The sequence below is a fragment of the Eucalyptus grandis genome, chromosome 11 (assembly GCF_016545825.1).
Source record: "Eucalyptus grandis isolate ANBG69807.140 chromosome 11, ASM1654582v1, whole genome shotgun sequence".
NCBI lineage: Eukaryota > Viridiplantae > Streptophyta > Magnoliopsida > Myrtales > Myrtaceae > Eucalyptus > Eucalyptus grandis.
In genome coordinates, this window is record NC_052622.1 from 35,972,428 (window position 1) to 36,113,381 (window position 140,954).

The window sequence follows — 140,954 nt, forward strand, 5'->3', positions numbered from 1 at the left end:
TTTTCACTGATAAATAAAAAATCATTTCATAAGCAGATTCTTTAGATAAAATATTGTTTTTAATATATATATATATATATATATTTTTATATATAAATATATATTTGTTTTTGGGTGGGGTTGGGAACTTGGGAGATAAGGAGATGGTTATGAAGTGAAGTTTGGGTCGAGGCCTCCGAGGAAAGACCACGTGATTCAGCCTGAAACTCGAAGGAATGTCTTCGGATTTGGCGAGGGGGGCTGTCCCGTCCCCATGCTTGTAGCCCATCTGCTCATGTTATGTGTCTCGCTACGCACCAAAAGCAGAGGCCACGTGGATCGTTGGGTCGGATCTAGAAAAAGTCGCCACATGGATAATAATGTCGGAAAAAATATAATTTAGTGAAGGCCCATTTATAAAATTTGTACTTCAAAATGCTAGATAGATCTGCTTTGTCTATGCATTTTAAAAAAATTATAATAATACAAATAATTCATGAATTTTGACTTAATATGTAATGCGATACCTATCCCAAATATATATATGGCCATGAATCTTTAATTTGTTTGATGTGATCCATAAATTTTTGGTACATGCTCAATTTAGTATTGAATTATATAAAAATGTTTAGAAATAACACTAAACATTTTTGCATAGTTCGGCGACTAAATTGAGCATGTATTACAAGAAGTCCATTGACGAGGTTAAACAATTTAAAAATTAAGGGATAATATTGTAGATTTAGCTAAAATTTAAGGATCACATTGAACAAACTAAAAGTTCAATAATAATATTACATATTAAACTAAAATTTATGAATAATTTATATAATTTTTCTTATATAAAAAGAGGTTTGACAAGGCTTCGAAATGACTCAAGTTGAGGTAACTTGCGCAATTTGACAAACACTATTTTTCTAATTTATGGCCAGTGAAGTGCGATTGCTTATGCTTAAGCATGTGGCTTAGTCATGATAAGATTACCCCGTTGACCCACGCTTCAGTAGATAAAACGTAAAAGCGGAAGCGGTGGGGTAGCGATAGATTCGACTCCAAGGCTCGTAAAGGTAGTATGGAAGGAAGTCCTTTTTAATATTTATTGTGAAAGTAAAGCGGAACAAATTTGTAAATAAACCCTCTTTTTTAATTTTCTTTTAATTTGCAGGCATATATAAATAAAGAAAGCATGGTTTAATCCCACTCTTCTCAAATGATACAAAACATATGTGCTCAGTATCTCCAAAACAGACGAAAGAAGAACTTTCATGCAAGAAGCCATTACTACTTTAAAAACAAGAGAGCTTTTATGTACTTGAAGTAATTCTCTCCTCTCATGGTCTCTTCCTTTCGAGCACTAGCCTCTACATATCTATGTAACTTTTGAGACAGGCTATGGAAAATTCCCCAAGAATGTAATGATTTCGACCGTAGTGAACTCCCTTTCGGAGATAAAACTTAGAACGAGAAGGGAGAGACAAAAGACATTAGATTATTCCATGCATGATGGGAGCGGTTGCTTTTTTTCATCATGACCATCTCATATAAAATCAAGGTCAAGCACGAATTTTGGGTCACCAACCAAACCCTAATTTCCCCTCAAATGAGGCTCAATTATGCTCTCTAAGGACCTAATTATCAGGTTGGGTGTGGGAAGATGAGACCCACATCCTCGTTTGGTACTCCCAACTGAATGACCACGACCTTGTCTCCTGGTTTCTATACATCATTGCTTACACTAGGATTTAACCACCCACTTAATTTAATCGCCGGTGTTTCGGGACTCGCATTGATAGGACTTTGACATCGATAGATTGCAAACATATCGGCCATAATATACCTCGTGCTTATGGGGTTCGGGACAATCTAACTACCCACCATAGATTTTTTTTCGGGAAAAAAATGATAAGAACATTTATGTTAGAAATGAAGTTAAGGTAATAGTCCGACGATAATCGGTAGGATCCACCTTAGACGATATAACTTTAAGTGTGATTTTTTCGTTCCATCTTTCGACTTAGAATCGGATTTTATGATTGTGGAGTGGTCTTTGCAAACATCCAATTCTCATCGATTGCACGCATGCGAGTAGCCAACCGAACAAGCTATTGTAGCAGCAACATGGAGAAGCAATGATAGGAGCGACTCGATCGAGTGCTCACAACAGTAAATGTTGGCAATGGGCGTCGCGTGAATCCCCGTCCCAATCTTCGGAGCTGAAACGTTAAATTTTACCGGCATTGATTGCGGGGGCATTGATGCTTCCCATGCTGCTCTTTACTAAGCTGCGGATTACTTACCACGTCCGCCCGTTGTTCTGTGACCATCGCTCCGTTCGTTGTGCGGTCCTGCATCGACGTCGTCCGCCCTTAATTTTCGCGAATGCTTTTGGTGGGGCGTCGCTGCTGGCTGAAAAGCGATGTGCTTGCCTTGCTTCGCTTGCCATTCTGGTTGACTGGTGCTCTAGATCCACGGAGGAAGCAGGACGCGAAAAGGTGAGACAGTTGATGTTTCGAGTGGGCTTTGGCTAGAGGTGACGATGGGATCGAAACTCCAAACCTTTTACTTTGTGTACTATTAGATAGACCCTACAGCAAGGTCACCAAGCAATCTAATATCTCTTTGGTAAATATTAATGCTACGTAATCTTTCCATGTTTGATAACGTGTTAAAATTCCAATTCGCTTGCACATAAACTATATAATATATAATGCGTATTGTAATACACTTGCAAACCCTTCTTTTTTCCGTTAATTCAATGGTATTACAGCTCGTTATGGGGGAACGACCTAATTCCATCTCTATTAAATGAATTAAAGGCATGCAATGCACACTCAAGCTAAGAGATTTACTGTTATGCCATCACTTATTGCCCAGGCTTGTAATTTCTCTTTTTGAGTGAAAATTTAGAGAGTAGAAGCTTTCCATTCTTGAAAAAGAATCCAATTTTATATCGAATGAAGATGAACTTTCTACTTTACAAAATCGACAAACTCGCCGCTCATGCAATTAGGTGACATGGTTCCAGGGAATTAATTCTTGAGTGGGCTACTTAAGCTCACTAATTTGTTCTATTTTGGGCTCTAATTATTTTTTGTCCTCGTCGAAAAAGAAAAGGAGACTTGAATTTTGTACTTGCGAATTACAATTCTCGAAGGCTTCTTTTGTGGCCCAAACTTTGGTGAAGGTGGGAGTAGGAGTGGGGAATCTATTCGTTGGCAGGTCACAAGAAACCCACAGTAGCGCACGTGCCCTATTCTCAGTGAAATCGTGCTGCCACGCGTGCAGCTTCGGAATTGCAAAAAAATAATCTTTAGAGTTCGCGTCTTTATCTAATTTGTTGAAATTAATAAAATATTGGAAAATATGTGAGTTAAGGTGGACTTTCGATGGACTTGCCGACAATTGAACAGAACACTCCCAATAATTATAATGATAAATATATTCACCAATAATTTTAAGTGAATGCATTCAAGATTTTAAAATATATCACAAAATTACAATTTAATTTTAATTTTTTTTAAAAGTGCACTAAAATTTATTTAGTTGATGCAATCAAATTCTAAAACTTTTTAGCATTTTTTCATTATCAAATTGGCCGGAATTAATAAAAAGATTTGATTTCACAAACTTGATAAGCTTTAAAATTTGATATGCACTTTTGAAAATTTTATAACTCAATTACACTTTTATGATAAGTTTTAAAATTTGATTATATTTTTAAAAGTTTATAAACTCTATTGCACATGGCTCCTAATACACTCATTTCGTTATTTCTTAATGCCTTAGTTAAGAATTTTGCCAAATCACATCCTAACTGCATTATTTACTTTTTAAATATATTTCCTAATAACCATGGGTATCCAAGCAACTCGAAAACTCAATAATTCATGGTGTACAAATACTATCCTCTAGCATTTAGACAAATTTGGAAAGACAGAAAAAAAATTAGTAACTCGTTGGATTAGTTTGATCTTCCCTCCTTAAGAAGTTAGACGTGTGATTTTTCCATAAATAATTACTTTGGAGTAAAACCAAGAAAGTAATTTCGTGATGTTGAAGTTTAACCTCGCTTTACGCATCAACGCTACGAAACTGAAACGCCGTTAAAAACTTGATGCCCCCGACGACGACGACGTCGTCTCGCTCCCGCCACGTCACTCCCCGTGATCACCTTCCTCCTTTAAAAAGTAGAAGCCAAGCCAGCGGAGCAGAAGCAAGGCACAGCATCGAAAAAGCGCAGACTCTCTCTCTCTCTCTAGCCGGCCGACGACCGTACGCCGCCGGCGATGTCGCCAGATACACCGGCGGCACCACCTCCTCCTCCTCCCTGACTCCCCCACCCCCGACCACACCACTTCCGCCACCGCGGCCTAATCGCCGGACGCCGCCACAATGCCGGCCTACACTCCGCCGCAACCGCCGCAGAACCTCAAGCAGAAGGTCCTCACCTGCCTCACCAAGCTCGCCGACCGCGACACCTACTCCATCGCGTCCGCCGAGCTGGACTCCATAGCTCGGTCGCTCGATCCGGCGTCGTTCTCGGTCTTCATCTCGTGCGTCAACTCCACCGACGCGTCCGACAAGTCCCCGGTGCGCAAGCAATGCGTGAAGCTCCTCGCGACCCTCGCCGCCACGCACGGCAACGCCCTCTCCCCGCACCTGCCAAAGATGATCTCCGGCCTCACGCGCCGCCTCCGCGATCCGGACTCCGCCGTCCGATCCGGCTGCGTCGGCGCCACCGCCGCTCTCGCCGCGAACGTGAACAGGCCTTCTTTCGATTCGTTCCTGAAGGCTTTCTCCGACGCGCTCTTCACCGAGCAAGACGTGAACGCGCAGACGAGCGCGGCTCTGTGCTTGGCGTCCGCCATCAGTGCTTCGCCGGATCCTGAGCCTGCGAAATTGTGCAGGTTGTTGCCGAGGTTTGAGAGACTGTTGAAGACCGATGCTTTTAGGGCGAACTCGGCGGCACTGACGCTGATCGAGAGCGTGGTCGGTGTCGGCGCGGCCAGGAGCGAGGGAGTGTTGAAGAATTTGGTGCCTTGTCTGCTCGGATTCCTCAGTGGCGAGGACTGGGCTGCGAGGAAGGCCTCCGCGGAGGTTCTATTGAAGTTGGCGGTCGTGGAGAGCGATTTGTTGGTGGAGTTTAAGCCCGCGTGTTTGAAGGTCTTTGAGAATCGGCGGTTTGATAAGGTCTGCTTCTTTAATCTTGTGCACTGCATAATTTGCAAATTTCACCGTATGATTTGGGATGGTAGCTCCGATCAATGTGGCAGCTTTGAAGAATTCTGATCTCCAGGATACAATTCATGATCATAACGCGGTAGTTGTACGGTGATTTCCTTTTTAGGGGTAGTTTGCCAGTGTAGGTGTTAGGTGGGCAGTAGATTTGGACCTGGATTTCTGCATTAGTCAACCTGGGACGGACTACTCAATTGGTGTCGATTTTCCAAACTTTGGTTCATGAATTTAATGTCGAATTAATCCATCTGGTTTACTAGGTGAGGGCAGTTAGAGAGGTTATGAACCAGATGGTGGAGGCCTGGAAGCTGATTCCTGATCTTTCCGAGGAGGTGTCCACTCCGCGTCAGTCAGTCTCTTCTTCCAAAGGTTTGGATCTTTATAGCATTTTCACTTTTCCTCTTGCTGGGTTTGTTGCGAGATCTACAAATGGTTGAATTCCATTCAAATTATTATGGTGCTGACCACTCTGGATCTGAAAATGGCAAAAAAAAATGGTTATGCAAATTAGATACTAATCTGGATTCACATCATCTTGGATTATAAATGTTGGAGCAGTTTACCGAGCCATAGACATAGCCATAGGATTCATGGTTGCTCAATAGGTTCAGATTTGGAAAACTTCTGACGTTAGCTTATTTAATTGCTTGCCATATTCTTAAGATCGTTTGCCAATGTTTTTTTCTGCTGCGGTATCTGCTTGATTCAAGCTCTTTCTTTCCCTGTTGATACAGAAAATGCGAGTGATGGGCGTTATCCATCTGCATCAAGAACTCTTTCTTCTTCTGGATCTGTCGGGCCTCGGATGAGGAAAAAACAAACGCCACCTGGCCATCCAACTCCACCAACTGGTTCATCTGCATCTGCAAGCACTCTAAGGAAGAGAAGTCCACTGAAGAGTAGCAACAGAAATGTCAGTCCTGTCCTTCAGAAGGTGGATAATAAGAAGCCTTCGGACTGGAAAGTTGAAATTGCTATTTCCCGATCTACCTTATCAAAGGGGAGTGGTGGGGATGATCTCAAGGAGAGGAATGAAAACATACCTCAAAGAAAGAGCAATGAGATTTACGGGGTCTCTAAGTCAGAAACAAAAAGAGCCCTTTTCAGCAAGAACTCTGATGAGAATTTACCCAAGCCTAGTGGATTCAGGACTGGATCTCGAGTGGTTCCATTTCCTGAGGAGAGGTCTGATTTTACTCCCGTAGCTAGTAACACGGCTGAAGATCACCACAGGAATCACAAGGATTGTGAAGATTTATCATTAATCCGCAGTCAGCTCGTTCAGATTGAACAGCAGCAAACAAGTCTACTAGATCTCCTCCAGGTCTGTTTGCCAAGCATAAGCATCGAATCTTCTATCCAATCAGTCACTGCTGACTGCACCAGGGTTGCACTAGATAATGAAATAGTGGCACTATAATTTTATCAAGTAACAGTGTGAAAATTTTCATAGCCTGGTAGAAAAACATTTAGGATTTGTTCATGTGCAAACAATATGAAGAATCGCATAATTAGTTGCCTCATCCTTAGCAGCTTTTGCACAATCAAGAATATCCAAAATAATATGGTAATACTGTGAGCTATTTTTGGTCTTCGGTTACCTTTTATGGTTATATCCATATCAACACCTGTACTGGTTCTTGGTCTGATTTTACATTCCTGTGTTCTCCTATTAGAGATTCATTGGGAGCTCACAAAATGGAATGCGTTCTTTGGAGACACGTGTGCAAGGTTTGGAGATGGCATTGGATGAGATCTCATATGACTTGGCACTAACAAGTGGAAGGATGACTAACACCGACTCCAGAAGAACCTCCTGTTGCATGTTACCTAGAGATTTCTTGAGTTCAAGATTTCGGAGGAAGCCAGGGGGTCGGTACTCGAGTACCAGGTTCATCTCTTCTGATGCGCCATCAGTGTCCTCAACATGCTTCAGAGCTGATAGGAGCTGTGACACTGGAGTGTGTAATTTGGAAAACCGCAGGTTTCGACAGCAGGGTGGTGCTGGCTTTATGGTGAATCCATTGGCTAAGATTCGTACTGAGAATCAGTTGATTCCTGAGATGGTGCAGTAGCCAATACAATTGCCAGGTATAGAGTCATGATGTTTCCACAAGTCTTTAGTTCTGTCTTGGCAGATAAATAAATTGCCTTAATGACCAAAACCTCCTCACAAGACAAGTCGCGAGATTGCACCGCCTCAAATTCTTCAGTTGCAACTCATTAGAGATCATATTGAAGGTTTCATTTCACTCCTGAAACAGCAAGACCCAAGGTCTTCTGCCACTACAGACTCACAATCTCAATGTCCCATTTTAAAAATCAAGATTATTCTCATTTTAATTCTGAAGCTGTACTACCTATGTGGTAACCCCTGTATCCGGTTTATCTTACCATTTTCAGTCCTAATAACGAACCGCTAATTGGAGGAATAGGTGTCCCATTAATTTGTCGTTCATTTGCTGTTTGTCATGGCATTGCTCCAGTATCTGACCCTGATTTTTTGCATTTATGCAACAGATGCGTAGTTTTGTTTCTGATGGGACTGGAACCTCTGAAGCGGAGCAGCTTAGTAGATGGAACGTTCCGCGATAGAGGAGAGAAACGGAAACCGTCACGGATCGCGTTTTGTAATATTTGAAGCGAAAAATCAGCACACCAGATGACATCAAACTGGGCATCCCAAGTACAGAGAGTGGACTGCGTACAGAGGGTGGGGCGTCTTCTCTCTTCCGCCCATCCCCGTAGGCTTTGATCTCTTCCCTAGATCTTAGAATTCTTGTATTGCTCTATTGAACGATTGAACGCTTGTGTATTCACTCCACTGGTCAGTGTTGCCAGAGCCATAATCCGAATCGTGTTTGCAATCTCACTTCATCGTGACAAGTAGAACTGTGTTTGCATTGGCTGATTCATACACCACAATTTCTACGGGCCCTTAAGATAAGGAGTGTGAAGAGTTAATCATGAGAGTGGGAGATGATCGTCTACGATCGATAACCATCGAGGTCCAAGCCCCAACAACTTCATTGTAACATTGTCAACTTTCAAGATAATCGTGAGTTTCCTTCCAAGGAGTGGACAGAAAATTACTTTTATGGACCGGACACATGCACCGTGCGTGTATCTGTACGGTCGAGTCTGATGGACCTATGTTAAATGTTAAATAAACTTCGGCGTGAATCTGAATGGTCGAATCTGACGAACCTACGATAAATAAAATTGGTGAGATCTATCAATTTCGAATGATGCAGGTGGACATGGGTGCGTACCTATCGTGCTTGCAATAACTCTAAAAAATATCGAGGGAGATTTCGCTATCTAAGGTTTCTAAACTGATGGCCTCAATATCGTCGTTCTCCTACTCTGTTAACAATCAATTATGAACGAATTTGCTTCACGACTCGAGTTGTTCCAATTGCATTACTCTGATCAGGGTTGGTTATACAAGGATGAAGTTCTCTGTTCCAAGGTAAGGATTTTATCCAGCCATAGATAAGCCTACACCTCCAGCTTCTTCGATTTGAGCCGTGGGGATAGTCCATGGATCAAATCTAGAAGCGAAGATCTTAAAATATCGCCACGAGGGGACAGTCCATGGATCAAATCTAGAAGCGAAGATCTTAAAATCTCGCCACGAGCAAGCTAAACGACTGGGCAATGTGAGCTACACATGGTTCAGAGTTCAGGCTAGTTGTCAAGAGATGGGAATATGTAACCCTAGTGGATGAGAGCCCTGATCATTCATGACGGGCAAACGAGCTTCCAAGAAAAACAAGCAATCCTCCGCGCATTTCAAAATGATAACTACAACACTATAAACAACAATGAATGTCGTCATTAAATATATATCCGAAAGTTTTGCTTTATTCGCCTCTCTATAATACTATAATGAAAGATAAGTTCAAGAAAACAACTATACCATGCAGGTTCCACGGCCATTATTAAAGTATAACTGGAAAACTATGAAAATATTGACATGGTCCATAAATTATCAGATCGCGTTGTGACATGATCCGCCTCACTGCTACCTGTATAGATATCACCAACAAAATAACCTTTCTCTTGAACCAGGCTGCTGAGGGAACCTCCCGGTCTCTCTTCACGCGACACCACACAGCCTCTAATTCCATTTGCCCTTCGACAGAGACATAAGCTGCACAGCGAAAGTTACAATCAGAAAGAAAACTATCAACAACTTGACAAAGAAAACTCACGTTAACAGGCTACTTGAGCGGCGAAAAAGGTGAAAATTTTACTTTATTGCATATCCTATGAGCATAACCCTTTTTCCCTTACCACTGAATAGCACAATTCTATCCCTCTGGGCTAACCACAGATCCAACAGCAGAAGGTTTTTAATACACAGGGCAGACTGGCAGTACTATGACAGATGATTCAGGTAACTCCCAATTCATTGCAGTAAAACTCATTTTGTGCAAAGAGGCAAAGGAAAGGAAACACTGACATTTCAGGATAGACAAGTGGTCTTACTTAGAAGAATGGTATCCTTTAATAAATCATCACTTTGTGAGTATTTGATCCTAGAAACTGCCAACATGAGAATGGGATAACTAATCGGCGATTGGGGGGTTTAGGAAAGCCCATACCTAACTAGAACCCAAAACAAAAGGAAATGCCACGGGGGAAAACCTTTATTCTCAATGCACACAAGCATAAAGAAGTTTAGCAGCCATTGAAGACAACTGTGAAAAAGGAAGTAGAAAATATGGACATAATTTACTGCTGCAGTCGATTTTTCAAGAAAGAAAAGCTTGATTTGCCAAAAAGCATTCACATGATCACAGCTGAAGCTATAATTAATGAGGATACACTGCTCCAAACAATTGACGTACTAAGGTGAAGAATTTCCGAAAAATATGCTTCATAAACTAAAAATGCATCAGGATGCAGTTAAGGATGTTGTCGTGGCAATCAAGCAAATCTGACAATTGTTAGAAATACAATAACAGGTTTCCACTACAGCTTGCTCTAACTTATACCCTATAGAGGCATGCAGAAGAACCTAGGATAAGTATTAGAGGTCACAAGAAAAGTTTAGAACCGGTAAGTACAATGTATGTTCCAGGGTATGGGGTCATACCTCCTCCACCTGTACCCCATGATCTACACCTAGTGCACGATGCTTGCAGAAAAATAAAGGTACCCTAAAAAAACAATATTCAAATAATGTGCAATTATTTGCAGTTATTATGTTTTAAGGTACTTTACTTGTGCAATGTTTTTTTTATGACCCTCCATTATTCTTGACATGCACATGTTATTTACTTTGTCTGAGTGTTTAAGTAATTGATAGAGGTGCAGTAAGTTTCACTTAACAAGAAATTTAATATACTAATATAACAGATAGCAAAACCTATAGAACCAAAAGGTTCTAGTTTTCAGGGCCATTCTAAGAGCCTATTAAGGCAGATTTCAAGTTTCAAAATTTTACTGTCAATGTCCACATGGTAGATCTTAGGGGAGGACAAACACCCTTCCCACCCTAGAACCTTCACACCACTACCTTATGTGCTGAAGGTATTTCCAACAGCAGATCATACGCTACTAGTTAGAGGCTACATAATGAGATAAGTTAAGCCAAATTTACACAACTTCCAATACGACCAAATAATACATCACGAACCTGTTCGGCAACTTGCACTAGCTCTTGCCTGTCTTGAGATATTTCACCCATAGGGGCAGAGTTCTCCAGCTTCAAAGAATGGTCATTTGTTCGTCCCTTTTTCTTTGGAGTAATATCAGCACCACAGAAAGTGCCATTTGGGCTGCACAAAGTTTCCTTCTTACGCCTAGTAAATGTGAACTTGAGAAGCTTATTCTCCACAGGTCTGTCTGAAATGCCATTATTTACACCAGAAGCTTTCAGATCTAAGTTTGACAAGTCCTTGATTTTATCTTGATCTGATGCGGTAGATAAAACATTTAACTGCCGGACTTCACCATTACCCTGTCTTATAATTTCTGAAGCATCTTTACTAGCAACTAAAGCATCCGATTTTTCCGTAACTTCAGTTGCCTCTGAAGGTGAACATAGTCTGCATGCTGGATGGGATTCCTTAGAAGTTCCAAAGGAAAAAATATCAGTTGCTTGCTGCATTGTCAAAGTAGGGTCATGCTGCTTCCCCCATGAGGTATTTTTTCTTCTGCATCCAGGAGTCCTTTTTCTTTTTCTTACAATAGCTTTGATGACCTCATTGTAGTTCTCTTTTGTCACTTTCAATGCAGAGGGTGCTCTCTTCCTCCCATACTTCTTATCCACTGGGAGGTTGGATACCGTAGCTGACACTCTACCTTCTCTTCCCCCACTGAATGTCCCATGTTCAACATTCTTCTCTTGTCCAGAGAAAGACAGCTGTGCTGACGAATTCTTTTCCAATGCCTGCACTCTCGGACTGCGCCTGTATCCTTTAAGCTTAGCCTCTTTCCCTCTCATCACTGGGACAAAAGAAGAACTGATATTCATGCCAGAAACTTGTGCTGTTTGTGAATCAGACTGAGACTGTCCTTTGGAATGAGAAGTATCACATATGTTTCCCCCTAATACTTCTTCAAGTTTCACAGTATCACCAATTGTATGAGCCTGACTAACCTGATGCGACTTATGACTTCTTTCAATTTCCGACTTATCTTGAGTATCCTTCAACTCTTCTCTAACATCTTTGGCAGAATTTTTAGCTTCCTGAAATCGTGTCTCAAGGTCTGCAATTCTTTCTTGCTGCCATGCTGATGTTATTTCTGCTTCACTCAACTGCATATAATGAAGGAAGAGTTATTTAATGCAGTATTGCAGCCTAATACATAAGTTATAAGTCTTACAACAGAATACATTCCATTAAAAGTACAAATTTTTTTTGGTACTCCAGAAATTTGAAAAAGACATCTTCAAGTTTAGCAAAGTTATAAAATGAGGACATTGGATAACTTCATTTTGTTGTGAAGTAGGTATCGCCATCCGTGAAAAGATAATTTGACTCTAGTAATATTTAAAAATTTTCATGCACTTTCCTTTATATTCACTATAAATGAGACTACGCAAAAGGAATCGGTATAGAGAATATTGCAAATTTAAACATATAGAGAAATGCATAAAGATACTAGGTCTTTCCAAGAATACCATGAATATAAACATTTCAGAGAATATGCATAATGATACAGCTGTTTAACAAAATTGGTGAGGCCATAAGCATCAGTATTTACTCCATCATGACTAAAAAATCATGAATTCGAGTCTTTGGAATTTCCTCAACTTTGGAGAAAAGATGCACGGATGACTCTCCTCCCCTGTAATGTCAGCATAATGTGCAGTAAAGCTATTGTAGTTTAAAATCCCAGATATGCAAGAAAACTGTTTCCAAGGTCACTTTTTTCATGCCAACGGAAGCAAGGAAATACCTTAAAGTGTCGAGAAAAGAGTTAACGATATGAGATTTTTGAAGGAAAAATCAGGAGATGCCCAAAATTATTAAAACATAGGATATTGACTGGAGTAAAATCAAGTGGTGCTTTCAAAATTCAGCCAAAAATAAGGATCACACATTTTACAGCGTAATAAATTATTCATGCACCTAAATCTGATAAGAGGAAATTTAGGCAATATATGCATGCATGCAGGAAAAGAACGTTGAAGGGTATGTTTCGTGCCAAAAAGGCGGAAAACTAACTGGTTTTACGTGGTCAATGAAGTACCCCAAGGCAAGGTATAACCGTCATTTTAAAGATACCTAATATGCCACTAAACGAGTTCCATTTCAGTATCATGTATCTGTTATACGATAAATACGGAATATATTGACAAGGAAGTTAAGTACTACATTCCAAACTTCTGCCTAAATAGGAAATCATGCATTGTTTACCTAAATGTCATGAACATCAAATCACGACAGAAAGTTAGGAAAAGAAGTGCATGCCGGAAAAGCTTGCAAAAGGGTACGATTCATGCCAAAAGGAGGAAAAGTAACTCCTCAATGAATCAACTAATAGGTTGAGTACAGGCAAGGATATGGTTTTCAGTTGGTGCTCCTCAAATTTGACATATCAAAAATATATCACCCAAGGCTGAACTGGTAGGATCAGATTCACCTATCTTTTTCTTTAATGACAAGGAGGCACTAACTAAAGAGATCAAAACCAAGAATTATCATGGTACAGGTACACTAGCGGGAATCAAATCCTTTATTTTACGTCATCTAAACAGAGAGAGGCAGGGATAATTCTCAATCTCAGAGGCAGATCATTGTAGTAGCTCCACTCAATTCTCATCCCTTACACAAGCATCAGGATGTTTAAGCATGAATTCATGCATTACTGGAAACTCTGATGATCTCATTTTGGATTTTTCATGGAGTTTTGGGCACGAGCTTAATGAAATTGGAGAGTTCAAGATAGAGAGGAAACTGCCATTTTCATGCCAACAGTTATGACAAAAATGCTGAAATTGATATGAATTTATAGGTTATGGTGTATAATGTAGCTGCAAATTGGCATGGCAAACTAAAATGCTTGCAGCTTCTGTTGCACCAATTTTCTGTACATAGTGCTCGGAGTACAATCAGGCATGATTGCTTCCAAAGTGTCATGGAGCAAAATAATGGCGCCCGACGCATTTATTCAAAACTGTGGGACACACATCTAACTGATTGTCGACGGCCCTACCAATTCTGCATAAGAAACAAAGAATGAGAAAGATCTACCAACAATACTACTGGGCCTATGCAGAAAGCTAAATGCACCTATCTGTGTATCCTTGTGGCAACTGAATTGGTTTCGCATGCAATTTATCATCTATTGCTGTACCCAACAGCAAACGAAATAAAATGTAAGGATAAAACACTAAAGCTAACTACTTTACGAGGTATTTGTTTTACCACAAAACTTGGTGTGACATTCACAGACTTACGCAACTGGTAAAATATAGGTCACAGAAGCAGACAGACAGCTGCAGCTTCTAGAAAACCAGTGCGATGATGTCAAAGCGATGATGTCAACTGAAGATCAAAATTCCATTTTCAAACAACAATCCACATTGGCCACGCCCATTAATCAGAAAAAAGACCCCAGGCTCTGCATCAACCTGCGCCTGTAAAATGAAAGCCAAAGCAAAGACGAAACTGACATATTATACCTTGGCAGCATACATTTGCTTTAACCTCATAAGCAAACGCAAGGACTCTTCTTTAGATTCAGCGAGTTCCGCCTGAAACCGAGAAGCTCTTCTTTCTGCTGCCTTCACTCGCGCCGCCGCCTCCTTGGCTATGCCTAAGATAATCCCCGCGTACGCCTTCTTCACGGCCATCAGTTTCTGACAAACAGAAAATTCAAAAAAACCTCAAAACCAAAATCATATACAAAACCAGTCATCAGAATGGAACCGAACATCAAACATCAGCACAAACAGAACGGCCTTCGATCACCGATCATTGGCCACGCCCATCGAACGGAAAAAAAAAAAGAAAAAAAGAAAACCAAAGAGCATCGAAAGAAATGGAGATCAACCAAAAACTTCATCAGAATCACGCAAAGCATCGAGAGACCGACCAAAATGAGTACAGCAAACGCCATTTCCACCAGACGGAGACGCACACGGCTATGATCAACAATGAAGACACGAGGAGAATCGATCGGTCCATCGTTTCGATGGAATTTACCTCGGAATCGTTCATCTTCGAATGGAGCATTCAATCGCTCTCTCTTCTGCTGCTTCGAGCGTAAGGTCGGAAATTCGGAGACACCAGCGCTGTATAGAGAGGTGGAGGGAGAGACTGAAAGCGGAGAGCGAGGCAGTTGTGTTTTATTCGCTTTTCTCACTAGCAGGACCAGCTGTGTCTGTTATGAACTCGATACTCCCATTTCCCCCCGAAAGCGATTGCCCTCGGAGGCGCTCTTAATTACGAAAGAACCACTGGTGCCCGCCCCTTTTCCTTCCTTGGTGGTGGGTTTTCCGATTTGTCTATGGGCGCACGCGCTGACTGACGCCGGGGCCCACCGCTGACATGGGCCTGGCATGCCGCCACGTGTACCCCCGCATGTAGTCGTGGCTGACGGTCGCCCGTGACCGATTCTTCGGTGGGTAGGTCCTACATGAGCTCAGTGCAAACAGCCGCTAGATTATGTGGGTCCCACGTGGGACCCACTGATATCAAGGGCCCATATACATTGGATTCAGCTGTAGGCGGTGCACGCTGGACTGCGGGCGTTGGGGGGCTAACGGTGGGTCGCGCTGCAGACGAACGCGGACGGTCGTCAGCTCAGTCCTAATCGTTGTTGGGCAAATGGGGACAAACGAGATACGAGGATAAGGGACGTGTTTTGAAAACACTTTGACTTTTTTCTTTTTTAATTGCCTTTGGCAGTTAATTAAATTGCTTGCTCTTTCTAGGAGAGTGCAATGGGATGCGCAATAATTTCGCATTACGTCGAATCGGATGGATCCTTCAGATAAATCTTGTCCAGATTCAGGCTGTCCTTGAGCGAAACAACGCAAGCTATGATACCATTTATGGTGGATAGGGCAATATAGCTAATTATGGAAAATGAGTAAATTATAGATTAGCTCGTTGATTAACCTTACCATTTAATCATTGCCACTTAACAAGTATGGTAATCTTATCTAGCAGGTCAAAATCTCGAACCAAGGAAGAGATGTGGGCAACTCTATTATTGAGACTCCACCTACGAAATATGCAGGATAGCCAATTTTGGTAATACCAAAATGAGTGGCTGGGGAAGAATGACTCAGATATCCTCTAAATTTTCCCCTAAAACTAGAATGAGGCATAATGATTTCTAGAACCAACCGTATGTTTATGAAGGTTGAGATGCCATGCAATAAAGCTAGGCGTTGTTTGTTTCATAATAAAGAAAAATATTTTCTTATGGAAATTATATTTAAGGAAAACATTTGGTTTTCATATGTTTTATGGTTTAAGGACAATGATTTCCCTTTTATGAGAAAAGGAAGCCATATTCTCCTAATTTAAACTTATTGGCTTCGATCGATAGAAATTGTTTTCCGTAAATTAATGATTTCGGAAAGCAATTTTCAAGAAACATTTTGCCTTTAAATAAATGGATTCTAAGTCGAGAAGAGTGAATAAAGTGAGGATGCATAAAAGTGCTGCTTCAAAAGTCGTTATAACTTAGCCAGCATGGTAATTCAATTCTACATGTTCAAGTTTTGAAGAAGAAAATCATGCATTGTCTATAGACATGTGAAATTTGTGTGGTACCAAATAATTTGAAAACCAAACGGAGCAATGATCACAACATTCTCCCAATTTTCTCTCCCATGACATGTATTTGTAATCATTTGTCTAACGTGCAAAAATGGAGAGACGAATTATATGCTCGTCTTACCACTGGCCGTGGTGGCTCCGCTGGATAAGGCCCTGCTGATCCTCAGCCTAGAGGTGAAGGGTTCAAAACCTAGGGGAGGTGCTAGGTGTATTAAGTGTGACTCAGGGGTGGTGGGTCATCCTGCTTAAGTGTCACCTGGAGGTTTACGGTGCGGCTGTCGGCTGCAAGCCGGTTCCTCCAGCACCAATATGCTCGTCTTTATCTATAATCAAATTCAAGATGACGAGGCGCATATCATGGGGAAAATTGTCCAAAATTATTGTATTAAACATTTTCAACGTTGCTAATTAAGTCATAAATCATTTTTACATTTTGCTAATTAAGTTAATCCGGAAAATTTCAACCGGAAATCACTAACAATAAGCCTTAAAAAGAGAGGTAGAATCACACATTTAATTTGTTGTTGGGGCTTCACTCATGAAATATACAAGGTAGCAAAGAATTTGAACAGGAGGGGGGAGAAGAGCTATGCATTCCTCTCGACTTTTTTAAACCTCAAGGACGTTTACCTATCAAATTCCTTATCAATTACCTCTTCAATTTGCAAAATTCGAGACAACTTATCCGGTTATCTTCATCTGAACAGTCCTAGGTATCTGATAATAGTAATTATACACATGATTTCATGAATTATAACAGTTCCTTCATCTTTATTATCAATGTGAAATTTAACATCATAGAAATTGTTTCGAAATTAGGAAAAAGGAAGACTCGTATGTTACGATTTTGATCTTGACTATAGCAAATAGTAAATTAGACGGAAAATTATTAGTCAAACCTGTCGAGAAAAAATTCACATGCCATTACTTTTATATTGATTCTTTTAACGGACCAAAGCAGTTAATCAAAAAGTAACTTTCGATTAGTAGCAAACCTCATAGCTTACTGGTGTTGACGAAAAGGCTAAGATACGTTTGACACTAAATAATGTCTCAAGTGCAGTAATTGACAACTTGGTCGACAGTTTCTTGCCAGAATGACAAGGGAAGTAGAAAATGGTCAAGTGTTGGGAATAATCAGTTGGTATAGTGCAGTCGGTCAACAAGAATATTCAATTCTTATGAATGGAAATATCAACATGCATGGCTGAATGTTGGAACAAAAGAGTCAATTCACGGTTGACTCAAAATAATTGCTTGCAACAGTCGACCGCAGGTTATCAACAAGAAAACCCAACTCTTATAAATGGAAATATCAACATGCAGTGGCCCTGCATATTGGAACAAAAGAGTTAATATAACCATCAAGTAGTTGAGTCATAATAATTGGTCATAACATCGAATTTGGATTATTAACGCCTTAAGCCTAGGTTTGGTAGCCCAAATTCAAATCGGATAGAATAACAAAATATTTTATTTGGTATTTAATGACTCCTTTGGATTGGATATACCTAGATAAAACGTCAAATAAAAAATCTGAGCTATATGGTGGGATAAATCCAAATTGGGTATATTTTTTTTTAACATAACTTAAAGATTTCTTCCAACAATGGAATGATGGAATGATGCATTTGACTTCGCCAACCATCATGCAATGACCACTACCACGACAATTGATCATCGTCACCTCTAACCACTGCTCCTCATCATCGTCGTATAGCCAACCGTGCTCTAATCATCGAGGGTGAAAAGGAAAAGTTATATGTCACATGGTCATCACCGTCAAAGAACTCGAATCCTTTCACGAGTTCGCTAGATCCTTTGAGCTCGTCATCCACAATAGAGGAATGCCAACTATCATTACTCGGTGCCTTTGTGTCGTTCACTGGTGGATCTTCGTCCACCTCCTCCCCGCCCTTTACTACTCCCAGATTGTCGGCTTTGACATCAAGTCATACCTGAGCTTTGCATGTGGTGTCCACCACCCTGTCATCGACTTTACATCGGTCGTTGCTACCTCGTCTACCAAATCATCATGGCCACTACCTCCCCCAATCGTTTGGTGACCCGAGGTTTATCTTTGCTGGTGTCTGAATCATCTCTAATACGGTGAAGCTGAGCGATGACTATGGTCTGGAGGTGGAAATGGTGGTGGATGTGGCAAAATTGGTCGTAAAGGAGATGAATTGGAGGGAGTTGAAGAGAGCGTGTTTGAGATGCTGGTGAGAAAGCTCAAGGGATGAGATCTGGATATACAGGAGATTGCGCTGGACAAGTGATATTTTCAAAAAAATTTAATCTCATCATGAACTCCAACAAACATGAGATGGAATTTTCTACAACCCAAAGAAATTTTTGATTTCACCTTATTTTATCCCAACTCGAATCTAAATGATAAACTCAATCTAAGTGTATTTATTGTAAAACATCCGGTTAATGACAGAACTCTCCTCTTAAATTTAAGACTATGTTTGGTTGAGTTTTTCTAAAGGACTTTGAGCCTCCCAAACCTCTTAGGAAAAACTTGGTGTGTTTGGCAAATTTTTTGGGACCCATTTAGCCAAATGCCAGCTTTTGCAAAGCTGAAAATCTAAAGTAGGTGGGTTTTTCAGCATTTTTTAAAGGTCAAATCTAAGGTTGATGAAATTTTTTTCTTTCAAAATTGGCCCCCACTTATTTTTGCTATTTTAATCTTTCCTTGCATTGTTCATCTTTAACTTTAACCCGGGAATTGGACCAACGCTCGTGTAGGTCAAGAAGCTTGACGAATGTTGGCAAGGGATTGCTTGAGGTTGCGCAATACCAGTGTCACCACTTGGGCGGTCACATGACCTCGAAGACTCGTCACCTAGCTTGCGCAATGCCAGCGTAGAGATCTAGCTTGCTTGAGGTCATGACCTCGACAACCCTCTATAAGGCTGAAGGGTTAGTTTTAGGAAGTCCCATTGTTGAAAGAGGCTAGATTTACGAAGCTCAAAGTTTGGGCAACCTTGGCATTGCTTTGCCTGAGGTTGCGTGACCTTGATGGCTCGTTGCCAAGGGTTTACTCGACTTTGGTGGTTGGCGCCTAGGAGTGTGACCTCAATGACAAGTTTAGTCGAGCTTTGATGCGACGGTGACGCTTCGCCAAGCTATGTTGAGCTTTGCTGCGATGGTCGACACTCACCTTGTTGAGCTCTATCGCCAATTGTTGAGCTTTGCTTGCCTACCCTCTCTCCCTTTGGTCATCAAGTTGCCTCCCTCTCTTAATTAATTAATTAATTATTTATTTATTTTAACTTCAAAGTTGCTTTATAAGGTATTCAACAATATTAATGATCCAAATGGCATTTGCTTTCCACAAATTCACCTTCACTCAAAAGAAAATTGGAGAAATGGATTTAAATACCCCAAAATTGAACCACAGACAGCCTAAATCCACACGTGCATTATGTATGATTAGTTAATCTTACTTTTGAAAAAAGCAACCTCCCTCTTTACACACACAACTTAGGCTGTGTTTGGTTCAATATTTAAGGAAAGTATATTGAAAAATGCAAAGACTTTAGGTTAAATGATTTTCGCAAATGCAAATAATGTTGGGTAAAGTGTAATTAAAAAGTGCATTGGGAATCAACTTTAATATAAATACTATTTGGATAAACTAAACTTATAAAGACTTTCGTTATATATTTTACATTAATTGATTAAAAAAAGAAAATTTATTTGGCCAAAGCCAAATCTAGCACTAGCAACCCTTATAAAGTTGCACAATCTTAAGTGACCTTTAATGTGGGTCGCTTGGGATTGCGTGAACTCAGACAGCTCTCAACTAAGGTCAACTAAGGTCATGAAGGTCGCCATTACTGGGTTTGGCTTGTCAAAAAAGGAAACCACATGTACTTTTAGCCAACTTTCCATACCATGGAGCCTCCACCCAAGGCTAAGATCACCATGGCAGCCTGACCCTACCACCCTCGTCACCCGCCACCCCTCTCCTTGTGCTACAGTGAGTCGCTCGAGATTGGCCTCATGCTCACAAGGTCGTGCGAGCTCTAAGTAGAGCTTAGCTATGGCATCAACAAGAAGAAATTGTAAAAGCACTAAGAAAAATCAAGGATAAAGATTAAGTTAGGGAGAATGACACAAATGGTCATTGAACTTTCACCCAACAGGCAATGTGATCTTTGAACTTTTCTTTCAATGTGATCTTTGAACTATATCCGAATATGTAATATGGTTCATGACATTTCAATTTGTTCAATATGATTTTTGGATTTTTGGTACATGTTGAATTTAATCTCTAAATTATATGAAAATGTTCAATATTATTTATGAACTTGAATTAATGGAATGACAACGTTGAATGTTTTTATATAATTTAAAAAAATTCAGGATCATATTAAATAAGTTGAAAATTTGGGAATTATATTATATATTAAATTAAAATTTAAGAATTATATTGAATAAATTAAAAATTTATGGCTTATATTGTAAATTGAGTTAAAGTTGAGCGATAATTTAAGAGAGGAAGGGGAGAGAGGGAGAGAGAAATTTCCCGGTCTTTACCCGGAGAGAGGGAATCCATGAACGTCGCCCACCGTCCTTAAAAGGAAATATCTTCCCGTCGACACGTCGGACGCGATGAATCCTCCTCCGTGATTCGAACCGAAAAGAAAGCTGCAGATTCTAAATCCGACAGCCCGACCCGACCCGACCCATTCCATAATCGCCCCGGATAACGACCCCGTTTATCCGATAAAGCACTCCACGTGTCCGTCTTCAACCTCCGTCTCCCGCTCGCTCTGCAGCAGAGCAGCACTTCGCGGATGACCTTGGAACGATCGGTCGACCTTCAATTTCCATCCGGCTCGGAAACCTCATGATCTAGTTAAATTACCACAATGACCTTCTCGCTTTCTCTCCCCTTGCCTTCTCCCAAGCCTCGGGGTCTTCGATCCTCCAAGGAAATCCTCCAATCCCCCATTCGCCGGAGATTCCTCGCCGGAGACCTCAGCTTCGCCGCCGGCGGGCGGAGATGCTGCTCCGGCGCCGGAATTGTCAGAGCCAAGCCCAAGGAGCTGGTCCTCGGCAACCCGTCGGTGACCGTCGAGAAAGGCAAGTACAGCTACGACGTCGAAACCCTAATCAACAAGCTCAGCAGCTTGCCGCCCCGCGGCAGCATCGCGCGTTGCCTCGACATGTTCAAGAACAAGCTGTCGCTGAACGACTTCGCGCTCGTGTTCAAGGAGTTCGCGCAGCGGGGCGATTGGCAGCGCTCGCTCCGTCTCTTCAAGTACATGCAGCGGCAAATCTGGTGCAAGCCCAACGAGCACATCTACACGATTATGATCAGCCTGTTGGGACGCGAGGGCTTGCTAGATAAGTGCAGAGAGATATTCGATGAAATGCCCAGCAACGGCGTCTCTCGAAGCGTCTTCTCGTACACGGCTCTGATCAATGCGTATGGGAGAAATGGACAGTATGAGGTTTCGCTTGAGTTCCTTCATCAAATGAAGAAGGAGAGGGTGTCTCCTAGTATTTTGACTTACAATACAGTGATTAATGCTTGTGCTAGAGGTGGTTTGGATTGGGAGGGCTTGTTGGATTTGTTTGCAGAGATGAGGCACGAGGGAATACAACCTGATCTGGTTACTTACAATACATTGCTGAGTGCTTGTTCCAATAGGGGATTAGGCGACGAGGCAGAGATGGTTTTTAGGACCATGAATGAGGGAGGGGTAATTCCTGATATAACCACGTACAGCTACCTCGTTGAGACTTTTGGGAAACTGGGTAAGCTAGAGAAGGTTTCGGAACTCCTTAAGGAAATGGAGTCCGGAGGGAATCTGCCAGATATCACATCGTACAATGTTTTGTTAGAGGCGTATGCGCAGTCTGGGTCTATCAAAGAGTCTATGGATGTGTTTAGGCAGATGCAGGCAGCCGGGTGCGCCCCTAATGCAGCTACTTATAGTATATTGTTGAATCAATATGGGAAGCATGGGAGATATGATGATGTTCGTGAGCTCTTTCTTGAGATGAAAGTGAGCAATACTGAGCCTGATGCTGCTACATATAATATACTGATCCAAGTATTTGGTGAGGGTGGGTACTTTAAGGAGGTGGTGACTTTGTTCAATGATATGGTAGAGGAGAATGTTGAGCCGAATATGGAAACATATGAAGGCTTAATTTATGCATGCGGGAGGGGAGGACTGTATGAGGATTCTAAGAAGATATTACTTCACATGAATGAGAGGGGAATATTACCGAGTTCCAAGGTCTATACAGGGGTCATTGAAGCATATGGGCAAGCTTCATTATATGAGGAAGCTCTTGTTGCTTTTAACACGATGAATGAGGTCGGTAGCAAGCCAACTGTTGAAACCTACAACTCTCTTATTCATACATTTGCAAAAGGTGGTCTATATAAAGAGGCTGAGGTAATATTGACTAGGATGGGAGACTCAGGAGTTGCGAGGAACAGGGACTCCTTCAATGGCATGATTGAGGCTTTTAGGCAAGGAGGCCAATTTGAAGAAGCAATTAAAACTTACGTTGATATGGACAAGGTCCGATGTAATCCCAACGAGAGAACTCTTGAAGCTGTTTTGAGTGTTTACCACTTTGCAGGGCTAGTTGATGAGAGTGAAGAGCAGTTCAAGGAAATCAAATCCTCTGGAATATTGCCTAGCGTTATGTGTTACTGTATGATGGTGGCTGTCTATGCAAAGTGTGATCGGTGAGTGCTCATTCTGTCTTCATCCAAAAAAATTTGACAGTCATTTACACTTTACCCGTGCTGTGCTGCTTGGTCACTTCTGCCATAGCGCCTGTTCATTTTTTTCATCCACTCTAATGGATAGGCATGGATTACTGGTTGTTTGAGAAACAAAACAGCGGTAGTGTTAGGAGGTCCTTAGTGTCAATTGTGCTGCGCAATGCTCTTCTTGATACTAGGGAACAATGGCATTACCTGATCATTTCTCTTCAATATCTCAAGTTTAACCTACTGCTAGGTGATTAGGCTCTACATCTTGCTGCTATGGAGATGGCCGTCCTTTCCTATGTGGAAGAATCATCAATTAAATTTTTGTCAGACATCCTTATATCCTGTAATTCTTGAAATATGATCTTGTGCATGCAAGAAGAAGTCGGATCCATCTAAGATAGCATTTTCAGGAACGCATTAGCTTTAAAAGGCATTAAACTGATTGCAATATGAAACCGATTATTGTACTTATCCTCTTACCGCTGTTAAGTTGGTGAAATGGGCTTATCCTTATTTGAGTGACCTTCTTCTGGATCTGCTTCCAGAATGTGTGAGAATGACCTTCCGGAACTTGTATTAACTTGCTGGCTGCAGTTTTGTTTCCTTTTGCATAGCTACATTGAATTTATTTTCCCCCCTGAGCCCATCTCTTGGTTGGCTCAGTTCTGGCGACTCTTTTTTCCATGAAATCCTGCTTTACAGCGCCATACTTTTGTTTTTCCACAAATTGCATCACTTGGTCAACCTTTTCTTTTCATAATGATTTTACCTTTTTCCTTATTGCCGAAATTTAAGGGGACGAGTCAATGTCGAAAGATAGATAGTAAAGAATGATGATCCATACCTTGTTTTTGTGAGGACAAGCTAATGTTTAACTGGAGTGAGATTCAATCAATAATGTTTTCATCGTTAAAGCGATCTCTATCATTTCACAATCATGCTTTGTGAATACCTGATCTTAGTAGGAAATATTCATTGCTTGTGTGGTATTATCTTTTACAAATTCAATGTGGGAAAACAAATATAAATCAGAAGTAAATGTTAGAACTGTGTTGTTGTTCTACCTTGTCCGTTTGTGTGTTTTTGTGGTTGCAAATCTGCAGTTGTTTCCATGTGGTGGACGTCATCATTGATACATTGGTGAATTGTCCGTTAAATGCTATACACTTAAAGAAATTATCCAACCATTACTGCAAGAGGATTTGGCTAATCCATACTCTATCAAGAAGTAAAGTACCTTTTTGCAGTATACCTTTTGATGATCACTTTCACTATTAAGCTGTTGTATTTCCAGGTGGGATGATGCCTATGGTTTGCTGGATGAGATGTGCATGAATAGTGGATCAAATATTCATCAAGTGATTGGGCAAATGATCAAAGGGGACTATGATCACGATGCAAATTGGCAGATTGTGGAGTATGTTCTTGACAAACTTAACTCTGAAGGATGTGGTTTGGGGAACAGATTTTACAATGCGCTTTTAGAGGCACTTTGGTGGCTAGGCCAGAAAGAACGCGCTGCCAGAGTGCTCAGTGAAGCAACAAAAAGGGGTCTGTTTCCTGAACTTTTTCGGAAAAACAAACTAGTATGGTCCATTGACGTACACAGGTATGTAGGATTTATCTTTTATTCTCAGTTATATTCTCTTAAACCATTTGCTTGCCTGTGCTGACGTTGCCTACATCACAGAATGTGGGAAGGTGGTGCATATACTGCCTTATCAGTTTGGCTAAATAGTATGGGGGAAGCGTTCTTAAATGGAGAGGATCTTCCCCAAATCGCAAGCATTGTTGTTGTGTAAGTTCCTGTTCTGCTTATATTCTGCTTTTCTCTTCTTTATATACTTATAATGGTAAATGGATACATACAGTAGAGATGTTAGCTCTGATTAATTCCAGTCATGATTTTTCTTTGGGTCGAGCTAAGCTGAATCTCTCCAAGTCTATGAGCTGCAACTGGCAGGTGCATCTATTTCTCCAATGATAAGATTAAACCTTGGTCCTTGGGGGTGCTAAAAAGTCCAAAAATCTTTAGTGTATGTGTCAAATTAGCACTCCGACACGTAAGCTGCAAGTGATGCCATATTACTTTTTATGCACCGGGTAATAACTTTCTTGAACTCAATTTTTTGTGGCTTTATCAGTGGAATGGCAATGGAAAGCACCTAGTTGTAGACAAATCCATTAAATGAAGATGCTTCTTAACCCTCCCTACTTTAAGTAGTGAAGCACTTGCTTCCTTTTGGTTAGAGTATTGATGGACTTCTTAGTGTTCCCCATATCCTTGCATTGGATGAATTGTCCAACTGCTGCTAAAATTATTTTCTTACCAATTTTAAGGTCATGGATTGCCTATTGCAGTCCATTTGTGAAAATTTGACTGGAAAGATAAGTCAAGCTAATTATGAAAGCCGCACAATCACCTTGTGGCAGATTCTAGCATATCTGCTTCTCATTGAGAATAATACACAGTTAATGATCTATCAGAATCTTCACATTGTCTCGTGGACTGATTCAACTATATATCAAGATTCATGAGTTTCTCTTGCTTATCACCTGGTTGTTAAATATACTATCAAGTCATTTCTGCCTCTCATGTTCACCATCAACAATTCTCAGATTACTGGTCAAAGAATATGGCATTTATTTCCATTTGTACTTCTTCTCTAGGAATGTTCTAATTTTTTGCTTTATGTTAAACTGCTTGTGCTTCTTATTCTCACTCGATTATCTGTTGGCCAGTCGAGGACAGATGGAGAAAAGCTCAACCAGTCAAGAATTTCCTATTGCAAAAGCTGTCTCGTCATTCCTTCAAGAAACTTTGTCATCATCCTTTGGTTTCCCAGGCTGGAACAGGGGTAGAATTGTCTGCCAGAGGACACAGCTCAAGAAAATTCTTTCTGGGATCGAATCCTCTCCAGATGGATCCAAGAATGATAGATTAGTAGTTTTGAGCAACTTCCCCTTTTCTGCGCCAGGAGCGAGAATCTCTCAAAGGAATGATAATCCCCATACCGAAGCAAAAGAGAGGAAAAAGAGAGAGCTTGTTACTAGCGCAGCTTGAAGGGGTATATGAAATCTATCCTCAGTTCTGTGAAAACATGACATGGTTATTCCCAACTCAGTCACAGAGTTGGGGTTTCAAATATCAGCTCCAGCTACGCAATTTGGCTGAAGAATCTCCTCTTCGAGAGTGGTTAAGGTCTTTGCCAAGCTCAGGGAGACTCGGCCCCAGAAAGACAAGCCAGTAATGGAGACTCGGTCCCTCAACTCCACACTGAGATACAAACAGAATGAATGGAAGGATTATGATTTTGCAGCTTTGGAGATATTTCTTTCCTCCAGCTTAAATGTACATTAAATTTGGCATGTAGTAAAGGGTTGTCTTTTTGAACTCGCAATTGCGCAGCCAGTGCTTTTTTTTTCTTTTTTTTGTCTTCGGTTATAAGGTCATTCGGTGAAGCAAGAAGCTTGCGCTACGTCTGTATTTATACCAGGTTTCTCTTAACCTTGATCTTTTAGTAATGGTCGGAAACCAATATCATGACTTGATTAAAGAGAAGCTGGCAAGAAGTCGTCATCAAATGCTTGCTCCCAAGGCATGCGCTGAATGCGCTGATTTTTGTTTCTGTTCTGTTTTCTTCTGGACAATTGTCATTAATTTCTGTTAGGTCATGGAAACCTTTTGTGTGCAGAAAATTCCTGTAGCTTCAGAGGACATGAGCAATTGTCCTGCGAAGTGGGTCTTTTCTCCTCTAATCATATCTTTATCAACTCTTGTAAGAATACATTAACTATCTTAGACTCTGTAGCAATTGAAACTTGTGCTTAACTTGGCAACTACTTCTTCGATTCAGGGAGGCGCAAAGTTGCTGTTTCGTCCCCCTGGATTGATGGTTGTGGACTCTTGCATGGGCAGTGGACACGAGGGGGGCTTCATTGTGAAAAGCTGGTAAGTGCCACGTGGTACTTCACCATCTCCATTCTTTTACTATTCTCTTCCTTTTTCGCACTGGTGGGATAAGGGAATCTTTTATTAACAAATAAAACTGAGAAGAGCACAGTTCAAAAGCAGAGTGCATGTTACTCATGCTCCTCAAATGGCATTATTAGAAAAAGCAGATCTCTGGTAGAGAGTACAATTAGTAAGATGAAATATGATTTCATTGGCATCAAATTGCAATTAATCAAGTCGCAGGATACGGTTTTGAGCCTTAGCAACAAGTACTTAACATCTGTTGTGGTGCATAGATTATTCCTGGTGTGCTTTTCCTACTCTTATGTGTAACTAACCACAGCTCTCTCTCTCTCTCTCTCTCTCCTCCTTTTGTTAGACTTTAATGAAAGATCAAAAGATAGAGCCTAATCTGCATCTGAATAGATCAAAAAGATAAGATCCTAACTTGGGAAAAGAATGGTGTCTTCTCCACTTTATGTCTTTTGGATTAATCGAAGCAAAACTCGATGCAACGTACATGGTGGTTGCTTTCAATCCCACTCGCTTCTTTTTCTCTCTTTTCATCCAATTTAGGGAGACATGATGTATCTTCGAGACTAAGGAACGACTTTAGCTTTTACCTACTATTTGTAGTGTGGATTTCTTTTGGAGTAGAAAAGATAGTTCACAAAATGTCATGGGCAAAACATGCGATCGGCGCGCGCATGTAGAGGGAACAGCTGCTTGCATTTCCGTCAAGATGACTGTGACAACAATTATTCTTCAATATGATGAGTCTGTTCTTTATGTCTTGTCAACTACCTTTTGGTTGGGCTGCTCATTGAATTTAGCAGCTGGATTTTTACTTCTTTCTATCGAGAGGACTTCCAAGTTCGATTTGTCCGATTATCGAACTGGGTCCTTTGGCATTTCCTTAATTGTTGGGGGTGTGGGTTCGAGTTCTACGACTGCATGCTCTTGACGGGTCGAATTTTAGTTCTTCAGATGTCACTTGTTCAAGCACAAATTCAGGGAGAGGGCTAACGAAAGTTACAACTTATGGCGATCGATGATATATCCTCGGAATTGTGAGGAAAAGAAAAAGTTGAAATTTAAGGTGAGACGGGAGTTGATTTATGGTTGTTGGTGGAGGCCCAGAAAACCTTATCTTGTCTTATCCTGCCAACGCACCCCACCACCGAGGGTTCACAAAATTGTACGGACGTTCAGAGATAAGATTAAATAAAATAAAAAATCGCTTCTTCATTTGATTCGATATAGATCGAATATTCGATTCCCACCCTCGAAACCCCATCTCCATTGGCCCCACGAAGAATTGCCATCTTCTCCCCCTCAAACCAATGGATAGTTCAACCCAAGATCTTTACATGTTTTCCTTTCCATAGTAAGCCCCAAGAGATTGTCTAGATGATTGATAGTGGTGTTCAGTCTTTTTTGCTCTGCTTGGGCTTGAAGTATTAGTCGCGTTCTCTTAACAAGACTAGTTGGGGCGTGCGAATCTCGGTGTCGGTACTAAGTCAAAGCTGAAGAATTAAAGTTAATGGAAATTAGTCGGGTGCTTGACCTCGTCGTCGTAAAGAAGCAAAGTATAATAAGGTAGAGAAGCGAATTATAAGAAGGTTCGTGTTCTTTCTTTCTTTCTAATTCGTATTCAGTGGGGAACTGGCGTGCGTGCCAGCTGGGGGGGAGGTGTATTCGTCTGTGTATTCTAGGAAGAAGCAAAGGTAACTTTGGCACTTCGCTTAGCTTTATTTTGGCGAGAGAAAAGAAGAGGGAGAAAGGACTCAGGTGGGCGAATTGCCTTTCACTACTAAAATATCGAGTTGATTATCGAGTTGATTTTAGGTCAGATGGGATTAGTTAATTGGGGCACAATGGCTGGAAAACCGTGGGTTTCCGTCCTAGATTGACAATTTTTTAAGAGGCCCAGTTGATGAGACAACCTCTGAACGTATTTTGACCAGATTCATTCGGCCGAGGAAAGCGTCTACTTTTTGGGGATGGTGATAATATTTCTTAGAAGGGACATCTGGTTAAAGGATCATGTGCTGTGTGCTCCATTCTCGATTCTGTGCGCCACATGCTTTGATTGGAAGTTCTGAGTTTGGCTGCTGCCATTTGGTTGGACCCCTCAAAAATCCACGTTCTAGATACTTTTCTTTTTCTTTTCTTTCCCCATTTTAAGCAGCTTATTTTATCCGAATATATCTCATCTCTGATATATTAATTTTCTTTATTTTGCAGGTGAAGTCACGATTGCTTTTTCTTCTTCTTATTTAAAAAAATGTCTAAAGGATCCACTAATGATGGTTCCGAAGAACTCACCCCATGATTGTTGACACTCCTAAATAATAATATAGGTGACTGGATGCGAAGTAAACTGATAAGTGATGAAATCGACGTTTTGACATTTTTAGTGACGAGTAGTACTTCTCAGATCTCTTTAAGCTCCTTTTCCTAGCTAGTTGGTCGAATGCCTATTTTTCGATGCTCAAAGCTATTTCAATTTAGCTTATAAGAACCGCAAGTTTCTTCACTTTAATGCGTCGCTAATGATTGCCAGAGTGACCAATTATATAGAATTCCTTAGGCAAAATCTCTTTCACCGTGATCCCAATTAAACCAAATTCATTTAATAAATATAATTTATCTATATGCATACAACCATTGATGTGTGTACAAAACAAATCCATCCATTTTGTGCATTAAACTTGAAAGATCATACCTTTTGAAAAAACAAAAACACAAGAAGGGAACAAAGAATTCAGGAAAACATTACCAACAAATGAGTATACAACTATTATGCAAGACCGAGAGATATAAGATAATCCGTTTTTATTTCATAAGAAGATGCTAATTTCTCAGGCATTAAATAGAGCATGTGCGAAATATATCTAAAATTAAATAGTTAGTTCGATAAAAACACTGCACTCTAATAGTGTCGATATTTTTATCATGTAAAAGTTTTGGCCAATAAGAACACGAGAAAAACTAGGATTATGTTCTCTTTCCTTTTTTGTACCCCCCGAAAAATAGAGTCCGTCTTTGAAGGATTTTCCCAGAAGGGAGAATGGTATAAAAAAAGGCCCGCTATCCTCGTCGTACCCGGACTGATTTCCAAAGTGAATTCCATTCAGAAAATATCTCAGCCGTCGGATTAAGGAAATATCTACGATTCACGACGAGTAAGATGCACCGTCCATTTTCACTTTTCTTTTTCCTTCCTTTCTTTTATTTATTTATTTATTTTTTACTTTCGTCCTATATATGCCATTTTCATTCCACCTCACAGGTCTCGTCTCGTCCCGTCCGGTCCGGTCTCCTCCCTCCCTTCCTCCCTCCTTCCTTCTCTCTCTCTCTCTCTCTCTCTCTCGCCGTCCAACCGTACGGACTCTCGGTTTTGCCGCGAAACGGAACGGAGCGGACCCGGTCCCTCGCCGTCGCCGGTGCGAGAGAATGCCTCCCCCACGCGCCGCCACCCCCGACGTCGCCGGCGACGAGAGCTCCGGCGCCGACGCCGGCGCCGGGGAGATCATGCTGTTCGGGGTGCGGGTGGTCGTGGACTCGATGAGGAAGTGCGTGAGCCTGAACAACCTGTCTCAGTACCAGCACCCGCAGGACGCGAATCCGCCCAACGCCAGCGGCGGGAGCGGCGGCAACAAGGAAGAGGCCGCCAAAGGCTACGCATCGGCCGACGACGCCGCGCACAACCCCGGCGGTGGCCGCGAGCGCAAGAGAGGTATGCATTTCCCATGTGTTCTAGTTCTCGTCGGAACGATCGGTCTTCGGAGTATCGCGTCCGTCGGGGTATCGGTAGCAATCGGTCTCCAAAGTGCCTGATTTGAGATTTACTTACCTGCATGCGATGTGATCGCTGCTTTCTGCAAACTTCTCATCATCCATCATCACTCGTCATTTCCATTATTGTAGCTACCTTATTGTTTTTTTTTTTTTTTTTATCCGATGCGTTTCCCTGGCAATCATCGATTTCGATAAATTAATCTCAACCTCCAATGAATTAGTTTCGACGTTGAGGATTGGTTAAGAGCTTTGAGTACTTTATCAGTTGTTCAACGAAAGGCTGATTTGATTTCAGTCTTCAAATATTGATCTGAATGTTAAAAAATCGCTGCTTTCGCTAGTTTATATCGGTCGGATCCTTCTTTTTTCCTGCTAATGCTTAGTTATCGTCGTTAACATGTACAAGGAAAGTCATGTGATGCCTTAATGGGATAAAACTTGGCCTTACGTGTGTCTGAAATGCGTTAAATGGGTTTTTTTTTCTGTGGACTTCATCAGGAGTTCCTTGGACAGAGGAGGAGCACAGGCTGTTCTTGTTGGGATTACAGAAGGTGGGGAAAGGAGATTGGAGAGCGATATCCAGGAACTTTGTGAAGACCCGCACGCCCACTCAGGTCGCGAGCCATGCCCAGAAATATTTCCTGCGCCGAAGCAACCTCAATCGCCGGCGCCGTCGGTCCAGCCTCTTCGATATAACCACCGATTCTGTACGTATCTCATCAACTTCTAGATGGCCCCTTTACTATCTTTGAAGGTCGTCTTTGTTCCCGTTGGCTGATGAGGATTCGGCGAAATATCGTGGAAGTTGACCTAGACCAATAGTCTTTTCTTAGGTCTAGCTTCTTCAAGTTGAATCAAAGTAAACATTTTGAATTGACTTCACGTCCTGCTTCGATCGAGCCTCCTAATCACAACCTTTCTTTTTCTTAGAGAAAATAGAATGAGACAAAAGAAGAAATGACACCGTGGTTTTATGGAGCTCATGTCTAGATGAACTTATCAAGTGGCTTGAAACATGGATCTCTTGAATAGCTGCCATGAATCTATGGATGAGTTTTCCTTAAGCTAACTGTGTCATTTTCTTTCTTTCTTTCTTTCTTTCTATTTTTAAGAGAAGGTGCGGGAGGAGGTTACTGTTTTTTTATTAGGGATTCTGGTTTTAACAACAAAATCGAGGAAAGATTTAGTGTGTCAAGTTAGACATCAATTATGTGCTAATGGTGGATCTGGTTTCTCGGATTTAGAAAAGCCAATTTGTTTACTGAGGAGTACTAGGAAAAAGCTCAATCTTCCATGTGCAAGGCTCTTAAAAAAATCAGCGGAAGGTCATGTTGCTCTCTTGCTGTGGCAATTTAAAAAATTAGTACCCACTTGCAACCTTTATCTTTCTAATCTTCTCTTTGATCCACCTTTTGGTCCAAAATTTTAATCTTTCCGTTCAAATCGCAATTTTTCTGATGCTTCGCGTCCATATTTTACAGGTGACTGCGAGTATGATGGAGACTGAACATGTTCCTCATCAAGATAATACATATCAGATGAATCCCTTGCCTCGGCATCCGCTTTTGCAAGATACTTGCAACCCGAATGGCTATGTTGCAATGGCCCCTTTCGTGATGCCGATTGGACCAGCAGCGTTTCCAATTCCTGTTCAGAATCAGGTCCCAAATCTAACTCTAATGCAAGGGGGCGGGCTCAGTGATTCAAAGTCGAAGCTCGTCCAGCCGACACCTCTTGTCCCAATCCCTCACGCTCCGCTTACCTCCGATCAAAGTGCAAATTCGAAGTCAACAATGGAGCCTCTGTCTCTATCCCTCAATCTCTCCCTGCCTTCAGATCAAGGAGATTCCCCTTCAAGTCGTACATCCTTCCAGGCGATGTCTGGCTTCCGCGGTGGGGAGAGCATAATCAGTGTGGCTTGAGAATCTTTTTATCTTGATAGAAAACAAGACAAGGAAGGGGGGACAAGGAAGGGGGTTCATGTTTAGATCATTATCCGGGTAAAGATAAGATAAAGGGGTGTATGGGCGACTGAATTTGATTTGCCAAATTGTTGTACAGAGCATGGGGCGACAAAGTAGAACATTGCCATGTGCTTTTTCTTTCTATTTAATGCTCTATCTCCATCAGGTATCTGTTAAGTTTGTCGGCTTACATGTGACTGGAAAAAATAACATCATCGATCTTTGGCTCGTGTTCGTGTTTCTTGCTTTGTGCTGAACTCGTGGTCTCTATGGACCCTTGAGGGCAGAAAGAATCTGTGTGGACAACCCGTGAAAGCAAACCCGAGACCTCACATGTCGAAAGGTCACCTATGGAAGTTTCATTGAAAGAGGATGCCAGACTTCGTAGGGGGTCGAGTTTACAAATAAAACCCAAAGAAATTGCTATCGATGGCCTGGCCTAGTTGGGCTTTACAAATGAGTGTCACCTACATTGGACGAATGGGTACGGGGGTTTCTACAGTCTCTTCCTGAAAAAACGGTCGTCTCACCGTATATAGCATCGTACTTTTTACGAAAAAAATTGTCAAAAAAGTTATAATTTTATTTTATATTTTGCCAACCAAATACTTAATCTTTTCAATTTTTGCTAATTGAGTCTATTCGGCTAATTTCAATAGGAATTTGCTAGTGTTGACATTTTTTTTTTTTTAGTCTTTCTTCTTTCTTTTGCTGGTGACTTGCCACAAGTGAGGCATGGCCGGATGAGGACAAGCCCTGTTGAGGGCTCCCCTTGCTACATCTAGTGAGGCCAATGCTCTCTGGGTCTTGCCTTGACTAGTCAAAGCTTGCCCTTGCCTGACCAACTTGCTTGTGGCAGGTGAGGCCAACCCACTTGGGCATCTATAAATGGAAGAAGAAAGGGGAAATAAAGAAAAAAAATCAGAAGAAAAAAATAGAAAAAAATATTAAAACATTACGATTGAGACCCATATGTTATTTTATCCAAGGGCGATCATCAACGATTCCTCCCGAGCCCTAAAAAGCTCAGAACTGATAATCCGAGAACGGAACCGTTGCCTTAGCATTTGATTGGGCCCAGTCGGGGGAATAGAGCCCAAGAAGGAGACCGGCCCATTGTCAATCGCTCCCCATCTCCAAAGCACACCCATTTGCGGGGCCTGTCAGGCCGTTGGACCCCCGATGTACGATGATCATTTAGAGAAGGAGAGAGAGAGAGAGAGAGAGGCATGGGGCGTTGGATGGGTGGGAAGGAAGTGGTTGATCAGCTCAACTGCCCCGCTCCGCCTCCCTCTTTAATGTCGCCGAACGTCTTCCTCCCCTCCAATTCCCTCTCGATCCTTCAGATCTCCCGCAGGCGTCGACCCCCTCCGCATCACTAGTCCATCTCCGTACTCTCTCCTCTTCGCGTTTCCTGGAATGGCGGGCGGTGCCTTCTCCGCCCTGAGGCGCCTCTACCTCTCCCTCTACAACTGGGCCATCTTCTTCGGATGGTACTCCTCCTCCATCACTCTCTCTCTCTCTCTCTCTCTCTCCTCTCCCCGTCCCGAGTACGTCCTGATTTCGCGCTCCCGTTTCGTTTTTCAGGTCGCAAGTCTTGTTTCTCGCCGTCAAGACGCTCCGCGAGTCCGGCCACGAGCACGTCTACGGCGCCGTCGAGCGGCCCCTCCAGCTCGCTCAGACCGCCGCCGTCTTGGAGGTATGCGCACCCCCACCCGCGCTGCATTGATCTCTTTGTCTCGTGGAGCTGTGTGCTGATTTAATGAGGACGCGTCTTGACTACGAGCAAGGTTTTAGAGGTTTCTCGGGAGTTTGGTTTAGTGCTTAACTAAGTCATTATCAATTTGTCGAAAAAAAATGCGTTATCCGAGTCGAAATTCATTTCGAAACATGAATTGCTTTCGCGTGGCTGATTTACACCCTTCCTTGCAACGTTGATTTTCGTCGAAGATGGCTTCTCACGTTTCTCTCTCTCTCTCTCTCTTTGTTGTCCCCATTTCCGGGTTTCTGGATTGGATCTCGGGTAGATCCTCCATGGTCTTGTTGGTGAGTTAAAATCTCTCTTGCGATTATCGAATGGAATTTGTTCTGTTCACATTACACGGATGCTGGATTAACTCCGGATTTCTCTTTAATCTTCTGTTTGTAGGTCTGGTTAGGTCTCCGATAACTGCCACCCTGCCTCAGATCGGTTCGAGATTGTATGTGACCTGGGGCATCCTCTATAGTTTTCCCGAGGTGATTCATCCTACTCGTGCAATCTCATCGTTCCAACTTAATGTCGTTGGGCATTGTAATTTGAGCCAAACTCGTGAATGTTCTTGTACTGACGATGTCGTGCTTCTTATGGACAGACTCAGAAACACATCATGGTTAGCTCCTTGGTGATTAGCTGGTCGATCACTGAGGTAAACACATTTTTATTGTGCTCTCGCTCCGGTAGCCAACTGCACAAGTTCTTTCCATTTAAGACAAGCTTATGTTTGAGCACGTGCCATAGATACATAAACCTGCTTTTGTGTATGGGTACGAATTGACTGAAAAGCAAGATGAACGGTGACAACAGGGACTTGGCATCATGAACTTACTCTATACAATAAATGACCTTGGATTTAGTTTCCATACACTTGGCATCGAGACAGAAGCACTTGCCTTAATCTGCTATGCATTTTGTTATATTCGATTCAGATGTCAGAATATTGATCCTGTTATGACAATGTAAATGACATATACTTCTGAAACTTCCTTCTTGTAGCACTGCCAAACTGACATACGTTATGTGTTTATCTTATCTGACATTGATTTCTTCCTAATTCCTGCATGGCATGATTTTTTAATGCAATTTGTCTCTCTAGCATCTGGTTGATGTAATCTGATACTCCGATACAACTCGTTTTATTGATTTTCTCCAGAGTCTGATAGATTAATTTGGGTATCTTGATATAACGTGTGTCATAATGTAATTATCACTATGTAGTATGTGGTTAAATCTATGCTGCTATTTGGATAAACTTGGTGTATTTTCTCCAATTTATGATCTTCCTTCAAACGATTGCCTCTCTTTTCTATTACCTTACACATGGTGGTTCTACAATAAGAATCAAGTTATCTTTAGTAATTGCTTTCTATATGCCCTCAATGCATCATAAGAGTTTCTAAGGGTTGATTGTAGTCCATTGTCGATTATCATATTCCTCATGACTTCTTTTACGTCAATTTATCTTTTAGTTAGAACTTTTTGTTCATGAACATGATGTAATATTCTAGCCTTGTTCCTTTCATATGTTCTCAATTTGGTATAATTCTTGAAAACAGTACTGAGGACTGAAAGGGTCCAATGAGTTTCTGACTTTGCTTGTCTTGCACTGTCCGTAGTCTGTACTGCTAGGTTATTCATATTGATGTCATACTGAAATTTGCAACTGTGGAAAAACTCAGAGGTTTAGTGCCTTATGGAATAATAATGCATATTTATTTTTGACAGATTATCCGGTACTCTTTCTTTGGGATGAAGGAGGCTCTAGGTTTTACACCATCATGGCTATTGTGGTTGAGGTAATAAGTTAAGAGATTAGTTTTTGCCTATGTAAACTCTTAGAGAGGCTTGATCTATTTGATATTATATTGCTGTACCTTTTCTGAATGATATGTTTGCACTGTGCAGGTACAGCACCTTCCTGGTGTTATATCCATCTGGCATTGCCAGTGAAGTTGGGCTAATCTATATTGCACTTCCATACATACAGGTATTTCTTTCTTTTCATTCTTTTTTAACTGAATTACTTCCAGCCAATTGTAAAATGATGAGCATGCCACTTTATTTGGCACTGTATTCCTACTCTGATCAAAGAAAAGGTTTTATAGTTCAATTATCATCTTTTGGTTGGTTTTGATGTTTTATGTCTGGCTTATTGCGCCAAAGATTTGTTGGATTGAAAAGACGAAATTGTCTGATAATTTCTGCAGCTGTATTAGCTATGTTGGAGTTAGGAGCTCTACATAGGCCCTTTAATTAAAGTTCTTTGTAGATAGGACCAGTAAATGGTCATTTGCCTCAAATCTGAAATACTTGCAGACAATGAGTGTGTGCCCGGCATTGCCCTTATTCATGGTTTCATTTTCTGCATGTGGCTTTGTACGGTTCATGTGCAGTCTTAAATCAGATGCATCGCTTACCTTTTTGACATACTCAACATCAGATACACGATATGTTTCTTGCCTCTGGCACATTTGTTTGAGAATTGGCATCTGGTGACTGACTAAATATTGGTCTATGCAGAAATCTGAGAAGTATTGCATAAGAATGCCAAACAAATGGAACTACTCTTTTGATTATTTTTATGCTGCTATCCTTGCTCTTGGGATCTATGTCCCAGGTAAGTGTGAAGAATTTGCATTCTTTATTTTAATATTTATTGAAGCTTTTATCTAAGAGAAGCAATGAAATATCGGTGCAGGGGGTCCTCACATGTACAGCTATATGCTTGGGCAGAGGAAAAAGGCTTTGGCCAAATCAAAGAGAGAGTAGGGTGGGACAATGATTTGGCAATGCCACGTGATTGTCCAAAACTTGTAATTTAGTTTTGTTTTATGTACTATCAACGCTATATTAGTTGTGTGGGGGGAGGGGGAAGGTTTATTTGTGCTGTCTGTGGATTGTTTCATTAAGCTTGCAACGAACAATTTAAAGCAAGTTCAGAATTTTAATATATATCTTCCTTTCATTTTTTTTTTTCAAATGGGATAATTTAATTTTGGCTTTCTAACTTGTGCTATTTTTACAATTTTGACCCATAACTTCTCTTTTTTGCCCCCTCTTGTGATCAAGTCCTTGAATTTGCTGATTGTGGAATGTGGTTCTTCCTTCTCTTATCATTACTTACTCTGTCAAGTTGCTGACATGCAAATACCTCCGTGGATCAGGTAAATGATATGTTGGTGCTGAAGGTGGATTGCATAAATAATGTGGCTGCATATACTTGTTTTAAATTTATATGTGCTCAGAATGCTTCTTTGTTCTTGATATTGCCACTTTTGTCTTGTCTTGTACACGTCCAGCCCCACCCCTTGCTCCTTTATGCATAATGAATGACCTGTGCAGATGAATGTTAGTCAAGTCTCTCAGTGTATGCCCGGCTATCATGCCTGGTGTTACACTTGTGCCCACTGAATGACATGTTGTGATTGATTGCATATTTGATACCCATGAGTATCTTTTTAATGGAACATATTTCTCTATACTGCAAGCTGTTCCTTGCCGCAGATTCATCTTCATTTGCCATTATTGTTCGTGTGTTTTCTTTGTAGTTGTTAAGTCAGTGGAAAAGTTATTTTTAATGTGCATGCTGCATGTTGGCAAAACAAAAGCAAAATTGTGTTTGACAGTCATTTCTTAGTCGAGGGAGATTGGATTGGAGGAGGATAGGAGAACAGAGGGGCTTCTTAGCCTGGAAGTAAGGAGTGCTACTCGGGTCTCCATATAACAAAGCGGATTAGTTATTCTCTCTTCTTTTCTCCAAATAATAATCTTATTAGAAAATAGTCATAAATTAGAATGAACGCGTAAAATATTCTAAAAGAATAAACAAGAAATTTTAAATCGGATTCGCCTGATATTTAAATTGGCTTAATCAATGGCCTAAGGGCGTTAACGTTTGATTGTCAGAATATTGGACGGCGCGGATCGAAAACTGATGTTATGTAGGATGGCTAAATGAAAATCTAATGACTCCTCCATAAATACAGACGTTAAACTTTCATCTCTCTGCCCCTATAAAAATGGTTGTTTCGACATAGTAATAAAAACCACTTTCCGGTCGAAGATTGCGTCGATGAGTGAGCTTAGAACAACAGTGAATCAATGATCATTCTCTATTCTTATAATTTCGAAAGTCATTAGCTTGTGATTGCAGATAACTTCACCAGAGAAATTATGTCCATCAAGCGAGTGGTTATGGGAATGCTTGTGGCCATCGTGCTGTTTGAGTTCGCGACGGCAACGACCATAGATTCGAGTCGTCTCAAGCGCCAACTCAGGGCGTTTGCTGAGAAACAAAAACGTGAATGCCTAGATTTATGTCACGACACAAGCAAATGTGGTGACAATAACAAGCAAAGTAGAAAGTACGATAAGAGATGTTACGACTCTTGTGATGCCTTTTGCGCTCTATATTGGTACGACCCGCGAGCGTGGATCCTTATGGAGACAATCCCAATCAAAGAAGCCCAAGGCCAATAATTTTTTAGATTAGTATAGCTCGGTTCCATATGTTACGCTTAATAGTTACCGTCCCCTTACATATTTTGTCATTGTGCGTGCTCTCTTCTGTTCTTCCGCTGTTAATCGGACGAAATAATAATATTGTTTTGGATCAAGTGCATGCATATATTTGATTTTATAAACCAATAAGCGCGAACAAACTTCACGTTTGAGTTATCAACCTAGTTTGGCCCGTGTCTTAATTGATCCATGAAGTTAGGGCTGTAGTTCATATGCACGGATTTGTCTATACATATGGGTTCTCTTGTCATAAAAATATATAAAGAAAAATATAGCGATTCAAAAGCAAAACATTCGAAGGAAGGACCATCATTGTGAAAATTAAAAGGTCGAATGACCAATATGATGTTTTATCTACTCTGATGCAAAAAAAAATTAAAACCTAGCTTCCCGTCATATATGGCTATTCGTGTTGTATCAATTTAACAAGTTTTACAACTCGATTAAACTTCTGCGTCAAATTTTAGGACCTATTGTGCACTTATACCTAAATATAATGACTGAAATGAATAAAAATAAGTGCACCGGTGCAAGGACACCAGTTCTATTGAATTCACCTAGACAACTCACAAGCCTTTTTTGACAAATCCTATTGAAGTGTGATTTCTTATTTAATTTGTCTATGAGTTAATCTATTTCACAATGGAAAAAGATCAAATAAGAACCCGGAATACCTAAATTTTTCAAATAAAAGATTTAAAAGTGTTTTTATTTTCTCAAATAAGGGCATGCAATGAATTTTATTTTGAATGAGAGCCTAAGTGGTCATGTAAATCTCAAAGAATGACTTAACCTTACTGGTTGGTCAAAGACATTTTCCTCCTTTTTTTTTTTTTTTAATTTTCTTTCCATTTTTCCTTTTCTTTTTTTTTTTTTATATAAAAAGACAAACTAAAAAAACTAAAACTAAAAAAAAAACACAATAAAAAAAATGAGGCAGGAGGGCTGCCTCACCTGCATTTAAAAAAAAAAAAAAGTTTCAGCCTTTTTTGAATGAAAAATAGAAAAAGGAAAAAAAGAAAGGAAAAACTGAAAGAAAATTACAAAAATAAAGGACAAGAATGTCCATGACCTATGAGGCCAGACCCTTCTATGAGATTGACATGGCCATTCAAGCCATTATTTAAAATAATGTTCATTTCAAGTCTTTATTTGAGAAAATAAGAACATTTTAGGCTTTTATTTAAAATAAAGTCTACTCTAGGCTCTTATTATTATTTTTTTTTAAATGATGGCACTTTAAGCTTTATTTGAAATTTTCCCTTTTACAATTGTCTATCATCAAGATCTATCGTAAAAAAACAATAGGCGCAAAAAAATTGGAATATGCATATGTTAAATTCAATTTATTATTCCAATTTTTTTGCATGATTGTGTTGTTTTGCAGGACACGGGCACATTTGGCCTTTTGAGGTCATCTACATAACTCATTAGTCCACTATAAATTTAGACAAATCACATTGAGGTCTTTTAGTGTTTGAAAGTTTACGAATGCTTACCGCCAATGAGATCCATCATTGAATTCAATTTTCTTGCGTTAAGCAAATAGATATATTGTCATGCAAAGTGCAAAAATTTAATATAAAGCATTACATATAAAATAATATTCTAGTTTATCACTTTTGTAAATCCTCGAGAAAATTCCAATAGAGGTCTAAAGTGATCTCTTTTTCTCAAATAAGGATCTGGAGTGAACATTATTTTGAATAAAAGACTAAAGTGCCATTATTTTTTCAAATAAAGACTTGAAGTGAATTTCGTTTCAAATAATGGTTTGAAATATTTATATTAATCTAAAAAAAAGCCTAAACTTACCGGTTGTGAAAGGCAATTTCATCTTTTAAAATTTTTAACTTTTTCCTTTATTTTTTTTCTTTTCATAAAAAAACTTTAAAAAAAAGGAAAACATAGGCGACTGCCGCCCCATCGCTGGTGGGGCAATGCTGAAGGTTGGTGGGGTCACCGACACCTAGGCAAGGTCCAGCGGCCCTCACTAACTAGAGGTGAAGACCAAGAGGCCCTCGCTAAAAGTAGGAGAGAACGGCGACCCTCTCCCAAATTTGGGCGACAATTGCCTGCCTTCGCCCCGACCAAGGCGATGGTAGCCTACATGACCATCACCTAGGTCAAGGCGAGGGCGGGCAACCCTAGCCTCTGGTTGACGAGGATCGTTGGCCCTTGCCTAGGTGGTAGTTGCCAGCCTTCGCCACCGCCCCATCGACAATGGGTCAACGGCCTGTGTTATTCCTTTTTTTTTTTTCTTAAGTTTTATTTTTAAATTTTTTAATCTAATCTAATTTAAATTTAACTTGTATTTGGACAAAAAATCCCTAATTAGCCGAAATATTTTGCTAGCTAGTAAAGCTAAGCCCTTATTTGAAAGTCATAACTATTTCAGACCATTCTTTGAATTGATATAGCAATTTTAAATCCCTATTTAAAATAAAATTTACTTTAAACTCTTATTTAAGTAAATGAGAGCACTTTAGATTATTATTTGGAATTTTTCCCAAATTCTCTCTCTCTCGAGGGTGGCCCATGGTCACTTTCATTCCTCCTGACTCTCTTGCTGCCATTGAAAAAAAGGGGAAAAGTGCTAAAAAGTCCTAAATATTTTGTCTTTATGCCAATTTAGTCCTAAACATTTGTACGTTGTGCCAATTCAGTCATTTCCGATCAATTTTGGCGGATTTTGCTGACTGGATCTTTGACTGACTGACGTGACTTGACCAGCGCCGTGGACGTTGACACATTTTAATAATATTTTAATATTTTTGAATTTTTTTTTTTTTTAAAATTTTCTTTATCTTTTTATCTTTTTTTTTCTTCTCCTCTTCTTCCTCCAGCCTGTCGCCGGACCTCGGCAACCGGCCAGAGGCGACGGCCGGCCAGGGCGAGGCCGCCCTCGGCGGCCACCTCGCGGGCGAGGGTCGAGCCTCGCGCGGGCGGTGAGGCGAGGGTCGAGCCTCGAGCCTCGCCGGCCATGGGCGAGGCTCGCCCGCCGGATCGGCGAGGTCTAGCCTCGTTGGCCATGGGCGAGGCTCAACCCTCGCCGGATCTGGCGAGGTGGGAGGCCCGAGAGCGAGATCCGAACTGTGAGAGAGAAAAAAAGCCCTGGGGTAGGGCAGATCCGAAGAGAAAGGGAGACCCTAGCCGCGTGAGGTCTCTGCCGCCCGACGCCTCCTCCACGCCGCGGCCTCACTTGTTGCCTCCCCATCGACCAGCCGCGAGCCCGCCGTGCCGAGCTCCTCCGCTGCCGTTACCTTGATGCAGATTTGCCGCCGTTCTTATGCCGGAGCCCGATGCAAGCTGCTGTTGTTCCTCCCGACGTCGGGTGCGCCGTCCCGCCCTGTTGCCCGCCGCGAGGCTCGCCAGATCCGGCGAGGGCGAGCCTCGCCGCCCGGCGCGAGGCTCGACCCTCGCCCGCAAGGCGGCCGGCCGGAGGAAGAAGAGGAGAAGAAAAAAAGAAAAAAGAAAAAAAAAATACGAAAAAAGAAATTTAAAAAAATCAAAAATATTAAAATATTATAAAATATGTCCACGTTAGCACCAATCATGCCACGTCAGTTGGTCGGCGTCCAGTCAGCAAAATCCGGCCAAAATTGGCCGGAAATGACTGAATTGGCACAACGTATAAATGTTTATGACTAAATTGGTACACAAAAAAAAGGTTTAGGACTAAATTGGCACAAAGATCAAAGGTTTAGGACTTTTTTGGCACTTTTCCCTTGAAAAAGTCGTATTCTATTGCTTGCCTTTTAGTCCAATAAATCTAATCAATTTAACAAATTTTGCAGAATCTTTTTTTCATCTGTACAGAGAACAATTTAAAAAATAAGTCAAATCAAATTCCCCTTTTTCGACGTTTTCTCCTTCCCAATTATTTTATAGTAGATGCTGCAACTTGAATTGAGATTAAAATCAATTGACATCCAAATATTTCATGTAGTAAATATCATCCAAATTGCAACTTGAATTGCATTGAATTTATTTTAATAACTATAACATGATTATCCAATGGCATCAAGGAGGGGAGACGGCCACATCTAACACGATTACCTAGATTGTAGTCCTCTGCTAACTAAGGTCAGACAATGCTGCGACATTAGAAAACGAGAACATAAATCACTCTTTTTTTTTTGGTGTCTCTCTTTTTAACGAAAATGAAAAACGTATGTTCATGGTCATCATTTTTAAGTCTTTTAATTTACTTCACTAATAAGTCTTTAGCGTTCTGATTGCGGCAAATCTCCTAATACTTTGTCCCCAAATATGTCCATCCTAAGTTCGTGTCTGATTAAAAGGGTTATGTTTTTTCTTCAATTGGGCTTTAATTGGGGGATTATGCAAATGGACATAACTCATATTTATCTTTAATTAAGTATAAATGCGGGTGATATCCATCTAGTTAGTCCACATCAATCATAGGACTAGTTGATTTTTTATTTTATTTTTTTAAAAAGCCAGCCATAGCAGAATACTTTCCTAATTGATCCACACGGTTTCGACAACCATAAACGAAGAAAAAATTTATCATAATGGTGAACATGCTTCCAGAATTCAGTAACCAGAAATGATACACAAGATATTACTTTTTATATCACACATTATCCTACAATAGTAGTTAGATCAACATTTTCACAAGTCCCACAAGACTACAGATTTCGCATCACTTCGTATACTTAGGCAACGGCCTGCGAGCTAAAAAGTGTTTGAACATGTCGAGCGCTTGAGCAGGCGCGTACATGGGGACATCGTGACCGCAGCCTCTGATTGTCGCAAAGGTCATCCCTTCGTATATCTCAGACCAGCCACTAATCTAACATCATATCAATCGCGACGTCAATCGTAAGCAAAGGAAATAGTTATACAAGCTGATTTATTTGTTATGCGAGAACATCGAAGCAGGGAACAAATTACCGTGTTTTTATGTCCCCAAGGATACCATTTTGCATTCATCTCAAGGTGCAGCTTGGAAATAGCGGTCCGAGTGGCTATGAAGGGAATTGTTGAATCTGCATCTCCACTGATTAGAAAAAAATAAAGTTAAAGATACTCAGGTTGAATGAATAACTGCTTTAACTGCAAGAACATTTTGCATTAAAACATTATTTTCATATTTATTTTGACTTTCTGCTACTTCCAAATAACTTCCCCATCTAAAAATGAACAAAAGCCATGAGGCACAACTTCCCTAGAGGCTTCACCTGCTTCATTAGTGACAGAGAACAGAAGGAAACGACTTAGCCATAAAAATGAAAACGAGAAAAGTTTATGGCCAGTATTGCTTTGGAGCATGAAGCTTCATGCTTATTTCCCCAGCCTCATTTGTTTTCACGTACAACAAAACAGATTTGCTTTTTCGGATAAGAACGGAAACGAAGAATTGAAAAAGTTCTGTTAAACAAGCACTCGAAACATTACTGAATTTCCCACGACTTGATTTTCTTGGTACAAGTTGGCGCGACTTCGAATCCGTTTCCCCTTTGATGAATAACCCCATCAGTTAGTTACCTGTATATCCAGATTTGCAGGCCTGATCGAATGAGTAGCTTCAGCGTGGGCAACATCGACTTTCCCTTTGCGGGAAGGCTGTAATTGTGTTGTATAGGGCTACTGCAAGGCCAAAGAAACAGTTTGATAAGGCTTGAGTGGTTAATAAAAGCTAAAACCAATCGAGAATGAAATGGAAATAATGGAAATGATAAGAGGATAAAACCTGCAAAGTGTCCATGCGGTGGGGTTCGCATGGAAGGCTTGCTGCACATCCTTCCTGTTCAGGTACTTGGAGGTGATCCCATCGAGACAAAATTTAGACACCTACTCAGGAAAAATCATGGTGTTAGAAAACTCGACGTAGTATCGTGAATATTATTCATTTGTTAGGTTCCCACACACGAGGAAATAGCAAAAAATTACCTCCTCAGTTTCGCACGCTGTTAGAAGAACATTAAACAAATTCACGTTTCCAGCTTCCTCTTGCAAATATGTGCGGAAGTAGGGCTCACACGCCTTCGCTCTGTATGTCTTCGGAGAGCTGCACAAAGGACTCGTTAGCCCTTGAAAAGTGTCATCCGAGATGAGACCGTGGCTCCACCAGTATAGAGCTCTTCCTTTCAGTTCGGACGCCTGGTCCAGGTTAGGATTACCCATCTGAAATACATTTTAAAGATTCACAGTTATCGGGGCTACTGGTCTCTTATACATCCATAATCACTAAGCATACAACTATTACAAAAAGAGAATTGTTTCAAGTACTGATCTGCTCCTCTTTGTCATTTCTTGAATATGCTTTTACAGATGAAACTGTTCTACCCTCTTACCAAAATGCCTTGGAGATTTATCACCGGATTTTTTTTCCGGGAGTTCTTCAGAATGACCTCCGCTAATGATGGTATATAATGACCTGAGATCAAAGATCAAAACATGAGTTTAAAAACTCAATCAGGGCTTTGGAAAGATAACAACTGAATGATCCTTACCGGCATAGCTTTCTCCAGCGATGTAGAAGGCTCGGCCTTTATACCCTGGGAATCTCTTGAACCATCTTTTCAGGAATGTATAAGATTCATGGGCTAGAATTTCATTCACAGAAGACAAGGAAAAACGTCAGTTTCTTATATTTTGGTGAAAAAAAAAAGACTCGCGAGACTTTGGAGAGAATAAAAGAAGAAAAAATTGGTACACACCTGTCGAGTGGTCACCGTATCGAGTGAAGTTGTCAGCCGAAAAAGAAAAACCAACTCCGGCAGGCGAGTCCAAGAACAACAAGTTTGCTTCTGCACAAAAAAAAACAGAAATATGAGTGAAAAAAAATGTAGAAAAAGAAAAATGTCACATACATTTTGAATATGGAAGTTCAGTTCATGTTTGTGAACGCAGCTTAATTATATACCCTGGTTCCATGAATACGGGTTGGTGATCAGAGTTTCGCCATCAAGCGAGACTTGGAATTGGCCCAGCTCCTGCATCGCGCCGTAGCCGATGGAGGAGCACCCAGGTCCTCCATTCAGCCACAGTAAGAGTGGCTTCTTCTCGCGGTCACCAGCAGCTTCTACTAGCCAGTAGAAGAGGGACGCCTCCCTGTTGACGGAGACGTAGCCAGAGAACTGGGCCACGTCCAACTCCGGCTGGCCTGGTAATTTGGCGATCCGGTCATTCGAGGCCTTCTCATCAACCGCTATAGCCATCGCCAAAAGCATGAGGATCAAGACCGAGAGGAACAAAAGCATGGTGGAGTCCATGGTTAGAGAGGAATCTAGAGAGAGGGATTGAGGGAGACAGAGAGTTTAAGAGACACAGAGACCGAGAGACCAGAGCGGTGGAAGAGATGAAAGGAAAGAACGAATCCCGAAGGGGGGCTAGAGAGGTTTTGGACTGGAAAGATGGTGTGGTTAGTTCTTTTAGTGCACCATCTATTTTATGAGCGTCCTTGCTTCTCTACGATGCACTTGTGTTTGGGGGTCTGATTTTGGTTGACTGGCGTTGAAAAACTAGAATGATGCAGAATATAGAGCTAACCGACTGTAGGAACACACTATTTCAGAGCATTAAACACTCTGATTCATTGACTAGGGGGTCCATCTTTTCCCCAGGCTACGAGGCATCAAACAACGTTGGGATTGTGATTAAGTGCGAAAACAACGTCCTTATGGTTTTATCAATAATGGGTGGGGTTAATGATGCAAATGGTTCCTTACACTTTGGTCAACTATATAATGTGTTTCATAAACTTTAAATTTGTTCAATATGGTTCCTAAATTTTTTGTACATGTTCAATTAAGTCCTTGAGCTGTATGAAAATATTTAATGAAGTCGTTTCATTAATTCAAATTCGGGATGATATTAAATATTTAGTTAAAGTTCAAGGGCCATATTGAACAATTTAAATATTCAATTCATTGCATGTGAAGTCAAAGTTTAGGGACCATTTGTGTTATTTATTCTAATGGGTGTGGTCGTTTGTGTGATCCATTTGATATCAGGTTTCAAGTTAGGGTGATTGCATGTCAAAATCTAGGAATGGATTAGGTCTATAGATCTTGCTAAAATTGTGGGTGATATGGAACGTGGTTAATAAATGCCGGTTGTATATGGACGTAGAGAGGGAGTAGAGAGGGAGGATTTATGGAAGTCCCTCTACAATTTGAATGCTGGATGACGAGTTGGTCCAAGTTCTTGTCCTCTTGTCAATTGCTCCTTGCTATATTTTTGCACATTAACGCGTCGAATTACACCCTCTTCTTCCCCTATTTCTTACTGGTCTCCCTCAAAGCAGAAGCTGTAGCGACAGAGTTCCCAGAGGAAATTCAATGCTTGAAAGCAACCATAAACAAACCATAAGTTTAGCTAAAGAAGCTAGAATGAACTATAAATTGGGCTACTCAATGCACATGCCGTTTGGTTGGCCTTTTAACCTGACCAATCGGTCCTTGAGGGCATCCTCAACGATGGCAGCATTGATCACCAACAAAAAGATGATGAAGAGGAAGAGGATGGTCGTCATGTACAGCTCATCCGTATATAGTTATATCAAAATAACATTTAATTAGGCATAGAATGAGTAGATTAGCTAAGGAGCGGTTGCACATCACGAATGCGTGTAATTGAAAATGTAGAATGAATTACTAACCTAATAAAGACTTTTTACTCAGAAAATACTAAGGAGCAGAATCAGACATAATAAGATCCATACTTCATAACTCCTAATTCCATATCATAAAACAAGTATAATTCAGTGTCTATCCTTTGCAAAGAAAAAAATCATAAATATAAATTCCCATTCATCAAATAATTTTCCCTGTCTTATTCATTTTTACTCATAAAATACGTCATAAAATCTTCTCACATCGAAATAAACAAGTCATACTAATAACCACAAATTAGCTATCTTTGACAATATATTGAAATGACTTCAAATTTGAATATTTTTACTCATATGTTGATTAAAAAAATACGGTAATAATAGTTTGCAATAATTCCCTTAGTAAAGTAATAGTCAACAGGACTTATTTTTCCAATTTAGTTAATAAATAATTTCACTTTGGAACACTTATTAGTGTACATATTAGTTAAAAATTATGCTAACAATATTCGAAGAAATAAGACATATTTTGCAATGAATTGCTTAGTAAAATTATAATCAAAATTATGTTTGTTGTTTGATAAATATGTATTGTCATGTAAATTTAAGTCACTTTTCATATCCGTGCAATGCAGAATCTTCAAGGGTGCCTCTAAGAGTGAATTGCTGTTCCATCGGGAGGCTTCAGTGGTGGTCACCATATACTTACCTCCTTAGATGCCATGATCTTTGTTCAACCCTTATAGGAAAATAATACTGAGTATTAATGTTACAAATTAAAAATTGTTGAAATACCAACGCTTTTTGCAATTCTTTCAATTAAGTATATCCAGAAGATATTTATTATTTTATCTAATTATTATGATATTGTTGTTGATTACATATAAAATGTTTCCGTCAGACCATTAGCAACTTTTCAATTGTAATTGAGTCCCTAGTTTTTAAATTATTGTATAATAAAAAATAATAATTCTACCTTTATTTTGTTTAAAAGAGAAAGATTCTTGTGAAATGGTATACAATAGAACGAATAATTTAAACAAGAACACGTATTTCAATTTGACTCAAATGAAAGAATTTACTCTCGTGCAACGCACGAATATGTTCCTAGGTTCAATTAAAGATGAATAATTATTCCGAGCGCTGACTTCAAGGGTCACCCTGAACTATACAGATTCCTCCATGACGTAAAACAAATTAAGTAACTAGATAGAACTCATCATACGCAAAGAAAACAAATTTCTTGTAAATAATGAGTTGAGTCTTTTACAAAATTTATTGTGAATGACTTGAGTCTTTTACAAAATTTATTGTGAATGACTTAAAATATGGTGAGACTGACTAAAGTGCAATATCTACCTATTATTAAATATTTCAGAAAAGTGGGGTTTGCCTCACTTTTTGGTTTTAACTCAAATAGAAAAATTAGGGATAAATACCAGAAAAGTTTGAAAACTTGTCATAAAACTGTGATTGAATTTTAAAACTTTCAAAAGTAATTAAGTCCTAAAATTTTTTACGAAAGTACAATCGGGTCTTAAAACTTTCAAAAAATGCAATCGAATTCTAAAGCTTGTCAATTGAGTCTTGAAATTTCCAAAAAGTGTAATTAACCTAAGGAATTAATCGAACTTTAAGAAATTTTTAAAACTTAATTATACTCACATGCAAGTTTTAGAATTTTCAATATACTTATCCCAAAAAAAATTAAATTGGCCAAAGAAAAAAATAAATAAAAGTTAAAAGAAAAAAAAATCTAAATACTCACTTTTAACTAAAAATGACATTATGTGATTTTAATTGTCCTTCTAGTGCAATAACTAACTTCATCCTTCTTTTGTTTGCTTTTCCTAAACTTTGAAAAAAACAAAGAGGTTCGTTTTTAGTTTTTGAAAGTATAGCCAAATGTTCATCCACTATTTCATTCTAGAGAAGAATCAATGTGGTGGTAGAAAAAATAAAATAGGCGGGTGAGTACATGAAACTAGTTAAGAATTCGGAAGAAAGCGAGTAAGGTGCTTCAAACCTCTACAATAATGATCTTCTCCACTCAATAATGTGCGAAGACTGTTGTTCTAGTGATTCTTGAGATACTTCAATCCAATATCAAGTCCCAAATGCAATGTTCTTGATGGTTCTTTTCTTCCATAGATATCATCCTCATCATGGACCAACACTGGTTCTTCATAGCCATTATTTCGATGAAAATTTGTAGTCACACTTCTTGCGAGTCGATAGATTTTTACATCAACCCAAAAAAAGAAAAGAAAAAAAAACCACAACTTATCCTACTTTTATATCTAGGGTAGCCATGATATCTTTTTCCTTGATTCTCCTTCATCCGTGCTGTTTGCAGGGAAGTGTTCAAGCCATAATAGCAAACATAGACATACCGTTGTCTATTGAGAAATCGATGTAATTGATTGTGACCAATTCTCTAATCTCTTCATGATTCCACTTATCTCTTCTCACGATCACACCTATATACCATAGCAACCAAATATGAGATACACATAGAAAATAAAAAGGATTAGACAAAAGCTTTGGTGTAAAGAAAGAAGGATAGGGGACAGAAGCTGCAAAGGCAACAGCTAAAGGTGCATGCTATGAACATAGGAAAATTCTGTAGGGAAGTACATTTAGTACCTGCGCAAATTGCAGTTGGTAACCAAAGATGTCAATAGTGATTACAGAAGTGTTAAGAGAATTCAACCCTAACCAGATTTCAACGGTATAAGTAATGGTTGAGCATCACCTGTTGCTTTAAGGCTGTGTCATCTCAAGGCGTTGCTAAATGGAACGATCTTAACAAAGGGCTCGTGGACATGGTCAAGCAAGATACAGGAGTAGGAAAGGGAAGAGAAGTAAAGCGCAATCTAGCATATTGTCCCAAGTTTTATAGGTACATGAGTAAGGTAGTCATTTATTAATCAAAACAGATTTCTTGATAAACCTTGCAATATCACATCTCATTTGGTGAGGATGATCTCACAAAATGACTGATACTGCAATGACAATGGAAAGCGTACAGATACACATGATTCATCTTAATGAATATTATTTTGAAATACAAGAGAAATTCGGCATGCACAAATTTCAAATCAATACTCACTAGGTTAAGTGTCATGTTGCAGTGGAAGACATTCAAAAGCTAGTTGGTTTCATTTATTTCATGAAAAATGAATGGTATGAAAAATATTTTCTTAAAGAGTTGTTTGTATCATTAGAAATAATTAGCCAACGAAAATTATTTCATTATCGATGACCATTTATGTCTAAACATTTTCATGGATAATGAAAACATTTTTCACCCATCCATATTTATAAGCGATATAAAAAATCGTTAGTAGAAAATACTTTCTAAATTATTCATTTTCCAATCATATGACATTGTATAATTTTCTCCACATTTCAAAGGCCTCCAATTGTAAATATACTTTTCATCTTAGCATCCTCGCATCTGGTTCCACCCTCAACCCCATTCCCTGCCAAAATAGAAAATCCTCGCCGATTTTAGTGGAACATGAGTTTGTGGGAAAAGTACCAAAACAGTCATAAACCTTTTATATCGGTACCAATTCAGTCTCAAACTTTTTAATTAGACTAATTTAGTCTTAAACATTTTCACATTGGTACCAATTCAGTCCATTCGGCTAATTTAAGCTAGAAATTGTTTACGTGGTCGACGGTGATCTTATGTGGCGTCACATGGACAAATTTTATAAATTTTAAATTATTTTTAAAATATTTTAAATATTTTTTTTCTTTTTCCTTACCCTTGGCCGGCGAGGTTGCCAGCCGGCCGACCATCACCGGCCATAGGTTGGTTGGGGCGAGGGGCCCTGCACCCTCGCCGGCTACTGGCGAGGGCAATCGCGCCCTCGCCAGCCACAAGCGAGGGCGACGGCCCTCGCCCAGATCTAGGCGAGGGCCGCCGCACCTTCGCCCGTGGCCGATGAGGCCCTCGCCGGCTAATGGGCGAGGGTTTGGCCCTCGCCAGATCCAGGCGAGGGCCACGGCGGCCTCGCTTGCCCAAGTGGGGCTTGCGACGCTATCGCCATGCTTAATCCGATGTGAGATTGCGAACTTCCCCACGCCGTTATCCCTCCAGAAGCTACCCGAGCTCGGGACGCCGACCACACCTCCTTGAACCTCTGAGGGCTGCGAAGGCTCGAGTGACCATGTCGCGATCGGAGGTGACGGAGCTCCAGATGCGGCAGACGCAGCTCACTTGGATCTGGGCGAGGGCGCAGAGGCCCTTGCCGGCCAACGGGCGAGGGTTTCGGCCCTCGCCTGGATCTGGGTGGGGCCGTCGCCCTCGCTTGTGGCCATTGAGGGCGCAGTAGCCCTTGCCAGTGGTTGATGAGGGCGTTGAGCCCCTCGGTCTGACCAGCTTGTGGCCGACGATGGTGGCCGGTCAACAACCTCATCAACCAAGGGTAAGGAAAAAAGAAAAAAATAATTTAAAAATCTGAAAAAATATAAAAAATTATAAAATTTGTCCACGTGACGCCACATAAGACCGTCGACGGCCACGTCAGCAATTTCCGGTTAAATTAGCCGAATGGACTAAATTGATACAAATGTAAAAAGGTTTAGGACTAAATTAGTCCAATTAAAAAGTTTAAGACTGAATTGGTTCCAATACAAAAGGTTTAGGACTATTTTGGTATTTTTCCTTGAGTTTGTAGACACTTCCAAGCTCATACAGAAACCTCGAAACTTTAGAGAGTTAGAAATGTACGAGCACTCTTCTCAAAAGGGAAAATTATTCAAAAAGTCATAAATCTATTATACTTTTATCAATTCAATCCTTAATCTTTTCAATTTGCTCATTGAGTCTTAAACTTTTTAACTTTTTACCTATTGAGTCCATCCGGCTAATTTTAGCTGACCATTCCATGTGACATTGCTAACGTGTTGGGAGAACCTAGGGCAACAATTCACTAATAACTAAACCCAATTCAGAATCAATTTCTCTCCTGAAGATAAATCAACCGAAATTATCTTAATCCTAGCAACAACTAGCGATAAATAATGCCCAAATGATGAGAAAATAAAGTTAACAAAAACACCAAGAATTTAATGTGGAAACCTAATGCGGGACCAAAAACTCCACTTATCACAAAGAATAGTAGGATACACAAAATATTATTCTCTAACCACACACTAGAGACTCAACATCAATATTACAAGCATATTTCCTCACCATAAAGGTGGATAAATATAAATGGAGTAAGAAAATCCCAACCACAATTGGAGAATTTGGATGAGGTCCACAATGAATGAAACCAATCAACTCGTAACCCTTGGTCTCACAAACAACATATTCAAATTTAAGTTAATTCTGTTAACATTTGGCCCTCCAATCGGGATTACAAAGATTCGGCCTTATTTTGTTTTCTTCTTCCCTGTTTCAGTGCTCTTTGGCTGGGGGGGTCTCCATTTTATTCTCTCTCCTCACTTGCACACACCTACACAAACCCCACTAACTTTTCTTCTTGTTTTTTTCTTTGCTTTTTGACTTTTGCTCTTTTTTTCCTTTGTTTTAATGTTAGCTAGGCCCCACATGAAGGTGAACACAACCAACATAATGCTAACGTGAATAAATTTTTATAATATCTTTTTGGAATTTTTATTAATTTTCTTGTTTTTTCCTTTTTTCTTCCTTTTATTGGTGGCTGCCCGTGGTGGAGCCCTTGTCAAGGTTCATTTGCCTAGCCATCGCCTGTGATTGGTGGCCGATCTATGGCAAAAGAAAGAAGAAAGGAAAAATCAGAAGAAAAATACTAAAAATTGTTCACGTTAGTGTCAATTATGCTATGTAGGATATTCAGTGTTCACCTCAATGAATTTCAGGTCAAAATTGATTGAATGAATTCAATTGGGAAGATGTAAAAATGTTTAGGATTTAATTAACAAATGAAATGTTTATGATTAAATTGACAAAAAATATCGAGGATTTTTTTTTGGATAATTTTCTTTGTTTCTAGAGCATGTAGCAACTTTTGAATAGTTTGTAGAGCACTTGCCTAACCTTGGAAATTTATACCGGCAATAATATAGAGCATTGGAAACCATATGCCTCACATGGACATCGATATTATTTGATATGAGGAATACGCATACCACAAAGCAGAGGCCAGGCTGTTCTTATTATGCTGGGTCATAATATATGCATCTCTTCCTACGGGACTGGAACTAGAGAAATTGATTCTGACAGATTAATTTGTTAATTCCCCATTTCGATTTCATGATCTTGAAAATATACTGGGGTTCACCTTTGGGGTCATCTATTAAACATATAGGAGATTACATAGATTAAATTTTTTTTTTATAAAAAGGCGCCTACCTTCGCTGACTTTCACGTGATTGGAGACTATAGCAAATTGGAAGACGTAATTTGTAATGTACTCCGACCAGCCAAATGCGGAAGAGACAAAAATAACAGATCATCTAAGAACTTTGTTTAGAATATGCTTACACCGAGTTGGGAAATTCAGAGGTCAGAATTTCTTTCTCTCTTATTTTTTGGCCTTGTGATAGATTTGATCTTGTTTCATTTTTATTAGAAAATCCAATCCAAAAACTTCAAAAGTTTAGTAGAATAAAGTCATATGAATATAATGATGTGTTTGTTTCACGGAATACATTTTCTGGAAAGCATTTTTCTCATTTTTCGGTGTTTGGTTCGCTCAAGAAAATAAGTCAATAGAAAATGTTTTCCTACCAAAATTTAAATTTAAGAAAATAATTTCCCTTTAAAAAGAACCATAATATATTTTTCAAATCTACTGAAACTTAGATTTGGTGCTTCGTTTACAAACAATTGTTCTTATAAATAACAATTCAATTTTTTTATTCTTTTTATTTTTCTTTTCTTCCATTTTCTTTTTTTTTCTTCTCCAACCGTTGCCGGCCATAGGGGACAGCCAACGAGCTCACAGCCCCTAGTGATGAGGCTTGAGCTCGCCCAAGGCCGGTGAGCCTCAAGCCTCACTAGATTGGGTGAGTTTGTGTTCTCCAACGGCAAGCCTCGAGCCTCGCCAAATCATGCTAGCTCGCAACCTCTGGCAACAAGCCTCAAGCCTTGCCAGATTGGTGAGTTCGTGACCTCTAGCGACGACTCAAGCTCGCCCCTCGTAAGCTAGCTAGGGACGAACCACCAGAGGAAGCAGAAGGGACAACACAAGGAATTGGAGGAGCGAAGTAGAAGAAGGAAAAGAGAAAAAGAAAAAAAAAGGAAAAAAAAAAATAAAATAAAAGTAAATGAAAAATAAAATAATTGAAAATTCAAAGTTTTTAAAATAAAAAATTTTAAAAATTGAATTCTTTTTGCTAAGATAAAGTGTGATATCATTTTCTAATTGAACCCCAATAGCAAAAAACACTTTCGATTATACATCGCTAAAAAAAAAAAAAAAAAAACAAACCGTATTCATGGAAAGTACTTTTTAAGAAAGAATTTTCCTTTATTATCAAATTTCTACGAAACAAACGCACTCTATATAACATACACGAATTGTTATAAAGCGATATGTCCTTCAACAATTTTCAAATTTTTACTAACCAATGCGTTTGGTCTTGTTTAACTTGAGAATAAGTACATAATGATAAACTCCTTGCCATTTTTCATTGGGAGAGGAGGATTTATGGTCAAGTTGAACGAATTCCATATATTTAGGAGATGTATAGGTGCCTTAGGATCGAAATAGGAATAGTGATAATCCGACCAGATAATGCCCGCTATAATTAGCCGAGAAAAGAATCAATAACAAACGCAAAAGAAAGTAATCCTCTTCGACAACGCAGACAGCTCCAATGGCGTTCTCCCATCAACGAATGGATGAACGTACGCCCTAAAGAAGGTTAGATACCGAGTCGAGTTAGGTGCCCGACACAACTCTCTCTCTCTCTCTCTCTCTCTCTCTCGCTACGCTTCTCATCTTTCCAGGATTGTGGCGCAACGGGCAGGAACATCAGCGCCGACAGCCACACGTGAAACTTCCCGAACGAAAAACCTTAACACAAGAACCGATAAACACCCGCGCGCACGAACGCAGGAGAGATAGCCAGGAATGGAGAGGAGGGTGGACAACAAGTGGGCGTCGACGATCGCCAGCATATGGATCCAGGCCAGCTGCGGCGCGTCCTACACCTTCGGCATCTACTCCTCCACCCTCAAGTCCTCCCAGTCCTACTCCCAATCCACCCTCGACACCGTCTCCGTCTTCAAGGACATCGGCGCCAACGCCGGCGTCATCTCCGGCCTCTTCTACTCCGCCGTCACCGAGAAACGCGGCGGCCGCTCCTCCGCCGGCGTGGGGCGGCGGCCGCGGTCGGTGCTCTCCCCCGGGCCGTGGCTCGTCCTCGTTGCCGGGGCCGTGCAGTTCTTCGCCGGGTACTTCTTCATCTGGGCCTCCGTCGTCGGGCTGATCGACCGGCCGCCGGTCGCGGCGATGTGCCTGTTCATGTGGGTGGCGGCTCACGCGCAGACTTTCTTCAACACCACCAACGTGGTCAGTGGCGTGCACAACTTCTCTGATTACAGTGGGACGATTGTGGGCATCATGAAGGTATGTGAGTCTGTGATTGCTGTGGGCTGTTTCCAGAATTTCAATTTGTACCTTGTGTTATTTGCAGAGAGAGAGAGAGAGAGAGAGAGAGTTTGTGTGTCCAAATCAGCGTTAAGAATTTTTCAATGTGTCCCATTAATTGTTCTTCTTTTAGTGCTAATTAACGAGTCAAGGTGGTGTGATTAGTCCATATGTATATTTGGAGTACCTCCACATGACATTGTAAGGATTGTTCTTAACTTCTTGTGATATCTTGGTGAATCTGGGAAAGCATGTCTTAAACTCCACGCTTGTTCCTGGCAATGACATGCTTCATTCTGTCGCCTCCACAGACATGTCAAGATGGAGACGGGGTCCTGGATTACAGTTTAAACAAGAGGAACCTGAGATTATATTTTCCAAGTTGATTTAGTTGTTGCAGTTGAAGTGTTCTTGTGAGTGACGGCCGTTAATCTCTGTGCAAATTGTAGTGTGCTTATCATGAGGGAAGACGTATAAGGGAAGCCATGTAAGGGGAGATATTGCTGCAGAAATGAATTTTAGAAGTGATTGGAAAGACCTGCTGTTTGGTCCACTTAAGAATATATCTCAAAGGTGAAATTAGGGGAAGGTAGGGTAAATGGTTAAGAATCAATCTGATCGTTAGTTCAAAAGAGGGATTTCATGTGCTAGTCTGCATAGGTTGTGCACAAATGCGTTCTTGAGTGCTAATATCTACCTTGTCCTGGTGCAGGGCTTTCTTGGTTTAAGTGGAGCTATATTAATCCAAGTGTACTACACAGTGTTGAAGGACCAGCCGAGTGCCTTCATTCTGATGCTAGCAATTTTACCCACATCCGTGTCGCTTGTGCTCATGCTTTTGGTACGAATCTACGACACGAATGCAATGGGAGACAAGAAGCATTTGAATAGCTTCTCTGCAGTCGCTTTGATCATTGCCACTTATCTCATGATCTTAATAATACTGGAGAACACCTTTACCATGCCTTTATGGTCACGCATCCTAACGTTCATAGTTCTGCTATTTCTGCTTTTTTGGCCTCTTAGAACGGCAATTGTGGCAATGAGGGAGGAAAGGGAAGGATCTTCAGAGCCATCATCTTCTGAGCAGAGTCCATTGTTGGACGATCCGCTGCAAGTAGTATCCAAGGAAGTTTCAGAAGACATGAATCTTATCCAGGCGATGCGTACTGGGGACTTCTGGCTGCTGTTCATGGCCATGGTGTGTGGGCTCGGCTCTGGATTAGCCACCATAAATAACATCAGCCAAATCGGAGAATCCCTCGGATACACCACCGTTGAGATTAACACTCTGGTCTCTCTGTTGAGTATATGGAACTTTCTAGGTCGCCGAGCCGGATATATTTCCGATGTCTTGCTTTACAAGAGAGGTTTTACGAGGCCGTTCTTGATGGCTTTTACCCTGCTCATCATGGCAGCTGGTCACATAATCATTGCTTCCGGCTTTTCTGGAAATCTTTATGTGGGTTCAGTCCTCGTGGGCGTTTGCTACGGTTGCCTGTGGTCGTTGATGCCCACGATCACTTCGGAGATATTCGGTGTTGGACACATGGGAACCATTTTCAACACCATAGCCATAGGTAGTCCGGTCGGATCGTACATTCTGTCGGTGAGAGTGATCGGATACATCTACGATAAGGAAGCAACGGGGAGGATAACTCCTGTTATGGCACTCATTGCTTCATGCTGTCGTTCTTCATATTGGCTTCCGTTGCCTTCTTCGGTTTCCTGGTCGATTTAGTGTTGTTCTTCCGCACGAGAAGTTTCTACAAGCTAATTCTTCACAGAAGATCGCAGCATTCGCAGCTCACAGCGGCTGGGTGAATTCCTTGATTAGTTTGTTCTGTTTCATGCCATTTCGTTCTCGTATTTGCATTTCGGACCAAGTAGAGTTCTGGGCGCTATGGAGTACCCTTATTTTCTCTCGTTTTTCTTAGGGGAGAGAGAGAGAGAGAGATCGATCGAATCATTCGTTGGCTTCGATTTGTCCATATAGAGCAGTTTTCCAATATTTTTTGCTTTCTGCCTTGGCATTCTCTCTCGTTCAGTTGTTGTGCTATCTCTGTTTTCGACCCGACAAATGTCGAACAAGACCAGAATTATGTGTTTTATCAGGTGCAGAAGTTAAAGAATCGAAGACGTTCGAAGTTTTATAATTGGCAGGGTCACTTCTGAGGATTGCCTCTTTATCCCCATCATCGTCACAGGAATAGTGAGGGAATAATGTGTTCTAGTAGCAACATTGCTCTGTCATTAGGCTTTTAGCAGATGCATATGTCCTGTAAGCATTCGGATGCTCATGGGACAGCAGCTGTAGTTGAGTTTGAAAATTGACAGGAAATGGAAACTCAAACTATACTGGATGACCTTATGTAGTTCTTGTTGTCACTGATGACAATGCGAACTTGCCTTATCAATGAAGCCAAGTCTATTTTAGGCAATTTCTCCAATAGCGTTGATTAGATGTCAAGTTACTGTTTATTGTCTCATCAGAGAATAAAAGAATTACTATATACCAGACCTGATCCAATAGTTAAAAAAATGACTATATATTTAATCATCGGAATCACTGAAACTCTTGGCTAATTTTATTCTACGCACCCATATGATTATTCTTTAGTGCCCCTTTACTCTTTCCGGGAAGAAAAATAGAAAATTTACAAAAAATAACATAGAATTCACAAAACTGACTGTTTAAAATGCATCGATGCAGAAAGAAAAGACACGACAAAATCTCCAGTGAAAGCATACTGTTCATCTAATTTGGAGCAGATGAATCTAAGATGCGTAACATCTCGGTTAGAATTTCGCCCGGTTTCAGACAACTGGAGTCGATCATGAATGAATAAGATCCAAACGAGCATTCAAGATAACGAGACGTTCGTACAGATAGGTGCCATCGAGTCTCCTTCGTCGTGTCGGAAAACATTGCTCGCTCCGAGTGGAGGTATGAACTAGCCAGGCAGGACCTTGGCCACGTGGAGGCCACACGGCCAAGATGTTCTCCCACCCGCCATGATCCTTGTAACATCCCGGGCCCCACTGTGTAATATTTTCCGCTTTGGGTCACCCGCCCTGGCACGGACGCACCGCCATCCCAGCCACGGTCTTTTCCCTCACGGCTTTAAAACGCGTTACACAGATTAGAGGGATCCAAGCCTTCGCTATAAGATCTCCCCCACGGGCATGGGACACGGTCTTTTCCCTCACGGCTTTAAAACTTACTACGATTAGAGGATCCAAGCCTTCGCTATAGCCCCACGGGCACGAAAGCATTCAAGCCGTGGTTCCACACGCGGTCGGGAGTCGGCTCTGATACCACTTGTAACATCCCGGGCCCCACTGTGTAATATTGTCCGCTTTGGGTCACCCGCCCTAGCGCGGACGCACCGCCATCCCAGCCACGGTCTTTTCCCTCACGGCTTTAAAACGCGTTACACAAATTAGAGGGACCAAAGCCTTATAAGCTAATCAAGATGATGAGGTTATCACACTCTCCACCTCTTAACAGAATAGCGTCCTCGCTATGGCCCCACGGGCATCAGAATAGCATTCGAGCTATGGTCCCACACGCGGTCGGGAGTCGGCTCTGATACCACTTGTAACATCCCGGGCCCCACTGTGTAATATTGTCCGCTTTTGGTCACCCGCCCACCGCCAGCGCGTCTTTTCCCCACGGCTTTAAAAAGATTCGAGCCGTGGTCCCACACGCGGTCTGAGTCGGCTCGATACCACTTGTAACATCCCGGACCCCACTGTGTAATATTGTCCGCTTTGGGTCACCCGCCCTGGCGCGGACGCACGCACCGCCATCCCAGCCACGGTCTTTTCCCTCACGGCTTTAAAACTCGTTACACAAATTAGAGGGACCCAAGCCTTATAAGCTAACCAATATCTCCCTCCCTAGGCGATGTGAGACAAGAGGAGGGCCCCACTGTGTAATATTGTCCGCTTTGGGTCACCCGCCCTGGCGCGGACGCACCGCCATCCCTCGGGCCTTCCCTCTCCCAAGCCATAATATTGTCCGCTTTGGAGGCGCGACCCACCGGCCCGCCCTCCCTCACGGCTTTGTTTTCAGCGTAGCGGAAGCGTACGTGAAACGCGTTACACAGTTAGAGGGACCAAAGCCTTATAAGCTAACCAATACCTCCCTCCCTAGGCGATGTGGGACAAGAGAGGAGGTTGTTACAATCGTCGTCGTCATCCGCGAAGACGACAAGACACAGTGGAACCAAGAAAACATCGATCATTACCCAAAGTCAAATCCCACCCGACAACGCAACAGCACCAAACCTCAAGAAGACGGCGGCGGCGGCGGCGGCCATCACCACCCTCCTATCCGAGAAAGATGGAGACCCACCGATGGCACGAGGGGAAGCTGAGCAACAAGTGGGCGTCGACCGCGGCGAGCATCCTGATCCAGTGCACCAGCGGCTCCCTCTACACCTTCTCCATCTACTCCCCAGCCCTCAAGTCCACCCAGGGCTACTCCCAGTCCACCCTCGACACCATCTCCGTCTTCAAGGACTTCGGTGCCAACTGCGGCGTCCTCTCCGGCATCCTCTACTCCCACGCCAATGATCCCCGCCGCCGCCATGGTGGGCCGTGGGTGGTCCACCTCGCCGGAGCGGCCCAGAACCTCGTGGGCTACTCCTTGTTGTGGGCATCCGTCGCCGGGATCTTGAGCCAGCCTCCCGTCGCAGCCGTGTGCGTGTTCATGTTGGTCGCCGCGCATGCGCAGAGCTTCTTCAACACCGCCGATGTGGTCACGGCAGTCCGCAACTTCCCTGAGTATAGCGGTACTGCTGTCGGGATCATGAAGGTGATTGATTGAGTGTGAATTTAACTTGGTGGATTCGTCATTGTTATTTTAAATTTACTTTCTTTTCACTTATTTGAATTAAAAATTTTAACCTTGATTGATGTTTAATGATATACAAGAATTGGGGTTTTTGATGTTTGTTTTGGATGTGATCCCATATATTGCATCATGTCATCAGCTGAAACTGTAGCTTTTGTTTCGAATCCTTACTAGTAAAACTGGTTTTTGATCTTGATGCAAGTGCAGCAGAAACTTGAAAGACTATATTGCAATTTGTGGATGGACAGTTTTATTGAGCGCTTAAGAGGCACTTTAAATAGTTCAAACCTGTGGAAATTGGACAAATCATTGAGAACAAGATTGTCTATATTTTTAAAAAAATGTTCTATCTACCTCTGCCATTGTGTTTTTGCTTTGCTTCACCACATTTTATAGTTAATAAGTTTAGTTGGATAGTTGTTGATTCCTTTCCTTTGTAGGGATTTATCGGTTTAAGTGGAGCTATACTGATCCAAATATATCAGACAGTATTCAACAATAACCCCGCCGCATTTCTCCTGATGCTTGCCTTATTACCCACAATTAATGCTCTGTTATTCCTGGGGTTCGTAAGAATATACAATGCGAGCACATCAGAAGAGAAGAAACACCTATATGCTTTGTCCTTGGTTGCTCTCGTTGTTGCAGCTTATCTCATGGTTGTTATAATATTGGAAAACATCTTCAAGTGGACGTTCTTGTTGCATCTCTCAGCGTTAGTTTTTCTGCTTCCGTTGCTATTCTTGCCTGTTTTTGTTGCTGCTAGAGCCCCGCAAGGAGATTTCGGGATTGCTGAGCAGATGCCATCGATTGTAAGTGTGGATGAGACTAGCGACCTTGATTGGCTAGAACGCTACAAGAAGGTTTATGATGGAGAAGAAGATCCGAGTGGTTCCGATTATCGGATTCTGCCTGGTGACATTAATGAAGAAATCATAAAAATGACAACAACGACCAGCAGATCGAAAGAGACATTGATTTGTTGCAAGCTATGCGCACTGTCGACTTTTGGATATTATTTCTGGCCATGGCATGTGGCATGGGCTCAGGACTAGCCACGATTAATAACATCAGCCAGCTAGGAGGATCTCTCGGTTACAACAGCGAAGAAGTGAACAGTATGATCTCCTTGTGGAGCATATGGAATTTTCTCGGTCGTTTTGGGGCCGGATTTGTATCAGACTTCTTTTTACATGCCAGAGGGTGGGCTCGGCCATTGTTCATGGCCATAACTCTAGCTGCTCTCACCGTTGGTCATGTGATCATTGGTTCTGGCCTGCCTGGTGCTCTGTACGTGGGCTCAGTTTTGGTGGGTATTTGTTATGGCTCACAGTGGTCACTATGCCGACAATAACGTCTGAGATATTCGGCGTGGGTCATATGGGCACCATATTCAATACCATCACCATGGCAAACCCTGTTGGATCATATGTCTTCTCCATTAGAGTGATTGGGTATATTTACGACAAAGAAGCATCCGGGGAAGGGCTAAAATGTAAAGGAACAAAATGCTTCATGTTGTCTTTCTTCATTATGGCAGGCGCTACTCTTTTGGGTTCTCTTGCGGCGTTGCTATTATTCTTCAGGACAAGATACTTCTACAGCCAGGTTATACTCAGACGAATACAGCATTCCTCAAGGTTGTGAATAGTTAGTTTATTGATGTGGTAGATTACTTCCTGAAGTGGTTTACTCAAGTTTGATTGTAGTCGGTCTTAAAGGCAAGGGAGGCACCATAAGTTGGGTTAGTAATAATAGTCACTATTTATCTTTCTTATGGAAGTTCAATTTGGGGTTCTTCAAGTGCATTGATTCGACAAATTGACAAGATGCATGAATGTATTCAGATAGAACCATAATACTAGGAGAAGCTGATCGAGCAATGAGCGAAGAAGATCCCAGTGGGACCTTCAGTTGGAAGGCAAGAGTTAGAAAATCATGTGGTCATGAGCAGAGATTGAAGATTGATCAGCCTATTGAAAATTGCCCAGCCTTAGCCCTTGATGGTGGTCCTCAGTCCATAACACAGACAACTGCATCACACCTCAGAGGCCGGTGCACTTTTTCAAGGAAATTAAAGTGGCATCATTAGCCAAACAATGGAGCCGGATTTAGTACGTCGATTTGGTTAGTGCGAGTGCTGGCCGAGCAAGTGTCGCATAAATAATGCTTGAGCCGAAATATTTTATTATGGCCCTGTTTGCTTTGTCATCTTTAGTGATCCAATGGTAATCTGCCTCTGGCAATTTGGGTTGGTAGGATGCTGTATTGGAACTCTTTCTCTGGCTAGTTGGCTTGTTGTATATCATTTGTGTCACTAATTTTCAGTTCTTAGTGGTCAAGAAACTGTCTGAAGTGCTTGAAATTCTCTGTTCGAGTGAAGCCATCTTGTTTTATGGTCACTGGATAATATGATAAGGCCAATATTAGAAAGCCATAAAGGGTTTCTAGGAAACAGCATAAGCTTTCCAGAAAAGTAAAAAGCATAGACAAATAAGAAAAATCATCAACTCTTTTGGACCTCCTACTCACGTCGCCTGGACAAATTCCTTCTTTCTCAAAAACTTACAAAAAGTCATTTCATCAAATTACCCCCCAAGACCAGAGATCATCGTGGCTTCTTGTGGCAAGATAATCAGAATTACCATGAAGATGATGCTGCAAATGCTGAAGCTCGTTTTCGATCAGTCTTTCGTCTGGCACCGCATCTTCTTGGCAGCCCCAGCCCCGTCTCTCGATTCGGCACCTCCTTGGGCGCCTTCCTCGACAGCCTCATCTCTGGATTCGCTGGCTCTCTTGGCGGCGGCAGCTGTTTCCTTCGCTTCCTCGAGGGCCTGAATCAACCTCGAGAGACATTTCTCCGCATCATCGTTCGGGGATTTGGGCATAAGGCTCTCGGCAACATCGGCAGGAGTGATCTTCACTTCACTCATCAAGCCGCGAACCGCATTGAACATCGGATGTGTCTCGAGGCTGAGGTAGTTCTTCGCCAGCACCTTGAACCCCTCGAAACAGCAATACGAAAGCTCGATGTGCTTGTCCATCCTGCCACTCCTGATCAGCGCAGGGTCCAAGTTCTCCACGTAGTTGGTGATGAAGACAATGATCCTCTCCGCTCCATAGGCAGACCACAACCCATCGATGAAATTCAAAAGCCCTGAAAGGGTGACCCTGCTGGTGGTATCTACGTACGGGTCTTTCCTGGGAACATCCTTGTTGAGCTTGTCCACGTTGTCGTCCGCCAGTGGCAGCTTCTCGCCCTTCTTCTTCCTCTGCCCCGTGAGGTCGAGAGAGCAGTCGATGTCCTCGATCACGATGATGGACTTGCTCGTCGTCTCGATCAACAGCTTCTGGAGATCGATGTTGTCCTTGACCGCCGTGAGCTCGAGGTCGTACACGTCGTAGTGGAGGAAATTCGCCATGGCGGCGACCATGGTCGAATTGCCCGTGCCGGGAGGCCCGTACAGGAGGTAACCCCGCTTCCAAGCCTTCCCAATCCTGGCGTAGAAATCCTTGCTGGTGCTAAACGTCACCAAGTCCTCCAAAATGTCCCTCTTCTTCTCGGGGTCCATGGCAATGGTGTCGAAGGTGGCCGGGTGCTCGAAAGCGATGTGGCTCCACATTGTGGACTTCATGGACTGCCACTTGTAACCCGGCGAGTTCGTGTACAGCTTCCTCTGCGTATTCCTCGATCTTATCTCCTTCCCTTCTTTGATCACGTGCTTCAGATAGGACTCGGCGATAACCTCTCTGTGCTTCTTGTGGAATGTCAGCCTGTAGAACCTCATCTCCTGATCCGGGTAGTTAGTCAGGGACCGCTGGGGCGGCGACGTGATCTTGTTCGAGGCCCACCAGACCTTGACCCCCCCCGTACTCGTCAGTGACCCTCTCGGACTCCTCGATGGTCAAGACCAAGTTTTTGCTGTCCTTGCCCAGCTCGGCCTTGAGCCGCCTGGCGCTCTTGGAGGTGTTCTTGCTCAGGTAGGCCTCCACGGCGGCGTAGGCCTCGCTGCGCCAGAGCCGTTCGCCGGTATACTCGTTGATGGAGATCTTGATGTGAGGGTGGAAGCAGGCGGTGAGGCGGTGGGTGTACTTCTCGACGTAGCGGCGGAGCTCGTAGGGGCAGTACTGCTGGATGATGGCCCATATGAACATGAAGCTGGCGAGGGCCGAGCCCATGGTCGCCTACATTTCCACCACCGTCGGCGGCATGATGGTGGCCATCAGCATCCGCATGGTTGTCGGGCCCGGCAGGCGCTGGTCCAGCCAACCTCTGTATCCGCTCCATCCGGGAGATGATGGTGAGTTTCACCTGTGTAAAGTAGGGAGGAAAAAGCGAGGGGGGAATATTGGCTGGAGTCCTGATGTAGGGTTCTGAGTTTGTCACGAAAGGAGTAGTACTCATTCACCACCCGTTCATGGGATATCTTGCAGCTAGAAGACAACCGCAGAGACATAACTGTCAAATTGACCATTAATAAATACATAGGCAATCATTTTTTAAAAAATTGCAAAAACTAACGGAGAAGCTCATATCGCATGCAGTCAGTGGTTGGCATATGTTCACATAGTCAGCAACTCAGCAAGAACCATAAGCATTGTTAGGTTAAATCACATGCAAAGGTAAATAAGCTTCTCATGTTCAAAGTCAGATATTCGTATTGGTATATTGCTTTTCAAAATCTTCACTGGATGCAGATCACCGATGCTATATTTTTAAGGAAGAGAAATTGCTGTCTTGATGTAAATGAATACAACAGCAAACTATTGAAGACACCAAAAAGTCTCTAGACACAGGCATCTTAGATAACTTTTCGCATAATGCATCTTTGATCAAAGTTATGGCTAAAGCCAGAAGTTAAAAGTTAACACCACAGCAAGATCCAAGCATGAGAGACCTAGAGCCAGTCACTCAACAGACATGCGCTAAACCAAGATCAAGTGAGCAATCTAGTAAAGTCACCCGACACCATTTGGAACTTCCGAGAAAACCATGCGCTAATAGCACAACTATTAGTGCATAATAGTGCTAGGTAAAAACCAGTGCAAATCTTTAGAATTTTAGCTAAAGCTCTTAAACTTTTCATGCACTCGGTTCGACTGCACTTCATGTGAGGCATTGACTAAACTATTGTTCTATGTTTTTGGAGAAGTCTGTGTATGATTCTAACCTAGATACCCTTTCATCAATCAAGGAGACAGCAATGACAGTTACATGCTATTAAAAGACAATTCTTTGAATGACTAATGATGTTAATCACCAGGCATTAAAATGCACAACCATAAAATAAAGAACGTCAGCAATAAACTTATAGCTTTTAGGAGGTTAATTTACATTGTATGGTTATGCAAATACAAGAAAATTAATAACAGATATATAAACGCTTGTCTATACATTTGAGAAGATGCCTATAATTTGTTGAACGAAACAAATCCTTAGATATAATTGTGCACATACTGTTATAAGGGTTCTGAAATCATGAATGCAAAGAAAATGCCAATTTCTACCTTCGCTTGTCCTTATTATTGCTGGCATTTAGAAGAGCACGAGCTTCTGCAACAAGCCGGCAACCACCAAGGCTACAACACAAGCAACGAGTACAGGTATACAAGTCATATTAGTAGTAAAGAGATGTCATTCAGTTAACAACTCGGAAAAATTAGACAACAAAATCAATACGACTGATTTCAGTCTGAAGGATCCGACAAAGAATTAATCATCATTATGTCACTGCTCAAACTATATCTCTGTAAATTTGGCCAAATTTGCATGTGATCAAACTCATAAAGTTTAAAATGACAATTTCAAAATTTTTACTTTGTTCGGCTGTTGAAATATCTCATATACGTTATATGTCCGTATTTAGATAATACGGCCATGTCATGGAAGTAGCCCTCCAAAAATTGAGCATTGGAATGCGGCGTCCAACTAGTATGGAACTAGGCCAATAATAACATTCAAAAGCGGACAAGCCTATATATGTGATGTCATATGCACACTTTATGCGTTGAAACAAACTTGACAGTCTGGCAACATCACAGATCCTTAATGATAGGCTTGATGTATATAATGCGCCGCATTCACCACTTAGTTGGAAGTTATCTCATTGACTAATGTTTCTGAACAACAATGCGGATCAAATCACGAGGTTGAAAACGCTCATGCTCAAAATTCTTCACGCGCTAGTCCCATTGGAATGTACGAGACAGTTGCCACACACGCCACAGCCAAACAAATTCTCAATAACAGATAAGGAAATCTACCGTCATCTGGTTTTTCCAATAAACACGGACATAGGCCACTGATCAGCCTTCTCGCAAGCGCATAATTCAAACAGGATTGATCTTTCCTAATGCAGCATGCTAAGAATATGACTTGATGGTTTTATTAGTGATGGGCTTATGGCCCGTCCGCCCATGTTGGGCCTAAAAGCCCGGCCCACGGAATTAGGGCCCGTTGATAAGGGAACGTATAAAAGGGATGAGAGAGAGTGAGGACGCACCCTTTGGCCATTTTAACGTACGTTCCTCACTCTCTCTTTCCCTTCAAAATGCTTAAGGCGACGCCGTTTCCCTTTCAAGGCGAATTGACATCATCGGATCAGAATTTCTTCCTCGATCTTCGGCATTGGTGTCTAATATGTGGCTAACAAGGTACGCTCGAATCCGTGGTGTGCTTTACGATCGGTGATACGTGTTTTTCCCGGGCCTCATCTTCCGCATTGATTTAGGGGTTCGATTTAGTGTCGAATCCACTTTTCGGGGATCCGTTATTCCCAACATTGGTATCAAAGCTCTAGTTCACGTTTTCTTGACCTGTTTGATGTTTTTTTGATTGATTTTTCGCTAAAATTTTCAGCCGTACGGATCCGAGCAAGAAATCCCGACACCCGAGCCCTGTTCGTCCTTTTTTTTGAGTTTCCGTAAGTCGAAATCAATTTCTGAAGGAACTAGGTGAAAGAGGTCGTCGAGGCGAGTCCGGCGACATGTTGTGCGCCGCCGGGTGATGCCGCACGCGCCCACACACGCGACAACAAGCCGCTGCGCGTGGGCGTGACGCGCCCGAAGCGCTGGCATCGGCCAGCGCGTGCGTCCCACGCGTCGGTCGGCGAACTGGCACGTGCGCGATGCCGGCAGCAAACCGGCACGCGCCGGTCGGCGGACCGACGCGTGCTAACGTCAGCATGACGTCATCCAACGGTCAGTAACCGCTGGGATGACGTCATCGCTGACGTCAGCGCCGACGACGGTTGGCCGGGCGGTCACCGGCCGGCGAGCCGACCCGACCCGACCCGCGGACGCCTGGCACGCGCGCGGCACGTGCGGTCGGTTCGTCCGACCCGGCCCGATCGGCCCGACCGGTCCGATTGGTCCGTCCGGTCCGACGACCTGATCGTTGACCCGTTGACCGTTGACCGACGACCGTTGACCGTTGACCGTTGAAAAAAAAAAAAAAAAAAAAAGGATTTGTTTCTTTTTCAAAAATGTCTGTGTGGGTTAGAGGTAATCCATTTTTTATTTTGCATTTGTTGTATGAATCATAAAAAATTATATATTTTCCATTTTGTTTATTGTGGATTATAAGTGATCCATTTTAGTTACGCATTTGTTGTAGGAACTATGATGCGTTATGCACGGATACTGCAGTCTCGAGAACGGACGAAGGTCCCTAGACTGAAAAAGTTGATGAAAGAGTTAGCTGATTATCGGTGGCATGATGGTGATTTAGTATCACACGTGGTCGGGGGTCAATCGATGATACAAGAAATCATCTGGAATGGTTATCTTATGCCAGATTTTGAAAAGGTGCCAGCTTTGATAAACACTCTTCCACCACGAATGGCAAGTAGTGTTAGATCGGCTATGGGAGGTCAACGTAGTCCCGGGTTATAGCAGGCTAGTAGAAGCTTTTGTAAGAGAATACTATAGGATTGAGTTGGCCAAAACTTCAACCCTTAGATTGAGCGCCACATGGCGTAGAGTAAATGTGCCTTGGTGGCGACATGAAAGCTCTCTAAAAGTTTTTCCATGATTGGCAAATGTGTCTTCAGTTTTCTCAGATATTTTGACTAATAAATTAGAAGGGACATTCCATGTTTATTTCTTAGATTAGTTTGAGATGTTTTTTTAGTGTTAAATATCTCTTTCTATGTTGATATTTTGTTTTGTATATATTACTTAGTGTAATGGATTGTTGTATTATGTGAAAGCATTGTTATTCTATTGGATATTAAATTATCTGTTGCTTTATGTTATTGCTGATTGCTATAGGTAGTTAGCTGTGGGTAGTTCATAGAAGTTTTTGTAACTTCATAGAATTTATTTTGCATAAGACAATTATATTAATAATAGTTTTAAGTTAGGATTTTTGGAGGATGATTGGAAACGTAGTGACATTTTGATTTTGAAACCTTACTTGAAATTATTCATTGATATGATGGGTCTGTGCAAAGTGGATGCATAACTGATAGGCATTAATTATTCGTGCATATATGTCTGATGTGTTCAGATTGATGGTTTCAGCAACTAAGAACGTAATTGCTGAAATGAACGGCAACAATTGTGAAATATTGAAAATGAAGATTCAATATGTGCTAGAAAAGCAAGAAGCACTAGAAGCTCTTGACCATGTTATGGAAGATCTTGAGGATGCTGTGCGCCACCTTGAGCTGGTAAAGGACCGCTTGACGGCATGTGAGCCGAAAATAAATATTTGCAATGCTGGTTCTAGCTCAGAAAGGGCTTTGAGCTCTAAGCGCAAACGTATTGATTCATTCAATATGTGGGAAAGCAAATGATCAAGTCCTTATTGCAAGAGATCAAGAGTTAACCAACACAAGAGAGGAAAACGTCCTCAAGTGAAGAAAATGTCAAGGGTGAGGTGTTACAATTGTGATAAGAAGGGTCACTATGCTCGCGACTGTTGTGAGCCAAAGAAGGTAAACACCTCTTGTACATTTGAGAACTTAGCTTATGTGTCAAGTTCTGTATTATTGGCTGAATCCAATCCTTTGTGGACTATAGATTCAGGAGTGACAGATCATGTAGCAAAGGATAGAGGATCCTTCGTGGAATTCCGACGAATACCAACTGGAACTAAGTGGATCTATGTGGGAAACAACTCCAAAGCTGGAGTTAAAGGGATTGGCACCTGCCAACTGAACATGTGTGGTGGGCGCACCTTATTCCTACATGATGTTCTATATGCTCTGGAGATTCGTCGAAATTTAAGTGTCTGTTTTGATGTTGGTTAAGCTTGGTTTTAGTGTGAACTTCCGTAATAACGGTGTAGATTTGTATTTGGATACAAACTACTATGATTGTGGTCACTTTCTGGATGGTTTTATTGTACTAAATGTTGACTGTGGTGATGTCAATGTTTGTTATTCCCTTATTTCACGTCTTCTATTTCATATGATAATGATGTAAATGTGTGGCATGCTAGACTTGGTCATATTGGCCAATAATGAATGAATAGACTGGCCAAAGAGGATTTGTTGGGCAACATTGAAAAAGTCGATTTGCCCATATGTGAGCATTGCCTAGTAGGGAAAACGATAATGAAACTATTTGGAAAAGATAAAATAGCTGAATTTCATCTGCATTTATGATCATTATGACGTCTGTGGTTCAATGAATGTGAGAAGAAGGCATGGAGCTGTTTATTTCATCACTTTTATAAATGATTATACTCGATTCGGATATGTCTATTTGATTTCTCATAAATCTAAAGCATTATGTTGTTTCAAAAGGTTTATGAACTTGGTTGAAAATCAATTAGACAAAAAAAATAAAAGTATTAAGATCCGATCGAGGTCGAGAATATTTATCTGATGAGTTCAGAAAATAATGTGATGAAAAGGAATAGAAATACAGTTGTCTATTTCATATACTCCTCAACAAAATGGTGTTGCAGAGAGAAAAAACAGAACCCTACTAGAAATGGTTAGGTCCATGATGGCGCATGTTAACTTACATATCACTTTTTGGAGTGATGCGTTGTTAACTGCTGCCTATATACTTAACCGGGTGCCTTCCAAATTAGTTAGTTCCACTCCATATGAGTTATGGACAGGTAGAAAACCGGACTTAAGTTTTCTTAAGCCATGGGGTTATGCTGCCTATACTCATAAATCCTCTCACAAGTTTGGGAAATTGGGTCCTAAAGGAAAGTAGAGTATTTTAATGAGATACTCCGAACACTCGAAAGGGTATGTGTTCATATGTGAGCAGGAAAGTGGGAGTATAACTGAATTTGAATCACGGGATGTCACATTCTTAGTGGATGAATTTCCTAAGAAGGGCAAAATTGGGGAAGATTACTTCCTATTTGAAACCTTGGATCAAGATAATGATATTAGTGGAGTTCGTCCAAGTGGGAGTAATATGAGAAGTGGTGAATAGAATTCAACTCATTCTCAATTACAACCATATGATGAGACGATGTCATCATTATTTAATCCTAGTGGGAGCATTATGGGGAATGATATGCTAAGTGTACAATCTCCCATACGGCGAACAAGTCGCCAGACTATTCCCCGTCAAAGTTTTGACATTGAAAAGGAAACTTTTATGGTTGCTCCACAAGATGAGGATGAGCCAAGAAATATTAATGAGGCTCTAAATTGCCCTAATAATGAAAAATGAATTTATGCAATGAAAGAGGAGATTGAGTCAATGAAATCAAACTAAGTCTGAGAACTGGTTGATCTTCCAAAAGGACGCAGAGCTATTGGGAACAAGTGGATTCTCAAAATAAAGCGAAAGGCCGATGGCTCGATAAAAAAGGCATAAGGCTCGCCTTGTGGCGAAGGGGTATAATCAACATGAAGGAATTGATTATGAAGATATGTTTTCTCCTGTAGTGAGATTTACCTCGATTCGCATTATTCTGGCAATAGTGATTAGTATGGATCTTGAATTACATCAAATGGATGTAAAGACTGCTTTCCTCAATGGAGAATTAGAGGAAGGAACATATATGGAACAACATGCTGGTTTCATAGTGAAAGGCCAAGAAGAAAATGTATGTTGACTTTTGAGGTCGATATGTGGCCTTAAGTAGTCGTCAAGACAATTGTATATACGTTTTCATAATGCCATAATGGCATATGACTTTACAATGATAGATGAGAATCATTGTATATATATCAAAAGATCCAATGATCATTTGTGATCATATCATTATATGTTGATGATATACTAATTGCCGAAAGTAATATGGAGTTTGTTAATAATGTCAAGAGTTGGTTGTCTTCCAATTTTGAATTGAAGGATATGGGATTTTAAACCCATAGACACTCCTATTGCAAAAGGTGAAGGATTGAGCCATAGACTGTGTCCAAGGACTCCATAAGAGAAGGAACAAACGAAATATGTTTCTTATGCTAGTGTTGTTGGGAGCTTGATGTACGCTATGATGTGTACAAGACCTAACATATGTTATGCAGTTGGAATGGTGAGTAGATATCAATCCAATCCAGGTCAAGCACGTTGGAAAGCCGTTAAATGAATATTAAGGTATCTAAAGGGGATTGCTGATTATACGTTGAGTTATTATGGAAATGATCTGCAACTCAAAGGCTATTCTGATGCTGATTGGAGAGGAGATTTAGATGAAAGAAAATCTACCTTTGGGTTTGTTTTCTTACCGAATAATGGCACCATATGTTGGAGCAGTAAGAAACAAAAGTGTATAACCTTGTCCACGATGGAAACTGAGTTCGTGGTATTATCAGCAGCAATATAAGAAGATGTTTGGCTTAAGAGATTATTGGATCATTTAGGTGTTATTGGAAGTGCTACAGATTCATTGTTGATTAACTGTGATAGCCAAGCAGCAAAAGCGTACACCAAAGATCCAAAATATCATGGCAAGACCAAACATATAGATACCAAGTATACTTTTGTCAAGGATATGATTGCACGAAAAGATGTGAACTTAGAGTACATACTACGCATAAAATGGTAGCAGATCCTATAACAAAGCCAATACCTAGAGATGTGTTTTGTGGCCATGTGAAATCTCTAGGATTGCGTAGAGTCTGATGTACTGGATTGTAATTTCCCTGAAGCGTTCACATTTGATGAATCTGTGTTTTTCATCATTAATGCCTATAAATCTTTGTTTGATCTTTATATATCTTAATGCTTAGTGCATTACTTTAACTTGAGAAAGTATGTCGGACAGATATAAGATTAGCCCACTCACACGGGTAATCGCATCTATTTACTGTGTGATAAATAGATATGAGACTGTTTTTAAGCTTATTATCTAGGTGATAATCGAGAGCTCAAGCTTAAAATACGTATGTCGCCTTAACTGGGTGTTAAGATGAGGACATAATACTTTCTATGTCCAAAAGTAAAATACCCCACATATTTTACTTTATTTGTCTATGATGCCAAATGTGAGTTCTGATGAATTTTGTGAATGAGTAGATATGTGAACTCAAGTTAGACATTGGGTATGTCTAAACTATCATATGTACGGTATTGAAAGGTATAGACATACGCTCCATGGGAAAGGAGTTAATACCGTAATACGTATTTCATACTACGTATGCATGAGACGACCAATAAGAGTGGCAAAAGTTTGATCTCAACTTTTATGTCGTGTGAGACTCTTGAGGAAAAGAGTTCATCAATTTTTTAGTCCTTTCATGACTCTTACTTATTCTCAAAATTTCTATTTAGTGTTTGCTATCTTATGATGTTGCCAATGGTCATGAGTTGATTCGATCTAATGGGGCATATCTAGAAAAGCAAGCTGAACTGAAATTGAGAGTTTGAAGGAAAGAGAAAGATCGAATTTGGAGAATCACATTATAGTTTTGTATTCACTAGTTAACCAATTATGACTGTCTTTGGGATAATCATAATTGTGAATATATATATATATATATATATATATATATATATCATTATTTAAAAGAGATCAAGAGAGATATAAATGTGATCGATCGATCTATAGTACTACATACTAAATCTACTCAGGATGTGATACCCATTATGAGCTGCTATATATTCCTAACAGATATATGGCAACAAGCTCTCAAAGTATGCTGGTCGCACGGATTATTCACCGGTATGAATGTTGAAGAGAGGTAAAGAGAATCATGTTCAGCCCACCATGTGCGAGTGGGAGATGATGGTTTTATTAGTGATAGGCTTATGGCCCGTCCGCCCATGTTGGCCTAAAAGCTCGGCCCACGGAATTAGGGCCCGTTGATAAGGGAACGTATAAAAGGGATGAGAGAGAGAGAGAGAGAGGACGCACCCTTTGGCCATTTTAACGTACGTTCCTCACTCTCTCTTCCCTTCAAAATGCTTAAGGCGACGCCGTTTCCCTTTCAAGGCGAATTGACATCATCGGATCAGAATTTCTTCCTCGATCTTCGGCATTGGTGTCTAATCTGTGGCTAACAAGGTACGCTCGAATCCGTGGTGTGCTTTACGATCGGTGATACGTGTTTTTCCCGGGCCTCGTCTTCCGCATTGATTTAGGGGTTCGATTTAGTGTCGAATCCACTTTTCGGGGATTCGTTATTCCCAACATGACTAAAAGGGGAAACTTTTGAACACACGTGCTGGAAATGTTCTACTCTTGAAGATGTTGAGTATTTCATGTCAAGAAATTAATTTCAAAAAAATTTCACGCATAACATACCAATAAAATCGAATAGTTACCCTTCTTGGAAATTAAAGTAACATTGTTTATCTACCTGCTGCCACCTTCTGCGATCCGTAAAGCAGCAGTAGCGAGAAAAACATAATTCACTCTCTTTGCATTCCTGAAAACAATCATCAAAATCACCCACCGATTATCAGCGACCGAGAAGCCAGAAAAGAATATGTACTTGGAGCACGCGACCGTCGAAGTCAAGAAAATTGAAGTTTACAGAAGGTAGGCTAGCTCTCTCATGCTGTTGTCACCGTCTGTCAGGAGTTTGTCGATGAGATCCATCATGAAATTTGGAATATTTGAGTTTCGTACTCTCTTGGTCTACTCATACTCTCCATCCATGATACCCTAGACAAATGGTAAAAATGGAGACTCGAAATGTCAACTGTCAAAAAGAAGAAATAACTATTAAAGTCACAAGTACTTTGTGAGATCCTCTGTAATATGGTTAACCCCAAGCTAACTCTCCAACCATGAAAAGGAATTAAACTAAAATAAAAAATAAAAACCATGTTCATCTTCCCTTTATAACCTATACAATAACCCTCCATCCCAAAAAAAAAATCATTTCGTGACGGCAAAAGACACAGTAAGATAGAGGTTGGGACACCTGGAGTGCCATAACTTGGCACGGAGGGACACTTAAGTGCCATAATTTTAAAATGGTACACTTGAGTGTCAATATTGGAGTAAAATGGGACACTTAAGTGCCACTCCAGCGAAAATCCGGCCAAATGGCTGCGACGTGGCCATTTTCCGGCGAGTTTGATTCAAAACGGCGTCGTTTTGCACGCTAACGTGGCGGAGAAAATGCAAAAACGATGTTGTTTGTGTCTACGTGTAAATAATAATCTAAAAATTTTATTTAAAAAATATTAAAAATTCAAAAAAAAAATTAAGAAAAATTTTAAAATCTTAAAAAACTAAGAAAATTTAAAAAAATTTAAAAAAAAAAAAGGGAGGGAAAAAAAAAAAAGGGGGAGGGTCGGCCGGGGTCGCGCCCTCGGTCGACCCACGGGGGGGGTGAGCCTCGCCCTTAGATCCGGCAAGGGCTCGTAGCCCTTGCCGTCGATCGGCCGGGGTCGGCGACCCCCCCCCCCTTTTTCTTTTTTTTTTTTAAATTTTTAAATTTTCTTAATTTTTTAAAATTTTAAAATTTTCTTAATTTTTTAAAAAATTTTAAAATTTTCTTAATTTTTAAAAATTTTTAAAATTTTCTTATATTTTTTAAAATTTTTAATTTTTTTGAATATTTTAAATAAAATTAATTTAAAATCTAGTTTAATTAATTTTTATATTATTATTTACACGTAGACACGAAACAGCGTCGTTTTTGCATTTTCTCCGCCACGTCAGCGTGCAAAACGACGCCGTTTTGGAACAAATTCGCCGGAAAGTCGCCACGTCAACCGTTTGGTCGGATTTTCGCCGGAGTGGCACTTAAGTGTCCCATTTAACTTTAAAACTGGCACTCAAGTGTACCATTTTAAAGTTATGGCACTTAAGTGTCCCTCCGTGCCAAGTTATGGCACTTAGGCTGTACTTCTGCCTAGTAAGATATCATATAAAATAATTTTACGGATCGTCTGATGGACAAAACCTAGTGCTACTCGTCTCATGGTACAAGTATACGAGAAACAATCTGCATTTTCCTACAAAAGAAGCAATCAAGGTGGACTGCATAATCATGCATATATACATAGACCGACACAAGACGATCAAGAAGGTCATGTTCATCAGCTTAAAAGTGGGCTTGCTCGCTCATCGTTCAGGAAGCGAAAAGGACGACCACTTCTTTCGCCAGGCAAACAACGTCAAAATCTTAAACGTGCGTACGACTGATGATCCAGCGAAAAGAGAGACGCTATGGAGATGAAAGCGGTCACCTCGTTCTTCGAGTTGTCAATGTAGTTCTGGAGCCTCTAGCGAGCCATTTTCCTCCTCCTTTCTTTCCTCACGCAACACAGAGCGATGTAGAAGGAGATGGAGCAGGCAAAGAAAGTTAGGAAGTTAAAAAGAGTCGGGGGCGGGGTTTAGGGAAGCTGGACATTACTAGAGGCTTCCAGTTTTGACCCCGGAGCGAAGGAGCAAGGCAAGTCAAATGTGCTCCGAAAACCGTGTTGTAAATCGTTTTCATATCGAGGAACCGATTTAACATTAAATTCACGGACTACGTTAATATTCAAAGGATTATGTTAACGGATGTCTCAAGAACATTGAGTTAAGTAATCAATTAAAAAAATTGTAACTTTTTTTAGTACTCGGACTATGAAAATTATATTAATTTGAATTGAGTACGCTTAAGTTGATCAATTGTTTATGTGCTGATTAATTATAATTTTAACATTCAGACAGGATTCTACGGATTGCACGAGAAATTCAATCCAGTCTTTCTTCGCTTTGGGCCTACATGACAACGTTTCTGTTTCTTCAAATTTTTGTTATTTGCCCTTGACTGCCAACGACCATCATCGCCGCCGCCCACACCCCATCGACCACCCCGCTAGCCGACGACCACCACTGATCACCACACGATAGCCGCATAATAGTTGCACGACAGCCGCCCGATCGCCGCACGACAGCCGCTCGACCGCCGCACGATAGCCGCACAACAGTTGCCCGACCGCCGCACGATAGCTGCCTGACAGATGACCGTTGATCGTCGTCGTCAACCACCGCCTACAACCCACCGACTACCGTCCTCTCCCGCGGCCGGTAGTGACGGTCACTGGGTTGTGGGTGATAATCATGTGACGATGATTGGTAGCCGGCAGCAGTAGGGAGCAGTCGTGCGGTAGCTGGCAACGGCTGGCGATCTATGAGTAAGAAGAAAAACGAATAAATACAAAAATTTATAAATCGCACCAAATGCATTTATATTTTTTTTTTATTTTAAGAATAGAAATTTTGTATCGTTACCAAACATATTATTTTACTAAAAAAATTATTCCTCGAAGTAAAAATAAAAAAGAACCATTTCTGAAAAGAAACTGTTTTTCGGATTAGAAGCGTTACCATGCGCACCCTTTTTGTCTTAAGAAAATGAAAAGAGCACAAAGCCAAGCTGAGTGGGCCCCATCACGTTTCTAGAGCGTGTGGGGCCGGTTTGCGCCGTGCCAAGTTACTATTGGTTGGAAAGCAGTAGCGCTGCCTTCACTTATTCGAGAATTTAGTTTAAGATATAAAAAAATTTCTTGACTTTCTCTTTAAGATTTAAATTATCATTCAACATGAAGAAAATATGTGTAAATCTATGTATTGACATTAATATCGTGAGAATTTTGGTTCCTAAAGATTGAATAAAATCGAAGTGCATCTATAAAAAATTTTAAATTGAACAAAAGTACAAAATATAAAACATAAAATAACAATCTATCCAAACACGTCAAATCATTTGTTTAAAAAAACTTTTCAAGCAAGTTTTTATCATGAGATTCATTCTCGCTTGTTGAGGAAAACTACATTGAAAACGCAATTGATAAAAAGCGAAGACGATTTTTCAGTAAAGAAATAAGAAACCATTCCTCTTTTACAAATGGATCAAGAAATCAAGTTCAATTATCCTGGATGGTTCAAGCATTCCCAAAGTTCGCTTCAGTTTTGTGAGCTTTGATGATTTAACTGTTTTGTTAGATTGGTTATTGTTAGCGAGTGTTGACTTGGGGGTTTGGCAAGTTTTATCTTAATGTGTTAAATCAAGACTCTTTGAGCAGTTGATTAATCCATCTTTTTTAAAAATAAAATAAAAAAAGGTATTGATGGTTGGCTACTAGACATGTAATCCGATTTTGCAGATGAGTTAATGATGTGGTCAATTGTCCAAAGAGAAAGCCAGAATTTACATTGGTAATCGAATTAGAACAAACCTCTGAATACTGCAAAACAAATTAAACTTTTGATAGTGAAAAGAATTTAAGATTAGCCCATTGTTTGCGTTAAGTTCTAAGTTCCATGGTGGTTTCAAGAATCTATACGACAATTACAAGTTCCGGGCTCTTAAAACTTGGAACAAGCATGCTTGTTAGGTAAAATATGATTGGGTTTAGGTTTGTACTTGTCCTTGTCAAGCGAGTTAAGTAAACTTGCTGTTGGATTATATTGGAATCAAAGAGTGGATTAGGTTGGGTGAAGGTTGGGAGGGAAAATTATGAAGTCCTTATATCAAGTTAAATAAACATGATTATATCGGAGCGCTCGAACGCATTTCTGCCCTCGGGCCACATGGAGACCCAGCACGAGATCCCGTTGTCTTTCAGCAGGCAAAAGATGCACATTTTAGGACATCCACGCAACCCCCATCTGCACAAGAACCGAGATGTCGACCGAATTTGGCAGGACGTGGCTGCGTCTCGAGTGAAGTTGTGCGTAACGGCCTTGGTTGGGCAAGAGAGGGAGGGAGGCATTATGGACGAGACGCCCAAGCGCCCCACACACCTCCGGACCGAGACTTGGGAGCGCACTTGCCCTGCCAATGGCTCCTCCTATTTTCTTGTCGTTTTCGCCAGTTGGAACTTACTAGTAACTCATGCACAGCTCAAACTGGAGTGGGGGACCAACCTCGTTTTGATCGAAGCTGCAATTACTGTCTGAAAAATCCCTTGATAAGGCAAGAAATTCATCGTGGGGTTGAAAAGGTGCAATTTGCCAAACAAAAATACCCTGCTTTAATTAGGTTTCCATGTATTGAAAAGTGAAAATCCACATTTTTTTAATAGTAGTCAGTGAATTTTCTATTCATGACGTGACCAATAGAATGCCAGAGGAGGTCAACTGGTTTAATAGCCCTCTATAAAAGCTTTCATTCCTCTTCTTTTTTTCTCTCTCCTCTTATCTTTATTACCTTAAACCATCTCTTTTGACAGAAACCTCTAGTGGATAGACTTAACATGTTTGGAGGGGATAAGCTAGTTAGGAATTTTTCCAAGAAAAATAAAGGCAAGAAATTCATCATGGGATTGAGAATGTGCAATTTGCTTGACAAAAATACCCAGCTTTAATTAGGTTTCCAAAAGTGAAAACCCACATTTTTTTAATTGTAGCAAGTGAATTTTCATGACATGACCAATGGAAGGCCAGAGGAGGTCAACTGGTTTAATATTCCTCTTCTTTTTTTCTCTCTCCTCTTATCTTTATTACCTTAAACCATCTCTTTTGACAGGGATCTCTAGTGGATAGACTTAACATGTTTGGAGGTGATAAGCTAGTTAGGAATTTTTTCGAGAAAAATAAAGGCAAGAAATTCATCGTGGGATTGAGAAGGTGCAATTTGCTTGACAAAAATACACAGCTTTAATTAAGTTTCCAAAAGTGAAAACCCACCTTTTTAAATTGTAGCAAGTGAATTTTCATGACATGACCAATGGAAGGCCAATGAGGTCAATTGGTTTAATAGCCCCGCTATAAAAGCTTTCATTCCTCTTATTTTTTTCTCTCTCCTCTTATCTTTATTACCTTAAACCATCTCTTTTGACATGGAGCTCTAGTGAATAGACTTAATATATTTGGAGGGGATAAGCTAGTTAGGAATTTTTCTGAGAAAAATAAAGAAAAAAGCCAAAGAATAATCTTAAAGTAGGTGTGGAATTAAGTCATCAACTAATTTATGGGGCATCCCATATTGGTAAGTACATCATTTTTTTAAGTGAACTGTCATTAGAAAAGTATTGTAATGGGACTATATAACGCAAATGAAGGAGTTGCTCTCTTATCATAGCAAATAAATAGGGGACACTACAAATGGAAACTAGTGGTTGAGTGACAAAACCATCCCTAAAGCTGAAAAAGACTAAATGGTTAAGCAATGAAACCGTCCCTAAAGCTGAAAAAGACATCCCCAAACAGGTTTGTGAAGCCCATCGCCGGGGCTATTGCCGGAGCCATCCCTAAAAGAAAATTTAGGGACGGCTTGTTGCCGTCTCCAGAACTTGCTTGAGATTGTTGCCTTCTTGTATTTGAATTTAAGCAGAAACGATCAAAGAACTTGCTATTCATCACTGTTGAAACAGTCAATGTGTTAGTCAAAATGGGCTTAGGGTTTTTAGGCTCTGACCAAACAAACTCGGGCCTTGCTTGATAAATTGAGAGCTACTCACTAATCAGAAATTTACTTGGCAATAAAGGAAAATTGCCAGGTGAATTTATATATGTCCAGTTTCTAACGGACATGAAATCGTAGACAAATTCTAGAATCCATTAAGAATGCTCCAATTGACCAAATTAAGTGACTCCTTCCCTCCTCAAAATATTCAAGAAATTTTGTCCACATTCAATCTTTAATCAAATCGGCTCCAAAATGTTTATGTGTAATATTTTCGAGTGATTAAACGTGATCTTGGACACTTTATAGAAATGGTGAACGTCTTTAAGTGCTTTTCCTAGCTTGTATTAGTTTAATTTTACTATACTAATCAATGAGTATTGAGCCTGTCTTTTCCAATTTTTCCCCAGATCAAGCTCAAGCTGCCCATGTCAAGAAAAATGAAGTTCTTACAGTTACAGACGTAAGAAGACAGGGCCTTGGTTAGAAGCTTTGTTTTGCAGTTTTGATCAAAACTTCTTCCGGCCCAAATCAGGTTTGCAAGTAAAAACCGCAAGAGGACGAAGTAAACCAGATTTGCTAGTACGAGTAAACATAGCCCAACCCTTTCAAACATCAGAAAGATGTATCATGGTGGTGAGATACGATATAACATAAGCAAACATCAGATCAAGGCTTTAAGCAGCAATTAATGACTTCGTAACGATGCTGAAATTTACAAATATGATTTTAGCAAAGGATCTAGTGGATCAATGGAAGGCTCACCTCCCCGCATCCCAGGAGTTGGCTATTTCATTACTTAAATTCGAGATCAATGAATTCTTTTCCATTCTTCGACACTAAATTGGTCGCTGCATTATTTGCAAAGAGAAAATGTGGGCTTTCTCTTTCTTATTTTTCAGATTTTTTAGAGATATTATGACAACAAAAGATCAAAAATAAAAAGGAATGAACAGACAATTTACACTTCTGTCGTTAGGTTGATCCACAAATGCCGGGCCTGGAGCTAATCTTTTCCCTTTCCTTGGCAAATCAAGTTCAAGCCTAGCGAGAGAACGATGCATGAGGGTGGGTATGAACCCATAAAAATGAATTCAAAATTAGAGGTGGCAAATGGGTGGGTTAGGTCGGGTATGGGTCGGGTTGAAAATGGGTCGACCCATATTCGACCAATTTAACCCGTTTTGACCCATATTCTTGTAATGTAAATATAGTGACCCATACCCGACTCATATTGCTAAAACCTACTAATATTCTAAAAAAAATCCGCGCTCACTTTAAGCTATATGCTAATTGGATAAAAACCTTAACTTAAATTAAAAATAGTACATAAAATAAAAATTGTTAAAAAAAAAAAAAAAAAACCTATAAAATAAAATTAAAAAATAGTAAATAAAATAAAAATTGTTAAAAAAATCTACAAATTGATTTTCCGATCTAGTTTTCACGGTCCAAAATATCAGCAAACAAAACAGGTGCGCTGATTAAGTATTAAGCAATCTCTTCACAATCTAATGAAGCAACCAAAACGAGCCTCTTAGCCATGGCCTTAAGGAATGCTGGAGAACAAGTTTGTCAGACTCCATGTCCACATCGAGACAAAAACTAAACCTCAAGTAGATGCACTAAATAATCCCTAGCATCATAAAAAAGGATGAAACTCGAGGATGATGAGCTCCTTTTTACACAAAACAATCGAACATGGTTAACTTGCTTCCCACTTCAAGTTAGTCATTAACCCCGCTGATCTTTCTTCTTATTATGAGAAGTTCAAGAGGTGCAAGAGAGAATGTGAGACTTCATTTGTCTAGCTCAGCCAGAACTTCTTCCTTAGGTCTGTAAATCAAATCAATCATCCGCCATATCTGCAGTAAATAGTTTGGACCCAATCAAACATATGACTGTTCAAGATAACTTAGTTGTGATGCAGAGCATATATCCAAATAGAAAGGCTACATCAATGCTAGCTATCAGCATAAAAGTCAACAGATATATCCTTTATTTTAGAACAAATTTCCAACCACCACAAGCACAAGAATGTATCATTAAGTCGTGATAATGAAATATGAATGAAGCTGTCGACATGCATTTAAGGGTAAAACCAATGGTTTGCATAAATGCGAAAGGTGTGAAAGTGAAACTACCTGCAGTGTACCACCTCCACCAGTACTTTCACCATCATCAGAAACACTAACTATTGTCCAGGGATCGGACGAATTCCAATGGAAGTCAACAACCTTGTCCCTATAAGCAATAAGAACATCAATTAAAGGTCAAAGTTGGAAGAACTATTGATCAACCTAAGAGAAGCAAGCAAATTTGGCACCTGTGCCCAGCATGACGGAAAAATAACCTTGGAGGAGAATTGGGTGCTTTTGAACCCACGATCTCTATCTTTCTACCAATCTGGAAAACAACAAAAGATTTATCGACAAATAACACGAAATAATGTAGGAAGTATTGTTAATAACATCAATTTATGAAAACATCAGATAACTTCAGCATTGAGTTTTTGCCATGTGATGAAAACACTAGATCTCTTTTTTACCATTGCATCCTATCCAATACCATATCGCTTCCCCGTAAACTATCTTATCTCAATGAAGTACTTAAAGCAGCAGACTAACAACTGCTAAGAAAAGTACTCACTATACTCGTCCTATGAGGAACAACCAAAATGACCAGGTGAAGTAAAATGAATAGCACCTTAAAAATGAAGGCAAAGCTAACAATATTGTAGCTGCTATACTCTATTTTATGCATAAGGACATGAAGCAAACAAACTTTGAATTCAACAAATAACGCACATGCACAAATCACAGAGAGAGTAATAGCATGCAACAAGCACCAGTAATTTTCATCTATCTCTCAAGAACAAGAATGAAGGCAAACTTGGAGAGTATTTCCTCAATGAGACAGCCAAGTTTCGAGTTTTGAAAACAAATTAGTGCTACTTCAAATATGCCAGATGAAGTTGATCAACGGCCTTAGGTAACTTGAGTCAATCCAACTCCACTAACATTTAAACTCAACTTAGTCACAGCCTGAAATCTTTTTGGTCATGACCACATTCAAACATGAACGGGTTTCATTCACATCAACAACCCAATCTAAACACTTGACAAGGACAACATTACCAGCATGCTTTCAAGTCCAGAAACTTCAGAAAACAAATCAACTCAACCAAATGCCTTGTCTTAATTCCAAGTATGAATTCACACGCAATCCCTTTTATATATATTTTATTACAAGTAAAACCAAAACAGGATCCATGACCCATTAACACAATAAACCAAAACAGGATCCATGGACCACCAAATTCCCTCAGCTACCACTCGAATTCATCTCAAGACACAAATTCAGAAAATCTTACTAGATGATTTTAATATGTTAAGACCACGCATCTAAATCGCCGCATCCAATTCACCTCTCAGAAGCCCCTGCTCAAGGCTACCAGGTAAAAACCCAAAAGCCCCGAATGGAGCAACATCAGGCAGAGCCGATCAAATGAAGCAGCACACACCTCCATGCGGACGAAAGACCGACAACGAAAATTAACAAACGAGAATTTAACATTCCAATATTGCGCGTGGAAAAGAAAAAGAAGAAGCAAGAAACAAGGCAATCAACAAGCAACCCATGAACGGCAAGAACCCCCTCTTCTAAACCCAATTGCCCGCTTCATGTAGATAAAACGGAGAGACCCCCCAACTCCAAGCAACTTCCACAGAACCAAAAAGACCCAAACCCTTTCTTCCATCCATTCTACTCTCAGAGAAAAAGAAACAGCAGATGCGCAAGCATTCACGTGACGAACTGCAAAGAGAGAGAGAGAGAGAGAGAGAGAGAGAGAGAGAGAGAGAGAGAGAGAGAGGGGGGTAGAGACGCAGGGGGAGAGGAACGTTACTTGAGAGGATGGGCAGCTCGGCGAAGAGCCCACATGACGATGGACTTGCAAAGCTGAACTCAGAGGCGGGCGGCGGAGGCGAGCCTCAGAGGCAAGTGGCAGAGGCGAGCCTCAGAGGCAGGCGGCTAAGGCGACTCGGAGGCGAGCTGCAGCGGCGAGTGGCGGAGACAGCTCGGAGGCGAGCGGTGGAGGTGGGTTGAAGGTGAAGGTCGAAGGGTTGTCACTGAGCGGCTCTATCGGAGGAAGAGAAACTTTTTGGGTTTTAAAAATGGGTCGAAAATGGGTCAAAGAGTGTGACCCATTTTCAACCCATATAAAATTAAACTAAAAATGGGTCGAACATGGGTTAATAGTTCTAATGGGCTATTAACCCATATTCGACCCATATATGAAAAATATGGGTGCAAAACTAAATTCGACCCATTTTGCCACCTCTAGTAAGACGTGAGAGTCAAAATTTACATTTAAAACTAAATCATGCTCATTATAATCTCTCTGAAAAGGTTGGAATTCGAATTCTTCACATTCTCATTTCATATTAGAAGCAATTTTTTTTTGTCGATATTTCGAAGCAACTTAATAGTTAACAAATTTCACCTTTAGGAAATTATGAAAAACCTCCCCTACACTTTGATCGTAGTACATACTCACTTCGAAATTTAGGTAGTTCTACATTCATTTAATTTTCTATTTTGTTATCATCGCCAAGAAACAAAATCAAATTTTCCTAGAAAAGTGATGACGTAACTTTAGGGTTTGTCGCAGCTTTAGATCTTGATCAAGGGCTCCCTCTCAAGTACTTCATCAAATTGATTCAAGCTCAAAGACCTTTGATCTTCCTCGATTACAAGTCTATCAAGGTCAGCCGCAATCTAAGGCAGCTTGTTGCAGTCCTAGGCCATTTGTTCTATAACTGATTCATAATTTGAAAGTTCCCTAGTCTTTTGCTAATCATAGCTAAATTTCGAGAAATTAAAAATGTCAAAATAGAATAACACTTAATATTATTAAAATTGCCCAAGGGGAATCAATTTCGTAAGAAATTATATCAATAAATGGGTCATCATTGACCCTAAGCAAAGTCAAGCGATTGGCATGCCAGAGATAGCAGGATCATGTGGCACCATAGACTAAGGCATGCAAGCAGTGCAATGTGAGATAGAAGGGAGAGAGAATGGTGAGTGTCGCTAGGATTTCTTTTTCCTAGTTCGAGAAAATCACTACATTGCACAAATGAAATTGTTCTGAAATAGGTATCCGTGTCAATTATATATAGCTCACAAAATTGTGCATTTCATTGTTTAGATATTAGGAATTCATTTATCTTTATTTGAATTCATTTATCTTTTTCTTTCTTTCTTCATAGAATCCAACCTTATCATATTTTGAGCAAAAGTCATTATATATCCCGACTTTTATCCTGACTATCAAGCGTAATTTTAAGGTAGACCCGAGAGTTCATATACTTCAATTAGAGTGGTCCATCAACAAATAAAGATAGGAGACTTTAATTAACTCAAAGCCTTCTCCCAAATTCGTTACGGTGGCTAAACATACACAAGCCCCTGCCGCAATGGTCAGCTTGGAAGAAGATGAGCAGGAAGAACGAAGAAGTTTGACCCCTAAAAACAAAGATCCCGGGTGGTATCACCGCTAAACTAGTTTACCAAACTTGTTTGGGGTCCGTTTTTGCTGAAAAGGAAAGCCTGAATCCATAAGAGGCCAGTTCAGCAAGCGCGGTAAAGCTCCTCACTGCTTGCCGCGAGTCAATTGCTATCATGGTAGGATCTCTACTAAGACCCCGACCAAGAACTCCGGTTCGATCATGCGCTTAAAACGTCTCAGGAGTAGTGTCAAGAGAGAAAATAACAAGCGGAACATGAATTCTCGATAAATGCGACACCACAATCAGTTGGACCAGCGAGAAGTCCGCGTAGCAGATAAAACAGAGACGGAAATATCTAGACAGCATATTGAAGAACTTGAAAATTGTATTCCATCTTATATACAGCAAAATGACAAAATAAAGGAATATAGAGCCACCTTTCCTAAGACCATAATACAAAAAGAATTTGCCCACTACAATTGAGTTACTGCCGTTTTCCTCACTTAAACCGAGAATCAAGATATCGCAGGATACAGATTCCACAAGGATCCGCATTTGGATGGCGACCATATCCAATTTTGCAAGGCTTCTGAAAGATCCAGGCTGCTGCGACAAGTAGACATGTCAAGTATTAGGCTTTGCACCCAGCATCAGTTCCGCCTCTCCCGATCACATTGTGATATGCTATTATTGCAGCTGTTGCCACAAGGGGGATAGCTTTGCCCCACTCGGGAGCTCCCAGTCCTTGGGTATATGCTTGGTATTGGAAGGAATCATGCAGCCTGGACAAGGTCAAGAAAACTGAAGCAAATCAGATTTATCAACAAAAAGGTCTATGTTGTCCAATAAAGTGAAGGAAGGCATTTCAAAACATTTTCCTGAAAATAACGCTTAAAGAAATTAGTCATTGGAAATAGTTTTCATCCTTAATAACTTATAAAACATTTTTGTTAGTAAAATATTTTCCATCAATTCGTTTGAGCCCTCAATTTAAGGAGAATATCTTCAAAATCACATGAAAGTCATAGAAAATACTTTCTAGGAAAGAATTTTCCTTTATTATCGAATTTTCTATGAAATATACACACTCTATATAACATACACGACTTGTTATAAAGCGATATGTCCTTCAACAATTTTCAAATTTTTACTAACCACTGCGTTTGGTCTTGTTTAACTTGAAAATAAGTACATAACATAAGAGTTAATGATAAAGTCCTTGCCATTTTTCATTGGGAGAGGAGGATTTATAGTCAAGTTGAACGAATTCCATATATTTAGGAGATGTATAAGTGCCGTGGGATCGAAATAGGAATGGTGATAATCCGACCAGATAATATGCACGCTATAATTAGCCGAGAAAAGAATCATAAACAAACGCAAAAGAAAGTATCCTCGTCGACGCCGCAGACAGCTCCAATGGCGTTCTCCCATCAATGAATGGATGAACGTACACCCGGAAGAAGGTTAGATACCGAGTCGAGTTTGGTACCCGACGCAACCCTCTCTCTCTCTCTCGCTGATCTTCTCTTCTTTCCGAGATTGTGGGGAAACAACGGGCAGGAACATCAGCACCGACCGCGCGACACGTGAAACTTCCCGAACGAAAAACCTAACACAAGAACCAATAAACCCCCGCGCGCACGAACGCAGGAGAGATAGTCAGGAATGGAGAGGAGGGTGGACAATTCTTGGGCAAGTGGGCGTCGACGATCGCCAGCATATGGATCCAGGCCAGCTGCGGCGCGTCCTACACTTTCGGCATCTACTCCTCCACCCTCAAGTCCTCCCAGTCCTACTCCCAATCCACCCTCGACACCGTCTCCATCTTTAAGGACATCGGCGCCAACGCCGGCGTCATCTCCGGCCTCTTCTACTCCGCCGTCACCGAGAAACGCGGCGGCCGCTCCTCCGCCGGCGTGGGGCGGCGGCCGCGGTCGGTGCTCTCCCCCGGGCCGTGGCTCGTCCTCGTTGCCGGGGCCGTGCAGTTCTTCGCCGGGTACTTCTTCATCTGGGCCTCCATCGTCGGGCTGATCGACCGGCCGCCGGTCGCGGCGATGTGCCTGTTCATGTGGGTGGCGGCTCACGCGCAGACTTCCTTCAACACCACCAACGTGGTCAGTGGCGTGCACAACTTCTCTGATTACAGTGGGACGATTGTGGGCATCATGAAGGTATGTGAGTCTGTGATTGCTGTGGGCTGTTTCCAGAATTTCAATTTGTACCTTGTGTTATTTGCACAGAGAGAGAGAGAGAGAGAGAGAGAGTTTGTGTGTCCAAATCGGCGTTAAGAATTTGTCAATGTTGCCCATTGATTGTTCTTCTTTTAGTGCTAATTACCGAGTCAAGGTGTTGTGATTAGTCCGTATGTATACATGGAGTGCCTCCACATGACATTGCAAGGACTGCTCTTTTGATATCTTGATGAACCTGGGAAAGCATGTCTTAAATTCCACGCTTGTTCTTGGCAATGACATGCTTCATTCTGTCGCCTCCACAGATATTTCTGCAGAAATGAATTTTAGAAGTGATTGGAAAGACCTGCTGTTTGTCCACTTAAGAATATATCTCAAAGGTGAAATTAGGGGAAGGTAGGGTAAATGGTTAAGAATCAATCTGATCGTTAGTTCAAAAGAGGGATTTCATGTGCTAGTCTGCATAGGTTGTGCACAAATGCGTTCTTCAGTGCTAATATCTACCTTATCCTGGTGCAGGGCTTTCTTGGTTTAAGTGGAGCTATATTAATCCAAGTGTAATACACAGTGCTGAAGGACCAGCCGAGTGCCTTCATTCTGATGCTAGCAATTTTACCCACATCCGTGTCGCTTGTGCTCATGCTTTTGGTACGAATCTACGACACGAATGCAATGGGAGACAAGAAGCATTTGAATAGCTTCTCTGCAGTCGCTTTGATCATTGCCACTTATCTCATGATCTTAATAATACTGGAGAACACCTTTACCATGCCTTTATGGTCACGCATCCTAACGTTCATAGTTCTGCTATTTCTGCTTTTTTGGCCTCTTAGAACGGCAATTGTGGCAATGAGGGAGGAAAGGGAAGGATCTTCAGAGCCATCATCTTCTGAGCAGAGTCCATTGTTGGACGATCCGCTGCAAGTAGTATCCAAGGAAGTTTCAGAAGACATGAATCTTATCCAGGCGATGCATACTGGGGACTTCTGGCTGCTGTTCATGGCCATGGTGTGTGGGCTCGGCTCTGGATTAGCCACCATAAACAACATCAGCCAAATCGGAGAATCCCTCGGATACACCACCGTTGAGATTAACACTCTGGTCTCTCTATTGAGTATATGGAACTTTCTAGGTCGCTTCGGAGCCGGATATATTTCCGATGTCTTGCTTTACAAGAGAGGTTTCACGAGGCCATTCTTGATGGCTTTTACCCTGCTCATCATGGCAGCTGGTCACATAATCATTGCTTCCGGCTTTTCTGGAAATCTTTATGTGGGTTCAGTCCTCGTGGGCGTTTGCTACGGTTGCCTGTGGTCGTTGATGCCCACGATCACTTCGGAGATATTCGGTGTTGGACACATGGGAACCATTTTCAACACCATAGCCATAGGTAGTCCGGTCGGATCGTACATTCTGTCGGTGAGAGTGATCGGATACATCTACGATAAGGAAGCAACGGGGGAGGATAACTCCTGTTATGGCACTCATTGCTTCATGCTGTCGTTCTTCATATTGGCTTCCGTTGCCTTCTTCGGTTTCCTGGTCGATTTAGTGTTGTTCTTCCGCACGAGAAGTTTCTACAAGCTAATTCTTCACAGAAGATCGCAGCATTCGCAGCTCACAGCGGCTGGGTGAATTCCTTGATTAGTTTGTTCTGTTTCATGCCATTTCGTTCTCGTATTTGCATTTCGGACCAAGTAAAATTCTGGCCGCTACGGAGTACCCTTATTTCTCTCTCGTTTTTCTTAGGGGAGAGAGAGAGATCGATCAAATCATTCGTTGGCTTCGATTTGTCCATATGGAGCAGTTTTCCAATATTGTTTGCTTTCTGCGTGGCATTCTCTCTCGTTCAGTTGTTGTGCTATCTCTGTTTTCGACCCAACAAATGTCGAACACGACCAGAATTATGTGTTTTATCAGGTGCAGAAGTTAAAGAATCGAAGACGTTCGAAGTTTTATAATGGGCAGGGTAACTTCTGAGGATTGCCTCTTGCGCCTCTGATGCATCTTTATCCCCATCATCATCACAGGAATAGTGAGGGAATATATGTGTTCTAGTAGCAACATTGCTCTGTCATTAGGCTTTTAGCAAATGCATATGTCCTTGTTGGAAATGGTGATCCATTTTTTAGAATTTTCTAGAGTTGCTAAACTTCTAGAATTCCCTAGATGAAGGTTTTGGAAGAAAGAGAAAAATGTAGAAGCACATGTGTAGATCTCTCTATAAGAAGAGAGGATAAACTACGATCTAGAACTCTCTAGATTAAGCCAAAGTGGACAACATTCTACACAAATCTAGAATGCTATAAATAGGAAAGAGGGGAGAGCATAGTAGAACAACAAATGTTAGAAGAGTAAGAAGAGCATGAAATAATACTCCATATCATGAAGCTCCTCCACCAACACTTCCTTCAACTATTGTAAAATTATTTTATTCAACTAATGAAACTATTTCCCATATCCCATGTTCTTTGTCCTTCAATTATCCTATTTTATCCCTTGTTCATCCTCTACAAAATATACTATACACTTACAAACGTAGCTAACCAAAAACTATAACTAATACCAAAACCATGCTCCCGCAGCGCACACATCCAAAAAATTTTAACATGGTATCAGAGCCAAGCATATCAGATGGTTATAGGCGTTTGTCCTCACCATCCTCAACTAAAAAGGCCAGAGCTTGAGCGAGAGCCAACAGAGCCAGAGCCGGAGCCAGAGCCAGAATCAAAGACCAAAGCCCGGGCGAAAACCAACAGAGCCGAAGCCGGAGCGAAGCCAGAACCAAAGCCGGAGCCAGAGCCAGAGCCTACGAGAGCCAGAGTCAGAGCCAAGCTAACAACTACAACTAAGAGCGCCCCAAGGCATATGGGACATCGTTGAAGAAAAGTCATGCATGTTCAAAGGCAAGCGCAAGTAATTCGACAAGAGAATGCAAGGGATCGTGGACGAAGATGGAATAAAAGACATGGGACAAATTACAATAACCGAAGTATCCCGAAAATGGATAGTATTGGAAATGGTGATCCATTTTCTAGAATTTTCTAGAGTTGCTAAACTTCTAGAATTTCCTAGATGAAGTTTTTGGAAGAAAAAGAAAAATGTAGAAGCACATGTGTAGATAAAAGAAGAGAGGATAAACTACAATCTAGAACTCTGGTTAAGTCAAAGTGGACAACATTCTACACAAATCTAGAATGCTATAAATAGGAAAGAGGGGAGAGCATAGTAGAACAACAAATGTTAGAAGAGTAAGAGGAGCATGAGATAATACTCCATATCATGAAGCTTCTCCACCAACACTTCCTTCAACTATTGTAAAATTATTTTATCCAACTAATGAAACTATTTCCCATATCCCATGTTCTTTGTCCTTCAATTATCCTATTTTATCCCTTGTCCATCCTCTACAAAATATACTATACACGTGCAAACATAGCTAACTAAAAACTATAACTAATACCAAAACCATGCTTCCGCAGCGCACACATCCAAAAAAATTTAACAGTCCTGTAAGCATTCGGATGCTCATGGGACAGCAGCTGCAATTGAGTTTGAAAATCGACAGGAAATGGAAACTCAGACTATACTGGATGAGTTTCGATCAGGAGGGGTTCATACCCGATCGTCCATAGGATCGAAGCATTCAGGTGAGGTGGCCACGGACCTTCGGCATGATGGCATCCTGCGGCAACTCTCACATACGACCTTATGTAGTTTTTGTTGTCACTGATGACAATGCGAACTTGCCTAAGACAAGTCTACAATTTCTCCAACGACGTTGATTAGATGTCAAGTTACTGTTTATTGTCGCATCAGAAAATAAAAGAAATAAAAGAAATACCAGACCTAATCCAATAATTAAAAAAATGATTGCATATTTAATCTTCGGAATCACTAAAGCTCTCAGCTAACTTTATTCTACGCATCCATATGATTATTCTTTAGTGCCCTTTACTCTTTCGGGGAAGAAAAATAGAAAATTTACGAAAAATAACACAGAATTCGCAAAACTGACGGTTTAAAATGCATCGATGCAGAAAGAAAAGACACGACAAAATCTCCAGTGAAAGCATACTGTTCATCTAATTTGGAGCAGATGAATCTAAGATGCGTAACATCTCGGTTAGAATTTTGCCCGGTTTCAGACAACTGGAGTCGATCATGAATGGATAAGATCCAAACGTGCATTCAAGATAACGAGACGTTCGTACAGACAGGTGCCATCGAGTCTCCTTTGTCGTGTCGGAAATCATTGCTCGCTCCGAGTGGAGGTGGAGGTATGAACTAGCCAGGCAGGACCTTGGCCACGTGGAGGCCACACGGCCCAGGTGTTCTCCCACCCGCCATGATCGTCGTCGTCATCCGCGAAGACGACAAGACACAGTGGAACCAAGAAAACATCGATCATTACCCAAAGTCAAATCCCACCCGACAACGCCACAGCACCAAACCTCAAGAAGACGGCGGCGGCGGCGGTTGCGGCGGCGGCCACCCTCCTATCCGAGAAAGATGGAGACCCGCCGACGGCACGAGGAGAAGCTGAGCAACAAGTGGGCGTCGACCGCGGCGAGCATCCTGATCCAGTGCACCAGCGGCTCCCTCTACACCTTCTCCGTCTACTCCCCAGCCCTCAAGTCCACCCAGGGCTACTCCCAGTCCACCCTCGACACCATCTCCGTCTTCAAGGACTTCGGCGCCAACTGCGGCGTCCTCTCCGGCATCCTCTACTCCCACGCCAATGATCCCCGCCGCCGCCGTGGCGGGCCGTGGGTGGTCCACCTCGCCGGAGCGGCCCAGAACCTCGTGGGCTACTCCTTGTTGTGGGCATCCGTTGCCGGGATCTTGAGCCGGCCTCCCGTTGCGGCCGTGTGCGTGTTCATGTTGGTCGCAGCGCATGCGCAGAGCTTCTTCAACACCGCCGATGTGGTCACGGCAGTCCGCAACTTCCCTGAGTATAGCGGTACTGCTGTCGGGATCATGAAGGTGATTGATTGAGTGTGAATTTAACTTGGTGGATTGGTCATTGTTATTTTAAATTTACTTTCTTTTCACTTATTTGAATTAAAAATTTTAACCTTGACTGATGTTTAATGATATACAAGAATTGGGGTTTTTGATGTTTGTTTTGGATGTGATCCCATATATTGCATCATGTCATCAGCTGAAACTGTAGCTTTTGTTTCGAATCCTTACTAGTAAAACTGGTTTTTGATCTTGATGCAAGTGCAGCAGAAACTTGAAAGACTATATTGCAATTTGTGGATGGACAGTTTTATTGAGCGCTTAAGAGGCACTTTAAATAGTTCAAACCTGTGGAAATTGGACAAATCATTGAGAACAAGATTGTCTATATTTTTAAAAAATGTTCTATCTACCTCTGCCATTGTGTTTTTTGCTTTGCTTCACCACATTTTATAGTTAATAAGTTTAGTTGGATAGTTGTTGATTCCTTTCCTTTGTAGGGATTTATCGGTTTAAGTGGAGCTATACTGATCCAAATATATCAGACAGTATTCAACAATAACCCTGCCGCATTTCTCCTGATGCTTGCCTTATTACCCACAATTAATGCTCTGCTATTTCTGGGGTTCGTAAGAATATACAATGCGAGCACATCAGAAGAGAAGAAACACCTATATGCTTTGTCCTTGGTTGCTCTCGTTGTTGCAGCTTATCTCATGGTTGTTACAATATTGGAAAACATCTTCAAGTGGACGTTCTTGTTGCATCTCTCAGCGTTAGTTTTGCTGCTTCTGTTGCTATTCTTGCCTGTTTTTGTTGCTGCTAGAGCCCTGCAAGGAGATTTTGGGATTGCTGAGCAGACGCCGTCAATTGTAAGTGTGGATGAGACTAGCGACCTTGATCGGCTAGAACACTACAAGAAGGTTTATGATGGAGAAGAAGATCCGACTGGTTCCGATTATCGGATTCTGCCTGGTGACATTAATGAAGAAATCAGTAAAAATGACAACAATGACCAGCAGCTTGAAAGAGACATTGATTTGTTGCAAGCTATGCGCACTGTCGACTTTTGGTTATTATTTCTGGCCATGGCATGTGGTATGGGCTCAGGACTAGCCACGATTAATAACATCAGCCAGCTAGGAGGATCTCTCGGTTACAACAGCGAAGAAGTGAACAGTATGATCTCCTTGTGGAGCATATGGAACTTTCTCGGTCGTTTCGGGGCCGGATTTGTATCAGACTTCTTTTTACATGCCAGAGGGTGGGCTCGGCCATTGTTCATGACCATAACTCTAGCTGCTCTCACCGTTGGTCATGTGATCATTGGTTCTGGTCTGCCTGGTGCTCTGTACGTGGGCTCAGTTTTGGTGGGTATTTGTTATGGCTCACAATGGTCACTGATGCCGACGATAACATCTGAGATATTCGGCGTGGGTCATATGGGCACCATATTCAATACCATCACCATGGCAAACCCTGTTGGATCATATGTCTTCTCCATTAGAGTGATTGGGTATATTTACGACAAAGAAGCATCCGGGGAAGGGCTAAAATGTAAAGGAACAAAATGCTTCATGTTGTCTTTCTTCATTATGGCAGGCGCTACTCTTTTGGGTTCTCTTGCGGCGTTGCTATTATTCTTCAGGACAAGATACTTCTACAGCCAGGTTATACTCAGACGAATACAACATTCCTCAAGGTTGTGAATAGTTTGTTTATTGATGTGGTAGATTACTTCCTGAAGTGGTTTGCTCAAGTTTGATTGTGGTCGGTCTTAAAGGTGAGGGAGGCACCATAAGTTGGGTTGGTAATAATGGTCACTTTTTATCTTTCTTATGGAAGTTCAATTTGGGGTTCTTCAAGTGCATTGATTTGCCAAATTGACAAGATGCATGAATGTATTCAGATAGAACCATAATATTAGGAGAAGCTGATCGAGCAATGAGCGAAGAAGATCTCAGTGGGACCTTCAGTTGGAAGGCAAGAGTTAGAAAATCATGTGGTCATGAGCAGAGATTGAAGATTGATCAGCCTATTGAAAATTGCCCAGCCTCAGGCCTTGATGGTGGTCCTCAGTCCATAACACAGACAACTGCATCACACCTCAGAGGCCAGTGCACTTTTTCAAGGAAATTAAAGTGGCATCGTTAGCCAAACAATGGAGCCCGATTTAGTACGTCGATTTGGTTAGTGCGAGTGCCGGCCGAGCAAGTGTTGCATAAATAATGCTTGAGCCGAAATATTTTATTATGGCCCTGTTTGCTTTGTCATCTTTAGTGATCCAATGGTAATCTGCCTCTGGCAATTTGGGTTCGAAGGATGCTGTATTGGAACTCTTTCTCTGGCTAGTTGGCTTGTTGTATATCATTTGTGGCACTGATTTTCAGTTCTTAGTGGTCAAGAAACTGTTTGAAGTACTTGAAATTCTCTGTTCGAGTGAAGCCATCTTGTTCCATGTTCACTGGATAATATGATGGGGCCAATATTAGAGAGCCATAAAGGGTTTCTAGGAAACAGCATAAGCTTTCCAGAAAAGTAAAAAGCATAGACAAATAAGAAAAACGATCAACTCTTTGGACCTCCTACACACGTCGCCTCGACATATTCCTTCTTTCTCGAAAACTTACAAAAAGGCATTTCATCAAATTACCCCTCCAGACCAAAGATCATCATGGCTTCTTGTGGCATGATAATCAGTTTTACCGTGAAAGATGATGCTGCAAATGCTGAAGCTCGTTTCCGATCAGTCCTTCGTCTGGCACCGCATCTTCCTTGGCAGCCCCAGCCCCGTCTCTCGATTCGGCACCTCCTTGCGCGCCTTCCTCGACAGCCTCGTCTCTGGATTCGCTGGCTCTCTTGGCGGCGGCAGCCGTTTCCTTCGCTTCCTCGAGGGCCTGAATCAACCTCGAGAGACATTTCTCGGCATCATCGTTCGGGGATTTGGGCATGAGGTTCTCGGCAACATCGGCAGGAGTGATCTTCACTTCACTCATCAAGCCGCGAACCGCATCGAACATCGCATGCGTCTCGAGGCTGAGGTAGTTCTTTGCCAGCACCTTGAACCCCTCGAAACAGCAATACGAAAGCTCGATGTGCTTGTCCATCCTGCCCCTCCTGATCAGCGCAGGGTCCAACTTCTCCACGTAGTTGGTGGTGAAGACAATGATCCTCTCCCCTCCACAGGCAGACCACAACCCATCGATGAAATTCAAGAGCCCTGAAAGGGTGACCCTGCTGGTGGTATCTTCATACGAGTCTTTCCTGGGAACATCCTTGTTGAGCTTGTCCACGTTGTCGTCCTCCACTGGCAGCTTCTCGCCCTTCTTCTTCCTCTGCCCCGTGAGGTCGAGAGAGCAGTCGATGTCCTCGATCACGATGATGGACTTGCTCGTCGTCTCGATCAACAGCTTCCGGAGATCGGTGTTGTCCTTGACCGCCGTGAGCTCGAGGTCGTACACGTCGTAGTGGAGGAAATTCGCCATGGCGGCGATCATGGTCGACTTGCCCGTGCCGGGAGGCCCGTACAGGAGGTAACCCCGCTTCCAAGCCTTCCCGATCCTGGCGTAGAAATCCTTGCTCTTGCTAAACGTCACCAAGTCCTCCAAAATGTCCCTCTTCTTCTCGGGGTCCATGGCCATGGTGTCGAAGGTGGCCGGGTGCTCGAAAGCGATGTGGCTCCACATTGTGGACTTCATGGACAGCCACTTGTAACCCGGCGAGTTCGTGAACAGCTTCCTCTGCCTATTTCTCGATCTTATCTCCTTCCCTTCTTTGATCACGTGCTTCAGATAGGACTCGGCGATGACCTCCTGTGCTTCTTGTGGAATGTCAGCCTGTAGAACCTCTTCTCCTGCTCCGGGTAGTAAGTCAGGGACCGCTGCGGCGGCGACGCGATCTTGTTCGAGGCCCACCAGACCTTGACCCCTGGTACTCGTCGGTGACCCTCTCGGACTCCTCGATGGTCAGGACCACGTTGTTGCTGTCCTTGCCCAGCTCGGCCTTGAGCCGCCTGGCGCTCTTGGAGGTGTTCTTGCTCAGGTAGGCCTCCACGGCGGCGTAGGCCTCGCTGCGCCGGAGCCGGTCGCCAGTGTACTCGTGGATGGAGATCTTGATGTAAGGTTGGAAGCAGGCGGTGAGGTGGTGGGTGTGCTTCTCGACGTAGCGGCGGAGCTCGTAGGGGCAGTACTGCCGGATGATGGCCCAGATGAACATGAAGCTGGCGAGGGCCGAGCCCATGGTCGCCCACATTTCCATCATCGTCGGAGGCATGGTGGTGGCCATCAGCATCCGCATGGTCGTCGGCCCCGGCAGCCGCTGGTCCAGCCAACCTCTGTATCCGCTCCGTCCGGGAGATGATGGGCCTTTTGGGTCTGTCTGCTTTTCCTTTTCTTGGCTGAGGTTGAGCATGGGACTGTTCATGGATCCTTCTCTCTCTCTCTCTCTCTCTCTCTCTCTCTCTCTACGGAAGGAGGAGAAGAAGATGATGATGAAGATGGCTTTCCATGGTGAGTTTCACCTGTGTAAAGTAGGGAGGAAAAAGTAAAAGAGGGAGGGGACTAGGGAGAGGGAGAGTAGGTGGACGATGAGGTTAAGGCACCGGTGTTTATCCACATGAACAGATGTGGATTTTTGCCATGATCCTGGTATTGCGATGTTGCTCACTCTTTTTCTTTCTTTCCTTCTTTCTTTCTTCCTTCTTTGTTCTTTTTGCTGATCTTATATTATATTATATTTTACTTATAATGGGTTGCTTCTCTTTACTGGTGGTGGCATTACGTGGACAGTGGTCCTGTGGAGCCCGATTATATTCGGACAAGCGGCAGCTAGTCTTTGCCTATCTCTAATGACAACTTCATATCCTTTACTTTCTATTTCTTTTTCTACGTTAATATCTCAAAAAATTTCAAATAGATATACCATAATAAATTTACATACTATTAAAATCTCAATCTGATAAATATATAATGTTTATACCTCTATTAATTTCCGTTAGATTATATTAAATTACCGATATATCCTATCGCGTATTATCTAATTTAGCAATTTAACTGTAAAATTTAACAAAAAATAATTAAATATAAATTTGTCATAAATGTACTAATTTGGAATTTTTGTGGTCAAAAGATCATTTTAAGGTTAATTTGCCATACACATTCCGATTTTGCATAACTTTTTCCCACCACAATTACTACCATAAAAGGCAATATCGTAATTTACTTGTAGGTATGAATTAAGAAATAAATTATAGTAATATCCTGAGATGCGGAGCAAAAAAAATTATTTTTTCATGTCATCAAAATCAAAGTCGGAATTATTTCATGTTTTGTATCATTCTATGAGATGAGTGGGATGGTTTTTTATTCACTTAGGATGGAGATCCGAATCATCGAAAGCATAAATTAACATTTAATTTAAAACTTATAGTTATAAGATGACAAGGACAGTATATACGTGGATCTCCTTGGATGCTTCCTTGTCCCTCCGGCAAAGAAACAAACTTTTGGGCAATCGCCAATTACAAAAACGTGCCCGGCTTTTTTATATTATACAAATTGAATGAGAGGAGAAAGGAAACAATTGGGGATTGTCAAAACTAGTTGGGTCTTTTCCAAATGTAAGATTCATGACATTTGCTTTTTCTCTTTTGCTATCATGAGCAAGCCCGCCCTCTGTTGGGTGCTTAGTAATAATTCTTAGTAAAAAAGTTTAGTCAATGAAATTGATAGAGACTTCCTCTTATTCCTTTACCTATCTTGAAATTGTAAAAGGGTAATAGGTATAGAGACTTGCACAAAAAGCTATACTACAGCAAAGGGAGGGGAACCGGCGCCAAATCACACTCAGAAGGACAACAAATTCCTTTATCTAACTTGAGTGGCCCGCACAAGGAAAGAAATAAAGAGGAGAAGAAGAGGAGAGGCACCAAGAAGGAAAAGCAAAATTTTACAATATTGTCCAACTCTTTCATTGCGGAAGATAATCTTTTATCTCTAACTTGTTTTTAAGTTCATTAATATCATGAAATATCGGTCAATGAAAAGGAGAAAGGTAAATTTGAAAGTAGAGAAGTATGGATTTTGGTCATTCATAGTCCATTTCTATACAAATTCCTTACAAAATGTTTCCATAATCAAAAGATTATGGAAAAGCAACATTGCAATGTCTCATCAATTGATCATGTGTCTTGCACTTGCCTTTGCCCATAATTTTTCATGTTTGTTATGTTATGTATTAATTATGATAATCATCCCGTACCATCCAGTTTTGCTAATTCGACGAAAGATATATTACATTATTACTCAATATTACGGTATTAATGATAACCGGCTTTTATTCCGGACGGGCAATCCCCGGGCGCAATAATGATAGCGCGCAGGGGGAGCTAATGGCGAGGGAGCACGTGGCGGAGCGGGAGTGGCGGGAAGGGGAGAACACGACGAGAGCAAAGCGGAACAAAGGACGAATTTCGGGTCTGGCCTCGGTCACTGTCAATCTGACAAAGGACGACGAAACGGGACAATTCCAAAAGTCACGTCGCTCGCGTGGCGCTGCTTTGTCCTGAAGCCGCTTCGTCGCGATTCTCCCCTACTACAGCAACCCCTCTGTCTGTCTGTCTGTCTCTCTCTCTCTCTCTCTCTCCATTTTCCCACGCTTTTAACCCGAAAGACGGACACACTCCGCGGAAACCATATTCGGCGAAAAAAAATGTAAAGGGCATAAATATAGTAAATTTTTAAAACTAATCACGAAAGTATTTAATCTTTCAAATATGTAATCAAGTCTTAGAATTTGTCGAATTGGTGTAATCAAGATCTTCCGGTAATACCATCCAATTCGACTTATCAAAAAATGCTGATGTGAATTTTCTTTTTTTCTATTTTTATTATTATATCTCTCCTACGCAGCATCTTATGAAACATTAAAATTACTTAAAGCACTAAAACAACGTTATTTTGATCCAAATTCTATTTTTTACACCAAATATTAATTAAATTTAGTTTTAAAAAATCCAAAATTTAAAAAAAAAAAAAACACACGATAAAAGAGAAGAACCACTAGCGAAAAGAAGACGAGACCGTCCTCCACCATTGGCTGTCGCCCCATCACTAGTGGGGTGTCGGTGATGGCTGACGGCCATAAGTGGGAGCGCCGGCCCAAGCCCTAGGCTTGCTGCCTATATGTTCTTTTTCTTTTGTTTTTACAAAACTTTGAGTTTTTTTTTTATTTTTTAAATCTAATTTAACTAAAATTTAAATTAAAAATTGAGATTTTGATCAAAACAATGTGGTTTCAGTATTTTAGCTAATCTTAACGCCATGTACAAGAGAGAAAATAATAAAAATAGTCATACTGGTATTTTTTTTATTAGTCAAATTGAACAGAATTAACAGAAAGATTTGATTACACTAATTTGACAAATTTTAAGATTTTATTGTATTTTTTAAAAAATTTAGGACTCAATAGCACTCGCGATAATTTTTAAGACTTTTACCATACTTATCCTAAAAATTAATTATGATGAATTAAACTTTTAATGTCTCGACAATGCCTTGATTCTCAAATAAATAAATAAATAAGAGGAATACTTAATTGGAAGGTTAGGCATAAGTTTCTTGTTCTTGTAGTATGATACATGATGATGTCATGACACGCATTCAATGACCCTCCAAACAAAACCTAGTGTGGGAATGATTTGAAGTGAGATTTTACCAAGGTTCAACATTTTTTTAGTGTGAAATCGTTGGTATTCCCTGATCAGTGGGGAAGAAAAATATACACAATCAACTTGGGGGTGTAAGATGTGTAAGCACCGATGTGTTAAAATATAGAACATAATCTTGCTGGGCATCTTGCTAGGGAATTATCGGGGATGGTCCTCAGAGGTAAAAATACCCCTCCCTCTCCACATAGGCTATTCAACTGCCTGGAGAGAAGGAGGCCCCCAGTCAGCCGGAACACAACCCAGCCCAACATTACATAATCAAAAGGGAGTCCACTTTCACATGGGTCACAAGCAACTAGACAAGAACTTGACAGGATCAATATGGGCAGGTTGGGTTTGCCACCACGGGCTATGTGGCTATGTTAAATGGTCCATTAATCGTTATTGGGCTTTGGGGCCTCCAACACCGCTAACATCAACAACCCATTGGCTCAGTTTTTGTTAAGAAAACTCAAAAAAAAAAAAAAAACTAAATAAATAAAGAAACCCGAACCACCGTTATTTTCTCAAAGTGCCATATACTTGACAGCGCCTCAAAGCGTCCTTGAACTCAAAACCTTTATGGGTGTATTTAGTTCGGCTTTTTCAATGGCTTTTAACTTCAAAAACCCTTTGGAGATATATTGAGTTGTTTGACAAGTATTTTGAAATAGTTTTAAGTCAAATACTAATTTTGGGAGTGCTAAAAGCCCAAAACTACTTCTACCCATCATTTTGAAATAGCATCTATGGAATGTTGAAACTATGATTAAAATACTTTTTTCCTTCTAAAATTACCCTCATTAATTCTTTTGTCTTTTGAATTTGCCCCTTTTGTAACTGTTCATCTACTTTGTCGGATTCTTCAGTTTGGTCAATGGCAAAGAACAAGCGAAAGGCCGGTGAGGAACTAGAAAGCCCATATCTAGTCACTGAATGGCTAGCAAAAGGCTAACAAGGGTCACGTGACCTCAAGTAGCCTTGCCTATGTCTCATGACCCTCGCCAAAGGTTGCTCGAGGTCAAGTGACCTCAGTTGATGGCCATCAACACCAGATTTGTCTCATCGGCAACCTAAGCCCTTTACTGGAGCCAACGAAGAGTTTTGAGTTTTTATAATAAAAAATATAAAAAATGTAGTCAAAGCCCATTGCAAAAAAAAATTTACCAAACATTATTTGAACTTGAAGTGGTTTTGCAAAGAGTTTTAATCAAATGCAATTTGTATCTACCCAAAGGGCTTTAGCTTTCAACATTACACTCTCAAATGTGAACCAAACCCACCCTATATCAACAGCCCCTTGAGCTCATCGTCAGCGAAAAATTGCTGGTGGATGAACAGGTGCCGGTCACATGCTCGTTTCCCTTGAGCTCATCGTCAGCCCCTGAGGGCATTTTTGTCCAAATACAAAAAATGCTCAAAAATGAAGGGGAAAAAAAAAACCTAAAACATATGGAGAGAAGGAGGGGGAGGATGAGTGACGGCATTTGATGAAGGTTCGACGTCAATTAACATGTTCAAACAAATCAAGTTGCAGTCGTTGCCCCTTCAATCACTAAAGAGCTCGACGATCAAGTCTCGATGGCCGTGTAGCTATACTGGTTTTGAATGCTCTTGCTGCTCGCCAAAATTATGGAAGAAGATTCATCATTATTACTAATTATCTCCAAAATGGAGCGGATGGTTTAGATTCAATCTTTCTCTAATGTTTTAAAGTTTTATTTTTAATTTTTGTGCACCTTTTCGTTTTCAGACAAAGATGCCCATAGTGATCCTCAGAAACATGCACCTGACTAGTACGTGCTCGTGTGCCAGCAACTTAGGAGGCTATTGACACAAAGGCGTCTAATTCACGGGGTACTGTGAGACACGGCCCCGGCACAAGCAGATTTCTGTCATTTTCTCCTCACTATTACAGTGCTAAAGCATTTCACGGGTTTTATCAAAGAAAATGTGAATCCACCAATCTAGAAAAGGACAAAAAAGGAAACACAGATGTAGGCCCGACATAAATTGACACTTACCTATCATCATCATCATCAACATCATCATCAACCATCATACAGCCATCACAATTTGAGCTAGTCAAAACACGGGATTCATTCCTCCAACAAGAAGTCAAGAACCCAACAATTTGCCTCACGCGTGAGCACTCAACGTCACATGAGAATCGAGGCCCCGACAGAAGGCCCGCTCCGAGGATACGTGTGTCGGCGAGAGCGCGCCTGGGTGGAAGACGCTGAACGGCAACAAAGAAAGGCTCTCATCCGCTCCCACCACTTTTTTTTCGAATCGGTCGTCCAACGACCATCTAATCCCTAATCCCATCAACATCGCACCATCGCTTTTCGCTAGAGCTAGAGCTCTCAACGACTCTCTCGTCAAGGTGGTGGGCTCTTTGCTCGAGCGCCTTACGACGCAGTCAATGGACAATTTGACGCCTGAAAGAGGTAGGTCCCTCCAGAATTCGTAAAACAGGAACAGGGAAAAAAAGGCAAGAGGGGAAAAGCGATGATAATCTTTTTTACCAAGTATCCGGTACCAACTGAACCCCGTTATCATCGAACCCACCACAGATGCACCGTGGGACATAAAGAATGCTCGCGAAACGAATAACGTATTGGATGGACTGAAGAGAAGACTGGTTGGGATGAAATAATGAATGAATTTAAGACTAATCCTCGAGCATCCCTGGAACCTAGATACACCCCCACTCTCACTGTACCACGGTCCGTCCAGAGTATATACAATGCATCGTGGCTATGCCTGCAAAACTTGTCTGCCTCTCTCTTCTATGGTTCCTCTCCCTCCCCTCCGCGACGAAGCCCTGGTCATCTCATGTTGCAGCACAAGGGCCGGCCTTGTTCTTGCAACTTCTCCCACATGCAGATCATCTGCCGCGGGGACTGATAGTGCGCCGTGTAGTAATCCTTTATGCACCCGAATTGGCAGAACTTGTAACTGTGCACGTACTCGACGGGTCCCGAGCTGTTGAACTGCTCCACCCACATCCCCACGCTCACGTCCTCCATCTTGAACAGCTGCATGAGGATGACACGGCCGCCATAAGTCAATCGAATAAACGCATGCACAGCAACTAAATCATGATTAGCTTTTCATATACATACCCTTAGTCTAAGCTTCTCAAACTCAGACACGATGAAGTGTGCAATGTCAGAGGACAAAACGTAGCCTGGTCCATTTGCATAAGGCGGATACTCTTCCTCAGGCCATTCCTGGAACAAAACGTAAAGAGAGGCAAGAAAACTGAGGCATGGAAAATGAAAGTATGTCTCATCGATCTGGAAAAGGATCACTTCCATCCAATCAGGCAAGTATGAACAAGAAAATCAGCAAAAGAAAAAAAAATAACTTGTTAAAGATCCAGAGAGGTTATCCTCTCTTTCTTTTGGTTCTTTCGGAAGAATCCCTTCTAATAGTGCTTAGATGCATCTACAAAGACCACCCAACACAGATTTGCACAAGGGGTTGCATATATATTGAAAAATTCTAGTGAACAAGAAAGATTACAAAAATGGTGGGATGATGAGGCACAGTGCTTTGCAAGAAACTAAGGCATTTCTCCGGGTATAGGGAAATATAAATAGAGTGAGCTAGAAACATCAAATCGGAAGGGGTCTAGTCAATCTGGATGCTTAAAAGGGTTGAGTTGCAAAGCAACCACATGTTACACCTATGCAACATTGTGCAGCAATCTCACCAAAAGCTCATGAGTTTTCAAGCCAAACCACTCCAATCACCAGACAACCAGAGAAGGGAATCAAAAAGAATCAAAGAGAGAAAAATCTGCCTTGCATATTTAAGGAGATAAAATCCTAAAATCAAACTGCTTCACTTTTAAAGCATCTTCATTCGTTTTTGAGAGATTGAGGATATAAAATCCTAGAATCAAACTGCTTTCACTTTTAAAGGATCCTCATTCATTTTTTAGAGACAATCAGACTTGTAGAAAGGCAACGCAAAAAGATCGACCCAAAGAGCCCAATGATGACAGAACTGAACCATGGTGCACTCCGTACCTCATATGTGACTGCCCATTTGCCGTATCAAGTGGCTTATGGTAGTAGTTGACGTTCCCAATATACAAGCTCTTTCCTTCAGGTACCTTCTTGACTTCATCCATAACTGCATCCAACCTCACAAATGTATCGTCATCACATTTCATCACGTACTTGGCCGACAATTTGCGAACCTGAAAACAGCCAATTTAAGAAAGACTCACAAGTAAGCCACCTTTGCGAAGAAAAATATTGGTTTTTCTGCCGTATAGAAATACCCTCAACTCACCCCATATTCGCAAATGGCCACTGTTTTGAGGACAACGAGGTCATAATTATCCATGTAAGGGACTATAACAATGTCACCGAAAAACTCTGCCTCTTTCTTTAATTCCACATTCACTTCCTTCCGAGGATGCTGTCCATACATGAGGTCAAAACATTATTATGACCGCCGAGAATAAACAACACATACAACCAACTCTAGGTGTCTCCTCTTACCAATGCTACGAAGAAGCGAGCTACTACATTTGAAGATTTGATAAGCTTATGCTGCATCCAGGACTTCCTCACAGCCATTCGCTCTGCGAAATGGTTACCCGCTGAAAGGATGCCGACGAACATTTCTACAGGTTTTTCGGGAAAAGGCGGGGCTTGCCATTTCCTTGACATCTCAAGATGTCTCTGTGGAGCATAATTAGGATGTAAAGTTGGTAGAGAAGCGGCAAATAGGGAATGAACATCGATATCGCCATTTAAAGTTAGGCCAGTCGCATCTTCAAGAGCAAAACCCTGTTGAAATTAGAGAAAGTGTAAACCAACAGAGCAAGATAATGAACCTTCACAATGAGGTTGTCAGGATGCATGTTGTTACTCACAGTGCGATAAGGAAAAGATGTGATGTGCCTTCCGTCGACACTAACATGATAACCCTCCAATCCAGCACTAAGAGTTAGAACGAAGAGCTTGCCTTCAGCAAATGGATACGGCCAATCAACCGACACCTTCTTTGTCCGCCCTATGAGCCGGTTCAACCACCATGATGTCTTGGACTCCTCAGAGTGATCGTCATCATCACGGATCCACTTCTCACACTTCAATTGGCCGTCAACTGCAATGAAGCACATGACAAACCAATCAAACATCTCTTGAAGTGTGCCAATGCAATCCAGGCAATTCCTTTTCCAAATCACAATCAGCACAATCTGAAGCTTATGCAGGCTTATGCAGGGTAAATTCTATTTTCTACCCGTAATAAGTATGTAAACCACACCCTAACGAAAATTAAACAGAACTTACAGCTCCCACAATGACACCGATACCAAGATCCATGAAGTCCCTCTTTTTCAAAGATTACCTTTTTTATCTCAAAACCATCAACAACTGAAGAAAGCTAACAAACATGGGTAAAATTGCTCTTTTACTGTGATCCCCCACACAAATGAAAAACAAAAAGAAAAAACTCATCAGCCCCTTCATCAACAATTGGAGCATATTATTTCTAATAATAAGAACACTTGATATTGAAGTCCCAATTTTTTTCCCCAGGTTAACCATTCTTCCTTTTCTCTATCTCATCAGCAATTGAAGAGAGCTACGCACAAAATGGGTAACAAATCATTCTTTTCACAATGATCACCCACATAAACAAGAACTGAATCAGAATACTCACTGGTCTCTTCATCAGCCTTAGATTTCCACCCTTCGCACCGCTGCGCCGTCCCCCATTGCATCCTATAGCAAGTGTTCTGCTCGATCACCGGCTTCCCGCTCCAATCACCCTTTAACCTGGGATTCAAATGTAAAATCCGAGGCGGGTCCTCGCCCTCCACAATCCTCAACCCCTGCAGCTCCATGTGAAACTGCGAGACCATGACCGCGTCGTCTCCCTCCCTCAACAGAGCTATCTTCGGATCGTGCTCTGCATGGGCCGACCTAGGTTTCCCAACAACCGTTATGTGGGACCCCAGCGTAAGCCCGCAGGGCAACACCATCAACCTCTTCCGGTTCAAGAATTCCGACCCAGATAGAGACACCGAATTCGGGCACGATTCCGACCCATTCTTGGGCTTCTGGTTGATGATATTCAGCTTCCCAGATTGCAATTCGTCCCAAAACTGGCGACCCACCTCCCAGGCGACCTTTGCCGACTTGTCGAGCCCGAGAACCCGCCGGTAACGCCAGTCTTCCACGTCTTCTCGAAGTTCAAGCCGGAGACGATGTTCCTGGGCTCGGCGAGCCGGGTGGGGGCCAACTCGTCGGAGTTCTGAGAAACGGTGACGTGGGGCCGCGTGGGGGCGTCTTTCTCCTGCAAGTCGCGGCCGGTTTGGAGCTGGGTCTGGGGGCGAGACAGGGTCTCCTGGGAGAGGGAGTTGAACCCAGATATGAAAACGAAGGGAATCTCCACAGTGACTAGGACTACGTACAAGAGGCCTACGCAGATCAAGATTTGGAGGGATCTTTGCCTCGTCAACGACAAGACCATGTCCAACTTTTCCGATTTAGGCCTCTTCATCGATCAAAGAAACGATTCTTAACCGCCCCCGCAAACTGATCAGGGATTCCGAGGCCTTTCCGGAAAGGAAAAGACAGAGAGCGCGAGTTCAATGCTGCGGTGATGATTGAGGCAACCCTAACTCTCAAACTCTGAAATACATGGAAACTTGCAGAGAGAGATAAACAGAGAGAGAGAGAGAGGAGTTAGGTCATCGACGCATACAGAACCTGAACGCGCAAGGGGAAAGAGAAGGGAAAGAGAGACGATTAAAGGGAGAGAGACAGGGAAGAGAGAGAGTGATTCCGTCGGTCGTGTAAGCTTTTCTTCCTGGAACAGAGAATATTACCCTTTTAAAATTCAAATCCCACATAATAATAATAATAATAATAAAACAATAAAACACAAAAATATATATATATATATATATATATATTATAATGTGACCTTTTGAAACGGTCGGAGATACATTTAATTCAACTGAACACCCCCACTCACACAGAGGAAAAAGCCTGGGTATTCGTGTAAGAAATTGGACAATAGCCAAAAGAAAAAAAATAAAAGGTGCGAATATCAACTGAGATATTTAAGAATTTCCCTTTTTTTCGCCGGCTTCTTAGGAATATACTTAATCGTGATCTAAGCAAATCGAAATTGACAATAATCGCATATGGCGGTGTCATTACTACGGTCTTAATTATGGGGGTTTGATTTCTCAATTCTCGTGATTAAGGTGGGCCCGGTCACTTTATTCATCTCCTCCTTTATGTGGCCGCGGCCTATTTAAAGAGCGGTCAGTTTTTCTTTTTCTTTTTCTTTTTGTGTTTTGGTGTTAAATATTGAACGATGGTGATCGCATTTTATAATCCAGAAAATGCTTTACCTTCATGCGTAAGTCTCTTGGTTAAATGTATCTTCGATTATACGTGAAAAGAGCAAGGATGGTGGAGTGCAACGTGGATGGAGCACCCCGTCCACTTGAAGATTCGATGCAAACAAAAACTTATTTTGCATAGTTAGCCAACGAGAAAAAAAATTGAGCATTAGGATTAATTAGTTTTTATTTTCATTTTTAATTTGTGAAATTTTGTAGGATCATGATGACTACTAACTACGTAAGCTATTAGATGAAGACGTGATTTAATATTTAATTATTCTACTATAATTCTTAAAATTCGTCATGTTTAATTGAAAGGAAGGCTTTATTCAGAAGTAAAGTGCACCGTTGAACCACATCTGTCTTTTTTTTTTTTTTTCCAAAACAACCAAACTTATCCTATTAATTTCCAAACTTAGGATATTCCTTACTACATGTCGAATATTATCTGATTTTTGGTCATTTAGTGAGTTTACTTCCGGGATGAGGATTCCTACGCTGGACCATTACTAAGGACCCACGTTGATATTTTCTTGTGCGATGAGTTTTCAGGTCGAGGATATCTTTAACAAATATATCTATTATTGCAAATGTTTAGTCATGATTTTAATGATTAAAAAAAGGGTAATTGCTGCAAATGTTGAGTAAAGGTCTTGTGTTATGGTAGAAAGAGAGAGAGAGAGAGAGAGAATAGGGTTTGGAAGGAGATGGAACTTACAACTGAGGCAGCGTTATATCAGATTAAGGAGTTGGTATCGCGCAGAGACGACAGGAGTTTAATGCAACCGATCAAATAGTTGCTGCCCTTGCGAAACCGGCAAAGGCCTTCTTCCCTTGTCCGCTCCCACCCATGCATGCTCTACAACAGCTCCACGTGTCCAGCCTTTCTGGCACCTTTGCAAATTGCTAACCCTCTCTTGTTTCCTTCTTTGTCGTTGGCTTTCTGAGATTTCGTTCGGATACGGAAGTCTTTATTCTTAACGATGCACTTATTTTTTTTTCCCGTGTTTATTTTTAGATCCCATAAGCACTGCCGGATACGAGAAATCTTTTGACAAAATCAACTTTGGTCTTTTGCTCGAAAAGTCAGCGAACTCGCTGAATTCATTCGCGCCCCCTTCGCAATCGCGGAATTCGCAAGAAGGAAAATGAGAGGCGAGATGATAGTGATGCCCAAATGGCCATAGAGCCCCTTGACCCGACGCCCACGACCAGAATTTTTCATTCTATCTGATTGATTTGGCATGTTTTGACTTCACTAATCTTACGACGACACGTAGAATCTTCAATTTATGTAAACGCATTGACCCCCAAAGCTGTAGCTATAATTTATATGCACGTGCGCTCTGATCGCGCAACTCAAACATTGAACGATTCGATTAATTTGCGGCGTTGAACGCCACAGAGAAAGCAAGGTAAATCAAAGAGTTAGGCTGACGTCTCTTTTAGCTGAATTCACGAGGAAAGCGAGGTGCGTTCTAGAGACCTGCCCGAATTTTAGTATGCGCGGGTCGAAATTCCATGGATTATGCGAATTTCTGGGGGCTAGATTCGTTGCACACCAGGCGCAGAATCATGCGAGATTTCAGGGGGGGTTCTGTTCTATTTTCCCGATGCACATGATAGGTGTCTTCTCCATGCGAGGGCCATAAGACAGGTGTTGTATCATTTGGGTTCCTCGTCTTTTCATGAACCTTGAAGTCATCGAGCTTCGAATCCTTGTCCTCTGGTGTCTTCTCCTTCACTACCCGTGTTTCATGGTGCGAAAATGTGACGGATCGAATAGGAGAAGAAAATAAATCGGACATCGGATTTACGTGATTCAGTATTAAAGACTACGTTCACGAAGAGAGCGGCATCGAATTTCACTATAGATTAAGCAATATAAGGATATTACACATTCGAATCACTCAAACACTCTTTTGATGTTTCCTAAATCCTAATTACACCCAATAACGCATGCAATGTTTAGCCCCGAAATTCCTCAAGAAATAATGTCTCAATCTCACAAATGAATTACACGCAAATCTTATCACAACTTTAATTGGCTTAAACACTAAACTTTCTTGGATGTAATTCACAGACAAGAACGACAAAGAAAAAAAAATCCCTCCCAAGCACTCAACAACGAGACGACGCTTCCAGACCAATTCTTCATAATCAACCTCCTTTCATCCATAGCCACAAATCTATATATATAAGCGAGACATTTATTTCTTTGCCAACTTCTCATAGGATTTTGTTTCCTCGCTTGCCTATTTTAACCAAAATATATCTCTATATATTTTAAACAAAATCCAAATCCAAGTGAAAGTTAGACTTTCCTATTTCAGTTGCCAAACTCTCCAACGCAAATTCAAACCTTAGGAAGTTGATCTTCGGATTTCTTTACTCAATTTCGAACGTCCGCAATATATCCAATTCGAATATTCGAATTTTATATGGATTTAAACTTGAGACATATTTTAACATTTCAAAATGACGCCCCATCAAGATCGCCATCTTCATCACACCATGCTCGCTCTTAGAATACGAAGCAGTGAAACGATTAGCTTTTTCCATTGCCCAGCACAGGAAAAATCATAATTCGATTATTCGTTCATTGGAAATAATGACATAAATAATCTCTGAACTTTGATTTAATATGTAATATAATATCTAAATTGCATCCTAATATGCAATATAATATCTAATTTTTTAATTTTTTAAATATGATCATGAATTTTTTGTATTATTCAATTTAATCCATGAATTATATGAAAATATAAACTATTATTCTTCCATTAATTCAAATATAGGAACAACATCAAATATTATCATATAATTTAAAAAATAAATTGAATATATATGAAAAGTTTAAGGATCCAATTGAATAATTTAAAATTTTAAGAATCACATTGTATATTAGATCAAACTTCATAGATAACATTGTGATAAAACTAGCATAAACATCTATAAGGGGTTGAATAGAGGTTAAAATAAAACATTAAGTCAAGATCAAAGTCTGAACTAAGATCAAAACCTGTTATGTGATACAACAGACTTTTGAAATAACCTGAAAGTGTGCAACAAACTTAAGTAAGATAAGTTGAGGAAATAAAAAATTGCACATGAAATTTATAGTAGTTTGGTTTAGATCAAGCTTATATCCACACGCTTTCATGTTAACAATCTATTGGCTAAATTCTTTTATAAGATCAACAAGAGATTACAATTATGAGTGCAAATACTCAGTTATAGATCGCATTAACTCATTAAGTTACTCTTATTAGTGTTTCTCTTTCGATCACAACTTGTAAAACTCACAAAAGAAGACAGGTAATATTGAAATTAGTTTTAGACTTCGCAATTTTAGGTTTATGTCTCTATTTCTTAACTAATTAATCTCTTAGATACTCATCCATGCTTCACTAGCTGTTTAGCTAGTCATTGGAGAATTTTCTTCTAATCTACCTATTGGATGGAATGATTCAAAGAGATCTTGTGACCCTTGAAGACAAAGAGAGAATCTCCACTTGACTTTGGTAGCTCAAACAATCAGAATTTTTGTTTTCATAAGTGTAACTTTCTCATTTAGCACTTGTCTTTAGGATTGATTTCATCAATCAATATATATTTTTGGAAAGTGAAATCTTTAATTAGATTATTAGCCGTTATTGATTATATTCTGAATTTGTCTCGTTCTATTCCCATTAGAGTGACTTATTCACTTGGATTGTATATGTGTCTCTGGAATATAATAGACTTTGCATAAAGTCCTTGAAAGTTGCTCAGAATGATATATGCTTGTCCCAACACTTGTTCTAACATAAACATTAGAAAATAGAAAGTTTTATCAACTTTAAGATATGAATGGAGTTTTCTCAACACATCGAACAAATTAAAAATTAAGGGAGTATATTGTATATTTAGTTAAAGTTTAGAGATTATTTGTATCATTTTCTCACTAGTGGATCATAAAAATGCACCTATAGTTTTGCGAGAGGTCACAATTTTTAGGAAAATTAGTGATTTTTCGTCGCAATTGAAAAGCTAATTAATTTGCACCATACAGAAGACCGATATAAGAGATCGTAGACAAGCCGAGAACGGGAATTTGGAAGGAGAAAAGTATGAAATCAAGGAAAATTCGAAAACCAAGTCAGAAACGGAATTATAACTCCAGGGGAGAAAAGAGAATATTCAAAGGAAATCCGGGATTTGAATGATTCACTATTAGGTGGGAATTGAAATTAGAGTTTTGAGAAGGTCAATTAAAACGTTCCTCACGTTAATAATTAGGATCCCCGAACGCGGACCGATGACGCCGACTTCCATGCTGCTGAGTGCTGACCACCACCCAAATTTTTTCCAAATTTTTATTATTAGGGAAACTATATTATATTATCTTTATATTACTTAAATCAGCTGGATTAAAGATTCCCATTTTCGATTCCAATCTCGATCGTTCCAGTCTTGCTTCCGTGAATAATGCCTCTTTCTTTTTATTCTTTTTGTGTGGTCAAACATTTTACATATAATTTACATTTGACTTTGCCACCATCAAAACTGGTGGATTCTGTTAGTTGATGGCGGAGTTCGACCGACCTTTCTAATGTGAAAACAATTGACCTGTTCAGACATCAATTCTTTAGGCCGCAGTGTAAATTCTCTTTGTCGTCGTTTTATTGAATTAATTTGAATTAACTTGTGCCGGAGCAATAATTCATGATGTGACACGTTGAAAAATTCCAGCAACCCGTTGAGCATCTTGTAAATTTACAAGGTACTTTACAAGGGTGTGGTAAAATCCGTAAGATTAGTACTTGCTTTGCTATTGCAATGGGAAATTGATTATCATAATTTCTCTAAAAGAAAAGGAAAATGCCCTTCAAATCAGTCGGACCCATCGAAGAACGATAGACATAGACATGGCCCTAGCATCACCACCAGAATATATGGGACCATTAGTTAATTAAATGGTCTAACCATATGGACCCACCATAAATTAATACAGCTCGTGGAATAATAATAATAATATTATATTAATAATAATAATATTATATTAATAATAATAATAAATGGAAGTGTCTATAGTTAGGAATATGGGGCCAGGTGAAATGTAGTTTGGTTGGATATACCTGTCGCTTACTCTGGAAAAGTCTCAGAATTTCTATTATTCCGTAGGGCACAAAAATGTTGGTATTAGCTGTGTACCCACATGTTATGCGAATTCTGCCAACGAGAATAAGCATATGAAAATGACATTTGGTGTAGATCATATTTCTTATTCCACTTATGAACATACTCTAATTGTCAAACTAAGCTTTAATTTCGTCTGCCTCCCTCAATTGGCGCAGCCTTCACAAATCATCTTGATCTGTGTGTAAAGGCCCTAGAATAATGCTAGAAATCCTATGGAGAATGATCAAAGTTTGTTTGTTAAAATGACATGACTATCATTCAATTAAAATACTTAATAGGGAACTCAAGTACTTGGATCCAAAACTGTGGCATTTCCTAAAAATTACATTTAAGTTATCTAAGTTGCTTTAAAACTAGTTACGATACCAAAAAGGGAATTGAACCTCAATTTTGATGCTTCTTAAAACGTGAGATCCAACTTTTTAGTTTTAGGCCCTTATGCACGGTAATGCTGAAATTGAGGAGAGACCCATGATTTTTGAAACTTTATATTATTAAAGTACAACGCATATGAAGGATAAAATGAAAAAGCCTCTTGGTTCTGTGGCTCTCTCTTGAATGGAAAACTAGAAATTGGAGGTGGCAATTCAAGCCAAGACTGCCTTGGAATCTTTTGAGCCAATAGAAGCCAGAAGTGGCAATCTTGTGGGCTTTATTCTATTGTAAAGAGCTTTCACCTACCTGGATGACTTGAGAGCCCGCAAAAGCATCTGTACTTCTCATGTTTCTTCAAACCGGGTGAATCAAATACGCAGTTCTCCAGCCGCTTTAAACTTTTGTGTCCATGACAATGATTCTGATTTTGATTGAACTCATGTGCTGTTCGTAGCTTTATCGCTCCTGCCTGCTGCTCCGATGGCTTCGAATCATTCTGATTAACAATCACAAAAATTCGTGCTTGTGCATCATTGATGAGAATGTTCGATTCTCTTGTTTAAGCATTCGGATCGCTCCAAGGATGTGCATGATGCTTACCCTTGTTTGTGCGTTCCCCCTGTTTCTTTATGCACGAGATTTGACTCCTGGTTTGGTAGTTGACAGTTCAATCGCAACTTAACATGTCACATTTGGAGAGAGAACCGCAAGATCATGTATGATGGGGAGAAGATGAACATAACTTCTAATCAAGTCCACTTGTAAAGAGCGCAATGAGCATTTCTTTGGTGTCTCCGATTAGTTAACTATTCTTGTTTAGAATAGTTGTTACTCATCAAAGTTGTGATTTATCAGTAGTTAACTTGAAAGAAAGTCACTTGCTTTGAACAACAAGAACACTTAAATCCAATCTAATGTTCAACCACAGGCATTCACCCGCTTCGAACCTAATCCATCTTCTTGAAAACCATGCACCAGCACCAGCACCAGCAGGAGAAGAAGGGCACACTTTTCGTGCCTCCTTTGCTCTTATACATGTTAGCCTAATCACAAATCAAAGTACCTGCAGGAGAAGAAGGGCACACTTTTCGTGCCTCCTTTGCTCTTATACATGTTAGCCTAATCACAAATCAAACTTTCTCTGAAAGAGCAAAAAGAAGATTGAAGCTTGCATCAACATGCTCTCTATTACTCGTCTATAGATGATTTCATGATACTTTTTGTCGTTTTCATTCTGCTTTTTCCTCCCCTTTTCATCATCAGTATATGTTTTTGGATTTAGCAGATGAGACCCCCTTGCACTGACAAGACGAACAATAGACGGGGTCCTTGGGCTACTGAAGAAGACCCAAGGACGATCGTTCAAGGGACCGGAAATTGGGGCCTTGCCCCCCGAAAAGCAGGTAACGTTGGCATAGTGTTTCGTAACATTAATCAAAAGTTGGATCTAGAGATTGCGGACCCAATTGTGAGACCACTTTTCACGCATCTCACAATGTCTGATTGCTATGCCTGACTAAATTGTGCAGGTCTTAGAAGATGTGGGAAAAGTTGCAAGCCCAGATGGAGCAATTACCATCAACCAGATTCGAAGCATGAGGTCTTCACACCACAGGAAGAGGAGCTCATAATCAGGCTCCATGTAATCATAGGCAGCAGGTGCATCGCCAAGAATTGAAAATTTTGTACTTTGCGAAATTCTCATCAATCTTTGACTGCTATTGAAAATGTTCCAACTATTTTCATTTAACTTGGTTTATGGATGATTTTATAAGATAAAGTTTATTTGAGACTGATTTAAAAGCAGTAAGGTGTCTCTCTTCACAGATATATAAACAATGGTTTGGTTTTAGGTGGTCCATCATCGCCCAGCAACTTCCAGGGAGGACTGACAACGATGTGAAGAACCACTGGAATACCAAGCTCCGGAAGAAGCTGAAAGAGATGGGGATTGACCCGGTTACGCACAAGCCTTTCTCTCAAGTCCTGAGAGACTATGGAAACATAGACGGCACCACGAGAGAAAGCCAAATCGGGTCCATGGATCCACCCCAAGCATTTTCAGACCTAAACACCCACCAAACACCACCAAACGTAACAAGTAGAACTGACACAGACACTGCCCAAAACAATCACTCCCTAGACCTTCTTGCCCAGCTTCATGCCATAAAGTTGGTCACAGAAGCCTCAACTTGCTCTGCACATGGCAAAGCGACATTCATGCCTTTGAATACCTCGTCCTTGCCTCCCACTTCTTCCTCTTCCACCCGGTCCGCAGCACTGCAGAGCTTCAGATGGAGTGATTTTCTTATTGAAGACCCAACTTTGCCAGCTGAACTTTCGAAGGAAGGGATCAGGATGAGACCACAGAGTGAGATCAAGAATGAGGGCAGAGAGGAAGGTAATGAGACAGGAGGTTTTCATCAGAATGGCACAAGCAATGGCCATAAAGGGTCATCAATTCCATCCTCAGATGGTTCATTTGTGGAATCCATTTTGAACCAGAACGAGGAGATGTTCATGGAGTTTCCTGAACTATGGGAGGAGCCACTCTACTAATTAAACTAAGGCACTGAACTGCTAAATTTCCTAACTAGAATTGAGATGGGATTTCTGCTAAAGAAGTACAAAATAATGGAGTTCCAAAGTGTTCAGCACCTGCTAAACATCTTCTTATGTGGTGGGTTCATACTTTTGTCATAGACAGAATGGTATGCGCTGATAATGTATTCCAGCACCTGCTAAACATCTTCTTATGTGGTGGGTTCATACTTTTGTCATAGACAGAATGGTATGCGCTGATAATGTATTCCATTTCATAAAGTTGACATCAGAACTGGGGGAATCGGTCTCCACGCTTGAATCGCCAAGAGGAAGCCCATTTCTGCTGCAACATAGAAGCCCAACATTAATTTACTCATCGGCCCTCTCAGCACTACCTGAGCTCATTGCTGTGACCCAAAAGCTCATCAAAATGGGCCTGCTTCATGGGTTTCACTCCAAAATAGTGGGTAGGCAACAGACGCTCTTCTTCCAATGTGAAATAGCACTCATCATACCCAAAAGAGGAAATTCCAAAATAAAAGACGAAAATATGGCATTCTTTTTGGGCTAATGAAAATAGGTAGGCATGCGAGAGGTGTGAGCCATTGCTCTACGCTGCGTAAGAGCAGTTACCTAATTTAGCAATCTTATCCTAGAGGAACCTCAGTTGTCCTTCCTCGAATTGAAAGAGATGCTCTTAACCTTTGGTAAAAGCTTGTGGGAAAAATTGACATTTCATGCGCACACTTGTCGATCTAGGAAAGGTCAACTTTCATTTTGGTGACTCGATACCTTGGCTTTATAGTGACGAGATTGTTGGGTAATCCCTTTCGTATCATATGTAACATCATTTGCCATATATAATAATAATAATTAATTAATAGAAATAATTAAAATAATCCTATCAATATCAATGAAGTTCGTTTTTAGACATTTCTCGGCTGATAATAAGGAATTAGAAATGCAAACGTAGAATCATTTTCCAAAGCCTCTTTCCTTGTAGTGAACAATCAAGTTTCTTGCTTGACATTATTCTAGTTTAATAAAAACCGGGTAATTGGTTTCTTGATTAATGTCCAAGTTCTTTCACAGAAGAAAATTTTAGTGGGATATAATAAGAAATTTGAAGTTGTAGCAAGTATAAAAATGTGTACAGTGCATGCGACTAGTCCATCCTTGAACGATGAAGTGAGTGTAAACATCTTTGCGTGGAGCCTTTGAAATGTAATCTTCAAGCGCTTGGGGTTTTGACACGTCCTGGAATCCACTGCAGCTCGATAACGTGCACAGGACATCCCTTCATCTTCTTAAGTTCTTTGCTTTCATCAGCTACCACCTTCTTTATCTGGCAAGGCACATACTTTTAAACATCACATGCATCTTGCCCAACAAACCAATAGTCCCATCTCCTTTTCTTTTTGTTGGGTATGTAACAGTGAAGTGTGATATTGACATGAGGAACATCACTTCATATTCTTATGTAGCATGTGCAGGTTTTAGATGACGTAGGATTGGACACTTGTTAGAGAGAGAGAAAGAGAGAGAGAGGCACATGAAGAAAACAGCCACTTTAGGGACTGTCCAAAGAGACTTTATAGGGCGTATGATGGCTGCTGATCTGCACAGCAGATTTCTGCTAAGCAAGTTAGGCAAGAGCTTGTGGAGGGAGGCCAATACGAACATCGACAGCTTATTCTGACATGCAATAATTCCACCAGACCAACCGAGAAAGAATTGACGAGTAACGAATAGGAATTCTAAATCTAAGATAGCGATTGCGATCTTTCTAAGCCGTTCGGGCGAAGAACGAGCGAGTACTTTTATTTTTCGTCGTGTTCTTGCTGTGACATATACGAAGTGCAGAAAACATCCGTCCACTCTACTCATATGCGCGAAACGAACACCGCTTTTAAGTATTGGTGTCGAGATATCAGATTCTTCATACTGATTAAAGTAGGTGTCTGATTGTTCTTATCCGCAGCAAAAAAATTTCACGGGTCCACGCAATGTATCTTGGCACATATTTTGCATGTATGGCCCTGTTTCTGAATCCTTGATACTGCAAGAGAGAGAAAAAGGCCGATACCATCCAGGTACCTTCTCTCTCCCGGAGTCCAGAAAGGGCAAGAGCTCAAAGACTAGTTTGACAAATTTTAAGTCTGGAAATATTTGAACTCGGGAGCAACATCACAGCTTTAATGGATCTTCTTTGACTTTTCTTGCTCTGGCCCTTTCTATTTTGTTCCAACTCCTCGTGGAGTGTGTACCCTACAACTTGTGTGGCTTGGCATGACTCACACAAATTAAAAGTGGTCAGGATTACACACTTCTCAGATATATAATTTTTGTCTAGGGTTTACAAGTTCTTGTATGCACACGCCTTTTTTAGTTAACGTGATTCATCTATGTATGTGAACCCGGAAAATAAAGAAGGTCGAATGATATCTTCCATTGCAAGACTAGGGGCCTCCAAAGTGAGGAGATGACTGCACGATGAAGTTTCTCTTCACTTTTGACTCCAACAGGACCCATCGAGATTTTATTTGTCTTATGTCTCCATTCCTTTTACTAGCAAAAGATGACACCTTTTTATTTCAACCTCGCTTAAGTAACTGCTATTCCAATACAAATGCAATTTTTCAAGCTCTATAGATAGAAATCTAGATAAACGAGAGAATATTTAGAATTATTATTAAGTCCATCGTAGTGCAAGTATCTTTTATCTTACATTACATGCGAAATGAGTATATCGCAAGGACCGGATCTTTATCTGTATCCTTTAATATCTCAAAAGAAATGTTCTATCAACAAGGGTAAAAACACGTCGTTGCTTTAACAGAGCTACCTAGAGTATGTTCATTTATTTACATGGGGAAGGAGGGAACATAATGGCTTGACATTCATATCGTTTGGGCAGAAAAAAAAAAAAACAATTTTCAGCTAAAGAGTGAAAAATTGGTGGGTCAGATTCAGAGGGTAGAAGGCACTAGAGAAATCTCATGCTCAGCTTTACGCTGCTGCTTCTGCACCTCTTTCTTCCAGAGTAAATTTCCTCTTCACCCAACTAATGAATGGCAATAATAATTGAAAAAAAGCTTGCAGCTTTCACTGCATGCGTAACATCACACAAACATGGGACGCAGTCTCACCAGCTTTCGGGGTCCCCACTCGCTCTCCCTCCCTCCCTCCCCCTCTCTCTCTCTCTCTGTCTCTGTGCGTTTCACAGTTCGTTCTCAACGTTAGAAAAGGCAATGTGCGCAGTGCCCACCACTTTCCTCTACCTGCAGGCAGAAACTCTCTCTCTCTCTCTAACACATACACACTATGATCACCCACTAATGTCCCTATCTCAACCTCTAGTGTCCACACTCTGTTTCTCCTAATCACTACATAAACAGCCCTGTCAGCCTGCAAAGCTAGACCTCCCCAACCTCCATCACTCACTTGACTCGCTCTCTCACTCCTTCAAAAGCTTCAGAACCAACTCTCATCAGTCATGGCCGAGGGAGAAGATTATAAGCTGTAAAAAAAGAGAAAAAGAAAGGATGAAACAAGGAAAGTTTCCGCCTTTTTGTTAGCTGAGCTCTCGGATCAGATTCCTGTACGGCGGTTGATTCTGGGTCCGTGTCAAAAGATGGATCCTCCAATTGTCAATGAATCTTCGTTCTCCGCTGCGAACCCATCTTCCTACAGTTTGGCTGAGATTTGGCCGTTCAATGGGGAGCCGGGTAATGGCGGGTTGGGGCTCCGAATGGGGAATTTGAGCGGGTTCTTGGATGGTCAGATGAACCGGGACGGGTCGGCGGAGGTGTCCACCGTGACGGAGCAAAGCGGTGGTGGAGGAATTGGGAGGAAGAGGAAGGATGTGAGTTCGGAGGACGAGTCCTCCAAAATGGTGTCCACTAGTAGTGCCAATGATCTGGTTCGTTACTCTGTTTTTCTTTTGCTTCTTATATGAAGGTTCTGTCTTGTGCGTGCGTGTTTCCTTTTCCTTCTTTGAAACTGGGAATTCTCTGTTTCGTTGGCGAGAAAATGGAAGGCAGAAAAAAAGGGAACATTTTGTCTAGAGTTTGTGGTGTGTTAAATTGGATGTATGACCTTCTGAGCTGCCGCTTTGCTCATCTGGCCAAAAAAAAAAAAAAAAAAACTGGAAATTCGATAGTCCGGGTGTTATTTTCTTCACTGGTTTAGTTGCTGGAAATGAAGAACTCTGTTAGCTTTGAATTGTGTTCCTTTTGGTTCCATGAATTGGATCATAGATGTGAATTTACTTAAAGCTAGCAAATTATAAAGTCGATGATGTGGCCAGTTCATTGAGATTCGGCTGCTGCAAAAGCACAAATTGTCTTACTCTTGTGATCTTGGGGAGCAAATTCAAAATTCAGTGTCATTGATCAGTAATATCATATTCTTTGCTGGGAATTTCAGTTGTGACACCGCAATATCACTGTCAAAATTCATATTTTTCAGCCAGTTAGAAAATATTGAAGAGGATCAACTTATAGACGGAAGTGTTCAAGGCCCCATCTTCATCCAAAGTGTGTTCAAAGAATTACGGAGTAATTTAACACATCGCAGTTGATCTTTGGGTTATATTTCTGGGAATGATGGTTTGTGCTTTATTTCTATAGAACATGTCAAATGGAAAGCGCATAAAGTCACTGGTTTCAAGGCATGACAATGGTGGATCAAGAGCTGAAGGAGAATCAAGTTCTGCTGCTGGTGATAAGCAGGCTGGACAGATTGCAAAGCCCTCTGAACCACCAAAGAAGGATTATATTCATGTCAGAGCACGAAGAGGCCAAGCTACAGATAGTCATAGCCTAGCTGAGAGAGTAAGTCAAATTCTTCGATTCACTAAAATACTCTCAAAGTTTCAGAGGAGTCAATAAAACTGTGTCATATGTGCTCTATAATTCATTTTCCAATTTCATCTCACATGGTCTATTTGGCTGAGCATAAGGCACAAGCGATTCGGTTTAAGTGCTTTTACAAGCTCTTTCGGTGTCCCATCTTATTTGGCAGGCAAGGAGAGAAAAGATCAGTGAGCGGATGAAGATTCTTCAAGACTTAGTCCCTGGATGCAACAAGGTGTCTCATGATTTTCAAATTTTATAATGATGTTTTAGTATTTAGATAATTTGCGATTATCACTTGCAAGATTTCCAGCTTTTGATCGGGTCATCCGAGTTGTTCTTAATATTTCCTTTTGATCAGGTTATTGGAAAAGCACTCATCCTTGATGAGATTATCAACTACATTCAGTCACTGCAGAATCAGGTCGAGGTAATTTTCCATCTTAAGCATTTCATCAACACTATGACTTTGGATTTTTTGTGCTAACAAACTGATATGATTGTTGTAGTTCTTATCAATGAAGCTTGAAGCAGTCAATTCAAGGATGAACATCAATCCTACTATTGATGGATTTCCAGCAAAAGATGTGAGTTTTAGTTGAACAACTTCTAAAATATTCAGATAGCCTTTGAACATAAAAGTATGAAGTACCTTCTGAGACTTGATAATGAAGACTGGTGTTCCTGTATGTTGTTTTCATTGTGCTCCAGTTTGCATGATAATTTTAAACGGCTGAATTGGCCAGGTAAGCAAAATTTCTTGCATGATGTGACTTGTGGATGCCATTAGAACTTGGTAGGGTTTTTTTCTAGTCTATCGAGGGGAACCAATAGTGCCATCTGGGGGCCTGTGAGAGAGGGCAAGCCCTCTCAGAGTAGAGTATACGTGATGCATGCCCTTCAGAATGGAGGAGGACCATGGTAGCTCAGATCTTGAAAGCATGCGTCACGTTTGGGAACGAGGAGGAGGACTATGGTAGCTCAGATCTTGATATGCGTCGCATTTGGGAATGAGAAGCAACTATCTTTAATGAAGTACCATTTAAGCTTTGTTACTGGTTTAGAAGAATTATGGTGTGATAGAGAAATGTTGTGCCTTAAAATTCAAAACAACTAGGTATAGGTTGAGGTCAAAGAAGCTCGTCTTAGATTTGCTAAAAGCAAGTATTAGAATGATCATATTCACTTTTCTGATGGTATTACCATGGTGAGAAGGTGCATTATTGACCAAATAGGAAAAGCTGTATATTATATTAGATGAGTCAGCCACATTATGAAGGGGTTACATTGAGAGATGAGAGTTAGAGATAGAGAGTTCATGTATGATCTTTGTATCCTTAAAATTGTTGGCACTCTAAAAGCTTTGCCCACAATACCGGAAGATCAATGGGAACGTCTTGAAGTTTGCTCTCATTTTGGACACGCAGAATAACCTAGGCAGAACCACATGCAACAAGCCCAGATGGAGTAACTGCTACTTACGGATGAGGCAGTCTCCAACTCTCCTACTCTATCAAAGCACAAGCTCCTTCCCTACAAATATGGAACTTAGGTTTCTGTTTTAGGGTTTCATCCACTGTTCTCTTTTTGGATCTGCTCATTACAAAGTGGATGTGTGTTTCATTAATGAGTCTTGTATGTCACTATAATGGGTCCAGTCAGTGATCTTCAGTGATTTTCATCTAACACTCACTGATTTTGCCCTCCTGCTTATATTGACAGTCAGTATTTTTGGTGCACTTTTTACTCATTTTTTTTCCTACTGCTTAATACTGCCTCTCACTTTGGTACCCTGCACGGTAGATCTGTGAATATAGAACAAAATCTCTTGGAAGCTATGCATTAAGTTCAGTAGCAGGTTCCGTGTTCTTCTAAATCAAGTGGCCTTTTGGATTTCAGCTTGGTGGGCAGCCATTTGATGCAACTGGGGTGATGCATGCTTCGCAAGCAGCAAGACAGTACAGTCAAGGATCGCAATCAGAATGGTTGCATATGCAGTTAGGTGGGGGTTTCGAGAGGCCGATGTGATCTCAAGAAGCACGGCACACTGGATCTAAAAGCACTGTGGAATAAGATGGCTGTGAGAGATTATTCACCAAAGAGAAATTACATCCTGCGCATGAATTATTACACACGCCCCATTGATTTATAATGTCGTAGATCCATCTCTTTGTAGAAAGCGCATCTGGTTCCATACAACATCTTAAGTGTATTTAATGTGATTACTTTTTGATTTTCTTTTGCACTCAGAAGGTCAATTTCTAGTGGAAATTCTGAACATCATTAGTTAGATGATTAAAGGATCGTGCTTTTGTGAGATCAGTAGTGAAATATAGTTCTGCTAGCTTTCCTCCAATCACTGGTGCCGATAGATGACTTGGAATTACATATGCATATTAAGTGTATTTGATGTGATTACTTTTTGATTTCCTTTTGCACTCAGAAGGTAAATTTCTAGTGGAAATTCTGAACATCATTAGTTAGATGATTAAAGGATCGTGCTTTGTGAGATCAGTAGTGAAATGTAGTTCTGCTAGCTTTCCTCCAATCTCTATTGTGGAACCGACCAAAAAAAAAAAAATCTCTATCGTGGATCAAGTAATGACTTTCCAGTACAGGTGTTAAATGGGTGGGTCGAGTCGGGTCAGGTTTGGGTTGGATCATTAATGATCCGATCCAAATTGATCCATTAATCCATTTATAATCCATTTATTGCTAATGTAAATTTTCCGACCCATGTCCGACCCATTTAACTAAACTTAAAAAAACTTACTTCTTATATATATGTTTAAAAAAAAATGATATTGCTAAAATAGTTTTATACAACACAAATTTAATGGACAATTTTTATAATTTTTAAAATAATTATTTTCAAAAATCGAATTTTAATTATTTTTTTAAAATTAAATTTTTAATTATTTTTTTAAATATAATCTTTAATTTTTAATTTTCTTTTTTTTTTTGTTCTTCTTCTTCTTCTTTGGCCGGCCATCGGGCCTCGAGCTCGCTAGATCCGGTGAGCTAGAGCCTCTTTAGCCGTAGGCAAGGCCTCCACCTCACCAAATCGGGCGAGCTCAAGGCTCATCGGCACGGCGAGCTCGAGCTCGCCTCGTCGGATCGGGTGAGCGAGCTCAAGCTCGCCAGACATCGGTGAGCTCGAGGCTCGCCGGCCATTACCGTGTTGGCGACCGGAGGAAAAAGAAAGAAAAGAAAAAGAAAAGAAAATTAAAAAAAATAATTATAATTTTGATTTTTATAAAAAAATATTTTTGTAAAGTTAAATAGAGAAGATAGTCTCTCTCTATAAATTGGTTCACTTTTAATGGGTTGATAAATTGGTCTAAGCAGACCTATTCAAGACTCATATATTTTAAAATAGCCTCTTTATTTTTAAAACCCATTATGAATGCTTTGAGAAATAAGACTTGACCTATTAACGACTCATTTTGACACCTCTCCTTTCTAGCAAGCCACCGCTATATTCATTTCATTAGGATTTGATAACCTTTAATGACATCTTCTATAGGGTGGTTAGTCAAGATGCGAAACAACAATCTAAATTTTGGAAAAACATCATAATTACAATGAACAACGTACAAATATTAGCATATAAAGTCACCGCAAACAATATTCTAATTTTGGCAGAAAAGTCAACTCGGACTTATTAAGAGGATTCTTGCCAACCAAGAAGGCAGGAATTCTAACCTCGAGAGGGGTAAGCAGACACGGACAACTTGGGCAGAAGCACGTTCGACAGATAGAGAATGGCTTAAGCTCCTGGCAACTACTTAAAAATCAAGGATTGAACCCAATAGGGGACCTTCACGCCAGATCGTGAAAACGACGCCGTCCTTTGAAGATCAACCCGGTCGTCCTTGATCCTATCCGGCTTGTTCAATGCCACATACCTTCCCAAATGCTCTCGTGAAACCTTCTGTCTTAGAGGCACCAAATAGGTTTATGAGGCGAAGAGAACTTCTGGGATTGATTTGTAAGGCCTTAGTCTCTTTGGCGATGGAAAGTAGATTTCTTGCCATAAGGTTAATTTGAGAAATTATTTCAGTAGCTTCCATCACTTCTATCTTTTTCTGTTCCGTATCCACACGAAATACTATTCCATCCACTCATAAAAGTTAAAGTTTCTTGGCAGATCATACCCATATTACTTGCTAGGGTAACCTTAAAATGAAAGATAGGATTACGGTGCATACACTAACATAAATGTAGATCTCCGGACTAACAAATTACGTATGAACAGCATGTAATATGTTTCAATGGACCCTCAATAGAAGTCGATTTATCTCCATTAACCTTAAAGACCATTATAATATGTTTTAATGGACCCTCCACCTTGTATCATTCTAGTCAAACGTCTTTTCAAATCATACATTTGAGAAGTGTTAGTTCCATAAAAAGGGAAATTGTTGTAATAAAATCCCATATCATTTTTGCAGTTGGAAAATGAATAAAATTGCTTATCAGGGTCAGGTCCATGGAATTAATCAACTATCCATTCACATCTGCATTCTTAGTTCTCCATTCCCTAAAGGTTGGATCCGTCAATTGAGCATGTGGAAAGTACCCATTGATATATCCCAATCGGTCTTTGTCAAGAATAGACTTCTCAACAACTTGGGACCATAAGGTATAATTGGTGTTGTCCAACTTAACGCCAATCTATGCAGCGAAAGAATCGTTGTTTGATGTTTGGGTTAGAGTGTGATTTTGGGTCAAGACTTGTATCATCTAGGTCGCTAAGTCATTAAGGATGGCAATTGTAGAAAGACTCTCGTCATGTTGTTGGCGCGCAAATCGGCTTTTTCTCACATGGTATTTGATCAGGTCTAGTTACTTCCTTTTTAGTTCTTGGATCGAGGTTTGTCATAGCAGAAAACCATAGGATCTTTCCTCTGATACTATGATGATTAGAGATGTTTTTCTGTCTTCAATATCTTTTCTGAATAGATACAAAAACATATATAGTTATATAGAGAAATAACTACCAAAAGCTATTTTAGGCTATGCACTATCTTGGTTAAGAATCTACTTAATCCTCAAAATAAGAACATTATACAACACAAATTTAGCAATTTCTCCATTAGTCGTAATTGGCGATTCATGCTTACCCTCCCCCTCAAGTTGGTGTATAGATATCACCAATGCCTAACTTGTCAAATGAGTTGTAGAAAATCTTACCAGGGACAACTTTGGTGAGTATATCTCTCGGTTTTCAGATTTAAATGAGAATCATACTATCTTGGCACCTAGATTTTGTTTGATCAAATGTTAATCCATCTCACTGTGTTTAGTATAGTCATGTTGGACTGAAAAAATATATTGTAACCAGAAAATAATAACTCCGAAAAAAATGATAACAAAATAAATAAATAAGAGGTGAGGTATGACTAACTGAATCTCCTTAAAACAATTACTTCTTACCAATGATGCTACTTAGCATCATGAACTATGCATCCCAAGATAAAATACATTGAACCTGTTTTAATTAGCACTATACAAGTAGAACACACTTAAAGAAAAATTGAAGTGAGAAGAGGCGGGTGATTGAAGGAATGAAGAATAGTTCAAATCTACTAATAGAGTTTGAGAAGTCATGTACTAAAGAGATACATGAATTAATGATGTTAAATAAATACATAAATTCAAGAGATACATGAATTGAAGAGATACATGAATTGGGGAGATTAAGTCCTTACAAAAAGTGTAATCAAGTTGTAGAAATTATCAAATTGGTATGATCGACTCCTTTTGTTAATTTTGTCCAACTTGGCTAACAAAAAAATATTGACATGGCTTATTCTTATTATTTTAGCATAAAGCTAGAATGACGTTATTTCAGTCCAAATCTTTTTTTAATCCAAGTTTCATGTAAATTAAATTAGAAAATCATCTAAATTTAAAATAAAAAAAGCCGAGAAACCAAGCTTGATTTTTCCCTATTTATTTTTTAAAAAAGATTAGCTTATTTGTTAATATAATTTAAAAATAAATTCTTATAAAAATCAAATTTGGATCGAGACAGACATTATTTTAGCCACATCATTCCTAGTTGGATAGAAAAAATAATAAGAACAACCAAGGTTAATCGAGTTAGACAAAATTAATAGAAAAATTTGACTACATAAATCTGAAAATTTTGGTGACTTAATTATAAGTTTTGAGATTTAATTACAATTTCTAAATAAACTTCATGACCTTCCATGCATGCAATCCTTAAAACATTTTCGCAAGACGCAGCCCACATTGTCCTATAAAATAATGGAGTGTGCTTGCATGACGGCACCGTTACTTTTGATAAGTAACGGTGCAACCTAGGCCATCCATTTTATCTTATCTACTATGGGCAACCAGAACAAAAAATCACGGTTTTGTATTTGTGTAAGAAACAAATCTAATGACATTATTCAAGAAAAGGAAGTCTAAGAGGTAATTGACTACAAGTTTTAGATGTTGGAATATTGTCCGAAATAAAATAAATGATATTTAATAATTCATAAATGAAGAATGCTAAATACCCAATGTGCACATAACATAGATAAATTGGACTCTCAATTTTTTTTTTTTTTTAAAGTTTATTTCTTTTTACCAAACAATTAGCCATGGACTTGATTTTTCTCCGGTGTCACTTCATTACCCTAATATGTTGTCATCGAATATTTGTAAATAAAAATACACCATAAAATATATGTAGAAAAGGAAAAATATTTTAGGATACGAGCTCATAGCCATGAATGCTTAATTTGAGCCGCAACAAACAACAATGGATTTGAGTCGCAAAGCTTGCAACTGTCGTGTCCTATAGATCCTTTTGAGTCATGAAAGTTGAGATCATAGTTGCTCAATTTGAGCTCTTGATTATGGTAAAACTTAATTAGTGATCATGTAAATAATTACGAATCATAAATTTTATATTGTAATAGGTATTTATTGGTTTTATTCACTTTAATCATTTTCCTCATTTAATTTTTATCATATAAGGAATCTCACTATCATCCTTTTAAGGGATATTTCCGTCCTAATTTTCGAATGAAATCGGCTAAGCAATTTAACCGGTATCCTTGGGAAATCACTTGGCAGGGAAGGCACCGTCTCTTGTTTAAGGGGGACGGTGCCCTTACCCGAGCATTACTCTAAAATAATCGAACCCTGCCGTCGCTGTCGCCCGCTGAAACCTCCTCCGTCATGTCGGTGGCTGGGAGATGGCGACCGAAGGAGAGAGAAGGAACCGCAAATCTTCCTTGCGAACGAGACGGGGCAGGCGAGGAAGAGGATCACGTTCAGGAGGATTTCATCAGCGAATTGCCCGACGCCAAAATCCACGAAATCTTATTCTTTCTCAGCTTTCAGGACGTCGTCAGGTCCCGCACTCTCTCCAGGCGATGGCGCTCCGTTTCCACCTCCACTCCCTACTTCAATCTCTCCCTCCCCTATTTCGACAGCCCTCAGAGTCGCAAGCAATTCGTCTCCTCCGTTAGTGAAGCGCTGAATCGCTCCACGGCACCGAAGGTAGAAAAATTCCACCTTGAAGCTTTCTCCCTTGACGACTGGCGTCGGCAAATTTATCCGGGGCTTCGATTTGCCATCAGAAACGGCGTGCTCGATGTTTCTTTGAAGACTAGTTGCTATGCTTACGTAAATTACCGCTTTTGGATGGGTGCACTTCACTAGTGAGTTTGCAGGTGGCTCGGTGTAAGTTCTGGTCAGCCGGTTTGTCTTCGCTGAAGATGCTGTGCATGAGAGACATGGACTTGGGCGATAATCTGATCGCGAAAATCTTGAGTGGGAGCCCTGTTCTAGAATCTCTTGTGATTGCTGGAGTATGGCTGACATCGACATAAAATCCATTACCTTGAGAGAGTTGGTGATTGATGATTGTTCTGTTTGTATTTGCAGATCATCAAAGTTTAAACTTTGGGCTCCTCGTTTGCTTGTGCTGCGTCTATTGGGTGGTTTCTCTTGCTCGAACTTCATCACATTCGAGGAAATACCTTCCCTGGTTGGAGTTGAGCATGATCTTGTCCCGTGCCTTATTTATTGCCGTTCTTATTCAAAGTACGTCGGCCTGTTCTGGAATCTTCTCCATAAGCTGCGTCATGTTCCGAAAGTCACTATGGGAGCTGGTACCTTCAGTCACTATGGGGAGCTGGTACTGCGAAATTTTTCTTTCTCATCCTGCATTTAAGTTTTCTCATTCCCCTTCATGATAACATGCCCTTTTTCCCTAATGGCTGTTTTTGCGGTACCGGGAGTGTCTCATTATTTTCCTTTCGTGAGGAGGAAGATTAAGTCTCTTATGTTACGTAACCTATAATGCTGCGCATACAAATTAAAAAGGTTGGACTTTCCTACTACCACATATATATATATATTTTTTCCTCTGTGAAAGTAGAAGCTAAAAAATAGCCCTAACTCCGTGTGTTTATGCGTCTTTATTCACGTTCCATTTTTGTTGTAGGTTCTATCAGTTATGCGAGGGAATGGACCGCCTCTTCAACTGCCTTCTTTAACATCAAAGTGGCAGAATCTTAAATTACGTACATCATTTAGTAATTTGGAGGTCCAGGGGATTGCATACTTGCTAGAAAGTTCGCCCTGCTTGGATAAGTTTATGGTGCGCAGGACAAATATCTTTAGCTTTGAGGTAGGAATCGTCTTTAACTACTGCTTGTGCTTGAGTAAGATAGTGGATTTGTTCGTAGAAGGCAGCTCTAAACTTTCTCATTCGTGCTTTTTTAACAAGAGAAATAGCAGCACTGTATTCAAGTTTTTCATACCGCATTGCCAGTTTTAGAAACAATTGCAATTTGCAATTCAACCGTTTCTCCCGGTTATCATACAAAAGTTGGGACACTAGTGAACACCAACCAATCCACCCACCTAGACTCATGCATTCACAAAGTGATAGTGAATAGATTATCCTAATGCTGACAATGAAATTGATTCATTCAATTTGTCAAAAATCTATCCCTAACTGTCGTGAGGTAGATAAGTAACTTTAGTGCTTTCCACCGAAGTTGCTCCGTCCATTTGCCATCTATGTTTAAGTGGGCTACATAACATGGTTGATGTTTATTTGCACTTCAGGTTGGCAACGAATTTCTGGACTGTTTTATCTTTGATGATGAGTTATTTTGGCGTTCATAAAGGAAGAGTTTTCCATGTGTGGCAAATCATCTCAAGAGTGTTGAAATAGTGGGTTCAGCTCTGATTGTTTTAGTTTGAAAAGTGTGCTTCCCCTGCTTATGTTTCTTCTTGAGGAGGCAGTTGCGCTAGAGAAGCAATTAGCTCTTGGGTTCTGCTTGGAGTGACTGAACTTTTAGCAGGCCACCCGAAAGCTTCAACAAAGGCTGAGCTTATAGTTAATGATCCTTTCAAGGGATGCCCTGTCGAAAGAGTACACAAGTGGTGAGTCTCATAGATTTTATTTGGATAGGTGCGGCTTGCCGAAGTGACAAATCTGGTTGTTCCTAGACAGCACAAGAGCTGTGGGAGTTATGGCGGTATACTGTGATTTGCAAAAATATTTATTTTACCTTTCTTTTTAAGTTGCCTAATTGGAATTCTTTGGACCACTGTGTAAGATTGCTGTCTTGGGTGATTTAACTTATGAAATGACTTGTCTTGCAAATTGTTCTGTGCATCTCATTTCTTAGGTTCGCTCTTATAACAGGAACGATGAATGGTGCATAGCTAGTGCCTATGCTTCTTCCCCGGAGAAGCAATTACGCAATCCCTACGAAGCAACCAGAAAATGGGAGCCAAATACGGTAGAAAATATTTGTCCCTGAAACTAGTAAGGCTCTCGTTTTCCGTTCCATATATATTTTCCGATCTCCAATAAGCAATCTTTCTCTTGATCTGTTCTTCACTCATCTAAAGATGGAATGCGTTAATATCCCTAAATACTTATCTTAAGGCTGAGGTGCCTCAGTTATTTTGAAGAACCGAAGAATATTGACAAAAGGAGTCCTGAAATTAAATTTTTGGGAAAAATAATTCAAAAGTTCTTAAATATTTATTGCAGGCATCCAATTTCATCTTAAACTTTTCAATTTTATCAATTTAAATGTAAACTTTTTAATGATTTATTGATATAGTCTTTTTGTTTGAATTTGACAAAAATTTTGACCGGAAATTTAGTTCTAAATTTTAGAACCTCCATGTATATAGTAAAGAATTGAAACCGGCGTTTAATGTCATATACTTATTCAAATGTATATTGTGTTAATTGAGATTAGGGAAAATATGGTAGTTCTTTAATGCAGATAAATATGGGTGAAAGGGCTTTAATTGTTAGTCTTTCGCAAGCTTGTGCAGCACAATTCTACAGTCCAAAGTGGGCATCTAATAAAGTTTAGTGAGTTTTGAGTACGTAACGACATGTACATGTCATTCAAAAGCATGATCTTATTCGTGGACCAGTGCATCATTTTCTGAAACTAGAGACGGAAAACAACAAAGAAATGCTCCACGCCACCTGTAGAAGATGTATGTGGCCATCATCCCTACTCTGATCCACGGGAGAATTACCAAAAAAAAGTCATAAACCTATGCAATTGTCGCCAATTCCCCCTAAACTTTTTTTTTTTTTTTTGCCAATTTAGTCCTAAACCTTTATAAATGTGCCAATTCAGTCCATTCCGGCCAAAATTGGCCGGCCTGAGCCGACGTGGACGCCGGCCGGGAGACAGCTGGCCGGCGAACCAATTTTTAAATAATTTTTAATTTTTTTTTCGATTTTTTTTAATTTTTTTCGATTTTTTTTTTCGATTTTTTTTTTTTTGATTTTTTACCTCCTTCTTCCTCTGGCCGGCGAGGCTGACCTCGCCGGCCACCGGCGAGGCTCGCCCGCCGGCCATCGGCGAAGGCGAGCCTCGCCCGGCCGACGGCGAGGGCCGCCGTCGCCCGCCAAGGCGAGGCTCGGCCTCGTGCCCATGGCGAGGCGAGCCTTGCCAGATCCGGTTACGGCCTTACTAGTGGCCGGCGAGGCCGCCGTCGCCAGATCTCGGCGAGGCCGCCGTCGCCCCAGATCCGGCGAGGCTCGCCGCCATGGCCGGGCGAGGCCGAGCCTCGCCTTGGCCGGGCGACGGCCGCCTCGCTGCGTCGCCGGGCGAGGTTCGCCCCGCTGCCACCGGCAAAGGCGAGCCTCGCCTTGGCCGGGCGACGGCGGCCTCGCCGCCGGGCGAGGCTCGCCCGCCGCCACTAGCGAAGGCGAGGCCGCGTCGCCGGATCCGGCGAGGCTCGACCTCGCCATGGCCGGGCCAGCTCGCCCGCCTTGGCCGGGCGACGGCGGCCTCGCCGTCGCCGGGTGAGGCTCGCCGCGGTGGCGGCTGGGGCGAGCCTCGCGTGGCCGGCGAGGTCAGCCTCGCGGCCCCGCCGCGGCCGGCGCCGGCCGGCCGAGGAAGAAGGAGGTAAAAATAAAAAAAATAAAAATTCGAAAAAAAATCGAAAAAAATTAAAAAAATCGAAAAAATTATTAAAAATTGGTTCACCGCCAGCCTGTCTTCGGCCGGCGTCTACGTCAGCTCCGGCCGGCCAATTTTGGCCGGAAGGACTGAATTGGCACATTTATAAAAGGTTTAGGACTAAATTGGCAAAAAAAAAAGTTTAGGACTGAATTGGCACAATTACAATAGGTTTAGGACTTTTTTGGTAATTCTCCCTCTGATCCACTGCCTTCATCGCGCGCTCCTTTCGTCGGATACAGAACTAGTCGTCACGTGCCTCATGGGAAAAGCAGTAAATATGCAGGATAGACAGATAATTTTGTATCTTTCACAATTCTTCACAATTAAATTAAGTCGACTGAATCATCCGAACTTTAGTTAATCCTTTCGATGGAAAAATCTGACTGCCCACTCGGCTTCCTCTCGTGTCAATGCATTCTAAAAGTAGGATTCCGTGTAGAAGGGCAAAGTGACATGGCGGCCGGAGAATTTCGCGTCAGGTGGGCACCACCTGTCTACTAAGGGCGCGCATGATAAAATTTATAGTTTGGAATGGAAATTTGTTTAGTAACGCAATTTGATTTCTCTATTTTCAAACAGATTTCTATTCCGTAAATAGAGAAATTGAATAAATCGAAACTGAAATTTTTAATTTCTCAGTTTTTGAAATAGAAATAATTTTTTTTTTTGGTAAGGTAAAAATAGAAATTATTTTTTCTTTTCTCCATTTGGGCATCCTTCTTTGTTCACGGGCTTTTCTATTTGGGCGTTGCTTCTCCTTCTCCTCTCAACGCTTCAACCAAACCCTAGCACCATCGACTCTGAACAACCTGTCCATCCTCACCGTCGACTCCGAATCCATCCTTCTTACCACTGTTGACTCCGACGTCGTCGCCGTCCTCTTGCCGGTTAGATCATCACTCATCTCGCCGTTGCCATCCTCAGATTGTCCAATTTGCTCCGGTCGTCCCATCGGACTCACCTCCTCCGTCCGCATCCCTGTTCGGATTTGGATTGCGCCTTCCTTCCTCTCCGATTCAAGGTCTTCCCCTCCCCCTCTCTCTCTCTCTCGTGCGCGATTTATTTGTTCTATTTTCCTTGGTTGGGGTTTCACTATTCTGAACTTACTTGTCTGAACCTACGTAAGATGAGCTTGCAAACGATACATTGACCGAGAAGGAAAACCAAATAAATACACTTAAAAAAACCATTGCCAATAAAATGGCAAGGGATAATAATATGTCGTAAATTCCATGAAATTATATTTTTACCTTTTGTAATGTATTAGTATTATTTGGACTATTATTTTGTATTTGAGAATTTCCTATGTAGTATTAGTATTATTTGGACTATTATTTTGTATTTGAGGATTTCCTATGTTGTTATCTAATCAATTTATATTCCTAGAAATATAAATTTTATTCTGTTATCAAATGGATTTTGTTCCAGAAATAGAAATTTTGAGTTATTATCAAACGGGTTTTTTGCTCGAAGCTTGTCGGGGGAATAGAAATTGAGAAATCAATTTCTAGAACAGAAATTTTGTCATGCGCGCCCTAAATTAGCCAGACGATAACATGGTACTAGAAGTTTTCTATTGCTTGAAACCATGTCGTGATGCTCTCTAAGGGAAGATGAGAACAGAAAATCATACACCGAAGTGGCACTGCTTCCTTCTTAGCCACGTCTTTCCTAGAATAGACGTAGCTTTAGCCTTGAGGAGGCAACCCTAAAGGCAAAGCCATTAGCAATAGAGTCGATAAACGCAATCATCTTGTGAAGTAGATGGAGAAAAATAGAAACTAAAAAGAAATTTGGAGAGAGCAAGCCCCAGGTCTCTGAGCACAGCAAAGTGACGTTATCCGCGAATCGTAAAGTTCTTAGGAGCAATACTTCCTGTTTCCCGTCTCTTTATATCTTCATGTCGCATTTTTAACGTAGTGCATTAAATGATATCAAGAATGTCCAGAGCAAAGCTGTTCTCTAATCTCTAGATTATTAGGGCGCGTTTGGTAACATTTCTGTTCAAAATTGTTTTCGGGAACAGAAATAGAAAAACTATTTCTATTCCGGGGAACAATTTTTGAACAGAAGAACGCGTTTGGTAATCGCATAAAATTTATATTTCCAGAATAGAAAAAGAACAGAAATACATTTGGTAAACTTTTATAATTTTTTGTTTATTTTAATTTTTTAATATTTTTATTTTATTTTCCTTTCTTCCTTTTGGCCGGCCCTCGTCGGTCGGCCATTGGCCCTTGTCGGCCTTTCATCGGCGTGGTCAAGGCTGGCGACCGGCCAAAGAAAAAGGAAGAAAGAAAAAAAGAAAAGAAAAAAGTAGAAGAAAAAGGAGAAAAAAATTATTTCTCGGAATTGTTCCCGGGAACAAGAAATAATTTTTTCTACTTCTTGTTTCTATTCCAAATCTGTTCGGGATCCCAAGAATAAAAGTGTAAACAAATGCATTTATGTTCTTTTTTTGTTCCCCGGAACAAAAGAACATAAATTTTTGTTCTGGGGACGAAAACACAATTAAACAAACAGGGCCTTAGTCGGCCAATCAGATATACCCTTGGATTTAACCACATCATCTTTGTCTAGTGATTCCAACCAGAATAAATCAACATCCATTGATCAATACCTTGAAACCGAGCTGGTGTATAATTCACTCGACTTGTTTCCTTTTCCTGCCTTAAAATAAATTAAAAAACAAGCATGCATCCACACGATTTGCGACGCAGTGCCTAATAAATAGACATGGCAATCTTCAGAAGTAAATAACAGAATCAGTAGTGCAATAGAAAGTCAATCGAAATAGTCTAAGTTTCATGGACTTCCTGAAAAGAAATTGATAAAAACAAGAGTGCCAAGATCTGCAACAGCTTTGCTATTATTCTTTTACTCCTTTCGGTACTAGTCTATAGGAGAATGATACCTACGATTCATGCATTTGTGTGGCTATACAAGTTCATGATAAGACGTGATATGTTAGGGTGCGCATGGTAACGCTTTTTGGCCGGGGAACGGTTTATTTTCAAAAATAGTTTTTTTTCTATTTCTACTCCGGAGAATAATTTCTGAGTAAAATAAGATGTTTGGTAACTATATAAAATTTATATTCTTAAAATAGAAAAAGAATATAAATGCGTTTTGTAAGATTTTGTATTTTTTGTATTTTTTTTTGTTTTTTATTCTTGCTCACGGATTGTCAACCGCCGCCACCCGCTACCACACGACCGTCGGCAGCCGACCGTCACCGCCGCCACAGCCCATCGGCTGCCCGTGCACCTCGGCGGGGCGATCGGGCGGTTGACGGCGGCCGATGAGCTGTAGGTGGCAATTGTGTAGCGGCGGTCGATGGTGACGGTGATGGTTGGCGGCCAGCCGATCGTGCGGCGGAGCGGCGGCGGCCGATGGTGGTGGCTCGGGGCGGTTGGAGGTGGCGCGGCAAGAAAGAGGAACAAAAGAAAAATAAAAATAAAATTAGCTTATTTCTAGAAATTATTTCCAAGAACAAGAATCTACTTTTTTTTTTTTGTTTCTTGTTTCTTTTTAAATCTGTTCCCGGAAACAAAAAAAAATAGAGAAATTGTTTCCGGAACAAAAGTTTTACCAAACGGATTTTTTTCTTTTTTTGTTCTAGGGAACAAACGAACAAAAATCAGGAGGAACATAAATGTTACCATTCAGACACTTATTGATCCAAAGGGGTTCCTTAATTAATAGAAAATCTAGAATGGGCTTTGCTAACATAACAACTTTTGGGTTATTGTGAGGATAACAATGTATTATGAGCCACATATTCTCAAAAGAATTCACTCCAAAATAATTTCTAATTATTTGTTATTTATTTTTATGTGACCCAAAATATGCTATTTAATACCATAGAAGATTAAGAACAATTACATAAACATTCCTCGATCCAGAACATTTATTAATAACATCGCCCCTACAACCAATCACTTGCTGAGATGACAACTCCACAACAGCGCCAAAAAGAAATTCAAATCTTTAATTATTGATGAGATCTCAGCACGCAGTTCCCATGACGTGCATCATCCGAACGAGTATATTGCATGATTAATGTCACTTAAGAATAATTCATAGAGTCAATCGAATAAACATAGCCTGAATCAAAACAATTGAGCTGCTTGTTTCCATGCTCTTGATCAATTGATTAGGAATAAAATTAGTTTTATTTGGATTAATTTTATCTTTTGCTATTGATTCGTTCCTTAATCTGAATCTTGATCTTTACGCAAATCAATTTTCTTGATATTCATAACACTTGAAACTTTCACCACATACTAATATTCACGTATATTAACAGGAAATGTAAATCAAAATACTCTGTACTTTTGCGGCATCTTGAATAGCCTGTTTCGGCTTAAACAATACCTAGTTTTTACATTTTTTTTTAATGTCACCAATGGGTTTCCTTCAAAAATGCTTTTACTATGTGAGGCCCTTAAGAAAATATATTACACCATCTATATTTGGAGTGGAGATTGCTGCGTTTGAAGTTGGTTTTAAAAAAAAAAAAAAGTTGGTTTAAGGCGAAAGGGTATGATTTGAGTTCAAGAGTCGTCAGATGAACAAACTGTTTGTTGAAATGGTTCGGTATGGACTACCAAGCATAGCCTTTTGTACATCACGAAAACTCTGTGAGCTTGTTCTGTCCTATGTGTAAGTTACACCACCTTAGCATTATCTATTACCATCTTTGCGGCCTTATCTAATCCAAGCATTTACGGCTGTTGTAAGAATTAACATCAAGTTAAAGCATGATGGACTAACAGGTGTCGCGAATAATTTTTTTCCTCGTTATTCTATCACAGGCAAGAGATTCTTCATGAGACAGCTCCAAATCTGGTTGACTCAATAAGTTCTTATTGATCTGAATATACTGCTGAGGCCAGTTTAACATAAAACTTGTTAATGTTGTTGTCACTTAACAAGTTTTATGTTAAACTGGCCTCAGCAGTATATTCAGATCAACATCGCCCCTGCAATCAAGTAATGACTGTCTTCTTGTACACAATGGAGCATACAAATTTCAGGGAATGACTATAAAAGATTAACTCCCTGTTGATAATGTTTATACGCAGGAGATGCCTGCGTGTTCAGTACCTCTCCGCCCGGTCATAGCGGTTGCGCTGGTGAATTACAGAACTTCATCTCTCCTCTGACTTCTTCAAGCATAAATGTAAGAAGTCCAAGCTTCTGGATTTTCTCAGCTGCTTGAGAAAATTTTTATTCCTCGTATTGGATTAAACAGATCATTTTACGTAAAATGAGAAAAAAAGAGGCTTGTTTTATGCCGAAACATGGTGGGAAACTTAGTGGAATCAGTTGTGGTCCTACAAAAACCTGCTAGTTGAGGAAGACGCAACGAACTCATTAGCCATTAACTTTATGAACCTGGTGTTAGGTTGCTTATTTGTGTCTCTTTCTTTGGCTGGGTCACTTGCATTTCCTGATACCTTTTTTTTAAATGGAGAGGGGGATGATCCTCTCGTAGCTTTGTATATTTGACTGAAGAATAGACTACCCTCAGAAAAGCTGGGTACACCTAAAATTTGCATTTCTATTGTCGGTGCAGGATGGTTCACACTGCCAGCTCATAGCTTGTTGTCCATTCTGTTGGAAGAAGAAGCTAAAGATAATAAATAAATTTGTCTAACGCGTGCAAGCGTAAAGCACTGTCCTTAAGGATAATTTCGCCTCTCGGAGTGTGAAACCTGGTTCGATAGGCTTCTGATGGCTATCCTCCCAAGATACAACAGACCTTCTTCTATATTTCGCATTGAATATTAGAAGGAACAGAAACAACGTTGTGTATAACCCAGCAAGGAAAATGAAATGAAAGATTTTTAAAAGAAAGAATATTCTTTGTATCATTCAGTGTATATTTTTAAGATTGTCTTATGAGATTTTATTTTTATATTCAGACAAAATAGAACAGTTAAAAGAGTTGTTGTAAAATAATGAATGATTTATTTGAGAAATAAATTAAATGTTACAAAACGATTGAAAAACCGTTATATAACCGTTAATAAACCGTTATGTGACCGTTAAAAATAATGATGGTCTCCAATGTGGTCATAACTTTTATCGAAGCTATTATTGTAAATATTTCAAAATATTATTGAAATATCCAACAATCCCTCACATATTTCAAAAGATTTTGGAAATAAAAAAATTAATAATGATGTTGGGTTATTGGAGTGTAATGCGTCGGAATTGGCGCTTGTTAGGTTATGAACCAGCCCTAGAAAAAATGAAATATAATTCACGAAATTATTGGTGAAGTTTGAAACTTTTATGAACCAAAAATTTCTTTTGTGAATTATAATTTTCATCAATCACATTGCACTCCCACAAACTTTGTTGTTCAACGCGGTTTTGCGCTAATAGGCCATGCGTGTGCTTAGTTTATTCATAAGTGCTTTAGAGATTTTAGCCAAAAATTCTCATAGGAGCGGCCTCACTCCACACTTATATAGGTGATTCCATCAAGTGCATTTTACAACTTAATACACTATCAATAATGACTATGGAATTTTATTAAGAGTTTAGCTCAACCTCTTTTTCCTTGCAGTTTTGCATTATTCTCATCTTAGGATGGACAATAATTTTTAATAGTACATCACTAGAACAACAAGTGACTTGTTATTACCCATATGAACCTAATTCATGGGATCACCAATCACATAAGTTGGTTACCATCACTATTGTTTTTCCTCAATTGGCTTAAGTCCCATTCCCTTTATGTGTCGTAAATTAATTTTCTTCCCACAGGTTTAGTCAAATGATCGACTTTACAAAATCGATGGATATAATTCCATCTTTAAGCAGCTGCTTTGTTACATCGTCTCAATCGGATGTGTCTATTTTTACCATTGAAAGTTTTATTCTTTGTAATGGCTATTACCACTTGGCAATCACAGTGCATAGACACAGAAGGTGTCGGTTTCATTCCCAAAGGAATATCCGCTAAGAGGTTTAATCACTCAGCTTCATTGCTAGCCAATTCTAGAGCCACAAACTCTGACTCTATGATGGATTTAGCAAATAATGTTTTTTTTTTTTTAATGCTGGAGGAACCGCTTTGGCCAACAGCCGTCACGTAAACCTCCAGGTGACGCTAGCCTAGGACCCACCACCGGGGTGCCATGCTTAAATCGCCTAATGATGCAGCCTCCCCGCAACTTACATTGCAGGGGCTTCGAACTCTGGACCTCCCGTTTGGAGGTCTGGAGCCTACCCAGCGGAGCCACCACGGCCGGTGGTTTTAGCAAATAATGTTTGTTTGGCTGATTTCCAAGTTACAGCACCTCTACCAAGGGTGAACACATATCCACTAGTGGATTTTGTCTAATCTGAATCCGAAATCCAATTAGCATCACTGTATCCTACTAATACAGCGAGAAATCCACTATATAAAATATCATAATTCATGGTTCCTCTCAAATATTTCATTAATCTGCTCAAAGCAATCCAATGATCATCATTGAGATTTTGTGTATATTTGCTCAGTCTATGTACAGCATCGGCTATATCAGGTCGAGTATAATTTATCAAATGCATCAAACTCCCAATAATTTGAGCATATTTAGACGAGCCACACCATCTCTTTTATTTTTCACTAATTGGATATTATAATCATAAAGAGTATTAACAAGTTTGACATCAAAGTGATCATATTTTTTTAAGTAGCCTCTCCACATAATGCGCTTGAGTAAGCATTAGGCCATTATCACTCTTTAC

General features: G+C 40.7%; 13 protein-coding genes, 1 long non-coding RNA gene, 2 other non-coding genes and 2 pseudogenes across 16 annotated transcripts; 12 read left to right on the top strand and 6 right to left on the bottom strand.

The window, feature by feature from the left end:
- The first annotated feature begins 4,197 nt into the window (after window positions 1–4,197).
- Window positions 4,198–8,103, top strand: LOC104426312 (TORTIFOLIA1-like protein 3). The gene is made up of 5 exons (XM_010039312.3): window positions 4,198–5,169; window positions 5,478–5,586; window positions 5,952–6,541; window positions 6,894–7,308; window positions 7,738–8,103. The coding sequence occupies exons 1-4, from the start codon at window positions 4,372–4,374 to the stop codon at window positions 7,290–7,292; spliced, it is 1,896 nt and encodes a 631-aa protein (XP_010037614.2). The 5' UTR covers window positions 4,198–4,371; the 3' UTR covers window positions 7,293–7,308; window positions 7,738–8,103.
- A 932-nt stretch (window positions 8,104–9,035) lies between these two features.
- LOC104426314 lies at window positions 9,036–15,031 on the bottom strand. Its single transcript, XM_010039313.3, has 4 exons — window positions 14,886–15,031; window positions 14,363–14,539; window positions 10,865–11,989; window positions 9,036–9,373 (listed from the first exon to the last, which is right to left on the bottom strand). The coding sequence occupies exons 1-4, from the start codon at window positions 14,913–14,915 to the stop codon at window positions 9,341–9,343; spliced, it is 1,365 nt and encodes a 454-aa protein (XP_010037615.2). The 5' UTR covers window positions 14,916–15,031; the 3' UTR covers window positions 9,036–9,340.
- Window positions 15,032–21,132: 6,101 nt separating this feature from the next.
- On the top strand, window positions 21,133–26,811 carry LOC104426315 (pentatricopeptide repeat-containing protein At1g74850, chloroplastic). Its single transcript, XM_010039314.3, has 4 exons — window positions 21,133–23,196; window positions 24,521–24,835; window positions 24,917–25,024; window positions 25,969–26,811. Exons 1-4 carry the CDS (start codon window positions 21,356–21,358, stop codon window positions 26,288–26,290), a joined length of 2,586 nt encoding a protein of 861 aa, XP_010037616.2. The 5' UTR covers window positions 21,133–21,355; the 3' UTR covers window positions 26,291–26,811.
- Window positions 26,812–30,474: 3,663 nt separating this feature from the next.
- On the top strand, window positions 30,475–33,177 carry LOC104426316 (transcription factor MYB1R1). The gene is made up of 3 exons (XM_010039315.3): window positions 30,475–30,923; window positions 31,484–31,692; window positions 32,467–33,177. The coding sequence occupies exons 1-3, from the start codon at window positions 30,641–30,643 to the stop codon at window positions 32,905–32,907; spliced, it is 933 nt and encodes a 310-aa protein (XP_010037617.2). The 5' UTR covers window positions 30,475–30,640; the 3' UTR covers window positions 32,908–33,177.
- Window positions 33,178–34,171: 994 nt separating this feature from the next.
- Window positions 34,172–37,715, top strand: LOC104426317 (very-long-chain (3R)-3-hydroxyacyl-CoA dehydratase PASTICCINO 2A). Its single transcript, XM_010039316.3, has 9 exons — window positions 34,172–34,442; window positions 34,537–34,648; window positions 34,977–34,995; window positions 35,099–35,187; window positions 35,304–35,357; window positions 36,434–36,504; window positions 36,614–36,695; window positions 37,229–37,325; window positions 37,407–37,715. The coding sequence occupies exons 1-9, from the start codon at window positions 34,369–34,371 to the stop codon at window positions 37,475–37,477; spliced, it is 669 nt and encodes a 222-aa protein (XP_010037618.2). The 5' UTR covers window positions 34,172–34,368; the 3' UTR covers window positions 37,478–37,715.
- Window positions 37,716–43,898: 6,183 nt separating this feature from the next.
- LOC104427825 (serine carboxypeptidase-like 28) lies at window positions 43,899–46,473 on the bottom strand. The gene is made up of 9 exons (XM_018864961.2): window positions 46,125–46,473; window positions 45,919–46,008; window positions 45,712–45,804; window positions 45,553–45,635; window positions 45,149–45,382; window positions 44,949–45,049; window positions 44,744–44,845; window positions 44,150–44,255; window positions 43,899–44,048 (listed from the first exon to the last, which is right to left on the bottom strand). The coding sequence occupies exons 1-9, from the start codon at window positions 46,471–46,473 to the stop codon at window positions 43,899–43,901; spliced, it is 1,308 nt and encodes a 435-aa protein (XP_018720506.2).
- A 9,216-nt stretch (window positions 46,474–55,689) lies between these two features.
- On the top strand, window positions 55,690–58,851 carry LOC104426318. The gene is made up of 2 exons (XR_005547282.1): window positions 55,690–56,389; window positions 57,123–58,851. It is a non-coding gene; the product is annotated as a protein NUCLEAR FUSION DEFECTIVE 4 (transcript).
- Window positions 58,852–60,758: 1,907 nt separating this feature from the next.
- LOC104427826 lies at window positions 60,759–63,579 on the top strand (annotated as a pseudogene).
- A 96-nt stretch (window positions 63,580–63,675) lies between these two features.
- On the bottom strand, window positions 63,676–65,525 carry LOC104427827 (annotated as a pseudogene).
- A 16,951-nt stretch (window positions 65,526–82,476) lies between these two features.
- LOC104426319 (WD-40 repeat-containing protein MSI4-like) lies at window positions 82,477–84,521 on the bottom strand. Its single transcript, XM_039305309.1, has 4 exons — window positions 84,447–84,521; window positions 83,319–83,398; window positions 83,137–83,236; window positions 82,477–82,857 (listed from the first exon to the last, which is right to left on the bottom strand). The coding sequence occupies exons 1-4, from the start codon at window positions 84,519–84,521 to the stop codon at window positions 82,792–82,794; spliced, it is 321 nt and encodes a 106-aa protein (XP_039161243.1). The 3' UTR covers window positions 82,477–82,791.
- Window positions 84,522–84,907: 386 nt separating this feature from the next.
- Window positions 84,908–90,658, top strand: LOC120289915. The gene is made up of 3 exons (XM_039305310.1): window positions 84,908–85,090; window positions 88,206–88,679; window positions 89,220–90,658. Exons 1-3 carry the CDS (start codon window positions 84,908–84,910, stop codon window positions 89,259–89,261), a joined length of 699 nt encoding a protein of 232 aa, XP_039161244.1. The 3' UTR covers window positions 89,262–90,658.
- Window positions 89,373–90,335, top strand: LOC104427828 (protein NUCLEAR FUSION DEFECTIVE 4-like). Its single transcript, XM_039305311.1, has one exon. The coding sequence runs from the start codon at window positions 89,373–89,375 to the stop codon at window positions 90,333–90,335; it is 963 nt and encodes a 320-aa protein (XP_039161245.1).
- Window positions 90,659–92,939: 2,281 nt separating the features above from the next.
- On the top strand, window positions 92,940–96,054 carry LOC104426321. Its single transcript, XM_010039321.3, has 2 exons — window positions 92,940–93,686; window positions 94,166–96,054. The coding sequence occupies exons 1-2, from the start codon at window positions 93,213–93,215 to the stop codon at window positions 95,372–95,374; spliced, it is 1,683 nt and encodes a 560-aa protein (XP_010037623.2). The 5' UTR covers window positions 92,940–93,212; the 3' UTR covers window positions 95,375–96,054.
- A 117-nt stretch (window positions 96,055–96,171) lies between these two features.
- On the bottom strand, window positions 96,172–98,362 carry LOC104426320. Its single transcript, XR_005547670.1, has one exon. It is a non-coding gene; the product is annotated as an AAA-ATPase At3g28580 (transcript).
- A 5,508-nt stretch (window positions 98,363–103,870) lies between these two features.
- LOC104426323 (hydroxyproline O-galactosyltransferase GALT6) lies at window positions 103,871–108,208 on the bottom strand. Its single transcript, XM_010039322.3, is given in 9 exon segments — window positions 103,871–104,411; window positions 104,499–104,606; window positions 105,411–105,439; window positions 105,442–105,583; window positions 105,679–105,807; window positions 105,891–106,181; window positions 106,268–106,500; window positions 107,062–107,556; window positions 107,559–108,208. Coding segments are annotated over 9 exon segments (1,983 nt in total). The 5' UTR covers window positions 107,905–108,208; the 3' UTR covers window positions 103,871–104,201.
- A 7,396-nt stretch (window positions 108,209–115,604) lies between these two features.
- On the top strand, window positions 115,605–116,878 carry LOC104427829 (transcription factor MYB35). Its single transcript, XM_010040852.1, has 3 exons — window positions 115,605–115,722; window positions 115,849–115,978; window positions 116,173–116,878. Exons 1-3 carry the CDS (start codon window positions 115,605–115,607, stop codon window positions 116,876–116,878), a joined length of 954 nt encoding a protein of 317 aa, XP_010039154.1.
- A 3,223-nt stretch (window positions 116,879–120,101) lies between these two features.
- Window positions 120,102–124,019, top strand: LOC104426324 (transcription factor bHLH79). Its single transcript, XM_010039323.3, has 6 exons — window positions 120,102–120,785; window positions 121,495–121,698; window positions 121,889–121,954; window positions 122,081–122,149; window positions 122,229–122,306; window positions 123,619–124,019. The coding sequence occupies exons 1-6, from the start codon at window positions 120,498–120,500 to the stop codon at window positions 123,745–123,747; spliced, it is 834 nt and encodes a 277-aa protein (XP_010037625.2). The 5' UTR covers window positions 120,102–120,497; the 3' UTR covers window positions 123,748–124,019.
- A 4,872-nt stretch (window positions 124,020–128,891) lies between these two features.
- Window positions 128,892–131,301, top strand: LOC120289389. Its single transcript, XR_005547346.1, has 3 exons — window positions 128,892–130,071; window positions 130,193–130,378; window positions 130,822–131,301. It is a non-coding gene; the product is annotated as an uncharacterized LOC120289389 (long non-coding RNA).
- Window positions 131,302–140,954: the final 9,653 nt, after the last annotated feature.

Bases quoted from the DNA above. Each gene is read 5' to 3' on its own strand.
- LOC104426312 (XM_010039312.3), top strand. From the start codon at position 4,372: ATGCCGGCCTACACTCCGCCGCAACCGCCGCAGAACCTCAAGCAGAAG. The intron at 5,587-5,951 runs GTTTGGATCTTT...CTGTTGATACAG, and splicing joins GTCAGTCTCTTCTTCCAAAG to AAAATGCGAGTGATGGGCGT. The intron at 6,542-6,893 runs GTCTGTTTGCCA...TTCTCCTATTAG, and splicing joins GTCTACTAGATCTCCTCCAG to AGATTCATTGGGAGCTCACA.
- LOC104426314 (XM_010039313.3), bottom strand. From the start codon at position 14,915: ATGCTCCATTCGAAGATGAACGATTCCGAG. The intron at 11,990-14,362 runs GTATAATATGTC...CATTATATGCAG, and splicing joins AGCAAATGTATGCTGCCAAG to TTGAGTGAAGCAGAAATAAC. The intron at 9,374-10,864 runs GTTCGTGATGTA...TTCGCTGTGCAG, and splicing joins TAGTGCAAGTTGCCGAACAG to CTTATGTCTCTGTCGAAGGG.
- LOC104426315 (XM_010039314.3), top strand. From the start codon at position 21,356: ATGACCTTCTCGCTTTCTCTCCCCTTGCCTTCTCCCAAGCCTCGGGGT. The intron at 23,197-24,520 runs GTGAGTGCTCAT...TTGTATTTCCAG, and splicing joins GTCTATGCAAAGTGTGATCG to GTGGGATGATGCCTATGGTT. The intron at 24,836-24,916 runs GTATGTAGGATT...CCTACATCACAG, and splicing joins TGGTCCATTGACGTACACAG to AATGTGGGAAGGTGGTGCAT.
- LOC104426316 (XM_010039315.3), top strand. From the start codon at position 30,641: ATGCCTCCCCCACGCGCCGCCACCCCCGACGTCGCCGGCGACGAGAGC. The intron at 30,924-31,483 runs GTATGCATTTCC...GGACTTCATCAG, and splicing joins TGGCCGCGAGCGCAAGAGAG to GAGTTCCTTGGACAGAGGAG. The intron at 31,693-32,466 runs GTACGTATCTCA...CATATTTTACAG, and splicing joins TCGATATAACCACCGATTCT to GTGACTGCGAGTATGATGGA.
- LOC104426317 (XM_010039316.3), top strand. From the start codon at position 34,369: ATGGCGGGCGGTGCCTTCTCCGCCCTGAGGCGCCTCTACCTCTCCCTC. The intron at 35,358-36,433 runs GTAAACACATTT...TATTTTTGACAG, and splicing joins TTAGCTGGTCGATCACTGAG to ATTATCCGGTACTCTTTCTT. The intron at 37,326-37,406 runs GTAAGTGTGAAG...ATATCGGTGCAG, and splicing joins TCTTGGGATCTATGTCCCAG to GGGGTCCTCACATGTACAGC.
- LOC104427825 (XM_018864961.2), bottom strand. From the start codon at position 46,473: ATGGACTCCACCATGCTTTTGTTCCTCTCGGTCTTGATCCTCATGCTT. The intron at 45,383-45,552 runs GTAAGAGGGTAG...AATGTATTTCAG, and splicing joins TAAATCTCCAAGGCATTTTG to ATGGGTAATCCTAACCTGGA. The intron at 44,846-44,948 runs GTTTTATCCTCT...TTGGCCTTGCAG, and splicing joins ACCGCATGGACACTTTGCAG to TAGCCCTATACAACACAATT.
- LOC104426319 (XM_039305309.1), bottom strand. From the start codon at position 84,521: ATGGAGGTGTGTGCTGCTTCATTTGATCGGCTCTGCCTGATGTTGCTC. The intron at 83,399-84,446 runs GTAGCCTTGAGC...GTTGTTTTCCAG, and splicing joins GGCTTTTGGGTTTTTACCTG to ATTGGTAGAAAGATAGAGAT. The intron at 83,237-83,318 runs GTGCCAAATTTG...TATTGCTTATAG, and splicing joins TTCCGTCATGCTGGGCACAG to GGACAAGGTTGTTGACTTCC.
- LOC120289915 (XM_039305310.1), top strand. From the start codon at position 84,908: ATGGGCAGCTCGGCGAAGAGCCCACATGACGATGGACTTGCAAAGCTG. The intron at 85,091-88,205 runs GTGGGTTGAAGG...TTCTTGGGCAAG, and splicing joins CTCGGAGGCGAGCGGTGGAG to TGGGCGTCGACGATCGCCAG. The intron at 88,680-89,219 runs GTATGTGAGTCT...ATCCTGGTGCAG, and splicing joins CGATTGTGGGCATCATGAAG to GGCTTTCTTGGTTTAAGTGG.
- LOC104427828 (XM_039305311.1), top strand. From the start codon at position 89,373: ATGGGAGACAAGAAGCATTTGAATAGCTTCTCTGCAGTCGCTTTGATC.
- LOC104426321 (XM_010039321.3), top strand. From the start codon at position 93,213: ATGGAGACCCGCCGACGGCACGAGGAGAAGCTGAGCAACAAGTGGGCG. The intron at 93,687-94,165 runs GTGATTGATTGA...TTTCCTTTGTAG, and splicing joins CTGCTGTCGGGATCATGAAG to GGATTTATCGGTTTAAGTGG.
- LOC104427829 (XM_010040852.1), top strand. From the start codon at position 115,605: ATGAGACCCCCTTGCACTGACAAGACGAACAATAGACGGGGTCCTTGG. The intron at 115,723-115,848 runs GTAACGTTGGCA...TAAATTGTGCAG, and splicing joins CCTTGCCCCCCGAAAAGCAG to GTCTTAGAAGATGTGGGAAA. The intron at 115,979-116,172 runs GTGCATCGCCAA...GTTTGGTTTTAG, and splicing joins CATGTAATCATAGGCAGCAG to GTGGTCCATCATCGCCCAGC.
- LOC104426324 (XM_010039323.3), top strand. From the start codon at position 120,498: ATGGATCCTCCAATTGTCAATGAATCTTCGTTCTCCGCTGCGAACCCA. The intron at 121,955-122,080 runs GTGTCTCATGAT...CCTTTTGATCAG, and splicing joins TAGTCCCTGGATGCAACAAG to GTTATTGGAAAAGCACTCAT. The intron at 122,307-123,618 runs GTGAGTTTTAGT...TTTGGATTTCAG, and splicing joins ATGGATTTCCAGCAAAAGAT to CTTGGTGGGCAGCCATTTGA.